Genomic DNA, 121,861 nt, shown 5'->3' on the forward strand with positions numbered 1-121,861 from the left:
CTTGCCACTGATATCAGTAATAGTTTGCGCATGTTCTGGAAAATTAGCATAGGAGATGGTTTTCATGTGATACCAAATCACCGAGAAATTGCAATTTAAGGTGGGAGAAATTTTGGGTTTGCAAAACCCCATTATAACTAACTTGCTACTCAGCGTGTATGTGGAGAACTCCGGTTTACGTGGGGCAGGAGTTTTTACTCAGAGTATTGAATTTGAGGCTTAATTCTAAAGAAACTTGTTCGAATGTCGTTGTCTGTTATACAACTCGGTGTCATGTAGTAGGGTCAATCTGACTATGTATCTTGATTACCTGACTAACGGGAGATATATTAAAATGTGGAGTTTTTTGTGTTCCTTTGCATACTATAGAAATGCCCAATTTTTTATGGTCTCCCTCAAGTCGTTGTATGGGTCTCTCAAAGCACGCACATTTATATGAGGATAAACATGATCATTTTAACCACATTGTGTGGGAATGATGAAATGACCCGAACGGAATAAGGTTCTTGTGAACCTAATATGGACTGCCCACGAGGGTGGCTCACGGGAGCCAGAGTTGCGCGTTCATCCCCGTAGCGCCGGCTTTCCTGCACGGCATTCGGAGTCTGCTCCTCACGTGACTGAATTCGGCGACTAGCGGCGACGCACTCAAAAGCAGGGGAACGTACGGCGGCGCGCGCGCAACGTCTACTTTCATGCACGACATTTGACTATGCTGCTCACGTAATCGGATCTCGCCAAATAGCGGCGTGGCGGCGCATGGAAAACAGACGCACAACAACACTGGCTCCCATAGGGAGCCTATACAGGAACTCTAACGTGGACTGCTCCTTAGGTCCCCTGTGGGCCCTACGGGACGGCCCATGTGGGCTGCCCAAGTAGAACCACTTTAGGTCCCAAGAGGAGAGCTCGTGTGGGTCCCCCGAGGCAGCCCACTTGGGCCTGACTTGCAGACAACGCGCAGGGGCTCCGGAACCGGGGAGGCAGTGGGGGCCGTCGCCCCCAGATTCTAAACCAATGGGGGCATGTTTCCACACTCAAAACTGTTCCGACTGCTTTCATTGCTTTACATCGAATTAAAACATACTTCTGTAGCAGGAAGCAGACTAACGCATCTTTTACTTTTATGCGTCCACAAGGGCAGGACCGCGGAACTGGTGGTAAACGAAATAATCAACGAGTTTGTTAACGGGAGAACTGAACGGGCAGCCACGTTTGGTTTGACATGACGATTCACCGTACGTATATTGTGTATGACCCGAAGTAGAAGGGAAAGTGCGGGTTTGTAATTTTGTGCATCGTGTTTAATATGGTTCATATGTGTATATTGTATGTCTGTATCAATAGTAAGTGACACGTATTCTTTCTTTGGAAGCCTTGTTAACCCGTTGGTTTGAAGTTGTCTTTTATTGTTTGTCCAATATGTGCGTTCTCACTAATAAATCTCCGAAGATTCTATCAGACTGCAGCCTTCATTTCTCTGCACTGCGCTTCGTTAGTGGTCGTTGATATATATATTTATATATACAGTCAAACCCGTTCATAACGAACAGCAGGAAACGCTGCGATCAGTTCGATATAGCAAGTAATTCGATATAGCAAAAACATTTACAACGAACTTTCACGATCCGTTCGTAGTAAAGTGAGAGCTTGTTTTTCTTTCTCATCTCTTCGCTTCCGCCTTGTAAAAACGCGCTAGAAAAAAAAAATTTTTTTTTGCATGCGTGCAGTTTTTTTTTTTTTTTTTTTAGCTTGTTCTCCCTTCTGAATCGCTTCTGTTCGTGGGCAAGCGTTTTGGGGTGTATATATATATATATATATATTATATTTTTTTTTGTGTGTGTGTGTGTGCGCGTGCTTTTATTTTTCTGAATCGCTTCCCTTCGCAACTCGAGCTTTTGAAATTTTCTTTCGTTCCTACTTTTTTTTTTTTTTTTTTTTTTGAAGGGGAAGGGACAGGCTAGAAGACGATTGTCTGCGCGTTTTGGGGAGCCTTCCCGGGGGGAAAAAAGTTCAATATAGCCAATATGTTGTTTGTTATAAAAATTACTTTTTACATTAATTTTTATTTAAATTTTTGTGAGTTCAATATGGACAATAATTCGCTGTACGTGGGTTCGTTCTAAACGGGTTTCACTGTATATATGTATGTATGTATATATATATATATATATAGAAAGAGAGAGAGAGAGAGATAGCTGTGAACTACACGATGCAACATGAGCGCCCAGACGTCGCCCCGACACATCAGATATACTACCGGAGCCCCTGCACGCGAAACCCACGTGGGCCCCCCTTTCAGAGCCACTTCGTGCTACTTGGATACCTATGATTTTTTTTTTATAATATAAAATGACTAAAAATTCTAAAGCAACTAACAAAAAGACGGTCGTTTCGAGTCACCTACACAGGTGGCATCCTTTATTTAGATGCTCGACTGTAACATTCGACAGCGGAGCATACCAACAGTGCAGTTGCGTCGTGTGCCCCAAACCAACATCGCAAGATTTTTTGCGTGACAGAAAAATATCTATGCATTGCTGAAAGTGAAACCTTCGAAGTAATGCTAGCAGCGACAATAAAACATGCAAATTTTAGGCTATGACATTATCTGCATAGGAATAACCTTAAAAATATTCGATCGGAGGATGACATACCTCATTCTGCTTAACCTTGGCATTCACACTTTACCATTCCTTCTTGCATTACCTTGGGGGAGGTCGTTTGTTTCCCCCAGCAATGCATAGTGAATTTATATAAAGCAGAAAAAAATACAAGTGGCTCTTGGAAACACAAGCGGCATATGCACTGTTCATGTGGAGTCGGCAGCAAAAGTTTACGGAACGCGGGAGCGCCAGCCGAAATGACTGGTTGCGCCTTCTGACGGCGCGCGGCCGCTCTCAAGATTCACGCTTCGAGAATGCGCTTCCTTTCGTGCTCGCAGTCGTGTCTTTTTTACTCGCTTTCGTCTGACGCGAACAAGATAACCGGGACCGGCGCAAGGTGCCACTTTGTCAAGTCATGCCGCGCGTCTGCCTCAACCACCGTGATGGGTGACGGAGCTCGCATGCTGAATAACGTTTCGCGGCGCCTAGCGCCAGTCCGTTATCTCGTCGGCGGCAAACGGAAGCGAGCGAAAAAAACATGGCTGCGAACACGAAAGGAGGCGCATGCGCAAGGCGTGAGCCTTGAGCGCGACAACGCGCCGTCACAAGGCGCGGTCAGTCATTTTGGCTGGCGCTCCCGTGCCCCGCAAACTTTTGCTGCTGACAGTACGCAAATGCATTCTTATATCACAGACAGGATTCCATGGCCGAGTCCGCTACCACACAAGAATACGAGTTCCGTCGGACCAAACTAGCCACGTCATCCAGCACCTGACCGCCGTGCGGACCAAAGACCAGGTCATGAAGACACCTGTTCCACGTTTCTTCGTCACACTTTTCCGTGAGAGCATACCACAAAACGGCCATTCGCAGGTCCTCCATCCCAAGTTCCAATGCCTTGGTATACGCGTCACAAACATGTTCCAACTTCACACACTGTTTCACCCTCGTTTCTGTCATTCTTTGCAGTTCCGGAAGCAACAAGAGGTCGCACAGTCCTAAGACTTCGAGGTCTACCCTAACCGTTGTTTCCGCTTTCAGAAAAGGACAGCTCCCAAAGCTGCACCCGTGAAGAAAGTGTACCACGACGCTGAGAGGAGTCTTGCGTGTGCAATGGAATGCCACAATGCTCTGGTTGCTCTCCTGGAAGTGCCCACTGAGCATCCTTCGAAAGTAATCGTTGGTCTCGCTAAGTTGGTCGCGGTTTCCCTCGACCACGGAGCCATCTTCCATGCGGAACTGCACGTCAGTCGTAAATTTCCCGAGAAAGCAACTTGAGGTATTCACAAGGTCAGGTTTCTCGCTTGTTTCCGTGTTCCTTTTTGCTTTGGGGGCTGCTATAGAGGTGCAGAGTGCTTGGAGGCTGGCTGCAGCGTCGCTGAAAAGGGCCCTGCAGTCCTTGTTCCCTTCCAGCATATCGAGCAGAAGCTCCAGCCCGGTGCATTCTAACAGGAGCTGCCGCAGGATAAGCTTGTTGCTAAAAATCAAGAACACATTTTTCAGAATTATTTTATATACACACGCAAGTACCACACAGAAATTTTAGTTTATACATAGCAGAGAGATATGTTACTACGGCCCTTTGATGTCTCTTGTCTGGAAACTTTTCTGACACATTAAGAGAAAGCTCTCACTGGGGACAAATTGAATTAACTTAGGTACACCCTTGGTGTCATGGCTGACCGAGATTTGGGATGAGGAACCTAATATATGAATTGATAGATGTCTTCAGACCGCCTGAAGATCTAAGCAACTTTAGAAAAAGCTTCACAGCTTTCCTAGAGCTTCAAAAGATAGCGTCAGTGGTATGCTACTAGGAATGCGTCCAAAAGTGGTGATGCATGAGATGCCATTGACAAATGTCGCCATGGAACATTTGTCGTCATCAGCATCCCATCAAATACACCCGACGACTGCGTGTGCGACGTACTGCCCTGAAGGAGTGCGTTCCCCTTAGCACGTGGGTGTGCTGCGGCGAAGCAAAATATGCATGCAACATCGCATGCCTACTTTGCGGTTCTCGCTTCACTGCAATACACCAATGCGTGGTGAGAATCGCACTCAAAGAAGCCAACTTACCTGCCAGAACAAACCACAAACATGGTAAATATATCGAGACCTTCAAGCACTGTCGGTATTCGACACAGAGATCAAATCAAATAGAACATTATTTTAGGCGATAATCGAAAGTTCCAAGAATTCGCACAAGCCTACTACAGCGAACCGGCCGTGTAGCAGGGCCTGAGCTATCACATTTTAGTAACAACAAAGTAAAATTACGTTTAAGCACAATGTTGGCGTAAATTCATCATATTTTGGCGAGACATAACAAGATGTAACAGGGTAAGCACTTCGGCGCAACTATGGCACAGCAATCACGTCACTATAAAAATGCTTTCTGCCCAAATGCTTTTGTACCATTATAAATTTAAAATATTTCAAGCGCATTAACAAATTCTGCCTTGGAGACTATTTGGTCTGTCACAAATATTTTATCACCTCCAGCTCCTTCTGCATATGATTACCATCAAATAAAAGGTTACCAGATCGTAAATCTGCACGCATGAGTTAGGAAACCAGACATCAAAGGACCATGACATAGCTTACCCCTAGATTATATGTAGGATTCCAATTTTTCCGAGTTCTTTTCTGGTAAAATTTGGAGTGTGTTTTTTGAAACTTAGTTTTCACAGACAGGGTTTATCGGAATTTATCTTTGTTAGATTCCAAATTCTCTGAAATTTTGAGTTTATTTCACTGTATTCCCATTTTCAAAATTAAAAAAAAATAATAAAGTCTGGACACAAACATACCATAAATTCAACAGAACTCACCTGTATCCAATGATATTCCTGTAGCTACATTTTGCACGTGTGCCCTTGCCATTCGTAATACTTATTCCTCATAAGGAATATTTCAAATATGTGTTGTTTCAGTAACAGTCGATACTTTGAAATAACTAAACCCCTGGACGTAGTAGCGAGGATGTTTGGAAGCTTCAGATGCACCTCCCCTCCGTTGAAATCTACCAGTTCATAGCTTTCACTGTTGTAAAATCACTACCTCTCCCTTCTCTAAGCAAAAATAATATGGTCCAATCTAGAATTCTAAACAATGGCTTTTGTCGTGACCCAGAAGTACCATGACCCATTGTCCTGAATGAACCTTGACAAGCTAAAAGGTAAACCACCTTTTGTTAGTAGTGTGAAATTTCGAAGAAAATTAAAGTAACCTCTCCAGGACCACTGATGCAGTGCTCTTATAAAATTTATCTGTAAAACACCATAATTTTTTGTGTTATGTTTTTTTGTAATTTGACTTCGAAATTCAATTTTTCTGATAAATCCAGATCGACGGAAATTTTATCGGTAAGTGTTTTTTTCCGATTTTTTTCGGTATTATCCAAAAATCTGCAACCTTAATAATATGTGAATAGTTACTAAATGTTCATAAAAAAGCTTAACTGGCCAAGGCATGTGCATCATACCATATGATTTAGGAACAATATTATATGAGCTTGAACTCTAGAGAAGTTGAACTTTGAGAATATACTAGCATTTAGAAAGTCGAACTGCTATAAACAAGGAAATCAGAGCTTTCACTTTAAGTGCACTGCAGGTACTTCGATAGCCAGTGATGCAGTGGCGTCACAAGGGGGGTGCGGGGGGGGGGGGGGGGGGCATTGCCCCGGGTGCAGCGCTCGGTGGGGGGGGGGGTCGGGGCTGGCGATGAGCGGAGAGGGGCGGACAAGCCGGTGGGGAGAGGGGTTGTCGCCGCGGGCTAGGGTGCCGCTGACCCTAGTGACGCCACTGCAGTGATGAGAAGTGAGTGAAGTGCAATATACTTCAGTCATACCGCAATAGTGAGTTTGTACTCTGAGAGTTCAGTAATATGGTAACCTTTGAAGCACCAGACAAGTCGAAGCTATTTAAAAGACTCACCGGACGATATATGGAATGGTGAGGCAGCAGTGCTGCTGAGCTTTCCTCTCGCAGGTAAGCAGGCAGTGAGCCAGAACTCCACTCCCAAATCCAGACTCTGCCACACTGATGAGGGTAGCCAGGAGACTCTTTGCAAAGTCCAGGAATGGAACACAGCGTTTGCAGTGGTCCACACGACAGGCTTTTGAACTCTTCACTAGCTTAGCAAGTTCCACAATACTCCCAGCACAGGCAATGCTCTCAAAAGAGTGCACATTAGAGACCACCCGTAATAGGACTTGTCCAGCACGATGCATTGGTTTTGGCATCAAAAGCATGTAGCGCAGTAGTCCGCGAAAAAGCCTGGGAGCTATACCCTCATAGTTCAGCTTTTCCAGGTAAGAAAACACAGAAAGGATTCTAAGCATTGTTTCAAGCAAAATTCCTTGAGGGTCACTCAAACAGAATGACAGATTCTTAAAAGAAGACCGTCTTCGTCGCTTGGCAGCAGGCAGAGGAGGCGGACTTTGACGACCATCGGAGCTTCTGCAGGAAACCGCTTTGGCAGCTTCTTGGTCTTCGCTCAGCAAGCAACTGAAGAAAGATTTTTTACGTTTTATGAAGTTGGACCGCACAGGTTTCAGTGAAGCAGCTTCAAGGACAATGCTCTTCACGTGGTCTGGGAGGTTCTCTTCTTGGTCCTCATCATCCGAACAGACCGGAGAGAAGCAGCGGAAGGGTTCAGGGGATGCCACGGACACCGGAGACTCGCATCGTGGAGAACTGCACGAGGACCACACCCCGCTGTCCGGAGAGCGAGGACTTCTTGCTGCTGTTCTGGGAGACACTGGCAGGCAGTAGTAGTCCGGAGAGTTTGGGCTGCACTGGTAGCTCTTGTAGCCAGAGTCAGTTGAGTTCACTTCAAAGTGCTGAGCTGCATTCTCATTCTGGATCTCCTGGTAACTAGGACTGTGAACACAAAAGACCTTGCTGCCCACCTTGCCCATATTTGCTTCCAGCTCAGGGTCATCTTCGTCAAAATCAATTGCCTCTGATTTTCTGGTGCTGGAGTTATCCGTGAAATCCTCCTCCCTTTCTGTGTGCCATGTCTGATTGCAGTCTTGCAACTTGTCCTCCTTTACGACGTTATTTACTGGTACATCAGTATTGACAGTCCCTTTGGTGTCACTGACGTCATCTTGTCGGTTGTTCTCTTGCTTTTTTGCATTTCCTGCTTTGTCTTCCTTCACTTCTGGAGCACTTTTCTTCTGACCTACGCTATCCTTGATGTTGGCACTCGTTGCATCTTGACTGCCGTCCCCCTGCACAGTGTCTGTCGCTTGGCCGGCACACTCTACAGAAGTATGTTCCTCTTGCTTATGCTCCTCTATGTAACTTTCGAGGTGGTCGAGGACAGTCGAAGCTAAGTTAAGGTCCCAGAGCTTTTCCAAGCTGGGCTCGTCGTACCGGAACTGCAGGATAGCACAGGTGGTACACTGCCACATGTCCTTCTTGTCCTTGCTTGCCAGCACGTCCACGAAGAGAGACAATCCCCCAGTCTCTCGAACTCTGATTCGATTGACAGATTCCTGGCTGTAGCGGCAGAGTGCAGAAAAGAGAGCACCATAGCCTACCAAAGAAAGAGAGCGTTGTGTTAAAGGGCAATACAAGAAACATTGCATTAGCAAACGGCAGCAACAGCAGCACTCACTGGGCTTGGACAATGTGTAGTCATTCAACTGGGCCACAAGAGAAGTGACAGCTCCCACGGCTCCCAGGTCTGGACGTACATCTTCGACCACAGAGAGGTTTACGAGCAGGACAAATGCGCCTTCCAGCAGAGTTGTATCCGAGGCAGATAGTAACTCTTCCAGAAACTTGAACCCATCCGCCTCTTTCACCTACAGGGCAGTAAGGCAAGGGGTGAAACAATCGATAAGTCTCCCTCTCAACAGAGAGCATCAACATTGTGAGACTCCAGAGGTTTTCCCTTGTAAAAGATTAGCCTAGTAACAGCATCACACTAGACTTGTGGTAAGCAGAACCTTAAATAAGAGTGATTCATTGCAGGAACAATTGATCATCTTCCAAGAGATTATTGAATTCAGTGTAAGCATACCGATGAACAATAAAGCTGCTGTGTAAGCACTCAAGTGGGAAAAATGCTGATCTTATCTTACTCGAACCAAGAGGTAATGAAGCCCTTCCACTGATTATCAATGAACGCAGCTACAATGTGAGACAAAAGACTGAATAGAACAATAGGTTTGTTTCAGTTACCAGTGACATTATTGCTCAAGAATTTTTTGTGCTATAAACAGTATACCATGCCAGTGTTTGTATAACTTCAGGCATTAATGCCGTAAATGAATTGCTGCTTACTCTTTCCTGAAATGCTATTTTCTGTAATCATCTTAAGATATGGTTGACAGTACCTGATAATAAACAAGTCAATAAATAAATATGGCAATACATTCACAAGCACTGTACCAGTAGCGAAACTATGAGCCACTTAGGGAAGCAGGTGATTAGAAGAAGAAACTACCACATGGTGCAGTTTTTCTGTACGTAAAGATGGGATACTTATTTTTCCTATGCAAGTTCTTTTATCTCTCAGCTTCAGAAGGGAAAGATAGAATGCACAAATAAGAGCTGTATGTATGCTTCAATGCCTGCCATATTTTTTTGCTCAAGTTTGGAAGAAGGTAGGGGGTTCGTAATGCATGAGTGCTGTGTCATGACCTTCTATTTTTTCCTAGTATTCACATCTGTATATGTATAATACCACTTAAATCTTAATTACGCTCTAACATGGTCTACCTTAAGAGGCTTGAAAGCACCATAAAATAAAGAACTGTCATAAAAATGTTTCAGGTATTTTCATTTTGGTAACTTCATCCTTCAGACCTAGAAAGTGAACCAATTGCTTAGCTTCTTGGCTAAGCAATTGGTTAACTTTCACAGCACTCCACATGGCAGCTTTTCCATAGTTTTGCTCAGTGAGCTTGTCTTGAAGGGGCAGTGCAATAATTTTTGTAGTTACAGTAAACACCACTTGGAACATAATTTTTATGTGCATAACCTACGAAATGCACATTAGTTTTGTTCTCCATGCAATAGCAGTCGCAGAAAAAAAGTTAGAGACAAACGGGCAGCATTCACCCCCTCAACTCACAGCAAGAACCAGCCCCATGATCTAGTGCCGAGTACATATGCTGCCAATGTTCATCATTGCTATATGCCGGGTTGGCAAGGCACGGGGTACATGCTGAGCCCCAGACATTGTTAGAATTCGGCTATTGCCATTATGGCATTTGCTGCATATCTGTATTTCGCCACCAGGGGGCCAGCGTCTTCCGGTGGACTTCCCGCGCACGCCGCGCCATTACTCTTTTTCTTGCTCCATGCAACCGCCATGAGGTGTCAACATGTAACCTAACCTGTTAATAAACAATATGTGACTACGTGACAATAACGTTTTTTCCCACCGACGCAACACTGGCGACGAGAACGAACTCACCCGTGGCGGCCGACCGAGCAAGTTACTACTACCCGGAAAACGGTGAGCGTCCAGCCAGTTCAGCTCCAAGCACACCATGTCACAACCAACGCCGGGGCCGACATTTGGAACACTTGCTGCTTTCGACGCAAGCGTCGAATCCTGGACCAATTACGCCGAAAGGCTCGAAGCATTCTTCGAAGCAAACGCCATCGTGGACAGTAACAGGAAACGTTCAATTTTGATCACGTCGGTGGGACCCAAAACTTACGTGCGTCTGCGAAGCCTTTTGGCGCCTAAAAAGCCCATGGACGAGGCCTACGAAGAAATTCTCAAGGTCTTGGCACAGCACCTTAACCCGGAGCCCTCGGAGATCTACCAGACCTACCGTTTTCAAACACGGGTTCAAGGGCCGAACGAAATGGTGGCAGACTGTCGCCGAGCTCCGGAAGATCGCAGACGACTGCAACTTCGGCGCTGCGCTCGAGCGGAACCTCCGCGATCGCTTCGTCATCGGACTGCGCAACAAAACTGTCAAGAAAGTGCTACTGGCTAAGCCGAAGACCTTGGACCTGAATGAGGCGCTCAGAATCGCAAGAGCTGCGGAGGTGGTAACGGAAAACGTCACCCAGCTGCCTAACGCGGCCCAACCTTTGCCGCAAATGACTGAAGTCAGCGTTATGCAGGCCACGGAAAGGAGAGGACGCTTTCAAAAGAAAACCCAGCAGAAGTCTCAGAAGAGCTCAGCGCAACCTTGCATTCGTTGCGGTGACAGCGCACACACTCCACCCAACTGCCCTCACAGATCGACAACATGTTTTAAGTGCAAAAAACAAGGACACCTGGCAAGTGCTTGTCTGGCCTACCAGCGGAAGCCAGGACGACCCCAACAGTTTCACGCACACACCTTGTCGACGGGTGAAGACTATGCGGAACCAAGCGATCCGTCGCAGCATCTGTACTCTGTGAATACAGCACCGTCAGCGGTTCAACCGATTGTCAAGCCTCTCCAGTGGGGGCAAGTGACGTTAAACATGATCGTGGACACCGGCTCACCCGTGTGTGTCATCTCCAAAGACACATATAGCAAACATGCTGCTTCATGGCCTGCTCTTAGTCCAACGGACACAAATCTATATTGCTACCTTGGAAAACTGCCAGTGGTGGGAGCCCTGCACCTACCAGTAAAAAACGGCGACAAGCAAGCAAGCGGTGTCTTGTATGTGGTGGACTATCCGGGCCCAATTCTGTGTGGTCGCGACATCATCCAGGAGCTACAGCTTCTGTCTGCTGAACACGTCGGCAGCCTGCTGCCCTCTGACAACAGTGTGGCAGGCAACGACCGTCAAAGAACTAAAAGAAGAGTTCAAAGACCTGTTCGAAGAGGGAACAGGCCTGATGAAGGGTCCCCCTGCACACCTCAACTTGCGGAAGGATGTCAACCCCAAGTTCCTGAAGGCACGCTCACTGCCATATGCACTGCGCGACAAGGTGGCGGCAGAGCTGGACAGGCTATGCAGCAGTGGAATCTTATCACCAGTGCCTCATGCTGACTGGGCTACCCCCGTGGTACCTGTCACGAAGAAGGACGGCGGAATCCGCATCTGCGGTGACTTCAAAGTGACTCTCAACACTGCTTGTGACTTGGAACAGTACCCGCTTCCACGAATTGAGGATATGTTTGCATCTTTGAAGGGTGGGTACTGGTTTTCCAAACTCGACTTGCGAGAGGCATACTGTCATGTCGCCTTGGACGAGGAATCCAGAAACGCGTGCGTCATCAACACGCACAAAGGACTGTACTGCTATAACCGCCTTCCGTACGGCATTGCCTCTGCACCTGCATTATTCCAGAGGAAGATGGAGAACATCCTTCAGGGGATCCCAGGAACTCAAGTCTTTTTGGACAATGTCCTAGTCGCTGAGGGACCACACGATTTTGGAAAGACCCTCCGGAGAGTGCTCAGTACACTCAGGGAGAATGGCATCCGCCTAAGAGAAGACAAGTGTGAACTTGGTTGCGAACAAGTCATGTACCTGGGTCACCGGATCGATAGAGAGGGACTTCATCCATCAGAACAAAAGCTCGAAGCCATCATGAAGGCTCCAGCACCACGGAACCTACACGAGCTTCGTTCCTTCCTGGGATTATCAGCTACTACAGAAGCTTTCTACCTCAAATGTCCAAGCTACTGGCACCACTCTACAACCTGCTCCGGCAAAATGTGAAGTGGAGGTGGGAAATCAAGGAAGATGCAGCCTTCAACAACGCAAAGCAGACACTTCTGCGGTCAAGTCTCCTAGTGCACTACGACCCCACTCAGGAACTGATCTTAGAATGCGACGCATCTCCGGAAGGCGTTGGAGCAGTGTTGTCGCACAACGTCAATGGGGTCAACAAACCCATCGGTTTCAGATCCAGGACACTCACCAGTGCCGAGAAAAACTACTCACAACTTGAAAAAGAGGCCCTGGCACTAATTTTTGGAGTAACCAAGTTTCGTGACTACTTGCTTGGTAGAACTTTCACGCTTAAAACTGATCATGAACCCTTGGTAGGGCTTTTCAAAGAAACCAAAGCAACACCAACCACCGCAGCTGCCAGAATCCAGCGCTGGGCACTCACGCTTGGGGCATACAGTTACAGGATTCAATACAAGCCTGGGCAAGCAAACCAAAATGCAGATGCGTTAAGTCGTTTACCACTCCCACATGACCAGCCAAGAACTGAAGACAACAGATTACAGGGAGTGCATGTCCTCGACATCTTGGACACCAGTCCAGTTTCTCGGAAGCAGCTGGAAGATCTTACAACGACGGACCCTGTGCTTGTGGCACTTCGAGAGATCATTAAGAAAGGTTGGCCAAGGAAACTTCAAGATCCAGTTCTTCAGCCATTCTGGCCGCAGAGACACACCTTCTCCTTGGACGGTCTTCTCATCCGCAGGGGGGAGAGAGTGGTTATGCCCGAGAAAGCACGAGACGCTTTCCTACAGGAGCTCCATGACACACACATGGGTATTAACGCGACTAAAGCACTCGCACGGTCAATACTCTGGTGGCCAGGTATTGATCATGCAATCGAAGATGCTCTGCGAGCTTGCACAGTGTGTCAACAGGCTGCACCGATGCCATCAGCAGTAGAACCACTAGCCTGGCCAGCAACCACTGCACCTTGGACAAGAATTCATGTTGATTACGCAGGACCTATCGATGGTACCATGGTGCTCATCGTGGTTGACAGCTACTCAGGCTGGATTGAAGCACTACCTACACCAGCCGCAACTTCAGCAGCAACAGTTGATCACCTGAGAAGTCTGTTTGCCCGTTTCGGACTGCCTGTTTGCCTGGTGTCCGACAATGGAACATCATTCACTGGATCACAATTTAACGAGTTCATATCCCTGAACAGTATCCGCCATTTAAGGACTGCACCGTATCATCCACAATCGAATGGGCTTGCAGAGAGAGCTGTAAGGACTGTTAAGGATGGCTTGAAGAAACTCTCGGGAGGTTCCCTCGCCACACGTTTGGCAAGATGGCTGCTTGTGCATCGTCGCACTCCGTCGGCCACCCGAGGCCAATCTCCAGCAGAGCTGATGCTCGGCTTTCGCCCGAAAGTTCGCATGGACCTCGCCACCATGATCACCAGCGAGCCAAAGGACGACACAGAAGGACTCTGCAACCTCAAAGAAGGGAATCCTGTGTTCGCAAAGAACTACGGAGTTGGTGAGCGTTGGGTGCCGGGAGTCATCTCGAAGGTTTTGGGAAACCGTATGGCTATAGTGGAGACCCACCACGGCTCAATGAGGCGCCAGATCGACCAGTTGCACCCCCGACACCATGGCTCTACTGTTCCAGAGACTTCTGTGGATTGGCCACCGGACCCGAGCCTTTTCGACAGTATACCGGACAGCCGAACTGAAATTCGATCTACCCCACTACGACGCTCTGTGCGAACACGCAAGGCACCAGACCGGATGGACTTATAGCTAGTGTGGGGGAGTGCTGCATATCTGTATTTCGCCACCAGGGGGCCAGCGTCTTCCGGTGGACTTCCCGCGCACGCCGCGCCATTACTCTTTTTCTTGCTCCATGCAACCGCCATGAGGTGTCAACATGTAACCTAACCTGTTAATAAACAATATGTGACTACGTGACAATAACGTTTTTCCCCACCGACGCAACAGCATTGAATGCTCATTGAGGCATTGTCATGAGCCTAAGCCGAGTGCTCACTTGCGCAGTGCAATCATGTCCAATCTATAAAGAGCATTTGAATATTGTGAGCACAGGTAACACCGGCAACTATGCCAACAGTACAATCCCAGTGGCTACATCATAAAATTTTGCTAGAAAAAGATTTAAAAAAAGTCAATTTTTATCCTTAAGTTTACACTGCGACAGGGAATATTCTTGATCATTGGCAATGCATGTGAGTATTGGCAAGGAGATTGAAATATAGAGGGCACTCTGACCCATTTGTTGTCCCCACATCTCAGTGTTTACCCAACATAAAGCTTGTGGACCTGACTCTTTACGTCATTTCCTTCAATGCAGCGCAGGGCACAGTGTAACATAAAAATACTAACAATAAACAAAGTGATGTTTATTGTTCGTGCTGCATCTCTCCCGAAAGCAGTTGTCAGAGAATGTGAGCTTGACCCACTTTGGCTTTTGTGCTGAGGTGGGCATATGCACCGTGCATGCTGCATTGTTCATGCAGGCCACAGTAGTAACAAAAAAGTCCCTCCTCCCCCCCGGGCGGAGATCACAAACTCTAGCCGAAAACTGACGCAGCGTCCGGTTACATCAGCCGAGTGCTGAGTCATTGTTATTTGTTCTCCCCATCCGTGTAGTTCTAAAGTTAGCCGCTTGGGGCACCACGGTCTAATCTCCTCCCCAATACTTGGGTCCCACCTCAACAAGCTTGTATAAAGTGGGAACGTCCCAATTCAATGTTGCATAACCCCTTTAAATATTAAAAAAAAAATGTATTAATTAAATTAAATTAATTTAGTTAATTAATTATTAACTAAATTAAAAAAAAAATTAAAAAAACTTAAATTTTTAAGCCCCTTTAGATAGCACAGTGTGCTGCTTATGCTCAGCATGTGGCTAACCATTAAGGAGCAGTCGACGGTTTAGCAACAAATATTATCATAAGAAAGCAATATTTGATTTTACAAAAAGCACTGCAGCCTCCAAAACTGCAACATATAATTTAAAGAAATGTGGTTCTCTATCTGGATTTGGAAAATCTATTCCCATTAGAAATTCTTGCATATTTTTGTGCACCCTCATGAGGCGTATCCAAGACCAAATGGAAGCTCCCAGGAAAGCAGCTCCCAGGAAAGCAGCTACCAGGAGAGCAGCTGCCAGAACGACGACACTTAAAAATCACTGCAACTTTTGCAGAGCAAGCCTTCAATCTCCAGACATGATCCAGCTACTGGTCTTTTACCTTAATTATTTGGGGTGCCAAATGGAAGAGTTCTTCCAGCGAGAATGGAAAGCAGGGGCAGGGGCAGTGACACCGACATTTGCAAAATGGTTGCTTCAAAGTTGCTGACAGGCTTCTGTTTGCAGGCTGGGATCATCCCCAGACTGGAAATAGCAACAGTCACTGACAGGATGAGAAGGGCAGGGAGAACTTTCCGTTGTCCCACCTTCAGCACGAGTGCCCTAGCTACCTTCGATAAAGCTTCGGAGTCTCGTGCACATCGAGAGTGCACAGGCAGTCACAGTACAGCGAAACACAGCGAGCATGTGCTGGAGGCAGGACGTCGTAAGGGGATGCCCCGCCGTTCTCATTTTGTCCATGACCATAGGTAGACATGTACCGCGCTGTCCAAAATGCCGAGACTCTACCTGCATGGCACACTCCACAGAACATGACTGGGTGACAGTGGTGAGCGCTTGGAGTGCGAACTTCTGCAATGGTTCCGTCAACAGCAGCTTGGCAATGGCGGCGGGCGCCTTGTGTTTCACGAGGTCGTCCCGGCAGTTGGGGATGTTCGCCAAGATCCTGTGGATCCAAAGACGATGCAATCGAGATGCGTCAACAGAAAAAATCTTGATCGGGGGAGGGCTCCGTACCTGAGGGCACGCAGTGCAGTGAGCTGAGTGTCCTTGAGCTTGGCCGAGGTTAGCAGTTCCGCAATGTGCTGCGTCGCCTCACACCGGTGCAGTTCCCTGGCACCCCGACTTGTGAGGGCAATGTTCGCCAGCCCACGGCAAGCTCTGTTCCTGATGCTTTCCTTCTCGATACAGGAGAGGATCCGTACTGACAGGCAGAGATTGGACATAGGGGGCATGATTAACTGGACATTACGATAACCTTCTGAACAAATAACATAAAAAAAGTTTTCTGTATTTATTTTTTTTTTTGAGGGGGGGGGGGGGGGTTAAAGGTGCAGGGGAAGGAGGGATTGAATGGGGAAAAGTGGGTTTGGGGGGGGGGGGGGGGGGGGGTTGATCGCAATTATCCCATCTTCTAAAACCTCAAACTTTAGCCCGAGTATTTATAAGGACAACAGTCAATTGCTCACCAATGCTTCGGACACCATTATTTCTTATGACCTGTAAAAAAAGAGGAACTTTCTCATTACCACTATAACAAAAACAAAGAAAGATAATGAGGGCGGGGTCACTTCGATGGGCGAGTTGTGAAGGAATATACCTCTTCCCGGACCTTGTCGACCAAACAGCAGTTGGCGAGGATGCTGAGGGTGATATCGGAGAATTTGGGCTTCTCAATAAGCCCTAGGAGCGTGATAATGCCCTTTAAATCGCAAAACTTCGACACAGCTGTGGTGTCTTTCCTGCATAGCTTGCTGATTTCAGCGAGGGCATTGAAGGCAGCGGAAAACGAACCTGCGTTGACCGTTTTGATGAGATCGCTCAGAACATCGTGGAGATTCATTCTGCCATCGGAAATGTGTCTCAAACCATGTTTTTAAATAACTTTGCGTAAATGGGGACGATCTCGCTGAAGCCTAGTTATGTTTACCCAGTGTTTTGAACCGAGCGATCGCCGACCGCCATGATTAGAGAAATATTTGTTTTTGTTGTTATTGTCCATTGTCATAGTTGTTAAAACTTAATAAATAAAATCAATAAAATGCATACAATACGTTTATATATCTTTATCGCGACTATAAAAGAAAGAAATTATATCAATAAAGTGATTAAAACGTTACCACTCAAACGAAACCGAAAATACGCGTAAGTCTTCGGTTTCAGTTCTGAGGCGTATCTCTTTTTCTAGAATCTATTTTGCCCGTTTTGCCAATGCTAAGCATTGATCTTGTAAAGAGTATAAAAGTGGCATGATTATCTGAAACCTATGGTTTGGCCGCTTAAATGCTCTTGTAAGCATAATACTTTTCAGAACAGTCATGGTCATGACTGACTGTTCCTCTCAGAACAATCACATGATTTGCAATTTTCATCGTATTTCTATATCTGATGTTGGCCTTCTATTTTCCACGGCGACTATGGGATGTTAACAGCACGCAATAGAGAGGGCACACACCTAGACCGGTCCCAAACATCGTGACACACCCATCTTCTAGATATATCTCAGAAAAGGGGTGTAAAGCAATGTTTGGTCGCGTTTTTAATATACAGAAAAAGGCCACGCATAATTGCAATTTTTGGTTTTCAAGAATGCTTAGAGTGCATAGACTGAGTTTGCGCTATAAAATGAATAATCTCAAGATACACTTTTGGCGAAAATAAAATCGCCATAGGAATATGTGAAACTCCGAGCCTCCTTTTAGACCCCATATTTACCCAAGCCATCAATTTCCTAGAATGTTATTTTTAAATGTAGATGCACAAACGAGAGTGCACCGAGACATATGTAGCAATATCTCCTTGTACACATATCCGATAAATTCCCTTACAGCTATCTTTTATAAATTTGCATTTAAAATTGAGCTTTGCGGAAAGGAATCGTGCAAAGGCATTTTGGCAGGGCGTAATGTTTGTTTGCAGAGTATTTTGTACCTATCAGCAAAACTTCTTAATTGTATTACTGTCCGAACCTGATTCCTGAACAAGGTTGCTGAAGCATAGCGTTTTCTTGGAGGTTGATTCAGAATGGTGCTTACCTGCAATTCCTATGAGGTGTATTATGCTTGTCCAAGTATCTATATATTCCTTCAAATGTGCAAGCAATTCTGCATCAGAGGAAAGATGCTCTGCAGAGCTCATGGCTGCCTTCTTGTGCGCGATATTCTGGTGCTTTCTGATAGCCTGGAGTATACTGTGCGCAATATTATCATTAACCATACTCTGCAGTCACTCTGAAGAATATTCTTCTGATATTCCCACACATGTGTAGCCCCGGACTTGAGGTCATGTAGATATTAACATACCTCTACAGAATGCTCCTTTGACCATCCAGATAGATTTTTAAAACTCTAATCATGAATGGAGGATTGACCATAAGCTCTGCCTTGGGGCAAAACATAGTGATATTTTGTTTGCCAGAAGAGATGTTTTTCTTTCTAAGCCGGAACCTAATGGTAATCTTTCTGGGAACTGGATATTTGCAAGTGCTTTTTGTACCGATCCAAAGTGGTTAGCTACATCGCTTGCAGAAAAGTCACTTCTGTATGAGCATGCTAGAGTGAAATTCACGAAATGCCAGCTTAACTATAAAGTTCCAGTTTGGCTTTCCGAAAAATAGAGTTTATGTACCAGTATATGTATGAATTGAAACTAAACAAAAGGTAGAACCCATACCAAATGTAATTTCTGATCAAAGCAGTCCGGTCATAGATCCGGTTAAGAAAACATTAGCCTAATTTTTGTAAAACAAATTGCAGAATACATTATGGTAGACATTTTCTAAAGCTTGAACTGGTCAGTTTGATTGCACCTTTGCCATACTAATGATGGCCTTCCAAGGGTTGATGAACAAAGGAGATGAAGGCATGAGCCCAGGTGGAGAATACGAGACCTGTACTTATGAGACACACAATGACGCGACGCATGCAAGAGATGCATCGGTGGTTCACTTTGAACTCCGGTCCAATCTGTCAGTTGACACATGCTCCAAAGCCCCTTGACATAACAAATTTTATCCGGGGATTTACTAGAGCTATACTCCATTTCACGATAATTTGGCAAACTGTGGAGGCTAAGGCCCCGCAACCCAATAAGAGCGTCAGAGTGAGGCACGTGACCCAACGTCATGGAAGCATTTCTGTAACCATGTCAAATGCGAGGCGCGAGGCCCGGAGGAACCGGCTGTTATCTGCTAGCCAAAAGTCGTATGCTCTGAAACCAATGAACTTCGGATGAACGTCCACCGCAGCAACATTTCCGTCCGCTAGAATAGTGAGCGCTTCGAGAACAGTTCATGAGACAACCATACACTCATTTTAGCAGCAAATCTGCGATGGGTGCTAATGCCAGGGCACAGCGCAATGTTTTGAATGGAAACGGCCGATTACACGGCTGCGTTTACCGGCGATCGGCAACGGCCTCGTAGCGCACAGGGCAAAACAAATCGAGCGGATATGGATGTGACGTTACTTTTTTGGTTTAAAATTGAAACTCAAAAATTAGTGATTATTCATTCTTTATTCTTCATATATTCTTGCTGTAGATGGAATCGCGCAAGTTCAATTGCCGTTAAAGGAAAAAGAAGCCTAGAACTACTTTTTGTTGAAAAGAGCTCCGCTGCTGTGGCGTTAACGAGGCCCCGGTGGCCTCGACCATGGCGTGTTATCACGTGCCTTGCTCCGGCGCTCTTATTGGGTCATGGGGGCCACCAGCCTCCACAATTCGCCAAGTCATTGTGAAACGGAGTATAGGGCTTCAAAATTTCCAGCTGTTTCTGTGTCCCCATCAAAACTAGACAAATCGACAAGTAACTGCACGGTCGACTGCCGTTGATGCACAAATGTGATGGTGCCCAATGAAATACTAATATTTTCAGTAAGGCAGAAGCTAAATTTCTATTCGAGCCACTAGGTGGTTCTGAATTTCAGAAAGGGCCTATCATGTGGTCAGAGCTCACAATGGATTTCCGTGTTATTAACGTCATTAAGCTTCAGAACGATATTCCACAATAAATGTCATCAAACAAGAGCACAGATAGTACTAACAATTGCAGGTCTTGTTTATTTCTCTCGCTTAAATATTACAGCAAAAGTTTAAAAGTTTTCCTTGGCGGTAACACATGCCATGCAGTTGCACCGATATTACAAAATGCACACAATCAATTAAATGTCTCGTTGTTGAACATAGGTCAAGTGTTACCGGTCAAAGGGTATCTTGCAGGATACTGTTGCAATGACTTGGCTACCCACCAACTAAATCAAGGAAAAAGAAACACAATCTAGAGTTCCAGTAAAAACCTAAACACTGAAGAAAAAAAAAGTGATGAAGCCACAGCACTACAACGTCAATAACCCAGAAGCAATGCCTGACAGACCAAAGAACAAAATCTGAAAGGAAATTGTTTTAAAAAGCTATATACTATATATATATATATATATATGTATATATTGCCAAAATTTCAAATCACAACTTGCATGCAAATGAAAATAAAAGTTCCTATGGAGACCAAGGAGATGCACTGTGCATAAAATGTTTCATGTACATAATTGCAGCCATTATCGTGAAAGGCCCACTAAAAAGCAGTGACTAACACATTTGGGAAACATATTTCAACTGTCCACAGCTTGTGACAAAAGAAAATGCGACAACAAGAAACCCAAAGGACGGAAACAAAGATAAAACAAGGTGACTTGTTACAGTGGTGTGCAAGATACAGAGTGTCACAACTTCAACCTCAAATAATTTTCCAGGGACCAACCATGCAGAGACCAACAACCATTTGAGCAAGAAAGACTGCCACATTGCAAAACACAGCACTGCCTGCAAAGGGGTGGAAAATGCTCTGCAGCTGCTCAACGTTGGCTATTCATAGAAAATGCCGTTCAAGTGTTCTTTCTTCAAGAACTAAAGTAGTCAACTTGGTAATGAGATGTGGATGCCGAAAAAAAAAAAAAAAAAAAAGTTCAGAGACTTGCTGAAAATTCCCCATGTCAAAACAGAGAGCATTGCTGCCAAATTCAACAAAACATAAAGGTGAAATGCTTGCAGTCACAAAGTAAAATTGAAGGTATGCTAAAAGTCCTGCTTCTGCCAAAAACATGCGTGCAAATCAGCCTGCAGTATTCGTGCTGCAAGGTAGTACAAGACTTAAAAAACCTTGTATCTCCTAATTCTTTTAAAAAAAAAAAGGAAGAGAAATGAAGTTTCTTTTTACTGACATCAAAGCAGGGTTGTTTCCTTCCCTCATGAATATATCTTAAAATAAACCACAAAAGTTTTAATGAAAACAAGTTTGCAAAACCGCAACATCAAAAAGTAAACTAAGTAAGGACCTGTGGTCCAGAGTAAGAACTTAGAATTATGAATCTACAGAAAAGACAACCACAGCCAGCAGTCTTTTTTTTTTTTCAGCTCTTGAGTACTAAGCAGTAAATACCGATAGTTGTTTGCACATCAAGCACAGCGCCATAAAAAAATTTGGTTTCCTGTAGAGTGCTACTCGAATTTCACCTGAAATATAAAAAAAATAAAAATATTATAAGAGAATATAAAAATGTAAAAAAAATCTAATTTGGAAAAAAAAAGCAGTTTAGAGATTTAAAGAGAGTTATCGGTTACTATTTCATTAGGAAGTACACTTACGAGGTGCAAAAAACCACCATTTTGTCTTCTGATAACTGTGTCGTGGAAGTACTACTAGTACTCTGTGCATGTATAAGGATGTTAACGTAACTGCTAGACATTTAGTCTTGAGATGCGAATGGCTATTTCCTAAAAATGGCTTCCGTCGCTTCTACCTTCATAATTCATGTTGGAGTCGTTGATATTTTGTTTGAAGACAAAAGCGACCTTCAACTGGGTAATATGTTGCATACAAGCGAAAAATTCATTGTTGACTTTGGCACCGTTGTTGTAAAAAATGCACCGAAGAGCATTACAAATGTCAAGTGTATGTTTGTACTGGTACATTTCTTCGGGAGAAAGACTAAACACTGTAATATTATAGTTTAGGGAGTCTGAATTCGATTCCTTTTCCAATCAATCACTGCAGACTTTGTTTCTGTGACAGAGGGTGCAAAGTGATCAAGAGTCCGACAGTTCTTGACTATGACTCGAGAAATGTAAAGAGCTGTGGTGGAAGACACCAAATCTGGATGTTTGCTCCAAAAATGCAAAACCCAACAAGCAAAAAAACAAAAAATTCGAAGTCAAAGAAAGTTTTTGTAATTATACGGTAATTCAAAGACGTAAAATGTTGATGCTGCAACACTGAGAACAAACAGCCAAAGGCTAGAAAGTCGGGGCTTTTCGTCGTCGGAAGCCAGTTACGTCGAGGACTTCACAAACAAGATCTTGGCAAGCCAAAAAAAACTTGGCGCTCCAGAGCAATTTTTGAAGCTCCTTGATTACGAGAATTCGGAGTACAAACGCGATTCAACTGCCCTGTTTAAGGAGCTTAAACGTAAACAAGCACTCGCCGCACCTTGGGCGGATCGCAAGTCCGTGTCAAAGCAACGCGGACGAGAGCCAAAGAAACACAGCCATTCGACCTTGGAAATTCGTTAGAGGTCACACACACCAAACGAGTTTCTGCGACAGCAGACATAGGCATCCAAAGGAGCCGTCTACAAATCTGCAAAGCTGGGAGGGAGGACATGACGAGGAAGAAACACAGTTAAAGACCCCGAGTTTTAAAGCGCCGGAAAAGAGATCCGGCGACGGAGGCTAGAGCGGTCTCAGCCGAAGAGCTTCTCGAAGCAGGCGTGACAGTAAGGCTTGTCGTTCTGCTCCTTGAAGGTGCCCTTGTTCAGCTGTCCCAGGCAGAAGGAGCAGACAAAGTGCTCCGGGTGGTACTTGCGGAACATGGCCGTGATGCAGCGCCCCGTGATCGGCTTGTGGCACCCGGCACACAGTGAGCCCCGCTTGGCGTGGTAGTGGGTCTCGCAGTACGGCTGCCCCTCGTGGTCGTAGAAGCTGCCGCCATTGAATGGCTGCCGGCAGTCCTGCACAAAAATGGAGCGGGGGTTCGTTTGTCAGAGTCGTTCTGGCGTTTCTGTCCAGGGACAAAATTACAGAAGCAGCAGCTCATGCTGGGAAAAACTGTGACTGAATTAGTCTTCTATAGTCACTTAAAAGGGGAGAATGGCAGGGCATCTCTCTCGAATGCCTGGCCTCTCGCACACAACTTTTGCCTGCCATTGCGTTTTGGCCGCAAATTGCACGAGATGCCGAAGCGCTGTTGAAGGTAGAAAGTTTGCGCTGGAGGTAGGAGACTAAAACTCCTCTCTGCCATTCTCGTCTTGTCAGTGACTACAGTGATTGAATGCAAATTTCAATGACGAAACCAAGCATTTAAGTATGTCTTGAAGGTTTAGAAAAATATTTCGCCAGCCATATGTGTGTTCCTTCCCAGCCCTATACTTTTTCTTGGTAGATCAATCGGGAGATGGGATTAAAAACACAATTATGACTCTCGCTTATGCAAGTGACTTAATTCAAGGAACTGCGGAACCCCCCCCCCGAGTCTTCCAAGCACGCTTTTTGTTTTTATTTATCTCTCATAATTCAACCCCAACAGGTCCTCTTTCAAATGTGTAATGTCAAAAACTGCAAAAAAAAAAAAAAAAAAAGGTTGAGCAATACAAGTTGCAACACTAAAAGAGCAACATCGCTTTGAGTAACTCGTCGATTAGATTGTTCACCAGACATTCAAACATTCAACCATCGATTGCCATTGAAACAATAGCCACGTGTGCCGCATTTCTAGGTATGCTTTGCTTAGCTTATTTTATTATTTCGTGTTGATCCTCCGCACTGAGCCATTCGCAAGACTGCTGCTTTATGCTGAATTCTTTGGGAATCAAGACCCCTTCTCCTGTTTCCATCTCTCACTGGTACCAGGACGACTAGAAAATGAAAACCCTACATCTGCACCTTTTTCTTTCTTTCCAACACCAGTTTTGATAAATTTATATTTTTTGTCAGACACCGGAAATTAACACCAAAAAACAGATTCTGTGAAAAAAAAAAGACAAATTCAAAATAAAAATAAATCCCAAAATATGGAACCCTATTAATATATGATAAGCAATTTTGACAAATATACAATGAATAACTCTGATGGTTGTCCTTTGCTTTTGCATCTACAAGCTTAAAGACCCACAAAGGGGGAGACGACCCAAGGCAACAAAAAAGTGCCCAAACAAAAAAATGCTTGTGGAAAATAAAATTTTCATTAAAGATGCATGCATCTTGCGAGCTACGCTTTACTGGCAAGGAATACAGGGAGACTAGCAGCCGAGCGAGCTAGTGAGCTCGGAGCATGGGAAGCCAAAGCTTGCGCTACGGAACCCAAGGTTTATTAATGGGTTCCATTCCCGCCCCTGCACGTCTCCATTCAAAGCGTCGTACCGGTGTACGGCAGAGCAATCACTACTGCGCAATGCACATTGGAGAAACCCCTGGTTAGCGGTCACACTGCACTGGCCAGATTGCCCATCTACAGTGGAGATGCCATTTTCATGCAGTCTGACTTTGTGTTGCCTAAACATCCATATAGCAAATTTTGCTTTTTCCAAGGATATAGTGTTGGAAGATTAACTAGTATATATCAGCCCCCATTCTTGGGAACCACAAGTTAGTAAAAAGGAGAGTATGCAAGTAATCTCGGTATGGGCACTGTGTGCACGTCACTTCAAAGTCCCAAATACTACATAAAAACCAGCCCCAAATGAAACTACCGAACATTAAACGTAGCGTTCATGCTGGGATAATTAAATTTAAGCGATTGAACATTAACTATTCAACTTAAATTCATACGCAACAAACATTCCACACAAATGTTTAAATGTTAAACATTGAATATAAAATAATGAACATTAAATGCTGCATTTAAATTTTTTGACTGATTCAAGAAATTGCACTCACAATCATGTGAGAGCTTAGCCATTAGTGAAACGTTTATTGTGGTTTGGCCAACGAAATATGCACACAACTTATCTTGAAGATTTAGTGAATCCAATGAGGAAAGAATACTCATACCAAACATATGTTACCCTGGTAAGTGCCTTTTTTAGAACAGATTACGGCCATCAACCTATGGCATACACACTTCTGAGCATTCTTAACCAGCTCAATGCACAGAACATAGGGCTTAATAGGCAGTTTTTGGGAGATGATACTCCCCTATCGTATCGGCCACGCTTGAACAATGTATGGCTTTGCTTCTGCCGAAGTAGTTATTTGAGTTTTATATTTGTTCATGTTTTTGTTCAGATGCAGTATAACAGTGATTTGTGAAATCTTGCTACCTTTTTTTTTCTTTGCACGCTCTGTCGCAATTGCTGGTGTCATAGGGGCTTGGGACCAATCAAGATGTTTAAACAGCTTTTTTTCCAAGTCCCCTCCAACACTATTTTTTGTTGCTATTGGGGTATAAACAAATATTATTATTATTTTTATTACTATTTACGAGAAGCACAGCTGAACCTTAAGAACTGCCCGTGCAAAGGTGTGACAAACTGCTGAAATGCTGTTGGCCAACATCTTTTTATTTACATGTTCAGATGCACATGCCGGGACACAATAGATGTGCAGGTTTTGCACACTGCTACATGAACCCTTTTTTTTTTCCTTTTTTCAACTAATACTACATAGTTGCATACCTATGCTAATTTTGTTGGCATAAAATAAAATTTATTTAACCTCTACATACACAGGAAGCTCGCAATGGCTACTTTGTTTAAATCTATTTTATCTGATCCAGGATTCTCGACTTGATTTTAAATGCCATGACCTATGGCCCCGTCGTTTCAAGATGACTTAAAAATGGGAGCTTACAAAGACTACCAAAATAAATAAAAATAGCAGATTAAGTAATCTGGTATAGGTTGTATGGATGTTCAGACAGCAGAAAGACCGTTACTTGTGTCCCCCTTGTCACTGGTGGTTACTCATAGTTACTCGTGTCCACATTGGTGCAGCAAAAATGCACCATGAAGCGAAGATCATACGAAGGCACGCCATTACAACTTACATTCATATCAAAAACGGCCAATGTGACAGGTGAACTGATGATGTCTGACTAAAGGCTTTTAGGCCTTTATTTCTTCACCAAACTGTTTCACCTCCCCCCCCCATCCCCCTACAATACTACCAACAATTTTTCCCATATCTCTTCAAGCAACACAGGCAGAACAGGGCATTGTAATGGCGTAAATGTCTGAATGTCTGATGAACAAAACGAGCGAAACAAGCGCGACCATGTTTATTCTTCTATCCTTTTCCCTGTGCACCATCGAGTGCCATCCACACGGGCCATCGTCTCGGCACCGTCCAGCCGTTGGCAGTGTTGAAAACTTTCGTCACTCTTGCTCTTGCTGCAGTTGTTGTTGCTGTCAGAGAGAAAGAGCAGGCCGGTTGACTCACCAAGCTCCTAGATCTCCAGAAAGAAAAACTAGCAACCGTCTTCCGTGTGCCCTTATGTTCTGCGATACTCTGCCTACGAGATGGGCAACGGCTCCTTGCGTTGCGCTTTTTCCTATTTCCTCTATACAGCCTGCAAGTGCTAGCTGAGAATAGAAATAGCTTCCCAAGCATAAAGGCACGACGGTCACGGAAAATTACTATACTACGTCAATGTCCAATAAGGAAAGAAACTGTTGCAGATTCCGGAATCGCAACTGGGGAAATAAAATTCATTGGCTACGTAGGCATCTGTGCACACCCTGTCTCTGCAATACTTGACACAATCTAGTCTCCGGGCCCCAAAGCTAAGATTCGAAATGGGGCACGGTTACACCGTGCCAATCCGAGTAGTGGAATCGAATGGATAAGCGCAGACAAGCTTTGAAACGGCGACAAATGTGCTGCCAAGGATGCCGTTTCCGGTCCCCCTAGCCAAAGGAAGCTAAGCGTCCTCAAGGAATGCCTGGTGCTGTCTTCAAGACTCCGCTGAAGTCTCGTTTGCGAAAGTACCGTCGCTCAGCGCGTGCAGACTCCCGCACCCTCAGGGTATCTGAGAAGAGGACATGAGGAAGAAACCCACGCGGCAGACGAAGCACTCGGGGTGCCACTGCCCGTTGAGGGCGGAGATGTAGTTCTCGGTGATGGGCCGGTTGCAGCCGCCGCACTTGGGGGCAAACAGCTCGAAGTAGTCCTCCTTGCAGTAGGGCTTGCCGTCCTTCTCGTGGAAGCCCCCCTCGCCAAACTGCTTGCCACACTGGGCGCAGAAGAAGTGCTCCGGGTGCCAGGTCTTGTCCAGGGCCGTCACGCATTTCTGCAGGGATTACCCGGAAGCACCCTTCAACATCGCTCGCACCAAGCGCTCGGAGCCCAGGTAGGCTGCCCTTTGCTTTATTTTCTTACGCATTTGCCGGTGAGTTAGATCTGGCGGAGTTAAAAATTTATAATTAGTAGTGATGTGACCTGCACTACCAGGAGATCTGTGGTGCGAGGAATACTGCCCAGTTCCCTGTTCTTCCCCTTTGAGCAACTCTACGTTCTCCAATTCATTTAAAAAAAAAAAATATATATATATATATATATATATATATATATATATTTTGTTTGTTTATCTCCTGACAAACTTTACTTCCTTCAGTTCATTACAATACTTTCGAAATTTTTACTCTGATAAACCTCACTAATCAACCGAAACAGGTATTTAACATGAAGACATTGCAACGAGAACAACTGGAAGTGCTTTAAAATTATATTAAGTAAGAAAAAAGCACACTAGGCTAGCCCACCTGTGCATAAAATTGCCAAAAGAGTTCCGCTACATAATGTTCCCACCTATTATACGATTTCAGTCGTGTAATAAAGTTCTTTCTTTCTCTCGCTCAAAGTACAAAAATGCATTTGTATGGCAAAGGAGAGGAGGATCTCAAGCCTCTTGTCCAGCGATAGCGGCCCGACTGCAGGTTTCCCGCCTCCGCACTTACGTCGAGGATGGGCCCGTTGCAGTAAGCGCAGCGGGGCGAGAAGATGTTGTGGTAGTCTGTCTCGCAGTAGGGCTCATTGTCCCGCTCAAAGAAGTTCTTGGTGCCCAGTTCCTGGTTGCAGTGGGCGCACGTGAAGTGCTCGGGGTGCCATGTGCGCCCCAGGGCCGTCACCACCTTCGGGGGGGAGGGGAGAGGCGGAAAGTGCAGGAAGCAGAGAGCGTTTAAAAAGTGGCAACCTACCTAACCTCCTTTCGTATACTTTTCTTATATTTTTTGTAACTCCTATTTTTAAGTTATTTCTTTTCAGGCTTAGTACCTGCAAGTGCACCACTGCTGAAGGATGCAACTATACTCAACTACAGATCCTGTGGCTAGTTTGAAGAGCTGTGAGCCCAGTCCTCAGTCTGTTTCGAGTCAGTTTCAACCCCAAAGGCATCATTCCATATTTTGACTGTCTCTACTTTCAATGCTGCAACTATACCAGAGCGGGATTTCCTTGATAGGGATAACGATAACTTCCAATGCTTGTTCCAAGTCGCGAATAAAAAAAAGACAGACTGACGTATGATGAGGAGTCGAAGCATTTAACTGTCAACTTCCTTACGACTTCTGAAACTAATACAACGTGGGCAACAACCAGCACCCCTGTGACGTCAACTGACATTATAAATCACCGCCGGCTTTAAAAACGCGGGGCGTGGCGAGTTCCAGGCATCTCATTATTGCTACGCAACCAAAGAGATTGCCACATCGACCGATAAGAATGTCAAAGAACGAACAAAACAAGAGTTTGGAAAGCCACGCCCCGTGCTTCTCAGGCCGCCGGCGACTGCAGACGCCACGAGGCGTCGGAAGGACCGTAGTGACGCCGACCTGTCCGACGATGGGCTTGTTGCAGGCCGAGCAGTGGCCCTTGGCGGTGGTGTTCACCCCCTGCTTGGTGAGGTCGGACTGCAGGGTGCCCAACATGGAATCCAGCTGGTTGGCTCGGTTGCCCTTGGGCACCACCCTGTGCGGCTTGGCGTATGCCGGATCGCTAACGGGCGTGGGCGAGCCCTGGAGCTGCTGCAGCTGCTGAGGCTGGATCGGCGACTGGGGCCCCTGGCCGTTCAGCTGGGAGTTCGGCACATCCGGGGAACGGCGTTAGTCGACCGGCCCTTAACACGCAGCACGAATTTCGAACGTACTTGCACCTCTCCCCGGAGCGGATTTTAAGGGCGAGTCTAGGGTAAAATGTTTATGCTTCCAAAATGTGAAATTCCCTGCGAAAATAAATTCGTGAAAGTGTGTGCAAACTTTTATGCTAGGAGTGAAAAGAATAGGCTAGAAAAAAAACCTTCTCGAAAGTGGCTAAGCCGGCTGTTTCTTACGACTATTTTCATGCCTTATTTTCATAATTTAGAAGCAGAATTTCATAAAAATGGTTTGGGTATAAAATTTAACATTTTTGAAGCCTAAGGTACTTAGGTCAGGCACACACCCATTAAAGATTATAGGTACTACTAGGTGCAAATAATTATTTTTGTCTCTATCAATTCACTCTACGGGTTCTCAACCTGAACAAACCAACAAAATGGGAGACGGCGGCAAATGGGAAATGCAGAGTGAAACCCACGTCACGGGGTCCCAAAACAAAACCTTGAGGCCTCACAGATGCTCTTGCAATAAGTGTCTAATCCTCTCCTATCATTTAGCCTTCATTGTGAGTTAATTTCTGCAACCTCCATGAAACTGTTGCTCCCATTAAATTTCTGTCATAGTTCTTACCAGTGGAACAGCCAGCAAATGCAAATAGCTTGCACCATTGCATGATACTTTGAAGTGACAAACATGTGACTGACAAACACAGATCTAATGCAATGCCTTTAGAATGATCTTAAAAGCAATGATGAGGTACATGAAGTCTCAAGGTTTGTCATTCATGATAAACACTGGGCATGCCACCTAATCTGAAGTAACTCATCAATGACTCAATGAATCATGACTGAAACTATATCCTGTTCAACTTCTTTGGATGCTTTCTGATCCTGCACATTGGTCAATCCAATTCAAACACCTCTAGGAAAGACTGCACATCGTGAGTACAGCAAAAGGTAGACAGAAATACGACCAGATTCACTAATGGCATGAATGGTCAATACGTTCAAGACATGGCAAATACAAGTTGCCAGACGAGGTGCCTCCAATCACACACACTGCTGCAACCTGCCCAACTAGAGTGCCACGGAAGACATTGTGTGGGACACAGACGAGCCACCCACACCCTCCAAGAAAGCGACATCCACAAAACTTCCGTCGAGGCCATTTTCAAGCCAGATGAAGCTTCAAAAACTTCCACAACAGAAGTGATCCACACCGGAAACAGCAGACGCACACTCCCGTACCAGGCTTCAAGTGCTGTCGGATAATCCCAGGACGTTGCTGTCGTCGCCGCGGTGCCGCACCACGGAGATTCGTCAGTCAGAGTCGAATCGTAGCGTTCCTTCAGGGGTCGAAGGCCGTAAAGAAACCAAAACAGACGCAGGTGCAGACAGGGGCAAGAGAAGAGGGAGGGGATGACAGCTGACCAGGGTCCAGAGAGTCGTCTGGCCTCCACACCTCGCGGCTCCGAGTTGACACTGGCTCCCCATCCCACAATTCACAGCGTCCCTTTCTCCCTTTCCCTTAGATTCCGGATCTTGCGGCCAAAACAAAAGCAACCTCCTCCCTCTTTCGAGTCCCAATGCAAGGTGGGTAGAGTGAGAGAGGGTGAAAAAGAGAGAGAGAGAGAGCTAGGGCGCCGCAAAACAGGCAGCAGCCTCGACGGTTCGGAAATGGGGGCTCTGACGTTGCACCCGTGACATCAGCCCTAATAAACTGGCTCACTTTTTTCTTCTTTTTTTTTTCTTTTCTTTTCATGGTTTTCTTTCAGCCCTGTCAAGATCCTAGGATACCCCCTTGCAGTCGCCGCCCACCGCAAGAGTAAACGAAACAACAAACAGGGCAAGGCAACCTGCCAACGAGAATTGCCGCCCACACGGCGATGGAGCAGCCGCAGTTTTCGGCAGGAGTTCCCTTGATCTTTCGAAAGAAGTAACGGTACGTACAGAGTCTGAGGACGACACAACGGCATGCGGAGTTGTGCCGTGAAAACAAACAAAGCCTTTCCTAGCTTGCCTCTTCTTTTGCATTTTTCGTATGATGAGTCATCCAGTGTGCATCTCTTTTTAGGTTAGGTATGGTCTGTTTATGTGCATGCATCATGCTCAAGACTCAAGGGGAAAGACCAAAACAAGTCGAGCAGCAAACAGTCTCTCCACATTTTTTTCCCCTTTTTACCATGTTCACCACTTACTACTGCTTCTTGTAGTTGCCATGTTTGGTTGCCTGAGCTAACCGACTTCATCACTGAAGAAGTTTTCAACCAGCAAGGAAACTGGTTGTTGAAATGTATTGACTGGCCATACTGGGACTGCTGAACGCCTTTGAGCAACCAAAACTTGCAACCTTCCACTAACCGGTAGAGTCAGTACTCAGCTAACATCATAATGAAGCTGGTATATGTAGTTTCTTAGCAGAAACAAATCCCTGTACATAGACTGCAGTTTTGAAGTTCCTTTTTTCTAAGAAGTTATGACAATAAAATCAGCAAAGCTGTAGTCTATATGTTGCAACTCAAAAAAGAAATTCCATCAGGAGAGGTGGTAAGGTGAATTAGCATACAGCTCTACCCTTGACTACACCAGTTGCTATACACTGTGGAACTGTGATTATTCAGTGGTTCTAAATCGCAGAAAATGAACCAACTCTATAAAGTGCCACTGACATGCCAGAACTATGTACTCCTACACTCGAGCATCCGTTGCAAGATCAATTTTGGCTAAAAATCAGTTCTCAATCCTCATTGCAGCTTCTGCTTTCAGAGAAGACTAGTATTTCAAGGTTCCATCACCCATGCAGTTTTGCATTCATGCTTTGTTTAAATAAGTGGTCTAGAGCAGCTGTTACCTCACTGACATGCTTGATGCTAAGTGATGTTTTAACCCCTTAGATTTCTAACTTTGTTTCCTGGGCAATTAGGTAATCAACTGAATCAAGGCAGAATGATAATTACGCTGGTGCAAAACCCATCCTGTGTCTGCATGCTTCAAAATTGTCTATATATGGAATGCACATAGATTTGATACAAACAAGAATCTACTGCCAAATTTTGTAACCATGATTCTGGGAGGATGCTTTTGTTGGTCTTTTGTGGTAGATATGATATGAAACATTACTGTTGTGACTACTATTACTATGACTAGATAAAAACACTCACATTGAAGTCGGAGAGTGATGCCATGAGGTCATCCAATTCCTTAGTGGCAGAGGATGCAGTCGGCGTCGGACTCGTGTATGTACGTGTTGCCTTTGCGGGACTGAAAGGAAAACAGATAGTAAAGCAGCTTTTTTATATGGCATGCAAAGACGTTCTCACCATCAGACCAAAAACAATGAGCATAACTGCCTGAACCACAGGGTAAATTATTCCCCTTAACTTTCCAAACGACCAAAAAGAAGCAAATTTCATGGCCCAGGCTAAAGCTGATTAACGGTCAATGATGAAGTAAGACAGTATTGTTTGAAATACTGGAACAAGTAAGGTTTATACAATTGATGCCATTGTTTTGCTTGCATTCAAACTAAAGAGCAATACATCGCCCCCTTTTAGCTTCAACATGGCAAATGTACAATGTAAGTCCGGTGACCTTAATCACCTGTCAAAAGTGACAGCTTCTAGCTTTATTAGAGTCAAATGAAACCATTTATGAAATAATACCAAAACTCACAAAATGGAAACAAGATTGGAGTTTTGATAGACAATATTCAAAGGGTGATGCTTTTTTCGTGTCAGATGGATAATATATGCCGAAAAGAACCTGATATCGAAAGGCCCAATACAATACACTTGAGTCAAGCACCAAAACTTCAGTTTGACACGAAGTAGCAGTGCCTGCGTGTAACGCCTTGAAGTGAACACCAAAAGCATAAAGCAATTCATTACATGAAAAAAAAAAAAGCTTTCAATTACAGTATGAGGTATGCAATTCCTTAGTTGCATTTTGTCTGGATATCTTAGATAAAGGCAAAAGTCCCGCTGAGATAGGAAAAAATACAGATTGTGGAGAGATTGGCAGACTAAAAATGATGCCGGCTACAGCTCAGCCATGCTGACGTTTCCCAGCTCTTCAGGACAGTGCAGTGATGGAACTAGTGATAGAAAATTGTTTCACTATCCCAACAAATTCTACGTCTACTCAGGTTCGCCATTGCCTGAAGCTCAGCACACTTGAAAGGTGGAATAGAAGTAAAGGTCAAAACACACCCACCAGCAATAAAAAACTCACACAAAAACACTGCACAATGTTTGTAGACATAGAAAGGTATAGTTGGTGGAAATGCAAGTTGAGAGAGCCGAGTGCTAGCCAAAGGGGGTAAAATGCCGCATCCGATGCCTCCAGAATGCTAGGTAACAGAAACTACCATCACACTGTGATGATACGAAATATGGCAGATTATACCAACCTCCCTTTTAACAAGTTAATGCACGCAGAGCCCCTAACATAGCATTTTATCACATTGGCCTGACCGCCACCCTACCAGCACATTAAAACAAAATTCTGGAGGTTGTTTAATAGTTCAAGTGGCATTAAATTACATTTAGATTTTTACCGCATTGTCTCTTTCTTTTAGATTTTAGATTAAAAAAATAACTTTGTACTTGCAGGTGTACAGCTAAGCACTAAAAAAGGAGAGCGCTTTGCTGTCCAAGCACTTTTCGTAACAGTACTAACCCTCTCAATATGTGCTGTAATTCACCAAGGCTACAACAGCAACAACAACAACAACAACAACAACACGACACTAGAAAACACTAAATGTCACAAACACTAGCCACATTGTTGTTGGCGGCATACAGTCCCCACGGTCACGCAAGAGTGGAACAACCCGCTTCTCTGCCGAGCACTCTCGAAAACAGCCATGACGCGATCAAAATTGAGAAGTCAAGCCCTAAACAAACAAAGAAATTATGTCTTCCCTGGCAAGCCATGCCCGTGGGTAAACTTAAAAAAGAAACCCTGGCGGAGAAGGGCACAGCGGGAGGGATGAAAGGCCTAAAATTAACCCGCATCCCCCTCGGTCGGCATACGAGTGTTTTACGCCCACGTGTGAGGCAGTTATCAACCTTACACATCTTAATTTCCGCGCTTGGTACATGACACACATTTGTCAAGGACGGTGCCGCACATCATGAGGAGAAGGAGAGTGACGGCCAAGAAGATACGAAGAAGCAACGAGACACAGAATTGTGAGTGCCTGCTTCAAAGTAATGTTCCGGTCACCCTCAGGTATGCCTGCCATGAAGGTAGCGTGCCAAACTGTTTACAAAAAGATGGTGCAAATATAATCAATTATTAAAAAAACGGTGGTTCCCACTTCATTTTGTGGTATGTCTGAACCAAAGTGACAGTTCTATCTTCGCTCAGGATTAATTTTGGAATAAATGCCTACGAAGTCATCATTTGCAGCCGTCGGCGTGCGATAGGCAACCGCGACGGGACGCATAAACCACGTCCAGCGGGCGAAACATGCTCTGTGGTAGCTTGCAGAAACTGCAGTGGTGACATTAAGGTCAGGAACCACACCGTGTACACTAAACATGCCTCATTAGCGCACATGGACGGTAAATTTTTAGGAAGAGTTTCAATGCGCCGATTCCCCATTTAAAGAACGAAAAACGGCAGAGACAACGGTCATTTTGACACCTTGGTGGCTGTACCACCAAAGTACTGCTACTTTAAAGATGCAGCGGCATCAGTTGATCACAAACGGTATGTTTCATTTGCGCAGTTCACGCAGAATGTTGTTGGCTCGCATAATTTTCACAAGTGCAAAAAATAGTTTGCAAAGGAAGATGTCACGCAAATTCAGGAGGTACTATACGCGCTTATTTTAAAGCACTATAGTCACTGGCAGAATGAGAACGACAGGACGTTTTTTCGGATTTTCTGCGTCCAGCACATACTTGTTGCCTTCCAACATGCTCTGGCTGAGCGTGCGTGCTCAAAGCTCCCGAGGCACCGATGTGTTATGGAAGGTAGAACCAGAAGACTCACGCTGAAGCTGGGGCATCTCAAAGACCTCCCTGCCTTCTTATCCTGTCAATGTCAGCAAATGCAATCAATCCGGAGGCCGCAAATTTGTAGATTGTCGCAAAGCGTACATGCTGCATGTCTGTGCACAGACAGACACTTGATGGCTGTTTGTTCTCATACAGTGGAGGATTTAAAGGGGTAGAAAAACGAAATTTCAGCGCTCATTTTCTAACTTTAATCTGTTGCATGTCGCACCCTAACCTCAAAAACACCAGTCTTCCGTTGAAAAGCACAAGAAAACTAATTTTAAAGCTAAATAAACGACTTTCAATGTGCACCTGGAGGATGCATGCGGAGCCTATTTGGGAGGTAGTCTAGCAACGTTATGGAATCTGCTACGTAGTCGTGACGTAGCAGATTCCTTCGGAGCAGCACTGCTCTTTGGCATTTCAACGTTTTCCTTCTTAGCTTTCCTCCTGAACTCACAAATCGCGTATTGTACCAAACGGTCCAAGAAGACGGAAAGGGAGGACTCTCTTTCTCGGACCCTCGTTCGTGCAACCGGAAACAACCATTCTCCCCCTAGAAGATTAGCCCGTCCCTCAAAACTCGAACAAAAGTCGCTTTCCCTACCCCGTTCAGCCCTAAGCTGACAGTGTTGTGGAAGCTACGTGCTCCATGGACCAGCCACACGCTCGTCACCCCACGGGTACTTCGAACGGCTCGGTTGTAACGCGCTGACGCTATTAACACCACCACAACACTGACAACGCCACCAAGGGCAAAGCTCATAACCACGTCTGCTTTGCTACTCCACGAACGCGGGAAATCTTTTCTTTCTGTTTTTGTTTGCGCCGGATATCCCATGACGTATCGCGCTCTCCGTTCGCTTCTCTTCGAGCGCTTGCTCGGATGCACCGTTTGGAACGAAAAATATAGCCAATCATTCAAAATACAAACGTGCGATTATCATTTACGGTTATTATTCGTCATGCTTGACTCATTTCCGAACGAAATCTGAATATTTCAATTTATGTTCCCGTACCCCTTTAAGGGGAGAGGGGGTCACTGCCCCCCCCCCCCCTTTCCCCCCCTCTCAGACTCCAGAGTAAAATGTGTTTAATTAAAGAACAGGTATCTATTTATTTTTTCTTTCAGAAAAAATGCCTTTCTTGGTGAAATGACCATTACCTCTGTCTGTGACGTCACATCTGCCCATGACATTAAATTCTGTTCATAACATGACATCCCGTTGCAGAGCCAGAGCCAGAACCTGAGCCCCCCCAAGTGTTTGGTTCACTCTTAAACTAGTGGGTTCTGCAACAGAGTTGTGGCAGAGATAAAACAAAACTTCGGAAGCCTCACTCAACTGCTCAGTTGTTTCCAATGAGGTTGAAAATGCAGAATTCAGGCATGACCGTGATGTCAGATGGATCCCTTCATGACGTTGCCGTGACATATTTGGTGCGCTGTTAAGGCAAACTCTGACAGCTGCCCTTTTGTATTGGTACCCTTGCATTATCAACGGGGCAGGGAGAGTAAAACCCTATCCCAAAGATTTAATAAAGATCAAAAGAAAGAATGTGGCAAGAAATTTAGGCAGAAAATAAGTATATTAAAAAAGGCAATTCCTACAACAAAGCCACTATGCTTTTTTTCACAACATCCCTTGCACAATCAAAAAAAGGAGACCCTAAAGTTCCCTTAACAATAGAAAGAAAACATTAATGAACAGGGTTACATCTAGAGCACATCTTGCTAACTCTGCATGTGGGGGTTGCCATGCTCACACGTTTTTGCCCAAAGAAGCATTGGTTACCGATACTCCCAGTGATGAGGAACGTCATGTCACAGTCACGTGACTATCCAAAACTGCAGTTGCGCAAGAGGCACCCCTTCTGCCAAAAGGCAACAGCGGCGCTTAGACGACAGCCCAGAACACGAAAATAATCTCGTAAAGAAACAACCAGCCACAGAGAAACAACAACAAACCGGGGAGAGTAAACGTGCCGTGTGCAAAACGGGGAGAGAAAAAAAAATTAAGTAAAATTTTAAACCCCCCTTTCTCTCAATTGGCTCCCCCTCTGCACCCGACTGCCCCAAACCCAGTTCGAGACTTAGCCCGGGTGCCAGACAAACAGCGACGACTCAGCGTCTGCCAAGTGGCGGCCGACCTCCAGTTTAACTCGAGTGTCGTGTGCAGAGCGAGACCCACTTTTCTGACAGCGGTTCCACGTTCGTTCACAGCGGTAGGACTTGGGCACGAAGTTGGGAGGAGGGGAGGGGGAAGGCGCTGAGAATGGCGAGTGGAGAGAGCCGACCGTACACAACGAAAAAAGCGAAGAGGGAACGAAGGTATCTTTAGCTCAGACCCTTATTTGTCCCCGCCCCCTCCCTTCTCCCCCGCAGACAAAAAAAAAATTAGAGCGATAAGCATAAATTGAAGGTGCGCAAGTATAAGCTCACCATGGCTACATCGTGCAAAGGTATATTCAACCAGTCATTACACAGGGTGTCCCTGCAAAAATTTGAAGGGTTGTTTTTACCGCAAATATAAACTATGCGTCGCCGAACACTCATTCTCCGTCCTAATGGTCTGAACCAGAAGGCAAGGTTGCAAAACTACTAACCTTCATCTCATTTAAAAGTTATAAGCGATTTTCTAAAATTTTCAACGAGAAAATGACAGCTGGCGGGGCCTTCAAGTACGTGGAACTGAATAATACCAGTTACAAAAAATGGGCGAAAACGGGCATAATTTTCTCGTTAAAATTTTCAGAAAATCACTTATAACTTTTAAATGACATAATGGTTAGTTCTGGGTTTGCACCGCTAGCGCTACATTTGACAGGAGATTGAGCGTTTGTGATGCACATTTTATTTTGGCGGTGAAAAAAACCCTGCACATTTCTTGGGGGAGACGTGCTGTACTACATTAACTTTTTGGTTAGACGTCAAGGCTAGCACAGTTGCCACGGTGCCGCAGCCATGCTTCTTCATGCACCCCATTTTGCATGTGCTCCCGTACGAAAAAGTCGGCAAACTAAGCCACGTGTTCGCACTAATAGCTTCAACAACGCCTTGGAAAAAAAAAAAGAAAAAGTTGACGCTGGTTAGCGAGGTAAATTTATCAAGTTCAGATTCACGTATGGCAGAGCATATTTGTTGCAAGACTAGATGAACCAAATAGAATATTTATCACGTTAGTACCTCGTACATCAGTGTCAGTACCTTATTCTATCGTGCATTTAAATGTAATGGTACAGGGATATTTTTAACTGTACTTTCTGCAGAGCCACATTGCATAGCATGTGCACAACTATTGTTTACTTGAGCCAGTGACAAAAGCGCCCAGTGCGCATACACTTTGGTCCTCACCTCCCCCCCCCCCCCCCTCATCCTTGTTTACTTTTTTGTATCTTATTACTTTGAGACAATTTTAGGAAGCGGAAGTTGCGCTGTATGAGTACTATAGATTGTACCGTGTCTTGCATTTACAATGTCAACATCTTGACCACGTGACGTTTTGCTGCACAGAAATCCTGTTGCATCAGTGCATCTTGTTTGATCTACCTCTACTACATATCAATATATTTCTCATATGTAGCCTTACTACATTTTGCCTTCTACTGCAAAGGAAAAACGAGTGACCCAACAAAATACAAGGTAACCCAGAATTAAAATATGGTTCACCAGCAACATGGTGGCACCTGCATCACTTAGTGATTTCCCTAACATTTCCTAGGAGGGGGCGAGGGGGGTGTACACCCCCCCTTGTTCTTGTGTGAAGGCACCCCCTTAATTTGCAACGACTCCTCTATTCTTAATGCCCCCCCCCTACCCCCCTACTCTACACTAAACCCCCCCCCCCCCTCCCCCCAAATTAAATTCCTGGAGAAACATCGCTCAAAACCAACAACAACTACTGTGAGGATTTCATTTTTGTGGGCTCGATATTTCACAAAATTTGCAAAGTGTCGTTTGCTGGAATATTTTGTGGTCACGAAATTTTGCAAATGGGAGCGGCTTCCTATGTAATCATTATCATAGGGCAGCGGTTCTCAACCACCGGTGCTTTGAGGACACCTTCTGGATTGGAAGAAGTGATTGGGAACTTTATCCACCAGGAGGACGTGGGGGTGGAGGGGGGGAGGGGGGGGGGGGGGGGGTTGGCATTGGATGATTACATTAACAAAAGGGTAAATGAAAGAAACTAAATGCATGCAAACCATCTTTAAAGTCTTGAAGAAGAATAATCAGTGCTGATCGCTTGGCACACATGGCTAGGTCTATTTAGCATAATAAAAAAAGTCAGCATCAATTAAAAAAAAGGGTTTATTGTTTGGCTTGTTTGACAGTCGAGGGCTTTAGAAACCCCAAGAAGGGCTTCAGGAACCCTGAGAAGGCCTTCAGGGACCCCAAACGGTCTGTGGGCTCCCATTTGAGAACCACTGACATAAAGCTATACATATGCGGGATCAATCTGTCATAATATTATTAAAGTTGCAAAATTTGTGGAAATTAGGTCCTTGCAAAAAATGAAGTAATTCACAGTATGAATTATCCAAAATCGTTATCCTATGGCACCCAAAGGTTTCAAGCCCACCCCACCTCAAAAGTATACGCTCAGCCTTCTAACCCTTTTTATCGGGGCAAAAAGCTCAGAATGTGCCAGGCAATCGACATTTCTAGACCAACGAAAACAAACAAAAAGGATGAAGAAAAACGCAACAATGAAATGGAGTAGCAACGCGACAGAGAAAAGACCTCGTGACAGTGCTTGAGTGTCACTTAGCCGACAAGACAACCCTCGTCTTTGCTCCACACTGAAGTGTCGGATTGCAGCGATTCTGAAAAAAGCTCCAGACTGACACGTGGAGCGCGGTGAATGAACGAGAATAGCTGGGAAAGGGCCTGCGTGAGCAAAGACTGATTACTCATTGACGGACGACTGGGGCAGAGGAATAAAAGGGGGCTTGGCGACGGGGAGAAACCTAAATTGCAAAAACAAAAGCGTCTAAAACAGGGTTTCTCAAAGTTTTTAATCTGGGGAACACCTTAGCCTCTAATGGCAGCCACGGAAACCCTCCCGGCCTCAGCACTGACCCAATAAAACAGTGCAGAAGCTTGCAGGTCTCGTAAAGAATAATGCACAAACTAAGGAGAGTTTGGCTCATAGTTATGTAACAGGGTGGCTCGGATTTGCTGAAAGGGTGTTTAAGGGGGGACACTACCCAAAAAAGTAAATTTTTGAACCACTTGTCTGATTTAAATTATATTTACAGGGCTTGTTTCTGTTGATGTTGATAACATTTCTGCCATTTTTGTTAACCTGGGTGAAGTACAAAAAAAATTGCAAACGTTCAAAGACGAAAGTGGGCGTGTCTGCTTAGGAAAACTATCGTTTTGAAATTACTTATAAATTTGTTGTTTTCATGTGTTACATTGCATTAGGACAGTTCAGAGCAGATAACTATGGAGCTATATTTCTATGTTATACCATCTTTCATGACAAAAAAGCCACATAAACACAAATACAGTTTTTTAGATTTCCATCCTTTGTCCAAACTTTTAGTTCTTGAGCATGCAAAATGACAAAAATAAAAAATACAAGCTCATAGTTATCTTCCCCTTAAAATTTCACCCCAGAAACACTCATAAAAATGAATCCAAGTTGCGTAATAACAAAACAATAGTTTTCCTAAAGTGAAATTTATGCCAAAAAGTGGAATGGAAAAAAATGGGTTCAAAGTGCTCCAACCTCCACCTTTTCTTTAGCATCAGTGGGCCAAAAATAATTTATAAAAAATTAACTGTGCAGTGTAAACTAATGAAACTTTCTGGCAATACTCTCTAGATGTTGGTGGATGTAAATATGACATTTTTCAAAATCAACTTTTTTTTGCAGAAATTGTTTTTTCTGGGTAGTGTCCCCCCTTAAATTGGAAAAATGCTTCGCTTGGGGAAAAAAGGGTGGAGGATAAGGGGGGGTGGGTGGAACCCATCAGAGTACTGTGGACCCCCGTTTGAGAGCCCATGGTCTAAGGACTAGAGAAGGGTTTTATCGCAGCTTCCGCATCACATGACGCTCTTTTTGGTGTTCTGAACTACACTGGAAAGTTCCACTGCCTGCCGCGCGCCTTTTCTCTCATTTAATTGAGTTTGGGAATGTCGTATGCTGTTACAAAAATTACTCTGATTCTCGAGCAAAGTAAATAGAACTTCATGTACGACGCTACGCTGAGCATGGTATTTCGCTGCCCAGGAGGGGAGGAAGTCTATGTCCCTAATACTAAATTTCATTTGCTCACACATTTATTAGTTTATTTGCAGTTCTATAATATGTGCCAACCAAATAAAACTGAATTGAATACGACTGTACATAAATCAGAACATTACAACTACAATGGATCAGTCCTCGGAGAGACGTAAAAAGCTTATTGAATTGCTGTGTGATATTCAGATAAGATCAAACAGAGGGTCGCCGGTTGAAACATCCAATTCACTTGATATTTTTTTATCTGTAATTGTCTACTTACAATATAAAAAAATTCATAAATAGCTTTGTCCGAAAAAAAAAATCTCGGGAGATAAAAGTCGAAGATCAGGAAGAGGTGGATGCTCGCATTGACGCACACTCCCGGAGTGGTCATGTTCCTAATGACTGGAGTGATCATTAGGAGAAGTTCACTAACGTATAGGTGTAAGTAAGTTGCATAATTAATGAGTTCTTAATTGCATTACATGTATTTTTATATTATTCCTTGAGCCATTGTTAGTGAAATTAGCAGGCTGTAACTTATGAGATATTTATATCACACACACAAAATTTTCACAGTATTCTCTTTACAGATTAGATATAAATTTAACTAAATATCATGTATTTATTTAAACCAGTTATCGAGATATTATCACGGAAATATGTGATAACAGAAAAATTTGACAAAAAACAAAACAAAAACATCTCCAATCTTTCTTTTATATATTTTGAATTATTTGTGTTATTCTATCGCCATGAAAAACGTGATGTATAATATGATAAAGAAGATACAGCCCCCTACGGAGCCCCTTGTTTGCGTCTCTAGGGGGCACTATCCTGCACGGAAAGGGATTCAGACTTAAGGTTTTACCAAATTAATACATACTTTTATTAATTAGGCAATATTCTGATGAGGTAATTCATAGCTAAAGAAATAATTACCACATTAACAGTAACAAGATAGCACTACAATAATTTAAATACATCTTACAAAACGGCTGGGCCACAGAATAAAGATTTGAGGTAAAATTGTGCTGCTGTTGGTTGGTAAGAATTCTTAACTGACTATATTTTATATAGATGTCTTCATCTCAATTCGAGCGTGGTTTTGGAGTCAAATTTTTAATGCTGACCAAAAAATGTGTTTTGGGATCATTCTTGAAGTGGAAAAAAAGAGCAAACGGCAAGCTTAGCGGATATTGTGGTTTTCAAGTTACTGACCACTGAACGAGGCCAAGGCAAAGTTTCTTTCAGCTGTCGGGGATCGCATGTCTGACTGCTCGCTATTTTGTCACTTCTCAACCCACTGCACTAGGACCCTTCTGCGACACTCTCGAAATTTGTTTTATTACACCTAAGGCATTAAAAACATATTGCATTTTACAATAATTTTGAAAAAAATTGTCAAACTGTCTGTCTCCCTTTGATGTATTTTGACGATAACTCGAAAACAAAAAATCTGCCAAGCTTGTTCTTTGGACTCTCCTTCATTTCAAGAATGATCCCAAAACATTTTCTCTTTGTCAAAATTAAAAATTTGATTTGAAAACCATGATTTAATTCAGGTGAAAACATGTTTTTCGGCACCTGTAGGGAATGGTATGTTTGACTGCTCGCTATTTTGTTGCTCTCAAACTACGGCTCTAGGACGGTTTTGCGACACTCCAAATAAATTTAATTATGCTTAACAAATCTAAAAAGATCATACTTTTTAAAAATAACATAAAAACAATTACAGGAGGACGCTTAAGCTTGGCCTTTAGGAGTGGAACGCGATAGCTAAACATATAAACCCCCACTCATTTCCAAGCCGTGCAGGTGTGCCTTGCGTGGCCTAGTCAACAGCACGTCTGGATCACCTAAAATTCTTTAAATTTTTTTCTTTTAGCAAATGAATTACTTTATAAAGTGAAATCGTTTGAGACATGCGCCAACCTTTAATTCACCATGTCATGTCTTAATCACTTTCATTCCACGCGTGACGTCATATTTTATGAGAGCGCTGTAAGTTGTTTGAAATTCCTGTGCGAGGTCACGTGGCTGTGATGTCATGACCCTATCGATATTGACCAATCAGAATTTTTCCATCCTGCCGACACCGGATTTTCTGCGACACGAGCTCCTAACCGCTATCGCAATAAAATGTCGGACTGTGTCCCTTTGATGATTTTTGAAAAAGTTTGAAAAGTTCATTAGTGTGGCCAATTTAAGATATTCTAATGACCTTGAACCCATCAGAAAGTTGAAATTTAGCTATTTTTATTGAATAACCATTCAATATATGTCCAAAATAAAATTATTTACATTAATGTGAATGAATGAATGTACAAAAAATATGGTAAATTTAGAAAAAAATTTTTCGAAAATCACATTTTTTATTTGCTTTATAGTTAGCAGCAAGGAATAATTGTTAGTTATAAAAAAAAGTCATTAGATTTTTTTTTTTATTTTAGTTTATTATTTAAGAACTTGTTTTCTCAACAAGTCGCATAAGCACACATCGAGGTTGTTGTTTTTAGAAAGTGTGGTTTCCGAAACGAGGCCAACAATTCCTGCACTGGCTAAACATCCGACCATGTTAGATTTTTTTTTATAAAAGTACATATGTGACACAATTAACAACTATTAAGGAATCGGTGGCCTGGTTGGCTAATGCATCTCAGCTTGGAGCGTGGAGCGAAAGCTTGCGCTGAAAACCTTCTGAATTTGACCCCCATTGCCCCCGCCCATTTCGATCTGGATGAGTTTTCGTACCGGCACGCGTTTGTGTAATCACTACTGCGTGATGCACGTTAAAAACCTCAGGCTAGCGGTTGTACTCCACTGGCTAAATTTCTCATCTGTAGATAAGTGACCGGTCACCCGTTGAGGCGTACCAACATCAAGGCCGTAAAAACATACAAAGCAAACCAATTTTTATTAACAACTATTATTTTGTTACAGCTTATCTGCATCCAAACATTATTTATAAAAATGAGTGAACTTCCAATAGTATTGTCATTTATTACTCAAAATGTTTACTACCGAACAAGACCACATCAGTGGTGCGCATAAATGCGGGTGTCCACCTCTTCATGGCTTACAATTTTTTGTCTCCCGAGCAAAACTATTATGAATTTGTTTTGTAGATTAAGAAATGACAAAAAATAATGAGCAAATTAAAAATTTCACCCGACACCCTCTGTTTGATCCTATCTGATAAATTCTTTATAAATAAAAAAAAAACATGTCTGAAATATTTTAGCTCAAGGCTCCAAAACTTGCACAACATCACAATAGCATATGGCATCATGATGTCACAGTAACGTGATGCCATGTGACGTCACGGTGTAGTGGGACATCATAATTTCATCTGAAATCACGATGACACTTGACTCTGACATTACACAATGTAATAAATAGCCTCATGCGATGTCTGATGACACATGATGTCATAATATTACATGACACCATTATGGCATGTGACACTGATATCATGATGTCACATGACATCATGATGTTACGTGCCACTGTGACATCATGATGTCATGTGACACTGTGATGTCATGGAGTCACATGGCATCAGGGTGTCATGTGACATCACAGTGCCACGTGACATCATGCTGCCACAATGTCACATAACATCACAATGTCATGCGACACCGCTCTCTGTGTCCTCAACAGTCTTAATATTAAAGATATTAAGAAAAGTAAAACGACAATTCCACAGAAGCATTCCTCATTAAGTTTCAGTTAGGCAAAACATAATTACGGTAGTCTGTCTTTTCTTTAGTCCCATTATCAGAGGAGAGATTACTTAAAAGAAAATTTGTACTGAAAAACTGGAAGAGAAAGAAATGCATTCAGTGTCCAGATCTCTACCCTTCATTTAGCACATGAGCCCAGAAAATAATTTATCACACAATAACAACGCAGTACAAATGCAGAAAACTTTGTGGATATATTCTTCAGATGCTGGTGGACCCAAATACAGCATTTTTCAACGTCAACTCTTTTTGACAAAAAATGAATTTTCTATAGCCGGTGACAGGTTAAGAACCCATATAGACGCTTCTCCTCCAAGACGAGCTTTCTGCCTTTGGTAGCACTTTGTTGCACGCACAGCCAAAGCCCAGTAGAAGGCAACGACAGTGTGCTGGATGCAAAGCTTCCACTGGATTCTTAGCTTGCCACTGGCTATAGACCAGGGGCGGCCAGGCTGACCCAGCCTAAGAGCCGCAAACAAAACCACGAAACTTTAAGAGCCGCGGGGAGGGGGGCAAACTTTTGTTTAGAGCAATAAACGAAACTCGAGCTACTTTTAATCTATCCGAGTCAAAAGCAGTCCAACAGTATGTAAGGTAGCAGTAGCACAACCTGTCTTTCGATTTAAAACGCGTTCCATTTCTCTTTTTCGGGAGGTGCCCGTGTGACTGGGAGGGAGGCAGGGTTGGGAAGGGGGGGGGGTAGAAGAGGGAGCCGCGAGCCACACTTTAACACGCGAAGAGCCGCAGCTTGGCCGTCCCTGCTATAGACCTTTCTACTGTTTACAAACACAAGCCTTCTCTTGCCCCTCAAGAGACTTCCGGTTGCTCCGTTTAGTCAGGGTTTCATAGCCTGTTGATGTCAACATCTCTGGGACGAGAAAGTTCCACAGAAATCCCAAAGTTCCGGACCTAGCGGGGTCCTTTTGCTGTACTATAAAACAGATAAGAGGGGATCGGTCGTCTAAATTATTTCATGGATGCTGCAAGATGCGGTGCTATATGGTGGGGGTTGCTTGTCTTCTCATGTGACCCGTAGTTTGTGGGGATGTAAATTGCCAACAGCACCTCCTTCCAGCCCTTTCAATAAAAGGGTCGATAAGCCATGTCCCCCCTTAAAGGGATGCTAAACCGAAAACTGGATTCCACAAAACACGGCAGCAAAAGCGTGCAACGGGATGCTACAAACACCAAAACATAACTCATACCGCGATATCTCCAACGAATGACCGTATTTTAAAAAAAGAGGAGGCACATTTGGAGATATGTTTATGCCTTGTTTCTCCGAGGAGGAGAGAGAACAGCATCGCGTCTTCTCCGCCTCACCGCCTTGAGGGGGCGAAGCTAAGAGAGGAGGAAACGAGATATCTTGACGTCACGCGCCTCGTAGGCCTTGTTCAATCTCAACCTCTTTTTCCAAAAATAAGGCCGTCCATTCGAGATATTGCCTTACGAGTAGTGTTGTAGGGACTGTAGCGTCCCGCCTACAGCTCCTGCATTGTTTTCTGAAATCCAAATTTCGGTTCACCGTCCCTTTAAACCAAGCAACAAAACTGCAGACAAAAATCACACATCAAATTTTGAGATTCACCGTGTTCCACTTGTATTTTTGCTTCTGAAGTTATTTATGAACTCAAAGATTGGTATTATTTTTTATGGACGAGGATATCAAATGTATTATTTAACTGAGCCAGCCCAGTATAAATGTTAGAAATCAAAATTAAATTACCGAACAGATTTCACTCTCATCGTAAAGAAGGTGCCCCTCCTATAATGAACCAACACACAAAAACAGGCAGCATCAAAATTTGCCCCCCCCCCGGACGTTTCCTCAGCGACGGGAATAAATGCTATGAATAGCTATCACCAAAGGTCATCTGTCTTGCTAAAGTTTCTGCGAAATGCCTGGCACATTAATAGAAGTCATTCTGTTAAAATTAGAATATTCTATGTGGGGGGAAGGGGAGGGGGGGGGGGGAAGTGCCATTTAAAAACGTGACCACTGTAACATCCGATTTTCAGCATATGAAAAATATGAAAGACGTTTACAAATCTTTATAATGCAAAACTAGAGTGCAGCTCTCGAGGAGGAGAAGGGGAGGGTATGAAGGGGACGGTATTCCCCTCCTCCTCCTCCATCCTCCTCCTCTCCTTCTGCCGCTGAATTTTTTCATGGGTGACGTGACATGAAATCGAGATGTCATTTTCCCCGCTATATTTAGCGGGGAGCGGGGAAACTGAATAGATGTTGAGGTCAAGTGATGTCAATTTCCTTGCTAAATTTAGCAAGAAAACTTTCCCGCTAAATTTAGCGGAAAAATTTCCCCGCTAACTTTAGCAGGGAAACGTCCCATAATGCAACACGCACGGTTACGCCGACGGTGATGAGCTCAACCCGGAAACAAGCACCTAAGAGCTGTGCTTTAAAACAAAAAATTTAAATATACCACTGCCAGCTGTAGCTTCAGCAATTCCATGCTTGATTATAGGCACCATAAGGATCTGTTATCTTTGCCTGATATAAGAGAAAACTTGTTCTAATGTTTATTTTAGTCAAGTGAGGAGGCATGGCAATCAAAACGTACCTCCTTTACATTGCCTCCTCATGAAATACTTTCTACCATTAATCACCACACCATAATTAGTTTTTCTTATAATAGGAATTCCTTTCATGTAATAATCATGACAATTTACCGTAAAGCTGTTTTTTTCTTTGTCCAACAGACAAAATTATATTTTGCTTTGCCACGAGGCATGCTTATGGCTATACATGTTTGCAAGAAAGGCTCCTGCGCGCTGCCATTTTAAGCGATGCTGGCGCTGTGTAACGTTTCCACCATGTTAGAGTGCGCTAGGGGCACATGTGTGCAAGGTCAAGATTGCAATGTCTGCTGCATTGCCGATGGCCAGCGTTAACGAAGCACTTACTGTTTTGGAACGCAGGAGGAGCTATTCACACAGAATCATAGCATCAAATATTGTAAGAGGGGGCACATTTAAGGGTTGGAGCTAACTTTATAACGATTTCAGCCTCTGTTCCAGCACGTCGTGGCAGCCAGAGCTGCCGCGAGCGCAAGCATCAATGATGCAATGGCCATGCAACTTCTGGTGCATTCTGTTAAGTGCTTCTAATTTTTCGATTTGTTACTGGTTTAGGTATTTTACTTAACTGTTTGTGCTCTTTCACAGTCCAAAACACCTGTATGTTTTAAAAATAATTTTTTAGTCTCTTTCTGCACTCAGTGGTATATGCTTCGGCAAGAGATGCTTGGTAACATTGTACTACAAGCAGCAAACGTTCTGACTGGATAGTAGGACCGCCTCACCTTGGCGCGCAGTTCGAGGTTAAGCTAAGATCCCATGCTTGGGTGAAACACCACACAAGATTTACACACAAAAGACAGGCCCAAGCCTCCATCATCCCGAGATCCCACTTGCAAAGGTGTATAAAAATGGTCTCTTGACTTTGCTTCTTTGTCAAATACTTTCTAGTAGTAATGTGCGAATAGCGGATATTGAGTTCGAAGCAAATTCAAATAGTGGCGTTGGCCGAATATTTTCGTATTGAATGTTGAATAGTTTCTTCAAGCCTTTCATTACTGCTGCACCATGCTGAAACTAAAACCCAGCCAAACTCATGAAGGTTGTTCCCAAACTTCCACTCGTCCATTTATAAGTTAATTTCAATCTAACCCTATTTATGGACCTTAAAAAGTCCAATATGTTGAGATGGCAAGTAAACAACAGATTTGACAAAAAATTGAACCTAAAGAGATGCCCCAATATATCTCACTAAGTGAATTTAGAAATATTGCTATATGAAAATATTCTTTCTTCAATTTAAAATTTGAAAAAAAGAAAAGAAAAAAGAAATATGAATGATGAAAGTAGGTTCTCAGGGCCTTCCTTCCCAACACATTTATATTTGAAAATTGTACTGCAATGTGTAGACATCAACATTTAAAAGTGAACCTTTTAGTAGACATCTACCTGGTTAGGAATGACTAAAATAGGACAAAAAAATTCTAACCCCATCTGAAATCTGAATACCCAACGTTTCACGGGCAGCTCGGCCCCTTGATCATGGGGACTGGTGTGTCCTTGTTGTCGTCTTCCAAAGTGCCCGGTGTCATCTTTTAGATGTGACTGGTGTCCTTGAAATCGCCCAATGCTATTGCTGCATTTCAAAATTCAGGCCATGTTTTGGTGTTGGTTTTCTCATCGTATCCTGCGTGTCTCATCTTAATTCAGAGATATAGCTGCTTGCTAGCGTTCCAGCAGACTGGTTGACATTGCCTTGTGAGTTATGGATATGCCAGAACTCTAACAACAGGCATTTTCACCAATTTCGTTTTTTCTCGAGGATTGTGCTGTTTTTGAATGTGATGGTGTGGTTCTTCCGCTCAGTGTGCTCGGCTAATGTGCTGCCCTGCATGTCCTTCTTTTTAAGATCACACTGATGCCTGCGTAGTCATCCTGGGAAGTTTTGGGTTTCTTTAACGTACGGGGCAGGGCAGTCGCCACAAGGAATCCTGCAGCTAAGTCCTTGTATTTTTTCCTTTGGGGGCACGATCCTTCAATAGACGTAGAAGATGGCCGATGGTCGACACTGGTTTATGTGCCGCAGTGTCGACACCCACAGGCTGAGAGAAAGTGTCTTGCTTGTGCCCTTGATGTAAGATGAACAGACGGTTGAAGGAAGGAATGGCGTGTTCTGTTCTTGGATTGCAAAGTTTCTTGTAGATCTCGTTCAAGAACCTGGATGTGAATTCATTATTTTCTGGGTCTTGTTTGATCACCGCAATTTTGTTTTACAGCCTTTCGGTGAAGCAAACCATGATGGCCTGCCCAAGACTGCAGAGGCCATGTAGAACTTGTGCGTTGTAGGATGGTTTGACGCAAAGTTCGGGTATCGTTCGGCGTGTGTCGGTTTTCTGCATACATCGCAAGTCAATCGATTAGACCTTTTCACAGCGCAGACGTCCAGGAATGGAAGACAGCCAACCACTAGAGCTCCTAAGTGAATTGAACTGATGGTTCAATAGAGTTCGGGTGTTTGTGAAGACGGTCAATTTTGCTAGTCTTTACCCAAAGTAGCAATCATCCACATACCGTAAAAACAAAGCAGGTCTCGGGTAAAATGTGTTTAAAGCTTTCTGCTCAATTACTTCCATCATAACGTTGGCTATAGTGACTGAGACTGCTGCTCCCATATCCGTGCCACTCTTCTGTTTGTAAAAATGACCAGTGAAAGAAAATCAACATTCACAAAGTTTTAGTCTTTTTTATACAACAGGCCTGCGCGCGCACAACCCCGCTTTGAAAGTGAGCTCTTCTGCCAGGCACGCAATTGCGATATTCATACTTTTCCGCGTGTTGACTGCGGCAGGTTACCCTGTAAAGTGCGCTTCTTACTGAGCACTGCGGAGAAACAACACCCGCGGGGTACGTTTTCACGGGTGTTGCTTCTCTGCAGCGCACCCGTGCTCGGCAAGAAGCGCACCCAACGGGGCTAACTCGCCGTGATCAACACTTCAAAAAACATGAATACTGCAGTTCATCTCGAAGAGAATATCAAATACCGTAAAATCCTGTAAAGGCGCCCTCCCCCGAGAGATCGCCCATCCCGTTTTTCTGGGTAAATATCTGTACCATAAAAATTCCGACACATCGCCCACCCCCCGATTCCCGTTGGACGTCAAGCGATGTCCGACAGGAATCGCGCATCAACGGCGCGATCCGCTGTGTCCGAGAAGCGAGTTCATAGCGGGTTCCCGCGTTTCTGTCTGCGATCTCCGCGTGATATCGGCTCGCGTAACAGGCTAGTTGTTCCCACGCGTATGTTGCATCGTGAAATGTGATTCTGTTGCGTCCGCAATCTGCGGTATTTGTGTCTGTGACGTACGAGTTTGTGGCGTATTCCCGTGTTTTTGTCCGCGATCTGCGCGCGCGATATCGGTTTCCGTGACAAGCAAGATTGTAGCGGGTTCCCGCGTCTTTATTGCGCCATGAAACTTGAGTCTGCTGCGTCCGCGATCTGCGGTATCCGTTCCCGTGAGATGCGAGTCCTCGAGGGGTTTCCGCGAGTCCTTCGCACCGCGTGAAACGCGAATCTGCTGCGTCGGCCACTTGCGGTATCCTTTCCCGTAATCCAGGAGTTCGTAGCGAATTCCCGCGTGTTTATCGCATCGTGAAACGAGAATTTGCCGTGTCCGCGATCTGCGGTATCAGTTCCCGCGTCACGTGGTTTGTAGCGGGTGCCCCGGCGCTTATCATTAATTTTTTATAAAGGTTTGCTGTGGCATCCTAAAAGATAGCCCACCCCACGTTTTTCACCATTTATCTCTTCATTTTGGGTGGGCGTCCTTACGGGACTTTACGGTAGTGTATTATTCGAAACTACTAGTAGAAATTTCAAACATTTGCACAACACTACTTTCCAGCATTGATCGCTATGCCAGATAATTTTTTTCCCCGTTATAGTTTCTTCTCCTCTTGTACGAGGATTAATATGATTTTTGTTTTCTGATAAGTTCCATGTTCACGTGGCTTCCCAAATGAAATGTAAAAAAAAAAAAATAATTGAATGAACAAAAAAAAAACACACCAGGCAATGGTTTCAAATGTGCATTGGCAGGAGCTATTTGAAAACTGTAAATGGTGCACATGGAACAAATGCGAGTTCAATCTTAGCATTGAAACAAGCAGCAGAACTACCCTAAAATACTGACCAACTTCTAATTCCAACAAATGAATTACAAGAGCAGAAGCCTCGGTGCCCAGCTGCTTCTGCAAGCGACAGAGCAAGCGAGAATCGAGATGGTCCTCTTACGACGCAGTGGCACATCACGCGTGACTAGCCAATGGCATGCCACTGCGGTGATCGCTTTTTTTCACGTTTCCCTTTAAAAGTGTCACTGTCCTTTAGCAGCATTGGAACCAGTGTGAAGTCAAAGTTCGCTGCTCTTTCAATCGACAGCCTGCATGGGAACCACCTTGACTACCATATTTATTCAAATGCAGACCCCAGTATTTTTCTCCTTTTCGGCGTAGCTTTTTAAAATTAGAGGTAAAGTAAACCTACAATCAAGAACAAAAAAGATAGACCCGTAATAGTATTGAGAATAATTTCCGAGGCTATTGTGCTAACCCAGGCGCTCGCCCCATGTCAGCCCCTTCTCCTACCACTCCATGCAAAGCGGTGAAGCTCGACAAGCATGCACTTATAGGCAGCGGCGTGGGGGAGGCATGTGGCAGACATGATCATCAAGAATCTCATCAGGGGAACAAGACCTTGGTTCTGTCTTATCGCAGTAGCCACCACCCTAATATTTTGCAACGTTTCTTGCAACTTCTAGCTCCTGACATCGCCGACATTGTGTGGAAATTTAGACGACGTAGGCAATCAACCCGCCGTTTCGTCAGGTCGGACAGATTTGTCGTACATGTGTCACACCTAAAGTAACAGGCAGGTAGTGCCTACCTTTCTGATGACGACAATGTCGCGGCGGGGTAGAACTTTCAGCTGCGGAGCCTGAACCCACCCACTTGTCAGGAAGTTATGCGCCTCCAGCATTTTATGTGCCTTGAACTGTTCCCTTGTAATAAAACTCATCTTCCCGACGAGTTTTATCCGTCACAGTCTCATCAAAAGTAAATAACAGCGGGTCTCTGCCACCAGAGCATGACCTTTTCCGCGTACCGCGACTGGACACACGCGGGTGAACTTTTGCCGTATTTGCTGAGTTCGAGAGCCACCTTCTTCCACGTGATCATTGCTTGACAGTACCAACTCGTGCACGGATCGTTATAGGTGCAAGACCGTTGCCTAAGCACCCCGACAAACATGCACCAGCAATCTCTGCCACCAAACGCATGCGACGGCAGCCGATTTATGGCGTTCAAGATGGTGCGACCCACTTGCGAGCACGACCGGCCAAGCACGTCATATCCCGTCCGGACATGACATCATGTGCAAGCCGTGTATGCTCAGCATAGTTCATTTTTAGACTGCCCGCTTGACCTGCAAGCCTGACCTCCCCTGACGTCACGGCGCTGAAAAGAGTGGGTGGCTCTGTTCAGACAAGATCATGCACGCGAGTCTAAAGATATTTTTTTGTTTTTCTTAATTTTTGTTTTTTTATATCTTAGTCCTCAGCATGTGTAGGGAACATAATCAAAAAGATATCGCAAGAAACATCATATTTAAAGAGAAAAAAACATTTTGAGTGCACCAGAACGGCATATTTTATTTTTGAAGTTTTTGTTTATGTCATGCTTGGTGACACGACTATGCAAACTACAAATATAAGAAATCTAAAATATTTTGCACTTATTATAGATCAAAACTATTAAGTGATATATGTACAGCATCGTGGAGGTCATATATTTTGCATCAAAAATGTGCAAACATGGCTCCTTTGTTGTTTTATCCCTAGATTTCTGAGTCTTTATGTACAAAAATTGAATAGCTACAATGATAAAATTAATGTCATATTGTTATTAAAACATTCTTTCGAATTATATATAAATCATTGCTTTATCTCAAAGATTGAAATTGTTTATGTCACTCCAAAACGGTTCTAAAATACAAAGTTAAATTTCATGGGGGAATTAAAAAAAAAAAATCTTTGATTTCTTTGAAATTGATAGTGATAGTTCTCGATCATACTCTTGTACTTATTCATAAAAAACATGTTGCATCATTTTGCTTCTTTCAATGTTTCAGTGCTGCAAAGTGTACCTTCCCCGCCGGCATTTTTGCCCAATGCCACGGACGAGCTTATCTATCAATTCCCTCTATTTTATGACTAGATATATTTTTTGAGCTGCATTCGGATATTGGGCTCAAGTTCAAGTATTCTACTAATTAAGACAATACTCACGTTGCTCGTCCTTTTCATTAATTTAATCAAGAGTCCTGTTTTCCCCTTTAAAATGAAAAGTTCTATGAGCTTTCGCTGAACTTTTTTCCATAAAAGCAGGACGAAAACTCGTCATTGCTGCAACTACATTTTTTTAACAGAAAGTAGCAGAAAAGTAAGCACAGTGGTGGAAATTATATGTGAATATTTATACCTATATTCACAATGAAGTGGGAATGTTTGAGCCACCAAGCTTGTCACACTGCCATTCATGACAGTTGTATGTCCGGCTAAGGTAAACCTGCGACTTCACTGGCACTTTTAGCAAGACGTCCATTAAATGGAAAGTGAAACACCATTCAAAAACTGAGATAGAGGTTCATTCTAGTGTAGTTTTATCCTGTGAATCTGAATACCACAATAGAATTTTTGCTAAGATGTAACGAAACGTGAGAAAATACGAAAAACCTCCGATCAGTCGTGACATCATAAAAGGGTCCTTCGGCTGCCAACGCGCGTCGCTCGAAGGTGTGCGTGCTTTGTGAGCTTGTCATATAATCCCCCACACTGAAATAGTTGTGACGCCTATTTCTGCCCTTTTCAAAAATGGCAAGAGTGCGCGTGCATACCTTTGATAGGCACCGATGGTGCGCGAGAGTGGAGATTTCAAAAACTCCTTTTGTGACGTCACACTCTGTGAAGGAGGGCCTTCAGAGGTTCTTTTTACAATGACTTTCTGCAGCTTCGGTGCACCAAATTAAAATATAATATCAATATTCGAAATCCTCAAGGTCGAATGAAGATGATTTAAGTGTGTTTCCTCATATACATAACTGCTTCAGCTTCCCTTTTAGGATTAAAAATATTTGTAATTATTCATTTTACTAAAATAAAAAAAAACACGAAATTAAAAAAGTAAAAAAAGAAATAACGAGTAAAGATATCGAGCGCACTACAGTTGCCCACGCTGACAGGAGGGCATCTTAAGAAGTTTGTCTTTTGTCCCTCTTCAAACCAGATTGATGGATTCCAGGAAGTGCTCACCTGGGTTGCAACAATTCCAACGAGTGCAAGAAAGTTGATCAACTTCGAATGTGGCTACAAATAGGAAATGCATGAACTGGAGGATTTCGCCCGATCCACTTCGGAGAATTAACATCCAGATCTACACAATGCGAAAAATTCTCTGCTTTGCTATGTTCTTTTTGCGTTTACTAAGGTAGAACAAAATATTCTATGGATGCTTTAAGTGGCTGCCATGGTTGAAGACGTTTTGTCAAGGAGCAACTACACGGGACTGGCAACCACTTTGTTTGTTTATGACCGCAACGCATGTGTTGTGTTGTCTCAAGATTACAATACTCTGCGACCTCCCAAAAGCATGACAGGAGAGAAAGGAGGAAAGATAATGCTTTACTAGCTTTCCTATGAAGCAACAAACAGAGTACGTCTAAGCATGTGCCAATAAGTTTTTCCGAACAGAAAAATGCACCAGAAGAAAATGGGCGATAACAGCATGCGCTCTGCAAGCCATGCTGTCTCTGGTTCCTGTAAAGCCCCTTTCCAGGTTCACGAGAGAGGCCACCGTCGGCTTGTGGAGTTTGCTTTCTGTCTGAGCCGCCGCCTTTCTGATTTAGCGCTGTATAGGTTGGTGCTTCTAGCATTGCGAGCTTCACTTTTAGGGCTTGCGGCATTTTGATTTTGACGCTGGCGTTGCTCCTGGGGACGATAGTATATTGACAAAAGTATTGACAAAGAAATAAAAAAAAAGTTGTTTCGGGGAGCATACCCCCTTAACCCCTGTGCTGCCAGCGAATCAAAGCGGTAGCATGTCCGTCTGCCAACTGCGTGGACGTAGAGAGGGTTACAACGGATCAAACCTCGAGACTCTAAAATTGGTTTCATGGGTGGTGGTGTGGGTCCCTAGCGGTTTTGCTTTGCTTTCCAACCTGTCACGCCAAACTATGGAAGGAGAGAGAACAGCTTCCACATCGGTAGAACGCCATCCTTTAAATACACCGACAATTTGATTATCGAGTGTTTTGTAAGGATAAATTCAGGCCCAGCTTTGTCTGCTGTTTGAAGAAAAGCTCGCTGCCACATACCTGAGCTAACACAATCAGAGAGCCGTAGTTGAACTTATTCCACCAGAGATTTCGAATCCTCCTCCCGAAACGCTGCGGCCATGAGACAGTGTCGATCAGTTTGCGCATTCTTTATTTACCACAACCGGAGCTGATAGATTCTCTCGCACTCGTTGAAATTTTTGCAATTCATGCGAGTGCTTAGAAAAATTCGTTCATCTGGTTTAACAGGGGCAAAAAACGGACTTCTCAATACATCCTCCTGCCAACATGGGCAACTAGTGCACTCAACATATTACTCATTATTATATTTTACAGCGAAGCTGTATACCTCTACCCTGACATGGTTTTTTTCGTGTCGTTGTCAACAAAAAGCTCCAAGGTTATACAGCATAGAGCGCAGTATTCGTTCCAATAAAATTAAATTAAAAAATCACAAAACGAGCATTAAAATCTTATGATGGATGATATGGCACTTGTGAACTATGCAAAGCATGTGCATGCATTTCCCGGTAAAGATTACGGTTCCAGCTTCTATGGAAAGGGGTTGACGTCATTCGAAGCCCTCATGTGATTCATTATGCCAAGCAACTGGATACACCGGAATAGTGTGTGCAAAGTAAACAACAACTGTGCAGCAGGCGTTGCAATCTACGCAAGGGATGAAGCTTGTGTGCAGCCGTATGAACTCCAATATGACCAAGTCGACTGCGGGGATGTGTGTTCCATGAAAACTAGCGATGGAATCGTAATTTTCACGATCTACATCTAACCCAATACACCCAAATCTGACATCAAGTGCTTCATGCAAACGCACTTCTCCTCACTGTCCATGGATGCTACACCGGTGTGGACTGATTACCGGTGTGGACTGCCACACCGATAATCATTATCGGGGACTTTAATGTGGACATTTTGAAACCGCAACACAAGCGGTTCATTCAATTCGTCATGAAAGAGTTTGCACTCCTGTGCTTCATCGATGTAACTGAACCAACTACCATTCATGGATCATGCACCTATCTAACTTTAGCTAAAAATCTCTCTACAGTGAGGACGGAAAATTTTAGCGTGCATCACTCTGATCATAAAGCAGTTGTGAATGTCGTTACAAAGTAAATGAAGAGTGTGCGGCACGTCGCATTGGGTAAATCGTTGTAGGTGTCGTTACAGCTTCGCTGGACAACCACCTTCGCAAAATAAAATGGCTTTTTTTTTTTTTTTTTTTTTTTTTTTTTTTTACTTTTTTTATTTTATGTTTTTTTTATTTTTATTTTACTCAAATAAATAATCCTAAATATTTTTAATCGTAACGTACCTGCATCTTGCTGAAAGTGCCAGTGAAGTCGCAGGTTTACCTTTGTCTGCCGGACATACAACAGTCATGAATAGAAGTGTAAACAAGCTTGGTGGCTCAAACATCTCTACTTCACTGCAAACTTAGGTATAAACAATGGCATATAATTTCCACCAGTTGCACCTACTTTTCTACCCCTTTCTGTGAAAAAAAAAAAAAAAAAAATGTAGCAGCGAATACAGATTTTCGGCCAACTTTTGTGTAAAAAGTTCAGCTAAAGCTCATAGAACTTGTCATTTTAAAGGGCAAAAGAGGATTATTGGCTAAATTAATAAAAAAAAACGAGCAATGCGGGTATTGTTTTAATTAATAAAATACTTGAAGTTGAGCCCAATATCTGAATAAAGCACATAAAAAGATATATGGTCATAAAATACACGGAATCAAAAGATAATCTCGTCCGTAGCATTGGGCAAAAATGCTGGCGTGAAAGGTGCACTTTGCAGTGATGTAACATTGAAGAAAACAAAAAGATCCAACATGTTTTTCATGAATAAACATAAGAGTATGGTGGAGAACTATAACTATAAATTTCAGAAAATCAAAGATTTTTTTTTTAATTCCTTCTTCAGATTTCTTCACTTTGTAATTTAGAACAAGTTTGAAGTGACATAAAAATTTCAATCTTGGAGACAAAGCAATTATTTATATATCATTCGAAAGAATGTTTTAATAACAATATTACATGAATTTTAATATTGTAGCTATTCAATTTTTCTAGATAATGGCTCAGAAATAATGACAATCTGTCGAAGGAGCCATGTTTGTGCATTTTGGATGCGAGATATATAACCTACACAATGCTATACATTATCACTCAATAGTTCCCATGAACTATTACAACATCAAAATATTTTAGATTTCTAATACTTGTAGTGCGCGTAGTAGGTGTCACCAAACATGACATAAACAAAAACTTCAAAAATCTAATATGCTGTTCTGGCACTTAAAACTTTTTACTCTTTAAATATTATATTTTTTGCAAAATAATTTTTCATTAGTTTCCCTACAGATGTTGACGAGTAACGTATAAAAATATTAACAAAAAAAAAATATGTCAGAACTCGCGTGCATGATCTCACCTGAACAGAGCCGGATATATTTGAATGTCGGTTTTGGCATCATTTTCACTTGCAAAGTTCGCAACAACTATTCTGAATTTCTTGATACTAAATAGCATACCGCGAAGAATAAAGGCCGGTGATTCAGGAAATATAGTTAGTTTTGGTAGCTCAGAAAATCGCCAGAGCATGTCTTCAAATCCCCAAGCTAGTGTTGTCACACTGACGTTAGCAGACGGCATTTAGAAAATGGCACCGGCTACAGCTGGTTTCAGATTAGGCGTTCGTGTGTTCATCTATCAAACTGCTGGATTTTCCTTGGGGTTATTTTTAATACAGACATCAAGCAATGGCAACAAGTGTATATGGAAAAGCATTTCAAAAGGGATCAAATATATCTTGTGGTATTTGAATTTTGATTTCTAATACTTTTTAAACTGCAATTGCATCTGTAAATAAATACTTCTTTTTTCAATGCATTTTTTAAAGTATTTTCCTCTTCCCTGGTTGGAAGGCAGGTGTAACCATTGGGAATTTAGCTGCAATATTAGAAAGTCCAAGCACGTGCATTTTTTTTTTTTTTTTTTCGGATTATAGCTTTCTTGGCTGTTCTTGAACTAAAAAACGACAAACTTGAGCATGTACAAAAATATAAGTATCTAGGAGTCTATCTTTTGTCCTGTTTAAAACGAAATGATAACAAAGAAAACACTGTGGTGAAGGCTAGTAAAATGTTGCAAACACCGTAGCACTATTAGTCTATCATGACATAGTGCTAAGCAAAATGAAAAATTTGTTAAAATTTTGTTTAAAGGTAATTTGAAAGGCAAATCACATCACCATTTCAAAAGTAATAAGGATTCAAAGTGACATAAACGAAAAGTATGAATGGGAAAAAGATTCAAACAGAATTCCCAAAAGGCCAGTGGTAAAAGTGGATATGCTTTATGCTGGGCAACTCTGCCATAAAAGCAAATATATTCCGAGTGACCGACAGTTCTGTCAATAGCCTTATCGAACAGATGTAGCACTTGGCTGTTATCCTTTTTATTTACTGTAAAGTTCCGAGAGAACACCCGTCCAGAAGAGAATGCCCATACCGTTTATCTAGCCAAATATCTGTAACATAAAAATCATGAAACATTGCCCGCCCGCCCCACTCGCGTCGGAAGTCACGCGAGGTTTGACGGGAATCACATCACCCGTGCAATTTGCTGTACCAGCACGTGTGACAAGTGAGTTCATAGCGGGTTCCCGCGTTTTTTTCCGCGATATTGGCTCTCGTAATACGCGAGTTGTTCTCGAATGTATGTTGCACCGTGATTTGTGAATCTGCTGTGTACGTAATCTGCGGTATCAGTTCCCATGACATAAGATTTGTAGCGGATTCCCGCGTTTTTGTCCGCGATATGCGCATGCGATCTCGATTCTATGCAAGTTGGTCCCGCGTGTATATTGCATCGTGAAATATGATTCTGCTGAAATCGCGATCTGCGGTATTTGTTCCCGTAACATACGAGTTTGTTGTAGATTTCTGCATTTTTGTCCATGATCTGCGCGCGCGATATCGGTTCCCGTGACAGACAAGTTTGTTGCGGGTTCCCACATGCTTATAGCACCATGAAACTTGAATCCGCTGCACCTGCGATTTGTGGTATTCGTTCCTGTGAGATTCGAGTTCTCGGCGGGTTTCAGCGGGTCCTTCGCATTGTGAAAGGTGAATCTGCTGCGTCCGCAATGTGCGCTACCCTTTCCCGCGTGTTTATGGCATTGTAAAACGCGAATTTGAAGTCCGCGATTTGCGATATCAGTTACTGCGTCGTGTGGTTTGTAGACTGTGCCACAGTGTTTATCATTAATTTTTTATAAAGCTTTGCTCTGGCGTCTCAAAGATAGCCCACCCGGTGTTTTTCACCATATATCTCTTCATTTTGGGTGGGCGTTCTTTCGGAACATCATGGTAATCTCCCGTCCTTCTCCAGTAGTAACTTTATGACCTACCTCTAATCCACCCAAATCCTGCTTGTTAAGCTCATATTTCAGTCCTCTTCACCAACATAATCTATACATTCTATGATTAAGACTAGCTGTGGTTATGAGACTGTAATTTAAATAATCCACAATTTCAAAGATCTGCGATTTTGGTAATCTCTAATTCAGAGTTGATACAAAATTAGAAACTGCAGAGTCAAAATTGGAAACGTGACATAATCTAAAACTTGCGCTTTATGAAGCTGCTTCTAAGAGGCTCAAAGTGAACCGCCGCCGCTAGGAACGTCTAACCGTCGATTTCTCACGTTTCTTTGTAGAAGCCAACACAACTCGAAGCCAGCAGTGTGCACATGTGCTACACTACCGGCTTCAACACCGGTAGGGCGCGCACACGTGCGACGTCGGCCGCCGTAGCCTGTTCAAGCGCCAGATGCTCGCAATCGTGAGCAAAATGCAATCAAGGACGGTTCTGCATCTCCATAAACAAGGCAATACGTCGCTGACAGGACAAGAATGGCGGGGCGTCCCTCTCAGATGCCCGGCCTTCAGCAAGTGCTCGTCGCTTCTTGAAGGCCGGGCTTTAGCAAGAGAGGAGGCAGCTCGTGCTAGAGGCGGAACGACTGAAATACCTCCCTGCCATTCTCATTCTGTTATACTTCGTCCTTTGACGTGCTGATCAGCTCACTGGGACCGCAGTCTTCACCATCTGCCAAGCTATGGTAAGACGGAGTATGGCGACCACGGCGAGAATCCGGGGAGGCTGTACACTCACGGTGGACGGGTGGGCTGCGTGGGGTGCGGCACGGCGTTCTGGAGGTCGTCGAGGAGGTACTCCATGGTGGGCTCCATCTCGTACGAGCGTGGCGACGATGGCGGCCGGTATCGGACCGGAGACGTCGGGGACAGCGACCGCTGGCCATTGGGCACGTGGGACGTCACCTCGTGCGTCACCTCCACCACTGCACATGGAACAAAGAAGCATCTCCATCTCAATTATGCCACCCTTAAAGGCCCGGTTAGGGCAATAACGTAAGAGGGAGAGGGAGAAGGACAATGTGTTAAATTGGTGGTCCTCAAATAGGGGTCCGCCAACACTTTAGGGTCCCCGAGGGCCCTTTTATGGTCTCCAAAGCCATAGACTGTTGGTCAAGCTGAGCACAAAAACTTTTTTTATCGATGCTGGCTGTCCCACAAAGCTAAATAGAGCAAACCATGTGTACTGAGCAAGTGGGATAGGTTATTCTTCGTTTCAGAATCACAAATGTTTTGCACGCATTTAGTTTTCTTCATTTACCCTTCTGTATGCGTAATCATCCAATAACCACCCTCCCTTCTGGAGGCAGCGTCCTCCATTACTTCTGTCGATCCAAAAGGGGTCCTAAGACATAAGTGCATGAGGACCACTGTATTGAAAAATAGAATAGGCAGTACAGTAATAAAAGATACAAAAATAAACAGCATGTGCTCAATCTAAATGGACTACAGTCGAATTTCGTTAATTCAAACTTGAGGGAGACCGAAAATTTGTTTGAATGAAGCAAAGTTTGAATTACCGGGAGTTTCCTTCCATAGAGATGCATAGGATGGGAGCTGCATGTCAGTTTGAAATATCCGCAAGTTTTAATTAAAGAGATTCAAATGGAGTAGAAGATTATAAAACACTGCTGCATTAGTGACGGTAACAATGAAGGATGGCAGCTGAATACATGCAGTGATGACATGAGGAAGGAATGATTCGTTAAAAGCACGAGTTTTACCGGAGATTCGTTTAATTGGATGAGAGTGACTCAGACAAAATGATATTCTATCGGGGGTGATATTGAGCGATATTCTATCCGTCAAAACAGAGGGGCACCTCCGTCGAGCCGGGGTCCACAACATTCAACAACATGATAATTTCAATTACTGACCCTGTGGATTTCAAAAACACAATTCTAGCTTATTTTGCCGCGTAAAATCAGACTTGCACCGTTTTGTGTTCTTCCCAACTTTCAATTTTATCATGAGAGTGCATTCTATTTTCATTATCATTCATTGTTTCTTTCATTTTATTGCATAATTTATTGTATTGCCCTCTCCTTAAGTGATGCTCTTGAAAGAGAGCCCTCAAGGATAAAATAAATTAATTGAATACCAATCCAAAGTCACGGGCTATTTTGACAAGATTCTCTCGCTGTTATGAAGAGGAAAAAAATTTCTAGAGCCATTAATAACAATGGCGAAGGGGTTTCACTCAAAAGACTCCTTGCAGCTCGCTCACAAAGAATAAGAACCGTATTTGGTCCCTTCGTTGGTGTTAGTGTAATTCTGTACTTGTTGATAAAACTAATACTTTGGGCACAGTGAGGTCATATTTAAAGCTTCTGAACACACACACAAATTGTAGCAAGTTCATAAAATGAAACCAAGATAAATTCTGTAATTCCTTGTATTGCGAGTGTTATTTCTTAGAACCTATTTCACAGTACAGTGGACAGCTGACTCCAATGATGCAAAAACACACTAGCACCCCCCGGTTCCCCTAGTAGGTGAGACAAATAAATTTAAGCGACGTGCCGTTGACAAAGCCATAGAATCTGCTTGGCATCTTCAAAAAATATTCCAACCGACGTGCGTGATGGGAAGACCTACGTCAGTATTTATCACAAAAAACCAAGTCACAAAGCATGCACACTTAGTGTCTTCATTGGTGGGATTATTCCTTTAAAAATTGGAAAAAGCGAAATTAAAAAAAAAAAATTAAATAATTAACACCAATGTGAGCATTCAAATATCTCAGTTTGATTTAGTGGCGTTTGAATTATTGCTGAATCGTCCGTACCTGCCCATATACCCTGCACGATTATACAGGCGTTAGCCGTTCATGCATGCACAAAATTGATTACAAAGGAGCAGATAAAAATATATTTAGAACAAAACAAACTACACTCACAATTGCCTACACCAAGGGACGTGACACTTTAAACATCTACAGCATTCTTGAAATAGCTGTGTTACTTCATAACAACCGAAGAAAAAAAAAAGCTGTTATGCCAGAGGCCCAAAATACCGAACAGGCGTAACAGAGCACAGTCAACACACGGAGGCCGATCAAGGTCGGAATTTCACAACTGAGCTTTTCCTTATTGCAAGAAGCGTTCTTCACGCACCGAGACACCCCCTCCCGTAGGTCGATGCCAATGCCGCATTGGAACAATAAACAGAGCATGCGCCTGACATCTCCTGCCAAAGTTATTCTGAGCCTAAGTACATCAGCTCTGTGGAAGCCTCTCAAAAGGAGCATGGCGAGGCTGACGCGCAATTTCCACCTCTCGGAAGAGGAGAGGTTCAAGATCTGTATGTTTAGGCGGGCTCCTTAAACTTCAAAGCTGCGTTTGTCAAGGAACAGGACCCCTCGGTGTGAAGCAGCCATAGAGGAAAGAGGATATGAGCGAGAAAAGAACAAAAACGCCTAGAAATATTATTTATGGTAACGTGTCAGATATAAGACCCAAAAGTGTACTAGCAGTACTCAAATTTAACAACTTGCGGCTGTGCGTTAGAGTAGAAGATGATCGTGGATGGCACCAGGTGAAAGGGCGGGCTAGGTATATTTATCTCCCACCCTTCGTCTATAAATAAGATTTCACTTTTTAGTCATTTTTTCTTGCAAAATTCTGGAGTTTGATTTTTTAAGTTTCTACAGGTTTGGGAGGTTTTTGGATGCCCCACTTGACAGATCTCCAAAATTCTAACGAGAATTTTTTTTTTTTTTTTAATTGCAATAAAGACGTGAAAGAAGACTGAACATTTATGACATTGACTGATTATCCCACTGGGCTTTTGGATTGTTTAGCTCTGGAAGTGTTTTCTCATGTTTTGGCAATCTCCTCTTATAATAAAGAAAATTCACAGTTTTAGATTATTTATTCAGAAAAATTGTGTTTGTATCTACAGCTGTCTCAAGATAAACGATAAGCAGAAATGTAAAAATAAAAGATGTAAAAAAAAAATAATCATATTCAAGGATTTTTTTTTAGAAAAATATGTCGGACCCCCTTTCAGAAATGACTAACCTGGTGACAATTCAAACCAAAACTCAATGAGAAACAAATAACAGGCAATAACTTTAACGACTCCAAGTGACCAACATGACAAGTCAAGAGAAATTTCGATTCTTTCAAAATTTTAATCCAAACAATGAAGTTGGGAGTTATGATTTTCGAAGGTGAACCTCAATGTAGCAGAATCCTAAGCGCATTCCACCACAAACACGACATTGGCACTTGTCCATTCTACTCATATAAATTAGTATTGAACACAAAATTTACCCACTTATACGTAACTGGAATAGGAAAGCACATTCTCCTGCACGGTGATAATCACAGCTTCTCAGCTGTGGGAAAAAAAAAAAGAAACTGGCAATTGCTTTTTTGTGCTGGACCATACTCTATACCCACTTATGCAAATAGCCAGCAGCTTCCCTTTCAGAGAGACCATCCCTCATTTCAAAGTTTTGTCTACATTCAGCAAAATAGAGGAGTTGAAGTCACTCCGGGTGCAGTGCAGTTAGACTCCGACATGACTGGACAACATACTTAATTCAAATTAACTTCGTGCAGCAATTCAAAAGGAGTCAGAAGAAGAATTTAGAATAATTAAGAAGTGTGTGTATGCATAGTTTCTTAGTGTGTTACCTCAGAAAGTTGTCCCTGAGTGTAGTACTATGTGTTTGGGACCAAATTTCGGTATTCTCAAAAGCTATGAGGAGTGTAAATTATTTCTGTTTACACTTACTGTTTGCTGGAAATTTATTAGTGCTAGCAGTTACAATAATGAAAGCACTTTTAATAAAATACAAAAGGTGCTTATTTACTCCAAATCTTCTGGCTAAACAACTGTCCAAACTGCTGTTTTACAGGATCTTTGGCAGAAATAAAACTTTAAAATTATCAGTAAATAGGCCCACAGACCATGCAGTGTTCACTATAGACTAACAATTTTTTCACAATGTTCACAAAATTCAAGCTATTGCAAGAGACATTCTCTTCTTCACTTGTCTCTGTCCCTTCTACTTTTAAGTTTCTGTTCCTACCCCAGTCTCGGGTTAAGTTCCATCATGGTAAATGTCCACCAGCTCGCCTGTACTTTAACCGTTTTTGCAAGACATGAGTTGTTTGCAGCATTTAAGGCAGAATTTTCAATTAAAGGTCAAGTAGACAAATAAATTTGTTTTAATATCACAGAGCTCTATATGCTATATGCCATATCTTATTTACAGCCTAGGTGACTCAACAAATAACTAAAGCACTAAAACAATCTCTCTCTACTTGAGCTATGCCAGAGCAAATTGGCTCGATGAGACTAATTGCTGTCTGCACTCCAGCGTGACATTGCAAAACAAAAGAAGCAACAGACTTGACCCCAATGAGATGGGGTCGGTCTACCAATTAGTACAGAGAGCTAACCGTACAACCAAATAGGAAAATTAAACCGAGACGAAGTTATAGGCACACTGAGAGAGTGCAAACTGAAACTGCTCTGCACATCCTGATAAACTTGAGACCCGACACGCAAAAATAAATTCTTCCCAGCAGAAAATTTTTATCTTTTCTTTAGTTCCACCTCCCATTTCCTTCTCACTTCTTTACATCCTTCTCATGTGCTAAGCGTCCAAGCGGTTAATAACCCCCCAAACCTGAACAACAGGGATTGGTCACACTGGCGGGGAACAAGCACTGAAAGGGGCTGTTGCTATCGCTTGAATCGGACAATGTGGATCACTCTTCAGGCTATTCTGCGACGGGCTCACGTGTTTCCTTTCGGCAAGGACCATACTCCATTCAGCCCCGAGATGACAGTACAGTGGAAGCTACGTGCTCGTCAGACCAGTCCTATGTCTATCTTTAGCCCCATGACTACGGCCCCGCCAACAAACACACGCAGAGAGCGAAGTCAGGTGATGAAAGGGAAGCTGCTGATTGGTTCGGTGAGTACTTTACTCCTACCGCACTCTCAGCTTGGGGTCGAAGGAGTTTTTCCCTCTTTTTTTTTTCTTCTTTCATAGGGCCAGCAATGAGTTGCTGGCTATGTATTCAGATTTCTTTCTTTTTTTTTTTTTTCACTATGTGCAAAGTTAAGTTTTAGCGGCACGGTGTATTTTCAATTGTTTTCAGGAGCACAGATATGTCATCAACAAATGACAACTACTCACATGACACTGTAAGCCCTTTTATCACTTATTGAGGGGTTGTGTGAGAACACCAAGGTGTCTCGAAGAGAGTCAGAGGAGCTTTCATGGTAATGGCGCTTATTGAATCATCCTCATTTTCAGCACTTGCTTCTTTTAAAAAAAGGTTGAACGTTAGAGAGTTCTAGTAGGTCATTCCAATACCTCCAATAATGATGCAATGCATATGCAAAGGCTTTGGCGGAGTATCGGGTATCATTATCCTGATACTCCGCCAAAGCGGGTAACATTATCCCGATACTCCGCCATAGTAAAAAGCCGTTGTTGGTGTATTCTTGGTGGTAAGATCTTTTCTAGAAGACATGCTCAAATGAACGAACCACGGGAGGAACTCGATGGGCAAGCTGGCATGCGAGAAGAATGCTGGCTCGACTTTCTTGAGTTTTAGTTTATATTCTCTTCCGACCAAAGTTGACGGTGTGGTGGGAGCTTCGCGCTCGCCGGACCAATCAACCACTTCCCTTTCATCACCTGACTTGACTCTTTGTCCGTGGGTATGCGCGAGAGCGTAATCATGTGGGGAAAGATAGGCTTATGACTGGTCGACGAGCTTGTAGCTTCCATCGCACTGTTGGATTTGGGTACTTTCAAGTCTGAGGGTCAAAGGGAAGGGGTAAATTCAAGGAAGAAGGGGGGGGGGGGGGGGGCAGGAGGGGAGGGGAAGGTGCTGCTTCTGTATTTCTTTGCGGGTTTACTATCTAGACTAATTTTTTCTAATCAAAAGTCAAATTTGGGGGTTTTACGTGCCAAACCAACGACGGGCATCTGGCACGCCCCAGCGGAGGACTGAGGATTAATTTGGACCACCTGGGGATCTTTTGACGTGCAACCGAAAACTCGGTTACATGGCGCCTCTTCCGCAATAAGCCTCCATCAGATTGCGGGCACCTCGGCCGGGATTCGAACCCGCCACATGGGGATCCATAGGCCAGCGCTCTCACCTCGGAGCCACCGAGGAGGCTTAATTTTTTCTAATCCTAGCCGGCGAGAAAAGAAGGGCTGGCAAAAATAAGGTTCCTCTTTTCAGCTTGTTGGTCAACCTTAAGAAGAATTGTTCGACTGTGTTTGCATAGATCATTTTTTAACCAAGTTATTACCTCTTTCCTAGCCGCGCCCATAATCCATCGATCACCGGTGATCGATGGTTTCCAAGCGCTGTCAAGAAATTAAATTTAGTGCAGAGAATTATGTTCCACAATCTCGTGGATCGCCGAAGGACTCTAGTTTCAATTTCAACATAGGTTTTAGCTTTATTGCAAGCTGGTGGGCTGTCAAAAACAGTCCTGGAAACAGTGGCTGCACTTGTCTAACATGGCTAACTGGTTGCATCAGTCTTCGTAACAAGGATTGCATTATTTACATAATTCAACTGTACTATGGCCTATTTTTTGGACCTCAAGAGCTCTGGGGGCACTTTAAATTATGTTAAAGGTGTCACTTAACAGATGTTTGTCGGTAAGCATCACTATAATTTCTAATGCTGTCCTGAGCGGGCGTGCACATTTTACGTTCCCAACAAGTTGGACAAAAATGCTAAACATAAAGGAACTGCAATCAAGGGTATTTGCGTCTCCAGCTCGACGCTCGCCCTCCCGCGGCGGAAACGGGAAGCACTCTAGTGAGGGTCCCCCGATTCTCCTGCTCAGCGGGCATGGCGGAACTGCTCGCGATCATGGCTCGCAAAAATGTTGTTTCCGAATGCAAATAACACTCTTCACAGTCCCAACGTATGGGATTGTACCTTACTGGAGAGTTTTAGTATTGCGCATAGAGACAAACGCAAGCGGTGTGCGTTTGCGTTGGAGTTGTGTGCCCCACGTTTTGCGTGCGCCTCATCGCCATGCGCCATCCAAGACCGCAATTTCGGGCTCCGCACACACGCAGTGTGGAACATGCAAAGCTAACGCAAACACACAGGGCATGAGTTCGCTCGTATACGCAATATTAAAACTCACTACTGTTTCACCGGCTTCCAACGCCAACGAAACGTGCTGCAGTTAGCAGACGTGCAAGCAGGTAGGCATTCCTTCCAACTGGAAAGACTGAGATTGGCAAAAAGACGGCGAGCAAATACAAAAGTAAATAAATGTTATGAAAAAACTAGTAATTAAAAAAAAAAAAGCTTTTTTTTTTTACTTTTGGGCATTGGGTTTGGAAGTATATTAACGGCGACTTTGGACGTTTCGCCGATTGTCAAAGGTCACGACTTTGATAGCACAATATACTTTACCCACAATTAATGTAATTTTACATAGATTTCTCACATTAGCTAGAATGTTTTAATTGATTTTAGACTATTTCTATTTTATTGGTAATTAAGATGCAGCAAATAGAACCAGTGATGATAATTAGCACAGTTTTCATTGTCATATTTCTTCGCACGTTTAAAATTACATCATAAGCAACAAATTATATTAGAGCTTGAAGAATTACTTATTCAAATATTTGAATTTTAATGTTATTAATATTAATACAAATCGCGGCAATGTATGCCTCCAATTAACGCCAAGATCACGAGAATACGCTATTTAACCATAATAGTCTTTACAGAAAGGTATAATTCTGTTTTCTTTTTAGCATATGAAAAACTCTGACATAGTTATCAAGATAGACAAACAGTCAAACACTGGATGTAATATGAAGTCCTACGCGTCACGCCCGGTGCTATAAAAACACACTCACACTTCAGCTGTCTGACTCGGATTCCGTCTTTGAATTTTTTTTAGTGAGAACAGCGTTTATTAGTTTATTCGTTTGGTGGACATATTGTAAAAATTATAATTATTCTAGTCCTTGTGCTGAAATAATTGTCCTTATTTTCCATGGCAATTATCTGAGCAAGAAAAAAGCAGCGAGAACGCACATATATCAGCACTGATTTTTTCAACAACTACAAATATCAGCCTGAATCGAACAGTATTTCACAAAATAAAATTTCCGCAAACAACTTTTCCAAGTAAATAATTACGATGCGAGACACATCTTGAGTCATGAAAGAATCCGAAATTACGACCTATATCGAGAAATTAAATCCAAAATAGAGGTAAGTTTCGGTTTCGCTCCAGAATTCAAAACGCGCATCCTTCCGTAAATAATACGCTAAACACCGTTCTTGTTTTGAGGTTAAAGAGGTGACCTGCGCTCATAAAACATTAGCTTCCTCGTATTACCAGAAATAAATTATGTCGCTCAGTCAAGCCAGCACACTAGACAGGCTCAACAGTGGCACGCATCTCTGACCCTCACTAAACCCGCCATCTTGGAAAATGAGTGGCGCCACCTATAGTTAGTTCCAGTTGCGAATAACAAAATGAAGGCAAAACAGAAACAAAGCACTCTGCTGGGGATGTGAGGTGTAGTATCTGTGTTTCACCAATACAAGCATTCCTTTGTTGAAAAGCACACATGTTACGGAGGCCAACTTTCCGACAAACTAAAAATAGACAATGTCAGTTAGAGTACACTAACTTTCAGAAGTAATAGCCGTGGGTATGGGGCACAGTTTCTGTATTCTGAATTTTTCTTATTTGTTGTTAAATTTGACATAGCTGTAGAAGTTTTGGCATTTATATGTTTTCCACACATACACTGTACTTTCTCAAGAAATATAATTTTAAAATCTTTTTCCCACATTATACCAACTTCTGTTCCTTTTGAAAAAACATTTGGCCACATTTTGATGTGTCATATTGCTCCCTTCATATGCGAGTTAAGGAAATAAAAGCATTTGTATGAATCCTTTGAAAATTGCTACTTTTCCCGTGGTCAGGAAAGAGTTAAGTTCATGCATGATAAATTCCTGCATACCGTAAAATACCTAGCAAAAACACCTATTCAAATTTGAAGATAATTGTGAAAAAAAATGGGAGATGGGCACTTGTTAGGTTATCAATTTTACATATATGTGTGCTATGCATATTTTTTCAGATTATCTAGTGTGTAATGGGCAGATGAATGGTATTCTACAGTATGTAACCACTCCCGTGTCTGCCAAGTGTACAGGCTCGCAATTTTTACCCCGGCATGGACGATAAGGAGGCGAAATATACTTTAATATTCTCACGAATGTCAATAAATTTCACACAAACTGAAAGTCACTTGGATTCGTAAATTACAAAGATGAGCTATAAATTAACCCAAGACTCACAAACAAGAGTTTATCCAGGTTTGTTCCGAGAGGCACTTATTGTCTAGGTTTGGCCGGGATTCACTTCTACGTGCCAATGCTTCAGATTCTCATACAGGGGACCGAGTAACAATCTACTGAAATCCTGACTTTCACCATTCCCACATTATCAACTGATCTGCTTTCCCAGATGTCGGCCACGCAATCAGAAAAAAAAAAACTAAGCAAGGCAAACCTCGAGGTCATCCTTCATCAACAAAGTGAACAATGGCAGAAGTCATTGTGAATGTGAATCTACATGAATTCCAGCCCCACCAACCTAGAATAAAAGTTATGAACGTCTAGCATGCCTTGTCTCACCTGGAAACTGTAGTAACAAGGAACGAGTAAGATATTTCTCAAAAGGTTTTTGAGAATCAGGTATAGTCGAATAGATCAATCGCTACAGTGCAACCCACTTATAATGATAATCAGAAAACCCAAAATTTCAACCATCAGAACTGATTATCGTTGTGTCTGGACTAGAAACTGATCATTCCCAGTCTAGAAACTCTAGAAACTGATAGTTATAAGCAGTACATCGTTATATGTGGTATTATTACAAGTGGGTTGCACTATATGATGATGAACATGTTTCACCCGGTAGAGAGGTCTCAACGCCATCTGCACCATCTGCATCCGTACCTCTACGCTCGTCGAAATCAGCTGAAGAGCACGAGGAATTTCTGTTTGTGTGACAAGCACCTACTAATCTAGCGTCCATCCCCTGCTACAAATGCCTAGTTTCTTTCTGCAATCTTTGCATGTGTATGCAATCTCTAGTAAATATTTTGTCAGCATGTCATTTTTCCACCGTCTTTACGTGTGGAATGTTTTTAAGATCGTAAGCTTTGTTTCCTATCTTGAGTCGACTATTCTTTCATCGTAAAGTTCATCCTCATATGTTTGTCCGCCTGTTGGATGTAAAGAAATGCAACCAAGCGACTGGAACATTGGGTACAGTTCTTGGAACGCTTCGTCCAATTGGTGCACCCAGCACCCGTACTGTCCATGCAATGAAGCGTCCCTGACATGGCAAAAAAAAATATGCCGCAGGAGCTGGCATCTCATCTTATGTTATGTTATGCATAGCCGCAATCCTGGTGATTGATAAGAGAAGTGGCAGCAAAAGAGAAGAAAATGTGAGCATTTCTCTCATTACTGCCGTGGACCCGTCCGAACTGTGGCCAACAGGAGCACAAAATATCCGTGACCTTATCAGCAGGAAAACGAACATGCCTAACCTTTTGTCTGCTTCCTTTCTCCTCTTTTCTGGTGTTCTCTCTCTTGTTCTCCCTCTTTAAACCACCGATGTCAAGGCTTAAGATTTGCCATGTTCTGCTCCCATGTCTACCCCCCCCCCCCCCCCTCTAAAAGCAGATAGAGGAGCCTCGTATTTGCTGCTCGGGTGTGCGGACTATGTAAAGCGCAAGTTCACCTGCTTCTTGCACAGGGGCTCCAATGATGTCAGAATGTCAAGCATTTATTGGCTGATTGAAAAAAAAAAAAAATAGTGGGTAGCCTTCAAGGCATCTAACCATTGAGGTCTACCCACAATCCTTTCAATCAAGGCCAATCAGAGCTCGGCATCATTCTGACACCACCACAACTCCTGTGCAAGAAGCAGATGACTTACTCTCTGCACAGTCCGGAAAATAGGGTACTGCTCTGCGCAGGAAATGCATGCATGCCGTCGAGGACGCCAAAGTGCCCACGAAACATACCTCTCCTTCTGGACGTCGGTGGGGACGGGGTGGTGATGGCCGGCGGGGGGAACTTGGCCGTGTTGAGGTCCTCCAGCAGGTTATCCAGCTCGGAAAGGTTGTTGCCCAGGGGGGACCTCCGGGGAGTGGGGGGGCTGCCGGCACCGTCCAGCAGGCGGCTGCTCCGGGGGGACTTGGGCGATGAGGGCGACGACGTCTTGGTCGTGGTGGTCGTCACCTCACGCACTATGTACTGGTTTTGGTAAATGGGCTGCACGTGGGAAACATGCAAACGAGCGTATGGGTCAGCATGAGACCTTGGTCTGGTGTCAGCATCGCCAAAGCGGCGATGCTAGCACGTCGGTTCACGATCATAAACTACCTTACTTTCCGCCGTATAGGTCGCGGTCCTTTTCCCGAATTTCCATCATGTGCAACTTATACACCAACCTTTTAGTGAAAATAGCAACATATAAGGGGGGGGGGGGGGGGGGGGGGGGGGCGAGGTGAAAAACTGTGAAGCTTTGTCCCCACGAGATACGATGCATAACTATTGAAGCACTTAATGACGCAGCACAGGCAGCACTTCATGCTGTGAACCCAGCGCAACCGCACCGCTCCGACTTCAATGCGTACCAATGTACGCGGCGTGATTTCGGTTTCGTTTTCTCTGGGGTTCTCACTGCCTACCTTCGGTACCGGCCGCGCGGCGGCGCGCCAGTCGAGTCGCACGGAGTCTATAGCTCAAATTTCCAGTTCTTGACGCTTGTTACCAAGTACGGCGGTGAGAATAGGTGCCGACATAATGTCTGCTGAAATGGTAGTCGTTGGAACCTACTTCATTGTGTCTCGCCTTGTTTAAGTCGCATGTAAGAATTGGTGAATGAAAAAAAAAAAAACATGCCTGGAAACTTGTTATATATGAGCAAGATAACCTAAGGCTATATTAAGCTTTGAATTCTGTTTTTAAATGAAACAATCCAACAAAAGGAAAGTGATTGCAATTGCTGAAATTGCCAGCTGAAGACTGACATACTCCATAACAGATGTAAAACAAAAGAAGTTTCTCTCCCACATAGGCAAAAAGCTTTTCAAGGAACGTTGAAAAGATTGTCTGAAGATTGTTTGTTTAAACAAATGTTGCCGAAACATTATTTCTGTTATATGTCGGCGATTGTTTCAGAATACACCAAAACACTAGAAGTTGTGTGCTCCGTACACAACCTGGGGCATCTCGCAAAGCGGTGCATGTTTCTGACACAGCCTGAGAAATTTGGTATATATTTTAATGTTAAAGAGAAGCTGAAGCGGTTTTGTATTCGAGGAAACACACTTTAATCATCTTCACTTGACTTCCAAGATCTCAAATATTGAAATAATTTTTTTTAATTGGGCGCATGGAGGCTGCAGAAAATCATTTTCAAAGTACAGCTGAAGGTCCTGCTTCCGGAAGTGTGATGTCACAAAAGGAGTTTTTGGAATCCCCGCTCTTGCGCAACTTCAGTGCCTATCAAAGCTATGCAAGCGCTCTTGCTATTTTTAAAAAAGGCAGAAAAAGACGTCACAACTGTTGCCAGTGCAGGGGAATACACCTGGCAAGCTTGCGATTCCACGCACAGCTCTTGAGCGCCATGCACTTGGTGGCTGAAAGGTCCTCTTATGACGTCACAACTGGTCTGAGGTTTGTGTTTTCTCATGTCTTGTTACATTGTTGGGGAAAACGAAGGTGATATTCAGATTCACGGCTAAACTAGGCTAGAATCAACCTCTATCTCATTTCTTGAACGAAGTGTTTCAGCTTCCCTTTAATGTCTAACATACCAATAAAGTGAAAAAAGCAAGTTTTGTTTGTTTGGAACACACATCTCCACTGTATTCACATTTTATAGCAAATGAGAGTGCATTGACGAATAGACAAACGTGTGCAACTTATGGTCAGAGAAACATTTTTTAGAGTTCAGACTGCAAAAGCAGACAAAATATCAAACATCATTATCTATGAAAAAACAGTGAGTGCACAGGTGAGCCGGTGGATGTTGATCATGATGTAGGAAACCCAAGACTGTGGTAAAAGCAGGGAAACGGTGTCGAAGAAGAAAGACAGGGGAAAAGAATGACGTTCTTTTCCCCTGTCTTTCTTCTTTGACAACGTTTCCCTGCTTTTACCACAGTCTCGGGTTTCCTACATCATGATCATTATCTAAACCATGAGGCGTTCTGGCATCACCACAACCCCTGCGCAAAAAGCAGACGAACTCACACTCCGCATAGTCACTGACAGCAGAACATGTTGTCAAAGCACCTGGCCCTCAGCACAAGCTCCGTGCCTTCCGCAACGGTTTAACCGCACGCACGCAAGCTCAAGCTGCACAAGACGCCGAAGGGTCGTTGAAGGTAGAGAGCTCGCGCTAAAGGCAACCGAAGCTTTGCCCCGTCGTTCTCACCATGTCAGAGACAATAATCTATCGGAGCACCCGAGCATTGAACGGAACTGACAGCTGGAAAATTGACTCACCGAGGTGGCCTTATCTGGAGTGGGCTTGTAGTCATAGCGCTCCGTGGTGACGGTGCGGGTGGAGGAGAGGTCGTTGCTGAGCGGCCCCCCCAGGGGGCGGTGCACATTGGTGTACATCGGGGAGCCTCCGTTGCTTAGGTTGGCCGTCGTCTGCTGCAGGTCTGCCAGCAGGGCGTCTGTTTGGGGCAGAGGCAGGGAAGGCTACTGAGCAAGACCAACTATTGGATGCTCCAGTGCAGACACTAGAACATTTCCTGTATCAATGAACGGCACACGGGGAGTGGCATTATCTGGAGTCTTTTCGCAGAGGCGCACCCCATCTCTTAAAGGCACCGTGAAACGGAAGCGTGCTGACTCCCAGGAAACAGGATGATTCTCCTTTCCTGCATGCAAATGTCTCGTCCTGTATCTTGAAACGGTGCTACCGGCTGCAATTTCCTTGTTTTCTTTTTTCTGTTAAGTTGTTTCTGAGGCTTAAAGGGCAACTCCGTTTCATTTTTGATATTTAGAAAACTATGTAGCCGTCTTCAGTATCATATAAGAAGACCCCATGTCAAATATTACAATCTAATTCCGTTTATACATTTAATAAACTGCCCAGCAAACCTTCAAGCGAGCCAAGTCACCGAAATCTGCCAACTCCAGCGTGCGGCGCGAGGCGCAATCATCAGCGCAGTCAATGCGACGGAGTTGGAGCGGCCAACGTTGAGCCACTACGTCAGAGGCATGATACGTCATTCTCACGTTTTGTTTGTTTTTACTTCTCAGAGCAAAATTGAACGACGACGTCATGAGTTTCTCCTCCCGGTGTTGGCTGACCGGGCGTTCGCGTGATCACCGTAACACGGATGCGCTAGTTTGCGCTGCCCTGCGTGCTTATCGGTCGGTTTCTCCGCTCCCCTTCTCCTCTTTCGTCTTCTCCCGTTCCCCCTCTCCCCCGGGCCATCACCGTCCGCGCCATGCGAAGCGACCTGCCCGCGTCCAAAAAAAAAGACCTGCCCGCGTCTTGTGTCCTATTTCTCGCTCCCTCCCTAACGTCACAAGACCACGTGGTTTGACGTGACGTGACCATGACTCTGACGACCCGAGACCAATGTTGCCTGACGCAACCGAAGTTTCGGTTTCGGTATCTGCTGATGTTTGAATTAGGATTACACAAATAATATTCCACATTTTGCGAATCCGAAGACGTAGAGTTGTTTAGTAGCGCTTTGTGAATGTGAATCACATGGAAGCCTGAATTTTTCAGAATTGAGCGGAGTTGCCCTTTAAAGGGGTACCTCCAACGATTTTTGAGCTACCTCAACTAACTATATTTTCTGACTCCTCGGCCTTTACCCTTTCCGGTATGCTACTTAGTAGCGCGAAATTCATAATAGTTATTGCGAAATCGGAAAATGAAAATTATGCAAAAACCAACATTCAAATATACCCGCACTTTTCAGTGCCGTGACGTCAGTGGCGGGCAGGCTTGCCAGTCGAGCGAGCAGTCTAAAAAATAGAATATGCCAATCATTTGTTCCGTGCTGGAGCGCGGGGACTGGAGCGAGCTTCCAAAGCATTCATATGACGCAATGAAACTGCTTCGAATCAGTTGGGAACAAATTCTACAGTCCAAAGAGTGAACCCCTGCACTTCCACTGATGTCACTTTTTCGTTGTTGCCAGTAGAGACTTTCAGTTTGAAAAACACGTTGAGGACCAAAATTGTAAATTCAATAGCTTTGTGAAAAAAAAAAAATTATTTTGACCTAATATTTGGGATGCTATTTTGGCGATGTTGTCTGGCGAGTTTAGCAAAATTTCAAGCAAATCGGAATCCATGAAGAAATCGCCGCAGTAACCCTTTAAGGATTACTAATCTTCAAGAGATAATTAGTTGCTTTTTTTGATTAGGAGGTGGTGGGCAGTTGAGGCAGAGAAATGTAAACCTGAGAAATGTTAACTTCAGGAATGAAGATCTTTGAGAAAAAAAAAACGGATTCCTGTCTCATGCCCTATGAGCTTGAGGTGTTTATTATCAGTAGCCAGTGTACAAGAAAGGGCTAGATTCATGTCCCTTAACTCAAAAATAAATCTTTTGTGAAACAATGTTTCATATCTTGGTACCTAAAGTGGAACTTCACTTCAGCTAACTCTTAAATAAAAGAACTGCCTCCCAACAAGGGGGGATCGGTGGCCGAGTGGGCTGAAGCACACACCCAGCTCGACGCGTGTGGAGCGAAAGTTCGTGCTGCAGAACCCAGGGATCCTGGGTTCGAGCCCCACCCCTGCCCGTTTCGATCTGGATGAGCATCGTACCGGCGTGCGGTTGTGTATCACTACTGCACGCCGGTACGTCAAAGACCCCAGGTTAGCAGTCGTACTGCACTGGCAAAATTGCTCATCTACAGTGTAAACCAGTGTCGCTCCTACTGGCAGACCAACCTTACGCTGTATAAATCACTAAAACGTCCAATTTGACTTTAGATTTTGCCTCCCAACAGAACACTTCTGTAACCAAATATTAAATATGCAGTCTGCAATCAATATTTTCTACAATATTTACTGGGATGTTCAAAGAACCATATATTAGTGTCATCTTTCATAGAGTTTATCCTTATTGATTGTTCCCTTCGAGATTAGAACCCTGAAAAACAATATTTTCTGGGATACTGGGATAGGAAAAAAAAACAGTTTAATGTTTATTCTGAAGGCTCAATGTTTGTAACAATCATCCAAGAAGTTAATTGCCTTCTGGGAAGAAAAAAGGTTATGTAGAGCAATGATTTTGCACCGTTAAGTTTCAAGCATCGGCAGTAAAAATTAAATTTGCCAAAACAATGTCTGCTGGTATGTTTGAAAAATGGTGCCTTGTGGAAAAACGGTTTAAAAAATGATGTTTTGTTCGGAGAAATTTTTACTAATTAACAAGGTATTATTAATGTCATTTTGCAGACAGCTGCTGTTCAACAGACCAATCAAAAAGGTTAACGGAACTCATTAGTGTTCAAGGAACGCAGAAAACATACACACTTCTCAGCTGACTAAACGAAACATAGCCTCTAGAGCATACAGCGGCATACTTTTTAAGTAAACATTATCGCACCAACTGTTCTCAAATATTAAAATTGGAGATATAAGATCTGAATAAGGGGTTAAGCAATTTCCAATCATTAATAAAAAAATAAATAAAAGAGGGTATGGATAGTTTTTGTTTAAATATTTGCGCACAGCGGCATGCGGGAGTTTCACAAAATAAAGGATACATAAAAAATATATTTGCATGTGTAGCTTTAATAACAGGAAACTCCACGCCAATTACACGACAGCTGTGTGCCACTTTTACGTGTACCATTTCTTAATCATAACGGGAGTTTCACAAAACAAAGGATGCATAAAAAAAAGTTTGCATATGTAGTTTTAATAACAGGAAACTCTACGCCAACTACACGACAGCTGTGTGCCACTTTTACGTGTACCATTTCTTAACCATAAATATAGAAACTTAGCAGCGACAAGTTGTTTTCGCCAGCCGCAAAATCGCCACCAAACGAATTTTATTATACCCATACGCAGTCCTCCAACCAAGAGCGTGCGGATGCTGCAGGAATGTCATAACTAGAGTGCCTTCATGTTCGCCGCACACGTCACCAGAAACTCCCCAACATCACCTTCATCATCACGACACAAGCTGTGGAAATGCCCAACCCACCCACACGAATTCTTAACATGTTTACATGGCAGCTACGACACTCCACACTTCGAGAGTCGATAGACTGTGGGCTTGTACGACAGAAACAGCCCGATCTCGGCGATGAGCCAAAAATCTCAAACTCGAAGAGGTGTTGACGATGGCAAACTTCGCCACACGACCCGTAAGTATCATATTTCGGGCTCCCCCAAAGCCGAAATAATTGTCACCCCCCGAAACATGGGAGGGGCCAAGTTATGCGATTCGCTCGAGCAGAAACTTTGGCCCGTGCCTTTTCGAAAGCTGGCGCCCGTTTGTTCGCCTGTCGATAAACCAGTCGGTGTCGGTATACTCACTTGCGGGTAATTTGCCGAGCCTGTGGAGTCAACCAACGAGAATCGCTGCCAGTCACAGTTCGAATCAATAAATGAGTCACAAATCGGCGAACACGAACCAGCAGCCCGCAGACACACAGGGCAGCGCACAGGCACAGCAGGCGCGGCACCCGACGACCCAACCAAAAACAGACGAGTTTGTAAAAGCAAACAGTAGGACGGGTGGCGCCATCTACGAACCGCTCACCACAACGCTCGTCTCCTCGACATCTCCTCAGCTTGTCAGAGACCCGCAGGACGAATAAATAAACAAAAACTAGGGCGCTTGCTCTGTGTTATGCGGGGAAGCTAGCGTTCTGGAAAAATTTAAACCCGTCCACTACACCGTGGCCGCGGCAAATGAGAGAACAGTCGCGTCCGCCTTTTTAGTTTCGGCTGTTCCTACTCAAAATAGTTCAGACGGTTCTCTTTCTCTCCCTTTCTCGCTGTATTTCTTTCTGTCTTCACTATTATTTTTACGACTGGAAAATGTTCGAATAAACGTTTGTTCGGCACATAACCGAACCACTGAGCTCCCGGGGTTTGTTCAAAGAAAATAAAGGGGGTTGAAGATTCCTGGCGCTTTATTCGGCGAGTGTCTGACGTGAGCAGACCAGGGACAACGATGTTGCAGACAACGGAAGCAGCAGAAGAGAAGGAGGACACACCACGGATATCCGCCATTTTTGGTCTAAAGTTGCTCGAACCGCAGCGACTTTGTGTGCCGCTGCCACCGACAGAAATAGAACGTTACCCAAGCGGGGATCCCTTTCGGAAAACAAGCGGGAAGCTGTCATCACAGCGATACTCCATTAAGCTCCACTGACACACACAAAAAAGACGCCGGCAACAAAAAAGAAAAAAAAAAGGACAAGGACCAATAAGAAATGTTCGCAACGCAACGGGATCTAAAGAAGCCAAACACTTGTCAATCTTACAGCAGGGCGTGACAGCTAACTACGTATTGTCCTATTCAACCACAAATTCCCGTGAACAAGATTTGCAAGCATACACAAGGGGCATCAACCGAAACACGAATTGCGGAAAACAGCGCAAAAGATTACGTGCTGGAAAGAGAGACCGTGGCACTTTTCTGGATTTGGGATAGGCGGCAATGTTTGAGGTGGGAGGAGCTTTCTTTGCTGCCAACGCCTCATCCCTTTGCACACGGTACTCTTAGATGCTATTTCCGCATCCTCCTAAATCACAAAAAAAAAAAAATAAATAAATAAATAAATAAATAAATAAATCAACACACGGAACAAACAGAAAAAAAAGGAGAGTCAAGCCACGAAAGACAATCGATTAATCAGTAAATGACAGGTCGAACATTGAGTCACTCCTCGCAACGCCCCAAGAAATGCCGCTGCTCCTAGCGCCTGGGATCGAGCCAAGAGTCGAACCTGCCGAAGCACCTCACAGCTGTTACCTCACGCACGGAGTTACTTATACAAAATTTGTTTATTTTTTCCTATTTTTCTTTCTCCGCCATCTTCCAACAGGAATGTTAGAACGGATATGCCACCCCCGATTACAGGAACGTACACGAGTTTGAATCGGTTCGTGCCTCGAGGTTACGTTTTATTTATTTAGTCTTGTACTGCTCCGAGGGCGTACACCCGAATCAAGGTGAAACCGAACGTATCAGTATACGCGAGACGAAACAACATAAAAATCATTAATTTACACACACGCATACAACAAAAAGCTGTAGTGAGTTATTTAAACTAAACACCTTTGAGGAATACACAGGCTTTAATCTTCCCGGCATGCTATTCATCACCTCTAAATTCAAAATAGATATTGAGAAAATGGCAAATGAAAGTTATGAAAAAAACAGCGTTCAAAGTTTCCCGTGCACTTCAGTGGGGTGACGACGTTAGACGTTGCACCTTGAAAATCGAGCAGGCAGTCTAAAAAAAACAAAAAAAAAAAAAAACTAGTTGCTTTTTTTTTTTTTCTTGCTGGCGTGAGTTTTGTTAGCATCTATTTTACACCGAACTCAATTCTCGTAGCCCGCCGGAAACAAGCTGTACTTACGCCCTCATAGTACAACATCTGACGCCACGTTTGCGGTGTATCCAGTAGAACCTCTCGGCCTCTCGGACACTCGGACACTGTTTAAAACGTGAATAACATCGCGAGAAAAATAAATGCATTGTACATAGTAATATTTTTTACTACTTTAGACGTGTCTATTTATGCGTTGAAGCAATCTCGACGCATATCAGTGACTATCGAAGTTTCGAACTTTAACAAAAATGGATTATTCGTAGATATTTAAGCACGTAGCACAGTGTGAGCTCAAATTTGTAACAAAAATTGACAACGTTTGCTGTTTCTTTTTTTTTTTTATCTTTTCTTTCAGTGGTAACGAATCACATAACACTGTTCTGTGCAGTTTCTTTTGCCTTTTTTTTAATTACGATCGCAGGAGGTAGATTTTTTTTTTTTTTATTTATTTAACAATACGTAGCAAACAGATCCACTCCTCCGACTCAAGGAGAGCTGAAAAGTTGAGTGAATATTTTGTTTCGTCATTGCATAAAAACTCAGACGCTTTAGTGGGACTCCCCGCTCCTCCTGCGCAACCGAAAGTGTTTGGGAGAGGCGCCAAGACATCGAGCAGTTTCAACGCGTAATTGCAACGTTTAACTCTCGAAATATTAATGCCATATTTCCCGAAAGAACATCAAGGTCGAGAAGACACGGCACGGAGAGCCAGCTCCGACTGCGCGATACGGTAGCCGCTTTTAATGGAATCAACGGCGTTTCATCAAAAGCCACTAGGCGCTTCCACGTTAGGGCAGGTTGGAAGAAGTGTGGGGTTGAACTGCTACAAGCCTCTAGACGCTAGCTTTGAAGTTCGAACCTACTTTGAACTAATTTCAATTACACGTATCGGTCACTGCGAAAACCGGTACAGAGGCCTTCGAGCTCGCTCGGGCAAGAATTATTTTTAATATGCGTTCCACAATGAACCCCATCTGTTTCCACTTCTGCACTCACGCCCTAAAGCTTTTGTTATGTTGTTGTTTTTTTCTTTTCTTTTGAACTCTGTCAAGCCGCACTGTTGCTTTTTTCTTCATGAAAAAAAAAAATATTTTATTGCCTTTTCATGTCAATAAAATAATTTAAAAAATTTTTCTAAATAAAATATATTTCTCCTTTTATGAAGCAGGCACGCCAATCACAGCTGCATATATTAAAATTCAAACGGAACGTCAAAGAGCCCATGAATACTTAAAGAAATAGAAATAAATAAGCTAAATATAATTCAACTTGCTAAAAAAAAAAAAAAAGGAAAGAAACAGCGTTTGTTTAGACACGCTAAGGAGCGCACTTTTTGTCGATTTTATATATCCTTTCGGTTTCCGGTCGGTTCCACTCGCTGAAACAGGCGCGAGCGCGTCTCATTTTATGCACAAAGACGCCGCCCTGGACGGATACGAGGGTGTCAAGGCTGAAACGAGCGGGACCACACGGAAAGAGCTACTTGCGCAGCCAAGGCCAGGCCCAAAAGCACCCGCTTGTTTCGGTGCTAACAAAGATAGACAGAGGAGGTTGTGGGGTGAGGAGGGCGCACCGCAGTAACTGACAAGGCAGACACAGGCAGGCAAGTCTCGAGAAAGGAGTAGGAAAAAAAAAAAAAAGTAACCTAAACTACGTAGGGAATCAAAGTAATTTCAAAGAGCCGGCAACACGGCTATCGTAGGCAGCCAAAAAGTTTCGAGGCCCAGGCTTTCTTGCGCTGAATGCGAAATGTCAGCCAGCACGTCAACTTGAGCAAATGATCTGATGCATGTGTTGGTACAAGTCGAGGAAAAGTAAAGTGTAGACACGTAAAACGAGGGAAGACAACTTTCGAAAGATGTCTCGTGTCGTTCCTCGGCTTACGAGTTTGGTACTTTTTCTCCTTTGAAAGTGAACAACTTCTGGGACATGAACACCCACATATCAGCTCCATCCACAAAAAAAAAAAAAAAAAACAACGAAAAACAGAAACTAGAAATAAAAAATACAAATAAATTTGGAAAAAAATCTCCCCCCCCCCCCCCCCCTTTTCTTTACACCTCAAGCACCGCGCTATTCAATCCTTCATCAAACCTTATTCTAAGGTCACGCATTCGTATTTCAAGGTCGGGCAGTCCTAAGATGCCTAAATAAAAATGATCCTGGTGTGTGGTGGGCCACCGAACGCATAATCCCGCGCGCTAGTGTACTAATAAACAAACAAAAACCACACACACCCAAACACAGGCGCGCGAGCGAGCGCACCCACAAACACACATTTACACATGCGTGAATATAGACACGCCCACACATTGCACACCAACGGCGACAGTCGAGCTAAAAATCAACGCGGTATCCAAGGTCCAGCCTAAGGCTACGGCCAAACTTGGATTCGCGGCACACGTCGCTTTTGTACCTAGAGTGTCCGTTTCAAAAGAGGCTCGCTTGTAATGAGCCTTGACTCTGCTGCAAGACCATAAAGTGTGACCCTAATTGTCAAATGATCGCCGGACCCCGCATTGCGTATTTCCAGGTCCGGAGACCAGCGATGGTTGTTCCTCCCGCCTCGGCCGCGGAACGGTTTTGCTCGCTGTCAAAAGACGAAGGTCTGTTTCTGCGACATTGTTGCCGTTTTAAAATACCTGTTCTGTCGCCTGGAGATAAATAATGTAGGCAGCATTTAAACACGTTTTTTTTAGTACATTAAATTGTCTTCAACGTGTCCCCCACAAAAAAAGGGGAAAAAAAAACAGAAGAAAAACTGCTTCTTGCAAAAATAAACTACGCATATCCGAACGTTCTTTTTCTGCCAAAATGTAGTGCTAACGGTCCGAACCACAGGTGGCCCAGTTTCAGCACTAACCGTTGCCTTATTCAAAAGTTGTAATTGATTTTCTGAACAAAATCTAATGGAAGATGGGGCCCATTTTCGCCCGTTTTCGGTACGAGAGCTGTGCCCGCCGCCATTTTCCCATTGAAAATTTCAGAAAACCACGCATAACTTCTGAAAATAACGGTTAGTGCTGAAACTTTCGCATCTCGTTCGGGCTGTTAGCGCTGCATTTGGGCGAGAATGAGCGTTCGGCAATAGGTAATATAGCAATTTTTTTATTGTGCGTGTGTGTGTGGGGAAAAGGGGGGGGGGGGGGGGGGATTTTGCAATTTAAACCACGTATCTCAATTCCCTGATTAAAAAAAAAAGCCGTTAATGGTGTAATGCACTGTAGATGGTGACTTCCAAAAAAAAAAAAAAGAACATAGGCATCGAAGCCATGGCTCGATGGCTATGCTAACGAAAAGGCATCGCGAAGATCTTTCTTTGACACTATTTGCATTACTACTGATTTCAAGTTCGAAGTCAATGGTGATATCTTAAGCTCCTCCTCTCCCCTTTTATTATTTTACAATGGTCGTGTAGCTGCTTAAAAAAAAAAAAAAAAAGTCGAAACGAAATTAGCACGAACTCAGCAAGTTCTCACCGAGTGTCCAACTTTGGGCCCCAAGGTGATGTCAGAGAGACCGTGTGTACTATAGACTTTTGCATTGCTTATCACCCGAGTTAAAAATGCTGAGTCACTGAGCTGTGGACGCATGCGCAGGGTCCGATATACCGCACAGCAGAGCAACAGCGTATGTTCAGAAGGCATTCCACAGCCCAGCAGCGCGCAGAAGGCGATTTTCGCCAACCCATTTTATTAATTTTGTACTAATGGAGATTCAGACAGACAGAAAAAGAGAGAGAGCAATGAGGTGGTGATTTCGGACACGAGCCGAGGCCTCCAAGGTCGTAGCGCTTAGTTTTCTACGTCACTTGATGGAGGCCAGCGCGGGGCCCAAATTTATGCCTCTGCATATGGCAGCCCTAGCTGCCATTTACGGCTTTAGCCTAGACTGGACACGAATGCTGTGTCAGCGTTGGCCTTTTTTAGGCGACGCCGAGCACTACGGCTTTGTTATCTGGGAGGTGTTGGGCCAGGCAGGGAAAAAGAAAGGGGGAGGGGTTGGCAGAGGGATTTTTTTGTAGGCCGACTTTCAGTCAAAATGTACAGGAATGTATAAAAACTCTGTCACTTTAGGTGACAGAGCAAAAGCTCTCAGAGAATAGTAACAATAACCAGAGGTACGGGCAATTGATCGATCGACCTACCGATTAATCGATTAAAGATGGTCGATTAATTAGGTCAGAATTTTTTAATAGATGCCCAAATAATAATAATAATAATAATAATAATAAAAGAAAAAAAAACTCAGTACCAGCCTGCAACGAAATGCCGGGTTGAGACCTTGAATAAGTCCGTCTCGAAGGCTCATCTTTATGGGTCTTAAAAAGACCGTCGTGGGATATGCGAGACGAACACGCGAGAGGAGGAGGCAGCGACGTCGAACGTCCTTCCGAGACGCCTAGCCTAGATTTTCTCGCCAACACGAATTCGCCCACCCGCGACTTTTTTTCCCCTTTCAAAGTGTACCCCCGAGTTCCCCGCGAACGTTTTACATGGTACATGCCGATTTTCCCTTCTGTAGTATACGTATATCTCATAATCGGGTTTATCAAGCTCCGTTATCCTCTGCGTGCACGTCTTCGGCACAGGCGCCGTATCTTATTGCGCATTTAGTTCTACTACGATAGAACACGTGCAGTATATCAATTCCCTTTCCGTGTATACCCAACAATGGCGGATCAATCAATCAATCAATCAATTCTTTATTTCACATCAGAAACTGATGGTCGATCGTTCCAACAAACATCTCGATCTGAGTGCTATGGGCCACAAAGAACACGCGAATTGGCCATAGTAGATTCGTGGTTGTTGTTTCTATATTTTATACGCTCTCAGTAAGAGGTACGAAAACACACCATCGTGTGTTTTCCACACGATGGTGTGAAAAAAACCCAAACCACCTGTACGTAACGTGTTCGTTCGAATAGGTACCAGCTTGGGGTTAACGTTTCGACGGTAAACTGCGTGAGAAAATTCAACTGCGAAGGTGTAGCAGCTGACCGTGACGTACAGCATCCTACACAGTGACATCCGAATGAAAGTTAGGAGCTACACTCAAACCTAATTTCGAGCTGCTGTAAAAGCCTACTTCAGAAAAAAAAAAAAAAAAAACTAACCTACAAGGGTGCAGCCAGACAGATAAAGTTAAAAGACGTGTGGATGTGATTTCATATTGGCATAAAGTGTCCCACAACATTAAAATACTAGCAGATACGATGTAAACGTTGTTTTCTCGGCCCCTAGCAAGCTTTAAAAAATCTGTCCGATGCTAACACGGCAGACAAAAAAGCGCTCTGCTCTAAAAAGCACGCAGTGCAGTACAATGAATGTGTCACCAATGTCGTATACAAGATACTGTTAAGCCGTGGAAAAGTCTACATGAGGCAAACTGGCCGCTATTTTAACGAGGGGAACAATCTTTCTGCGCGCAACAACGCGGGCGGACATCTTGCTGACCACTGCAGGAGATGCGCTGGCTGTAAGCCTCTTTTGGCTGCAACAATGATCTTTAAAAAAATATATATATATAAAACCGAGAGAGAGAGAGAGAGAGAGAGAGATATTATAGAAACGTTTTACATGAAAAGGAAAGATGACAAGTGCGTTAGCATGCCTTCTCTTTTTCTATTCCAGAAAGAAGTAACTTTTCTAGATAGCTGCCTGTGAGAGTGGCGATTGATTGTGCGGGTGTGACAAACGACTTTGTGTATATAAGTGACGACGTTTTTTTCTAATAAAATCCGTTGTGATTTAGCGCCTGTCGTGTCGTCTTCGTGTTTTTATTGTCTTTGTTTTGTTTGCGCTTTTTAACCTTGTAAATCAATACCCAAACAAACCTAGCTTGGCTACCTACCGAAGATTCAGAGTTCCTCGTTGATTCGACGTCGCTTACAAACAAACTTAGCGGCAGTGTTTATCAGTCAGGCGTAAAACTCGTTCGACCAACACGAATCTGATACGCTCGTCGAGCTAATTAATTCGTCCCACCAACACCACCTAGAATCATCAGCCCGTGGACAGCCTACTCTACTCCGACACTGTCATCGCACCAGGACGGCATCAAGCTAGCGGCTGGGGCCCGACGCCGGCCGTCCTTCGACGCACTGATTGGACGCGAGGCCCAGCCGAAAGCTGACACGTAGGAGTCCAATCTCACCCGACCTCCTTGCTAAGACGTCAACGTGTTTATTATTCTAGCTGGTGTTGATCCAACAATGGTGTAATGCGCCGAATTCGGTTACTCACTGCAGGACTGCCAATATTAACCCGCATATACTACATACGAAACCCAGCCCAGCGAAACAGGTGGTCCGAAAGAACAGACGACTAGGAACCTGGCACTCGAATCGACAACTCTTCAAACACCGAACCGCAAAAATCAAAATATATTAATGACACCGGAAAAGAAAAGGAAAGCCCAAACAGGTCGTAGTCAACCACATAAGGGCAATACGGATTCGTGTAATGCACATCTGGGACAGAACCACAACCAAAAAAATTGCACTTACTCCGAGGTCCGCGTTCGACCTCCTCCCGCTCCTCCATCTCATAGCTGTACTTCAACTGGGCAATCATGATGATGACGAAGCACCTTTTGGTTCACCTCACCGCGTCGTTCGCGCGCGATACTTCACGCCACCCCTCACAACACGGAACTACGAGGAAGCACAAATCCAAAGTGTCCGTCGCAAAGCACAGCACCACGATCCAACGACGACGAAAAAAAACAACAACACGAAGGAAATCACCAATCGTGCGTTCCGAGACGATCGAGCGAGCCTTTCACTAGGCACACACGGTGCGACGGTTCCCGCAGACTCCTGCCCAAAAATGTGTGTACAAAGGGGAGAGACTGTGGGACGGCGAGTCCGCGCGGCACCCACAGACGAGCTCTTCCCATATTTGGACCAAGGAAACGAGGCGTCAAATAAGGCGCCGCACGGCAGCTGCAACTCCGTTCGCTCCCAAGTTGATGGTGTTGTGGGGGTTACGCACTCGCAGGACCAATCAGACGCCTCCATTTTATCACCTGACCACCGCTCTCTGCTGTCTCTGCGCGTGGGTACGATACGGGACGGGAGAGAGAGCCTGATTACGTAGCGAAAGATGGACGTAGCTTCCACAACACTTTCAGCTTAGGAGCAAACGAGCGAGAGACGAGCCAGAAGACATCGTGCATGGTGGTCGGCCCCGCCACTTCGAAAGACGCGTAAGGCGAGACTCCCGCGAAAATAATTAAAAACAAAATTACCCCCCTCCTCTCACGTCGAACACTCGCGAGAAACGTGTTCCTACGAGATGCGTAGACGGACAGTTAATAAAAATAAAAAAGTAGCGACAGACAAAAAAAAAAATCCGCTCGGTGGAACGGGTCCACCTCCGTACTTTGTCGATACACAAGCCCACGCGGGGCTGGCTTTCTTTTTCAAGCGACGTTTACAGCGGGAACAACCTGTACATTTGTGCGCGCTCTAGTCGGATTAACTAGTGCACTAACGTGGCGGTATATGATCAACGAAAACTGCGTTAAGTCAAGTTAATTCACGAAGAAAAGGAAAGTCGAACACGATCTATGAAAAAACATTTAAGACGATTCAAGTTCGGTGACAAATGACCGCGTTATTAAGACGGTGTGCCTTAGAGAAGCTACAAAGAGACCGAAGCAAACATCGAACGACGCAAAGCGATGCATCTCAACAAGGAATGTGAACGCCGACGACAGCACACGTGATGGTATTCTTTGTTCTTTGTTTGGTGGGCAAGTATGGACCTCATTTACGCTTTTTACTGTTACTGATAACAAGTTATGTATAATATAAATACTAAAAAAAGAAACACCTCTGAGGACACCTAAGCACTTCTTACGAGTTGTGAATGCGAAAGCCTGAATGTCGTTCTTCGCGCCGCGGCCGTTTCTGCTCCTCTCGGCGGGGGCCGCAGCACCATGGAGTGTGGGGTGGCGTTCCTTGGAACTATGCCGCGCGCCTGCCAATGAGAGTTTATTCATCAATTCGCTGCTACAGACTACAGGCTCCGCTCCATAGGAGAGGGGAATTTACGGGCCGTTTGGCGTGGCTTCAAAACATGATAACGCCGGTAAACTCCACGGGACAGTTAATGCTTTCGCATTAATAAGACATGGCCACACAAACACCGTCGGCCCAACTTGAGTCAGAAAGGTATACGCAGCTCGTACGAGGTGACCGCGTGCTACCGGTTTAAATCCATTAGTGGAGGTACTGTATGCATATATGACAGCCTCATAAAGACGACATGGTTTTCCGTTCTGACAAACACGAAAACAACGACGATCCAATTCGAAACACACACATACATACCGCACGCGCATCTGTGTGAGTGCGTACGTGAACAAATATGGTCGAGAGATTAAGATAGCTCTAATTACACTCAGTCCTTCAGGTAACCGTTGACAATAAAGAAACTACACAAGCGAACAAGGCCGACCATGAGAGAAAGGGGGAAGATGAACAATAGCATCCGTCGTTTTAAAGGAAACCTAAAACTCTATGCAACGCTTAAAAAAAAAAAAGTATGTGAAGCAGGACGCTGAAGTCAATTCCCAGAAATTACTTTACTGGCGCCACTGTAAGGATGACACAACTGAAAACCTTACATTATGATGTTTTAAGAAGAAAATGCATAAAAAACTAAAGTTTCCAATGCCATGACGAGAGACAATTTGATGCCACTTATATCAAACCTCGTTTGTGCTCGAAACAATAGCACATCGATGTGATCGCGAAACCGTTTGCGTAAACTACGCCAAAGTGACCACCCTGCCGCATTCTGTCTGCTACACCTAATCAGAATGTGAGGGGTAACGTGGAGGAGTGACACCCGCGGAGTAGAAGACGCGATCCTGAGTATCTCGTATTGTTGAATTAACAGCGCAAATACGACAGGAAGGAGAGATAAGGGAGACAGGATAGAGCGCTGAACTAACAACTGACGTTTAATAAGAAGAGAAAGAGGAAGAAGAACCGAAGAATGCTTTTAAAACATGCATAATAAAAACCCGCAAAAACATATGCTATAGCTTGAGTTGCCTGAAAATGAATTGCTAAGAATACCAAGCTTTAAGCTGGTCGCTTAAATGACTTGTTGAAATCGATGGAGTCCTGGGACGACGTGAATAGAAATTCCGGTAGAAAAAAGAAAGAGGAAGTTTACGTTTAAAATATTCACCGAATCTAAGGACCGTTAAAGATCGCGACTTAAAAAGTAAAGTTCTTTTTGTGACAAGGCCACGGACGGCGCGCTTACGCAGGCATCCCCACAGGACAGAATAACCTGTGCCTCGTAGAGCTCGCGAGTTCGTCGTTCCCCTAAACGTTTCAGGATTTTTGTTTTCCTGAACAAGGCGGAGCACTGGCAGTCCCTGACAAGTATGGCAAAGTGGCCTGATGGTGACGACTTTAGTGACACGGCATGTTCTCTTAGACGATCGTTGACACACCTTCCTGTCTGACCCACATACACTTTCCCACAAGTAAACGGTATTTCGTAAACGACCGCACATTGGCATTCGACGTATCATTGTTGATGTTGAACTCCGCACCCATCTTGCTGCTGCTGCTTGTTGTTAATTTTCGGACACAACTTCTTTAGTTTGTCCGGTGCAGACAACACGACTTTGACGTTATACTTCGATGCAATCTTCTTAAGGTTGTGGAAAATCCGGTGAATGTATGGAAGCACAGCCGGTCGGATATTTGTGTCCCTTTGTATCGTCTGTCGTCCCCGTGTGGTGATAATAGACTCGGCGACGTCATACAAGATGGAACTCGGGTAGCCAGAATCTTGAAGACGCTGCACTTGATCATGAAAGATCATGAAAGATCATGAAAGAAAAATGAAAATTAACAACAAGCAGCAGCAGCAAGATGGGTGCGGAGTTCAACATCAACAAAGATACGTCGAATGCCAATGTGCGGTCGTTTACGAAATACCGTTTACTTGTGGGAAAGTGTATGTGGGTCAGACAGGAAGGTGTGTCAACGATCGTCTAAGAGAACATGCCGTGTCACTAAAGTCGTCACCATCAGGCCACTTTGCCATACTTGTCAGGGACTGCCAGTGCTCCGCCTTGTTCAGGAAAACAAAAATCCTGAAACGTTTAGGGGAACGACGAACTCGCGAGCTCTACGAGGCACAGGTTATTCTGTCCTGTGGGGATGCCTGCGTAAGCGCGCCGTCCGTGGCCTTGTCACAAAAAGAACTTTACTTTTTAAGTCGCGATCTTTAACGGTCCTTAGATTCGGTGAATATTTTAAACGTAAACTTCCTCTTTCTTTTTTCTACCGGAATTTCTATTCACGTCGTCCCAGGACTCAATCGATTTCAACAAGTCATTTAAGCGACCAGCTTAAAGCTTGGTATTCTTAGCAATTCATTTTCAGGCAACTCAAGCTATAGCATATGTTTTTGCGGGTTTTTATTATGCATGTTTTAAAAGCATTCTTCGGTTCTTCTTCCTCTTTCTCTTCTTATTAAACGTCAGTTGTTAGTTCAGCGCTCTATCCTGTCTCCCTTATCTCTCCTTCCTGTCGTATTTGCGCTGTTAATTCAACAATATGATCAACCAACTAGCCCACCAGATGATCGTGACTGAGTATCTCGCTTCGCCGCAGCTCAGCTGCTTGCTTGGTGGAAAAACACTCTTTCAGAACGGGTTAATTCTAACATAAGAGAAAAAGGAAAAAAAAAAAAAAAAAAAAAAAACGCCTTTTGTGAACGATGGCGTGACAATTCTACGTTGCAGTAAAATTTTGAAGATAGAACCACGGCAATTATGTACACAAAATACGAGGGTGATTAAAAAAAATTATACACACCTCGGATATCTTAAAAATGTTCTGGTGGCCGCACTGTTATCAGCGCTTTTCATACGAGGTCGCTGTCTCCCCAGTCATCACGCTGTCATAAATCCGAACGCGCTTTTTAAACACTTTTTTTTTCTACGGAAAACTTGTAAAATTACGATTGATTTTTTTTTTTTTTTTTTTTTTTTTTTTTTATAGAGACAAGTTATTTTTACGCCTTTAGTAAACCTGAACCGGGGATGCGAGTTTGCGTAACTCAAAGTGCGACGGACGCGACGGACGATTCGCACATCAGCTGAAGGCTGCACATATTCTACGAAGTTTTCATCGTAGGAAGCGTCTCGAGGAGCTTTCCAATTTAACACTCTACCGCGTTATATACTACGTTTCGCAAGTCGTCGGACTCAGCGAGAAGCGCGCTTGTCAGTCCGCAAGCGCAACGAATAACAATCAAAGAAAAGCATGGGAGCTTTCCGCGAGCTTTTGTAATCTCGAGACGCGGCACGACACGCCGTGGGCGCCCACTAAACATGCACGCAGCATCCTCGTGTGGGCGTCCCGAGAACATCGAAAGTGACACCCGTGACGACACGACAACACGCCAGTCAGACGAAACCGGAAACGATAAACTATAGCAGCAATGGCAAGTGAGAGAAAAACGTGCAAGACCGCGAATCGCTGTATCTGTTTGGTTTGTCGAACTGTGCACGAACAGAGACATGTGCGTGATGAGACCGAGAGAAAGCGCACGCCAGAACTGTCGTAACAAAAGTAGCGAGGGTGGGTCTTTCGAACGCCCAGCCATAGCCTCGCAAAGCCTGACAGTTCAACGGCGGAGCCATAGGGTGCCCGGTCGCAGATTTTGTAACGCGAGGATTTGGTAGCACAAAGCCTCAAAGAGCCATTTCTCGGGGAACCTGGACGTCAGCGCACAGCTTTTGTAGCGGCGAGGACCCGAAACACACTTGCTCGCTCGGGAGAAGTGTGTTTCGGCGTCTCGCCGCAGCGGGGCGCCAGTCGCGTGGCTCCTCCTCTCATCCGTTGTCTGCCGCTCCACCTTTTCCGTTTCGGCGGCCGCTTGTCGTGGCGATCTGCCAGGCTTTGGCCAGCATCTGCAGCACACGTTCCATGCCTTCCGCTGCGCTTTGGTTGCGGGCGCGGGCTCAAGGTGCGCGAGACACCGAAGCACGCATGAAGGCGGGGCGGCCTGAGCTCGTGCTGCCCACCCAGCGCGACTGAATGCCAAGTTACGTCGTATGAAGTGATGGAAGGTAATAACACCATCATTGAGAAAAGCAGTTTATCATGACAAAAAAGATTCAAATTAATGATTGAAAATAGATTAATAAAATAAAGCATCTCACATGTCACATGGACAATATTTTCGGTTAATTACAACTATGTTTTGTATTTATAAAAAAATATTTGTTGATTTACTTCTTCTAACCCTCACATATATTTGTCTTATATTACCTGAAATCGAACAAGTGGCCTTCTTTCAATTGATATACGTGTGTATATATATATATATATATATATATATATATATATATATATATATATATATATATATATATATATATTCTTTTTTATATTCGTGAGATTAATTGATTGAAAACCCTCAAATTTCCTCAGTGCACTGGTTGCGAGCCAACAATCTAAATGTTTATTGAAATAGGACACTGCTACACTGCGCAATTGGACAGAAATTACAGGTACGAATCTGCACTTCGTTAACGTACTACTTGCAAACTCGATTAATTTCTTGTAGCATAACAAACTTCATTCACTTCCGCATCCGACTGACTGCAACTTAATTACCCTTTGAAGCGATGATCTACCAAATTACTTTCGAAACCCAAAACCGAATCAAGACTAATTCACTTTGACATCTAAGGAACTGTAATTTTCTGCCTCAATGACACATCCAAGCAACTGTACATCTTACTAAAAACAAACAAAGGTTTGTTTTTGGTAAGTTTGTTCCGAAGAATTCTTCCCAATTCTTCGGAACTGTAATTGTGACCGCCGATCCCCCTTGCCGTTCACAAGAAGAGTTAATTTTCGAATTCACTGACACTAATGCGCTCTTGCGAAAATGTAACTAGCATTCAGGCAACTGTAACCCAACAACCAAGTCACTATTCAATTATCAGCATCCCAGTTGAAACTCAAATACGTTCTTGGTGCAACTGTAGATATAACGCAATCACTTTCGGAGCGCACCTTTCGCAACTTTAGATCATATCATACTACCAATGTCCTTCAGAAGGGGAGATAGGTGAGATAAAAGCTGCATTTGCCAGATAATAATAATAATAAAAAAAAACTTTCCTACTTAGACAGGAAGTGAGCCAAGCCACACAAAGAAGTGAGCCGTCATCTGCGTATAGCATCGTATACACCGACGCGAGAAGCGAATCCAATAGGTCTCGATTACAGTCCAAGGCCAGACTTTGTGTCTGACCGACCGCTTTGCCTCGCCGCCACCAGACTATTCCGGGAACGCTTGCTCCGCCTGCGCGAACCGCAGCGCGCCAATATAATTCCACGGTCAGCCCTTGCAGAAAGCTCGCGGGTCGGTTGTAAACGCGTTTTGCGGGTTCCCGTATTTACCGAATAACACCAATAAATGAACGCCGAATACTAGGCTCCTTCCGCCCTACTGTTCAACGTTTATTTTATTACACCCCTGGTTACATCTTGAGTGCGAGCAGCCCGCAGTCGATTTCAAAGCAGACACATATAGTTACGATAACGCCGTAATTTAAACTGTCCCAAACACCCCCTGAACGCAAACCCTGGTTTAACGCTCCCCTCCCCCTAAACAAAAGCATTCCTACACAAGATACAACGCCGCCGCCCCCCTTCCCCGAGCGCCTCAGAAGTGTACAAGCCCCCTCGCCCTAGATTGGTAATCGTGGATGAACAGGCCTGAACGCGAACTTCTTAAAGGTTTTCAAGAAATGCTCAGGAAATTGAACGAAGCCCACGTTTCTTGTGTCTTGTACTATTCTAAATGTTTCTTACTATACTGCGCATCGCTACTTTCTCTATCGTGCTCCTTCTTAGGACACTGGCGCCTTCCTTCGCGAAGCACGCCTCTGCTTGACGACTTCCGACCTGAATCAAATTCGAGATCGCTCGTATTAAAACGAGTCGGAGACTTTAGCGAGTCAATGCACAGTCGCCAGCCCCCAGCACTTCGTTATATTGCGCGAAAACCGTTTTTCTACATATAATACTTAATTGAGCAGTTAAATGGAAAAGTTATGTCACCTCGAAATTGGAGAACAAGCGAAGGACAAGTTTGTACAGTGCGCGACACTGTTAGCGCAAACAAAAGATACACAATTTTTTTTTTTCGCGTTTTACTTTGCATTGCAGCGAGCATCAATGAGAACTTCCAACCATAACAGTAGCCCTAATGACAGCCTTTCAATTATAAGAAAAAATACTGCGATCGTCTTTTTGTGTTTAACAGTGCCGCGCTCTGCACGCGTTCGCTTTCTGGTCGGACGTGTGGTAAAATGAATACAAGAGTTGCCACTCGCAACCCAACGAGCCAAGAAATAGCAAGCCAGAGAAGGAAACAGAACCAAAAGGACACGTATGTTACCAGTCGGAGGACACAAAGTATTCAAAACTTGGCTCTGCAACCGTGCGGGAGCGCAGTTTATGTCCGAGTGCGGTTCAAAGGCTAAAAGACTCACAAACATAGCGCGTATACACTAAAAGGTCGCGGCATATTCATTACACTCGATTGGTTTAAGTTGGTGGTAACATACGCACAGAAAGACGACCAAAGGCGGGACGTTGTGTTTTCGGCAATTCTTGACTGTTTCCGTCAGCTCGGTGTGTGGGCTAGGCTCTGACGGCGAAACAAAGTATAAGGAGTATTCACTGGGCGCCATATTTGTGGGTGATGTCTAGAACGCATGCTCTGGACGAGCCCACATTAATAGGCTGCTAAGACCGGCAATCTTGAGGGTGCGGAATGCACGTTACAAAAGAACTGTGGGAGCTCGCCCTCAGCACGCGCTCAGGAGTCGTGCACACAGCCATGGCCGCCAGTGAATACTTCCTACATAGTACCGATACATATGTTCGTATATATACGAGAGCATCTCGGCACGCGCACCTCTAAATTTTTGTGCGCGAAGGTTAGGCGTGGAATAAACCGGGACGTTGCCGATACTTTTAATCCTGCATGCGCGCCGCGTATAACCGTGACCCCGGAACCTTTCGGATGCGTTGATTGTATTTTCAGTCAGATAGAAGAAGCGGAAGCCACCAGCACGACACCTCTAGTTTTCCCGATTTGCGACCTCGAAGGAAAGGTAATGAAGAGAGAAACAACGGCGTCGCGGCAGCAATTAATATACGGATGTTACGTCACAGATAAATATACCCCGCCTCTTTCAACTGGCTGCTTCCGTACCTGTTACAGCTCGATTCACGAGTCATGACGGATTGATTTGCTTAGGATTCGGACATTAACCGGCATATCACCTCTTGAACGATAGCAACAGATAACCACCCAGGTTACGTAGCATAATTAATTTCCTTCTAATATGTTCACGCTAGGATATTATGCTCTTTTGGTTTTGTAGTAAGCACTCCTATGTAATGCCTCCGGGACTATTAAGGAGAATAAATAAATCATAAATAATTCAACATAGTGTAACAAAACTCCGAAGACGCGAGGCACGAAGCAATAAGTACACCACCCTAAAAACTACAATGCTGCCGTAAAAATAAATGTACAGAGAAAGAGGGGGTAGACGAAAAAAAAAAACAAACGAAGAAGGTCTCCAGACTGTTTGGCGGCTGGCAGTGTTCCAGCACAGCCGCGTTTGCACGCAAACGTGCTCCAAGATACACACACATTCTGCAGCACACAGGCGGTTGGAAAAACGCTCACGTATTGGCGGCTGAGCGTCGCGAAGGCAGCCTGTGAAATGTTGACGTTAGAGCCCATCAAAGTTTACGACTGTTACGAATACCGCACGAAGCGCTGTACACGCGGAGTCACGGCCAGTAAGGAGGTCCCATCTCGATATTAGCTGCGAAAAAAGTCACCGCGATAAAGCTACGAGAGAGGACAGGCAAAAAGGAGAAAGTCCACGGATGTCTTCTGCGAGGCTAACGCCAATTTAGCGGCTCGAAATCGTTTCAGCGTACGAACGACGCTCCTGAAAAAATTACCAGCGACCTCTATAAAAGGCATACAAATGCATGGAACGCAGGATTTAATATCGTTTAAATCTGTTTAGAAGACATTAAACAGTCGTTTCGGAGATCTGTGAGAACGTAGAGTCGATTAACTTCCTCGCTGAATTTCGCAGAGACATCGAGTTCACGTCATCTGACGGCACGCGACGTAGTCACGTGACTTGAAATCACGGAGACACGAGAGCGGCGTCACGCGATATCACGGCGTCACGTGATCTGACGTTACCCTATGTGGTCGTGTGACCCGACGGGGTCGAGTCGGGGTGTCACATGGTACGATGACGTCACATGACGTGAAGCTGCCCGCTAAAGTTAGCGGGGAAAAGCCAGGGCGGACGAACAAATTTATGAGTCAAGAAAAATTAAATTACCGGACGACGTAACAACTCGTCTTAGATTTTTTTTTGTTTAGATTACGATGTTTCCTAATTTGTACACTTTTTCATGAAAAAATAAATAAATAAAGTGTCTGACCTACAGTTTTAACAAAAGCCTCCATAAGTCACGGGTATTGAAAAAGATGTCAGTAAACTTTCTTCCGTGCATTTAGATTAACCCATCAAATGAACACCTCAATTAAAGGAGCGATGCAACTTTTTTTGTACTGTGCACAAATACCGCTTAAAACGGATCCCTAACGTTAATGACCTATGAAACACGCGTTCGTTTTTCACCCCACGCAATAGAAGTCCCAGAAAAAAAAAAATAAAGAAAAACGAGCAGCGTTCACCCCCTCAACTCGCAGCCAGAACAAGCGGCCACGTGATCTGGAGCGATTATATGCCGCCAGTGTTGATCATAGCCACGCGCCGGGGTTGGCAAAGCACAGGACACGCGCTGAGTTCCAGACATTGTTATGGCTCGGCTGTTGTCGTCGTTACAGCGATTGGACACGGGTCACAACCCGAATGCTTCTCGAGCTAGCAATTGTCACGAGCCCAAGTCGAGTGCCCACGCAATGCTCGGGCCCAATCTATGAACCGCATTCAAATATCGTCCCTTGGGTGCACTGCGATCCTCACGTTACGTCATCAAATGTTGCAAAGGAGAGATTGAATGAAAATGATCGCTTTTGTCCTTGAAATTACACCGCAACAAAGAAGTTTCTTGGCCAATGGCGTTGCGTGTGAGTATCCTTGAGTCCCAGGTGTGCCAGTAGCTCGTGTAGAGAGAAAAAACATTCCAATCGAATATCGTTGCACAGCTCCTTTAAGTTCAAGTAAGCATCTAACTGTAATCTTCTCCACATCTCACTATGTTGCAACAGAATATAACAAAACTTCTCGCGGTCACACTCCTCAATTCTCTTGAAGTTTTAATTTCCACGACGTTTCCGGACGAATGGTGAGCTCCGTATACACCTTTCGAGCGCCTAGCCCCTGAGCGGAAAACGCTGACTCACTGTAGTGTAGCCTGCGCGCCGTCTGCTATTTCGAAAAGAAGGGTCTAGTGCGCATGCTCTCAGAACGGCGCTCCACAGCTCAGCAGACAGAGATGGCAGCGCGCAGGAGACGATTATTTGAATAATCTACATGGTCGCGTGTATTTTATACATCCCTTGGCGCTTTAATTCACGGTGAAACGAAGTGATATGCGCACGACGCAAACTGGCGCTCGCGCGTGCTCAGTTTAACCTCGCCGAGGACGTGCGAAGCCCCACCACCAACAGAAATTTATACGAGGTCAAGACCTTAGTCGTCACGAAATTTATCGGCCGCAATGAAACCGAGCACGACCAGCCAGTGTGGGCAATATATTTTAAATGAGCGCATATAAGACGGCGACGGGCGAGCGACACTACTTAATGGCTTCGTCTGAATTCGACATCGGGCCTAATGGGTCGAGTCAGACGAACGAGCAGACGGATAGGCGGCCGGGCAGCCTTCGGAGTAGAAAGCAAGACGTGCTTTTAAAAGCCCGCGACGACATCCGATCCCGATAGTAAGTACACGCGCCCTCGACCACGTCCGCGAACGTAACCTCGCGGAGCATCAGCATTTCCTTGTGTAAGCGAGCGCCATTCTGTACTGGCTCTTTTATTTTATTTCGCCGAGCGCATTCCAAGCAGGCGCCATTGTGTTTTGCCTTTTTCTTTTATTTCGCTGCCACAAGGTTCAGTTCTCAGAAGATCGTGACTTATTTGAACTCCTCGGCGCCGGGAATCTCGCACGTGGATGCCCGTGCCATGAAGGCGCGACTGGCTGGCGTCGGGCAGGATGCGGATCGGGTTACAGCCTTGGGCGAGACCAAGCTGCTCAAGAAAACTATGCGTCAGTCTAACAGCGGGACTCAAAGCGAGAGTGTGTGTGCGATGGTGGTACGCGACCACCAATAGTGTCCGTCTTGTAAACTCAAATTGTATCAAGAATATTAAATCCAGTGTTTCTTTAATTCCAAAAACCCATTCGTCAAGACCTCGTTTATTATCAAGAAGTTATTTTATTTGAAACGACCATACGATTACATATCAGAAGTGGGATTATCAACCAACTCCTCGGAACAAAGAGCGGACCGAAAAGTGACACAAACAATCAAGTGCGTCAAGCTTCCAAACCCGTGGACCCTGGATCGACGAGTCAAGTGCGATCAGAGTCAGGTTGGAGCGACCCACAGTGCGACAGGTGGGCGACGTGTGTGTGAGTGCCTGCGATTGGGGGCTTCCCATTGTGCGGAACTCAAGGTTCAGGTACTGTCGGATTTTTCATCTCCCCGTGGAACTCTTTATCAACAGAGTTTTCATTTTGCGTATGAGATGTAGTGTATTATGTTGTGGCATTATATTGTTTGTGCGAGCGTGTGTGTTGGGTGTAATTACATGTACACAGCTCAACGCTTCACCATGAACCAGGAAACGTCGGGAGCGTCTCCGAGCCAGGCGGGTTCGCCTGAAGTTGCTCACTCCATGGGGGACGGGTTTTCTTTGCACGAGCTTTTGGGAATGATTCGAGAAAAGGATCGTTTGTTAACGGACCTCTTGGGACGACTTGCCCTTCCGGCGCAGTCAGGCACAGCAGACGTGAGCGGCGTGGCGACGTTCCAGGTGATGCCTGACCTCAGTAAGAACATATCCAATTTCGACGGAAGTGAGGACGCTGCAGCAGCGCGAGACTGGATTGAGAACCTAAAGAATACGGCGACTTTTCATAAGTGGCCGACACCTTTCCTCCTGGAAACGGCAAAATCACATCTCACAGGAGCTGCCAAAGACTGGTTACGCTCACGCCATGCAGAAATTGCGTCGTGGGAAGATCTAGAGTACCAGTTTCGACGAACATTCGTTAGCCAGACCCGAGCAGCGGAACGCTGGAGGAGAATGCAAGACCGCGTCCAGCAGCGAAACGAGAGCACGATTGCCTACTTCCATTCGAAGATTCGTCTTTGTGGAGAGGCAAACCTCGACTTCTGCGATACTCGCGAACAAGTACTCACCGGCTTGCGTTCGCGACAACTGTGCACCATGTTAATGGGGAGAACACACGAGGACGGTGATGACCTCCTACACGACATACAGGAATTCGAAAGGATCGATCGGGAGAGACAAGAGCGCTTCGGTGGACAGCGTGAAAAAGGGGCTAATACCGACACACCGCGAAACCGAGACACGGGTATGACGTCTGTCAAGAAAACCGTTGACGAGAAAGACAACAAGGATAAGAGATCACCAATACACAACGAAAAGGGTGAGCGTAAGTGCTACAACTGCTCACGGTTCGGTCACATTGCGCGTGACTGTCCAGAGCCAAAGCGCCCACTGAAGTGCCTGAGCTGTGGAAAAACCGGGCACACTCAGCGTCATTGCATCGAAAGAGCTCCAAGGAGTGAGACCAACGCCGTAAGCAACTCAAAAGAGAGGAGTTTCTCTGAAGTGCTCCTTAAGCAAGTCACATGGAATGGCGACAAAAAGCTCATTGGAATGATTGACACCGGAAGTTCCGGATGCCTCTTGCGCGCGTCTGCGGCGGCGCGTTGCGGCGCTGAGCTGATGAGAGACGCAACACCTCTTTATGGATTCGGCAACCAGGACGTCCCAGCAGTAAGGACAATTGGTAAATGCAAAGCAGACTTGGATATTGACGGTGTTACCGGGGAGAACATCACAATTTTTGTTGTACCAGACGAGGCTCAGTCGGTCGACCTGCTCGTTGGTCGAACTTTCACCGAGCTCCCGTACGTGACCTATGCTAGGCTGGGCGGATGTCTACGCTTTTGGCACAAGAGTCAGTGCCCTTTCTCCCACCTCGAACCCTTGAGCGACGATCCCAAGTTGATTGTAAAGACAACCGAAAAATCCACCCTCCAGGCGAACGTGATAAATTGGATCACGCTGTCATCAGAATCTGATGTCACTGGCCCCGTACTTTTCAACAACTGTGGAAAAGAAATTCTTCTCGACATGAAAGACGGAGAGATTGCTGTTCCAGTTTTCCCAAGCGGAAATAACGATGTAGTCATTAAAAAGGGACAGCGTCTTGGACGTGTCACTGCGGTCGACATTGTAAACACAACCGGTGAGGAGGACAACCAGAGAAACCGAGCGGAAGAGTGTTACGAAACCGAGAAACAAGGGGTTTTCACCACGGCAATTCGGAAGCCGATAGACAAGAATCAGGTCGAAGTAGGTCCGTCGGTGACCGAGGTGCAAAAGAATGAGCTCCTTGATCTCCTGAACGAGTATCGGGAGTGCTTCGCTACGAACTTGAGCGAGCTTGGGTGCACAAATGTCCTCGAAATGGACATCCCGGAAGTGCCGGGAAGCTCACCAGTTGCGGTTCGGCCTTACCGAACAAACGTGGCCGAAAGAGAAACGATTCGTGAGATCGTCAGCGAATGGAAACGAGAGGGAATTGTGAGCGAGACGCATTCCGCTTACGCAAGTCCCGTGATCCTTGTTCAGAAGAAGAACGGAGAGAAGCGTCTAGTGGTAGACTATCGACGATTGAACGCCCAGACCGTAAAAGAAAAATACCCCCTACCAAGCATTGATGATCAACTAGAAGGACTATCCGGAGCAGTGATGTACACAGTTCTCGACCTCGCTCACGGCTACCTTCAGGTTCCCTTGACTGACGATGCGAAGAAGAAGACAGCTTTCATCACTCCGGACGAGACCGGTCAATTTGAGAGGATGATGTTTGGACTCACGAATGCTCCGTCCGTGTTCCAGCGTCTTATGAACCACGTTTTGGGGCCGCTGAGGGGAACGATCGCTATGTGCTACCTGGATGATGTGCTGATTCCAGCGAAAAACTGGGATGACACCATTACACGGCTGCGCCAAATCCTCGAAGCCTTCAGGAAGGCGAATGTAACCCTTCGCTTAAGCAAATGCGCTTTCGGAAGAGACAGTGTGGATTTTCTGGGTTATCGACTGAAGAACGGAGCGGTGCAACCCGGCGCAGTTAAGGTACGCGCAATCACAGAATTCCCAGTCCCAGAGAACCCTCATGATGTCAGACGATTTTTGGGACTGACGAGCTTTTTCCGACGCTTCGTCCCGAAGTATGCGTTGATCGCTGAACCCCTCACAAGGCTCACCAAGAAGAATGAAAAGTTTGAGTGGAACTCTGAGCAAGAGGAAAGTTTCCAAGTTTTGAAGTCAAAACTAACATGTGGACCTGCACTTCAACTGTACGACCCGAATGCGGAGACGCAGTTGCATACAGACGCCTGTGCGAAGGGATTGGCAGCAATGCTCCTTCAACGGAAAGACGACGAGTGGCACCTTGTCTATTGCGTAAGCAAAAGAACGACCGACGCCGAGAGCAACTATCACTCATCAAAGCTCGAGTCGATGGCGCTCTGCACGTAAGCGTGCAATTCCGAAATGAGCACATTTGCAACACATATTATTTTTCGCTTGTATCGATTTTGTTGTTGTTGTTTTTTGTTGCATAACGTGCATTGAAGCATTTATGCGTTTCTTGTGCTGTTCACGTATATGTAGCGTCAATTCCTGTGTATTCATATGTTGTTATTATTAAGAAACATGAAAGATTAATCTTTATTAATTTGTATAAGCATTGCTTTATGTTGTCGTTAACGAGGACGTTAACAATGCCAGGATGCCCGAATGTAAGCGAGCGCCATTCTGTACTGGCTCTTTTATTTTATTTCGCCGAGCGCATTCCAAGCAGGCGCCATTGTGTTTTGCCTTTTTCTTTTATTTCGCTGGGCACAAGGTTCAGTTCTCAGAAGATCGTGACTTATTTGAACTCCTCGGCGCCGGGAATCTCGCACGTGGATGCCCGTGCCATGAAGGCGCGACTGGCTGGCGTCGGGCAGGATGCGGATCGGGTTACAGCCTTGGGCGAGACCAAGCTGCTCAAGAAAACTATGCGTCAGTCTAACAGCGGGACTCAAAGCGAGAGTGTGTGTGCGATGGTGGTACGCGACCACCAATAGTGTCCGTCTTGTAAACTCAAATTGTATCAAGAATATTAAATCCAGTGTTTCTTTAATTCCAAAAACCCATTCGTCAAGACCTCGTTTATTATCAAGAAGTTATTTTATTTGAAACGACCATACGATTACACTTGTTTAGTTGCGAGTTGGCTCGCAAAAAGCAATTTGTCAGCGAAGATCAGACGATTAGCATTATTTTTTCTTATTCTCGAAAGCGAGTTTTGGGCGAGGAATTAGAAGCGAATAAAACGGAGAACACGATGTCATTGACCGGAACACGCGAGCCAAGTCGGATGCAAAACAAAATTGCTGAGATATTGAGAGAAAGATTTGATAATCGAGGTAGATTTCCTCACGACAGAACGACTTTTGAAATCGCTGTTTTTAGAAAAAAGGGGTGCTCATATTAAAACCGACGCGCTGCGCAACACTCGTGAACGAACCATCGCCGGTTTTTTTTGTTTTTTTTTTTCTGTTTTTTTTTTCTTTAGTATTTAATGTCTGCCATTAAAACTACTACAGTTGTAGAAGAAGGTGCCCAGTTGTGGCACTAACCCACATAGAATGAGTAAAATCCCAAAACACGCCGAGGTCGTGTTCGCGCTAACAGTTTCGGGCAGTGTTTGCACGTCCTTCGGGCCCCCTCAAGAACCGTAATTAAAAAAAGTCCGGATTTTTGCGGAGCATTACTAATTTCCCCCTTCATGTTGATAATTAAGATATATATAGGTGCAATTTAGATTATACATAGGTTATCTCATCAAGACGTACACGTTCCAAAGTCCAAAAGCATCGCTGTTTTCTCCGACAACCAAATCTCGTAAAAACTATACTCCGTGCCGCGTATGAAGAGTGCGCAAAACTTGTTTTTTTCTTGAGGTGAAAACCGGTATAGATACGATTTCTAAACGTAAAAAACGTGGAAAAAAAAGGACAATCTGAAACATTGACACTAGTATAAGAATCGAATATCTCTGCTACGCAAATCAATTGCATCATTATAATCAAATAAAAAATTTTGAACTACAAACTAGCCCGGTGAAACCATACCGGAATAGACACTCCCACGTGCCGGCGGATTACTCCGAAGATTAAGAGGAATAATTAGAGTTTTATGGCGCAAAAGCTCCGCAGGTCAAACTGATCACTCCGAAATTCGAAGAGGCTATATGCACTACTAGAATACCCAGATATATAGAACTTTCACGTTCAAAGCCGCACTGAAACGTAGCTCCCGTATCCTACCAGTAATGAGATAGGTGAAACAAAGGCACAAAATGTGGAGAACGTAAAGGAATGGACAATACGAGTCAGTGTGCGTGTTATCATATCAACATCAATGAAGGTGGGTAGTTTTCAAAGGAAAGTTAGGACGAAGTCTCTCTGAGAGTGGCGCACAACTGTAACGCCTTAGTTCTTGTGCTCTAGTAACTCTAATTGTGATTAACTACTTTTGGAGCAGCATACTTGTGACCGTAATGAAATTACATTTCCCAAGTATAATTCACCCAAATATGGCCCCACGAGAACGACAAACGTAGCGCTCGCCGACACGCCACGTACACCTTGGTAGCGGCGAGCCAATCAGAGAGGCTAGAAATAGGGCACGTGACAACAGCGTCAGTACGCACTCCCCAATGGGATTGGTACTCCCGCGGAGAACATATACCGCCACGTGCTTCGCTCCGTGTCTCTGAATGGCTCGAGGGGGAGCCGTACCATTCGCTGTGCCAAGTCATGCTAAAAGAGAGTTGCACGAGCGGTTTTTCGGACGATTGTTCCGAGTCAACAGCGTAACGCCGTCTGCTTTTTGTCGGGGGCCGTTCGTCGCGCTAAGACTTGACGTCTAGACGGAGGTGAGGTCATACGGGAAGTGTACAATTCGTAGAGATTTTTATTTTATTTTTTTATTTTGCTTTTGCAATCAGCGTGCGAAGGAGACCGGGAAAAGAGGCCGTTCGGAGCATCCATCAATCGCGCAAGAGACAGGCTGCAGTCTTGTCGGGAGGACCTTTACACGCTGTCGAAAACGAATTGCATGCAGAGAGATTACCCAGCAGAGGATCGGTGATCGAGTGTAGAATAAGTAAGCGAATACTGCATATGCTCCATTTAGTTTCTCTAGCTGTAGAGGAACTCAGTGACTTTAGGAGTACTTGGAGCGAATGATCGCGCAGCAGCACCCAGCGATGGTCGGAATCCCCGCTCCAGCCAGATTTCGATACGGACGGTCATTCTACCGACATCCGGTCGTGCTATCGCTGTACTCCGTTCGTCCCTAAGCTGACAGGGAGGTGGATCTTGCACCGCGTGATTACACCTTCTGCGCGTACCATCGGGCGGAGAGTGAAGTCCGGCGATACAAGTAAGCCGATAGAATAGTCCGGCGATAACGAAGTTTACACCGCCTTATCAGCTTAGCGGTTAGCAGTCGCTCTGTCCCGACCAAATTGCCTTCTACGGCGGACACACCAGAGACGACGCTTTAAGGCAGACTGATTCATCGCTTAGACACGCAGAGACGCCATTTTTTTAGCCAGACTGACTTACCGCTTTCTAATATCAGCGCAACAAACTCTGAAAGGACCGTAGGAAACGAAAAAAAACAAATAAATCGGTGCAGGGACGCGCTCGCCGCAACAAATCAGAGCGATACAGTACAACCACGAAACATTTACGCAACCCGCACATGGAGGGTACGAAACAAACTAAAGGATGGCTGTGGAGAGACAATTATACAGAAACAATGGAACGATAAAACTAGCAAATAATGAAGAGCGAAAGAAACCGCGCTATCTCTGTCCCAGCCTTTTCGCCACATGATGTCCGATTTTCGTGTTTGCGCGCGAGTGACGGAAGCCCGCGGCCACGCATCGCGTCTCTTGCAACTATGCCGGCTCGAATTTCGCGCGGATGAAGACACCGCGTGGCAGATCGGAGGCACCGAATCCGCGACATCGTTTTCCCCGGTTTCCGCGATGCGCCATGTCTCCGGTGTGATTCATGGCGCTCGTCGACGTCTCTGGGTCAGTGTCATCAACGTCGCGCGTAGATACGTGCACGTCGATATAAGGTGCGCGTCGACTCAGACGCGGGTATTTCCGCGCAAGCTGACACGTGGGTATGCGGTCATTCCCGCCGACGTGTCCATGCACGCGTTCAATATGCCGTTCGATATAACGAGTATTCTGGGCTCGGAGTTTACACTCGCGTTCACTGATGGCTCGATAGTAATCCTGGTACGAAACGCAGTAGACGTAGACTTGGCAAATTCGAGCTTATGTCTCTATAGTCGGCTCTCAAAACTCCGCAGCTCGCACAGCAAATGTTCTAAAGTTTGCTTTCGCGTAATGCCGTCGGCCGATATGGGTGAAAGAATGAATAAATGCACGCATGCCAGCCCATTGTTAAAGAGCGTGTTCCAAAAACAAAAATTTATATATTTTTTTTTTCTATCGCAAAAATAAAATATGTATTGCGGAACGCTCATTCTCTGCCGAAACGTAGCGCTAGAGTGCCGAACCAGAGGCCAAAGTTTCAAAAACTAACCGTTATATTATTCAAAAGTTATACATGTTTTTTTATTATTATTATTATTATTATTTTCAATAAAAAATTAAGGCCCACTTTCGGCCGTTTTCGGTGACTGGTGCCATTAGAGCTCCACGTAGTCGAGAGCTCTATGGGCAACCACTTTCCGATAAAAAACTTGAGAAAATCATGTATAACTTTTGAATAAGATAACGGTTAGTGCTGAAACTTTCGCATCTCGTTCGGACCGCGCTAGTGCTACATTTGGGCGAAGAATGAGCGTTAGGCGACGCAATTCATTTTTGCGGTAAAAATACCCCTGTAACTCTTTTCTTGCTTATTTTCTGGTGGAGGTTGTACGACACACACACACTTTGTAGTTAGGAGTTAAAAGGCTCTCCACATGCAGTGGAGAGCCGTTTACTTATTCTATTTATAGCTCATATGAAGAGGAGGCTAAATGATCACTCTACATGTGTGAGCTAATCGCAGCGAAACGCCAGTTACAACTGCTCTAAAGACAAAGATTAATTTGACGCGAAAAAAAAAAAGTTAAGCATATTACCTGGGCTTTTTTATGTAAACCGATGATACAGCATAGATGTAAGGGACTTGAAGACAAATTACTGATATGGTGCAAAAGGATATGCAGATTAAAGCACAAAGAAAATGAGTGACTGTTTCCCGGACACACCTTACAAGAATATGAATCAGTGTACGTACACCCGAGGACAAGTTTCGAGGCGCAGTCGACGACGACACCACCCAAAGGAACTACTGTCTTGTTTTTTTGTTATTGTTTTTTCCTATTAGAACCCTGGTTGAGTTCATCTCTACGATATGCGGATGGTGCCTGATGAATGACAAGTCGAAAAACATCTCGACCAAAATATACAGTCAGAGCTATGAGGTGAAAATACGTCTTCTGACCTCGTCATTCGCCATACTGCAAAAAAACAAACACACGTTTTTTCTTTTTTCGGCTCCGAGTTGAGGGGATGAACGATGCTCATATTTCTCGAATTCTTTTCGGCGACTGCCAAACAAAAAGCAAGGCAAGTTTATTCGGCTATAACGTTAGGGAGTGATTCTAAGTAGTATTTAGCGAAAGTAGAGTATAGAAGAACATCGGGGTACCCTAGCTCCGCAGAGACAGCGCAGGGACGGAGGTTGGGTCACGAAAGACCACGGGGAACTCACGGAGGCACGAACTCACGCAAACACGTGCGGTCCGATCTACATAGAACCAATCGTGACACTGACACACTCGTAGGGCCGATCCGTGAGGCGAAGGGCGGCACCTAGGGTAGCGGCGTCCGTTTGACCACAGTTCACTATTCTACAGCTGTCTCGGCGTCGTGGGTCGATGACCTCCAGAACCCTTGTCTCGCGAATTGAAAGCGATTGCATAAAAAAGGCATGCTGATAACGTCTAAGAAAGAAATGTACGCCTATCGTGAGATTCGCATCTTATAATAATTACGCTAGACCAGTCTTGTTGCCAAATTTAAGCACGCTGCGATTTCATCGGCTCCCCTAGCCAACTGTCAGTACTTTAAAGCGTTTATCCAGGCAAAATACAAAATGACCGGAGATACCAGTATCTAAAATATCTAAAAGCTGTCCAAAGAATTTTAAGAGGGCGACACAGCGATCCAATAAACGACGGACTGAGTGACTGACCCTTTGGCAATCGTGTGAAATCGTCCCGCGCCACGAGACGTTAAATAGCGCCGTTATCGTCAACAACCCGCGCCGGAGAGGAGATTTGGAGGAGCGATAAAGGGACACACACGCCTCCCCAATTTACATCGGGAAAAAAAAAAAAAAAGGTACCATTAAAACAGGAAAATGATACATAAAAATTCCGAAACATCCATTTGCCAAAGGCCCACTTGCTGCTGGCCAAAACACGCTGTTTTCCGATCATAGCTGGTTGCAATGCCAAAACACTTTACAACCCATAAAAAAAAAAAAAATGTAAACAGAAGTTACGCAGGTAACGCACCGTGAGCAAGGTCGTTCGAGCGGCCTTGGCTTGGGGAACCTAAATTCGGAGACTGTGTTGGTGTCCGCTGCCAATGCAGCAAGCGCAACATGTTACGAAACTGCTCTTGGAAAAGAAAAAAAAAAAGAGTGAAAACTTTTAAAGAGTGCGTTAACCACGCGTAAAGCCTGAGAAGCCCGCAAACCCACCAAAGATAGGATGAATACCCTTTGTGCATGTTGCGCGGATTGCCCGCTTGCACTATGAAGAAAACTCACCGAGATCATCCATCGTTGTGGCAAAACGGTGGATCCACGCCGAGATCCTGTGTACTGTGACGGTGCTTTTCCCGGAGTTTCAACCTCAGAAATAGAATCTGGGCCGCGGCTAGGGGCAAGCCAGAGTGCACCGTGCTCTAAAAACTAAAACTTGGCTCACAACCACTGTCGTCGACGAGGCAAAGTAGCGGCGACGGTGATGAAAGCGGCGGTCCGTTGGAGAAGTGAGAGTGAAGTTGTCGAGCTGCCTTCGAAGAATCCTAGCTACACGTACTTGGCGGTCGAACAAGGCACAGAGCAGTCTCAAACTCGGACTGAACCTGATAAACGAGCACTTTCAAGTGTGTTGCCTGTAGGTTGAGAGAACCCAGAGTATCTCACCGGTCTGTCGGTCCGTTCCTTCGAGCGAGTGGAGTCGAATGCCCAGTGTTGTTGACCCGTAGAGCGAAATGCTCCGAATTCTGCAGGATGCTGGCCTCCACGTCATGCGGCGGGAAAATTGACCGGATTGACGTCCTAGTCATCATCCTGTACAACTTTACTTATTTGAGTGTATTTTCGCTGACTAGCGACAGCCAGTTTGATTATTATACTGGGGAATGACAAGTTCTATGGTGTGCATAAAAAGCACGGCATCGCACCGGTGCCGCAGGAATGTCACGACCACGTGATTTCACAATTCGCATTTGAGTTGTCGCACAATTCGCATTTGAGCAAGGAATGTCACGTGGTCGTGACATTCCTTCGGCACCGGTGCGATGACTCCTAGCTTCCACCGTGCTTTTTATGCACACCATAGAACTTGTCATTCCCCAGTGACAATAAGTCCCGTCAGGGCAGTCATTGGCCACGAACGCGAATCCAAATATTCGTCGACGGATTGATTGTTGACGAGCGCATACGTCCGAGTGACGCAGTTCTCGTGTCCAATGCGTGAGCTGGGCTCTGCTGACGTCAGTTTGGCGCCGGTGACGCGTATTTGGAACTGCGGATGTATCATAGTGAAAAGGCGGAGAGCTTTCGAAGGCAAGAAGGTACAAAATAGTCCGCTATATTTTCAAATGTTCGTACCGAAAAGCTGGCTTTTGACTTGCTAGCCTCTTTCTTTTGGCCAACTAAACGATATGCGATTAGTCCCAATTTAAAATCATTCAGCCCAGCCTCCCTACGATGGGTAGGCTCCGAAATTCACTCATCCGAGAAATCTGTATTTAAATTATTGACTTGTGCTTCAAACTCACCTGTAATCTTTTCAATGAATTATTATTTTTCACGAACTCCTGTCAGAGTGCTTTCTCTTTACAAACTTCCTACATTTTTTTTTACCCCTTTCATGCCCTTGTTTGAAATCGGCAACGTGATATGTTTCTCTACTTCCGTTACGGCAATTCGGTATATTTAGCGCTCTGTAAATTCAGAAAATACAAAAATATTCTAAAGCATTTTTTAAGGGACTGAAAGGACAGATTATGAGCCTTGATCTGTGTAAAGTCGAAGAAAAATTAAGATTGCCTTCATTTTAAACTGATTTTCCAATTATTGCATAATAAGTAACCTGTCTACATTTTAGTGTATTTTTTTAGAAAATTTATCGTTTTCAATTTGAATGACATTTTACGCGAATATTGAAAAAAAAAACGCGTCCAAATTATGTTAAAAAATTAGAATTTCCAGTCTTTTAACGGATCAATGAAGCTCTGAATTGCTTTGTAATCGATAATACATGTTTATCTCCTCTTATTTTATGTAGTCTCTGCACAAAAACTATTGGACCTACGGCAACAACAGTTTTTCTTTTATAAATATTCAAAGGGACAGTTTCACGCAAATCGAGCGACTTTGTGATTTTTCTTCTTCAAGAGAAATTTTATTTTCCGCAAAAAAAGTTTGACCATGTTTTTGCGCTTGCACAACAAGTAAAATATACATTTTGGTAAAATAGAAAAAATGTCGACCGGACTTGGTCGTTCGATCCTATCTGGAAACACCCAATACAAACAACCTCAATCAACCAATTTTTTTTTTTCTTTTTTTGCGTTGTGCGGTTTTTTGCGGCGGCAGATTTATTGGCGCTCCGAGGCGGCGCAGGTTTTTTGTCGCGCCCTACCTCCTATGTCATGTTACCGGCTGATCCGTTTGCAAAGTAACTGCGGTTGCTTCCTTTAGGCACCGCGAAGCATGTTACAGGGTGGTGCTCCTCGATCGCTCCGACCCATGGGCATTTTTGGGTCGGTTTTACGAAAATGTATTAGGAATTTTCCCCTCAAAACTACCGTACACCTCTGTGCTGTCAATTTGTCTTTTTTGACCACCCCGTAGCATTTCTACGCTTTTTAATAATAATGAAATTGTGAAGAACGGGTATGTGCATGCCCCATTTATGGCAACCGCGTTAGCGTAAATTTGGCCATATTTCTCGCTTTATAACTTCAAAGTCACTCAAATATTGCATTATATTTTTGCAAATTCTGTTAGTACACATCATAAACGTTAATTTCGGAGAGTTCAAAGAATATTAAGGATGCCCTTTAAAAAAAAAAATGTTTCTTTCAATATAATGCGTATTTAGTTAAATGCCCCTGTGTGAGCAATTCTTGTAAATTTCTCCCGCTAACCAGGACAATAATATTTCATGCAAAGATGAACTATATACAGTGACAATACACTTGCAAAGTTTGAAGACTTTGGGTTTCGTAGGGAAAAAAAATAAGAAATCTTTAATCCAGAGCGTTATTGCGCAATGTGCCGTATTTGCGATTTTGTTTCTCGAAATAACGACCCTAGTACTCGGTGATTAATACTTTTTGTCAATCCTTACTATGCCTAATTTGTCAGTAAATATTTCTAGGCACGTGGCCAGAATAGCTTTCTGAGGGAAGCTGCCCGAAATGCCAACATCGCGCGATACGCAAAACGCGCACCTGACTGAGTGCTTACAATTTTTTTTTTTTTTTCGTAGACAATTTTTTTTTTATCAAGGATTGGTTTCTTTTTTTGCGGGGCATGGGCTTAGCATTTTTTTTTTCATCAAAATTAAAAATGGTCATTGGACACGGTTGTTTGATCTTATCTGAAAACGCTCCATTGTTGTGGAAACGCGCAAGACACGTGCCACGAGCGGGTGCTCCGCCGCCATTCGCTCCCAAGGGCCCGCGAGGTAGTATCATACGGCCCTCAGCCTCCCGGTAACCCCCCTCCCCCTTACGCAGTCAGCTAAAGAAAAAAAAAAAACAGTTGACTAATTCGCTGCCTGTCTGCGAGCAGACTTTTTCACAAATGAAGTGCATAAAATCCAACTTCCGCTCACGAATGACTGACGAGAACCTCCACAATGTTTTGCGACTTTAGTAGCTTGAATGTGGATGTCCGTAGTTTTGCGAGCGCAGTTCAACACCAATGAGAGGAGTCTCTAGGTTTTCGTGGAAATGTCGTATCTCATGTTGTTTGTCGTGAAATAAAGAAACTGTTCATTTTCGATTTATGTACGTCAATCTTAAGTTCGTGCAAGTGCTTTTTTTTTTATATTATCTCTCTCCCCCCTTCCCCCTTCCCCCCCCCCCCCCCCCCCCCCCCCCCCCCCCGCTGCTTGACGTCCGGCCCGTTCCGCCTAGGCTTCGCGGCGACTCGGCCCGCTTCGCCAAAAGGTTGCCGACCACTGGTCTAATCGGTTGAGGCGTCGGCCTGGACAGGCGAAGGTTGCGGGTTCAATCCCCGCTCCTGGCCCAATTTTTTTGCCAGCTCTCTTTCCCCTTCCCCTTTCCCTAACTTTAATGCAATAAATTCAAGAATCACCTTCTCCCCTCCTCGTTCACAATATTACTACGGCTGCACTTGTCAATCTTCACTCATTCCCATATAGTATATGTATATACACTATATGGAAATAGAATAATATATATATATATATTATTCTAGGTGGCACAAGCTAACCACCCATCCATCCAAGCACAATGGCGCTGCCGTGCGGTTTCGGTTTTGGTTTCGCTGTGCCGCCATGTTGATTTTAGTACAGCCACCAGATGCCAAGGGATTCAAATGGCACTGTGGAGTTGGACTCCCCTGGGACTCCCCAGGCACCGCCGTCCGGCGTCCCAACGCCGGACGACGGTGCCTGGGGAGTCCAATATACTGCTCTGGACTCCCAGGGTCCAGCCAGGGTCCAGAGCCAGGGTGGCCAGGGTCCTGCCAGGGTCCTGCCAGGGTCCCAGGGCGCGTTCCATGGTAGGGATCGTAGGGATCGCTCTGGTAGGGTAGGGATCATGGTAGGATCGCTGTGTGAGGCATCGCAGAGTGGAGGAAGGACTGAGGTTTGGGGCTAGAAGAGGTAGAGCGCATGGTTACTGGGCTGAAGTCAATGCAGATCTGCTGGAGAGAGCGAGGTTTGCGGAAGAGAGACCGACTTCACATGACCGAGCAGTGTTGGGAAGTACTTCAAGTACATTGTACAGTACTACCTCAAGTAGATTTAGGAAACTTGTACTTCACTTGAAGTATATTCTCTGATCATGTACTTGTACTTTACTTAGAGTACTTGTTTCTGGTACTTTCCGAGGACAGTACAATTTCTGACTTCGAAGTACATTCCCCAAATTTGGTTGTGTTAAATTTGTATCAAGAAATGATACTTGGTCAACTCCGAAGAAATACTGGGCGGGATATTCTACTCTTAGCAGAGACGTGAGCAGACGACGCATCGCTCCGACTTGTGGGGGCGGCTTTCCAGCAGCCTATTGAGCTCTCGCTACTTCTCGGTTGTTCAGCGCAATGCGAGGAGGTTTAAAATATCATGAGGGCCAAACTAATCATACTCTAGCACCTGAAACTGTGGTGCTGAAGAATTAAACTTTCAAGTCGAAGAAAAAGAGAAAAAAACAGAAGAGAACGTCACAATGTTTTGAGACATTCTCTTTTTTGTCTTTTGCTTAACTCAGTCTCAGGTATCACATTATGATTAAGTATTACCAGCTCGCTTGCACACTCATTGACGCATGCTCCCTAATAGTATATATTTAACACGCTTGGGTGCAAAAATCCAGTGCAAGTGGCGCAAAATTCAAAAGAGGGACTTCTGAATTTAGCTGAATTCATGAAAATAACTACTCTGTGGCCACTTGACTTTATCAAATATTTGCCGCTGTTTTGGAAAATAGGTCATGCACCCTGATTACCCCTGGGCAATGCGTACCAGTTAAAAAATCACTGCAGACACGTTTGCAAGTCCGTTCTCAGGGTGCCGCCATCTTTCCTAGTGGGGTGCGCTTGGGCGCGGCCATAATCCGATTATGACGCCTAAGCAAGGCTTCGTAATCGGATTAGGACGCGTCCAAGCGCACCTCAGCGAGCAAGATGGCAGCGCTCTAAAGCCGGACGTGCAAACGTCGATAGGGGAATTAAAGGACATTATGAAAGATTGTTTTAAAATACTAGCTTGTACTTAACTTTGAAAGTACATTGTATTTATAGTACTTTACTTCAAGTACATTGCACCCAGTGTACTTACTACTTTACTTAAAGTACATCACGTCTCATTTACTTTGTACTTCACTTGAAGTACCTTTTAGATCTTTTAGATGTACTTTACCCAACACTGGACCAGAGCAACCACAGAGCCGCGGGAACGCGGGGGAGAAGGGGCGAGAGGGAAAGTTTGGGAAAGCGTGGTGGTGGTGTGGTGGTCGCATGGTTTCACCAGTTTCACTTTCGTGTACGGTTTCGGCGGCGTTACGGAAGGGTTTGGCACTTGGTTCTCACGTCTCGCAAGTGATTCACTGATAGTAGGGATTCCGCAAAGGCATCATCCTAAAATGACGGCCACGGCAGCGTCAGCAGTTTGGGAATCAAAGTTAAAAGAGATTCGTAACAAATACGAGCGTGCTCGGAAACTAATTGATATCGAAAGTATGCCAGCCTGGTCGACCCCCCGGACGGCGGCGTACCAGCTGTACCGATCCACTCAAGCTTTGAAAATACTCAAAGAGCTGCTCGAGGTTATCGGTCAGATCGAAACGGACAGCCCCAGCAAGGAGCACGTGCGAGCGCTGATCAAGCACGACATCGGGTTCGTCGCCACGGAGACATCGGAAGCATCACTGGGACTCGAGTGCTGCGAAGAGTGCCTCAGGATCATCGGCGAAGATAGGTACGAAGATCCGTCCTTCTGCTCGCTCGCGATCAGCGCTCTCAATCGACTCGGGTTTATAGCCTTGGGGCAGTCGACCGACTACGACGGTCGTGGGTCCGACCCAACCCGAGCTTGCGAGCACCTCAAGCTAGCCGAGAACATCTACGCCAAAGTGAGCGCGGGAGACCTGACGGGTGTGCGAGGCTTCAGCGACTACTTCCTGCCGGAGGGACAAGCTTGCAGCGAGACCGGCGTCAAGGATCTCGAGCGCGCGCATGTGTACACGCTTTACTACATGGTCCAGGCGTACGAGTTGTTGGGAGAAAAGGAAAAGGCGGCCATGTACTCTTACAGAACGCTGAAGAAGCAGCTGGCAACGGGCGACGTGGACAGCGTTGACTGGGCCGACGCCGTGGCCAGATTGTCACAGTTCTTTATCATCGGAGGTAACTTTGGAGCGGGCAGACATCTCTTGGTATGTGCGAGCTACGTGCTCGGACAGTACGCGACTGAGTTGGACCGTGATCAGTCGTCCCCCGACCACAAAGAGGTAAAAGAAGAGATGCTCAAGTGCATGTCCGCCAACGCGGCACTGTGCTGGGCCAAGTACAGCCTCCTGCTCTTAGTCGCCTCGAGGGAGGAAGCCACTGGCCAGAAGGACCAGGAACAGTCGCCCAGCAACCAGCCCTACCTGCTCATCGAGTTGCCAGAGATAACCGCCCTAGAAGCTGCGGTCACGGACAAGCTGGTGGCAAACTTCGATGGCGCCAAGCCTGTTTTCCTGATGGGACTGCAATGGTTGACCGAGGCTAAGGACTACTACACTGTGAAAAGTCACACGAAGGAGTACATCGAGATCATTCAGGCGATGAGCAAGCTGTACAAGGAGCTGGCATTTTTCGAGCCGGCAGCCGACCGGCGGTGCAAGATGCACAAGCGACGCATTGACATGCTTGAAGAGGTCTTGAAAGAAGTGAACCCCAAGTTGTACCTCAATCAATGCCATCTCGTCATGTGCGAGCTCGGACAGACGTACAACGAGATGATGGACATCAAGTTCTCTAGTCTTTCGGCGGCCGTCAAGCCCAACTCTCATGCGGTCAAGAAGATCAACTCGCTCATCGACAAGGCCATCCATCACTACACTTCTTTCTTAGACACGCTGAGGGACACGAGCAATGAGTATCCGGACAAGTTTGCGGACGTGCTCGCGCGACCAGCATTGCGGGCACTCTTCTGCGTGGGCACGCTGCACTCCAGGAAGGTGTTCCAGGATCTCGGGGAACAGATTGCCAATCTCGAGATGACCAAAGATAGCTACGAGTTTGTGGTGAACTACTGCAAGAAGGCTCCTGAACATGTGCCACTGGTGAAGGAGGAGCTGGAGGTGATGACGAAACTCCTGCAGCTCATTCCGGGAATGCTGCAGAGCCTGATGAGCTCAGCTGTGTACTGATGTGGGACCTTGCTGCTCTGTTCACGCATGTCACTAGCACCTCACTTGAGATTGGTGGCATCTGAAAAATTGGGCGAGGTTCTGTTCCGATGTCATTCTGACTGGCTGACTGGCATTTTTCATTGTTTTTTTGTTCCCCCTCGTTTTGCATAACAAAGTAGCGAATGCAGCATTGGTGTTCTGCAATAGGCTTCTGTCTCTCAGCCACTGTTCTCAGCCAAGAATGGCGAAGAAATTGCAGGTGTGGCTTGGACTAGCTTAAAACTTTGTTCTGAAACCAAGCTCTGCACTGAAAATCCCCTTGCATAGTATGATACTTAATTGGCTTTATTTGATTCAGCCAGTTGAGAAAGAGATTACAACAATATCAATTCTAGATTAAATCCACATTTTTTCCTAGTGCCAAATAAATATGCTGCATTGCCAGATGAAGTGGTCTTGCTTCTTTTTTTTTTCTTTCTATCTCATAGATGATGTCGACCACCGGGTGTGAACATCCTCTGCTTATTTATTGTTGTTGAATGATTACTTAGTTTCACGCAGTAAGGCACAAGAGGTTGTCAGCAGGAAACAAAGATAGTGCCGCAACAGACATCTATACCACTGACAGACCCACAAGCTGTTTCTGGGTCATTACGCAGTCTAGAAGCCAACAAGTTTTAACTAAGTCATTAAATTTGGCCTTTTTTTTTTTTTTTTTTTTTTTTTTGTGGTCTTTTAATGCGATGCATGGCCCTTCCTTCCCAGAGTGCTGTCGACACCTTTATTTGTTTCCTGCAGCCTCCACTCCCGAGCATAATGGGAGACCAAACTCTTGTCTCGTTTATTGACAGTGCCCTTCTGTGTATTATTTTAAATTTAAGCTTGTTTCCTGTTCTGCTGCAGTAGAACGCGATCCCAAGGAAAATCGCTTCATTTCAAGTGCACATAACAAAAAAAATAAAAGCTCGATGTACACCTAAGCACTTCTAATGAGTTGTTAATGCGAAACCCTGCAAGCCGCTCGTCCGCTCCATTTTTCGTCTGCTGCGTACTTATCGTCGCCGGTCAACGCGCATCCCCCCTGGGCACGCTGACCTTGGACGTTGCGTGTTAACGGCGTGCTGATGGACACGCAGCGTCATGGGGTGAGCGGTCGTGGAAACTTGCACGAGCGCAGCGGCCAACGGGAGCCCTGTTGACGCGCACAAGCCAATGCAACCAAAGGCGAAATTGCGGAAACTAGGTGCCGTTTTCGAGCTTCAAACTGATGACGTCAGCTCGCCCCATGGGACCCAGTTAATGCTTTCGCATTAAAAATGTGTCAGTTGGTGAAATGCTTTAGCAGTATACAAATGTTCCAATTTTTAAACTCGTTACTACAACATGTTTGAACTTGATGCATAGAAGGATGGTTGCCTCTACTTTGCAAACATGGCCTTCGCTGCGACCACAGGGCAGTTCGAAACTTCTTCCAAGTTCATGTGTTTGAATCAGCTGCTCAAGAAGGTAGGACGGGCCGGGGAGGAGGAAGCAGACAGAACATTGGAGAAGAAAGGGGGAAACCTCCTTCTCTCTTTAGCGTTTCGTCTGCTTCCTCCTCCCCCGCCCTACCTTCTTGAGTTGCAACGGACTATACAGGTTTCCAAGTGCGGTCTCAGGGTGCCGCCATCTTGCCCAGTGGGGTGCGCTTGGGCGCGGCCATAATCCAATTATGACGCCTTGCAAGGCTTCGTAATCGGATTAGGACGCGTCCAAGTGCACCCCAGCGAGCAAGATGGCAGTGCCTTGAAGCCGGACTCGCAAACGTGCATAGTGGAGGCTTAACCCTTTGCGGTCAGATACTCTGACCAACTTAATGGTCATTCTGGTCAGAAACTATTCTGTACGCATGGGCCCCGGAAAAGTAAAATTATTTCGGCGCACAAAGGTAACGTCTCACACAGGAAAGTCCGGGAGATTGTGTACAAACTCCGGAACAATGTTTGTGGCGGAGCGGATCCGCGGCCGCTGTCTTGTGCAGTCGTTTCATATTCATCACTACTTTCACTCAAGTCACAGAGGTTGCCTCTCCATCATCTGATGGAGGGATATAAACGTCCTCTTCACTAAAATCGTCGGCACTTTCAATTACATCACGCAGAGTTACATAAAACGAGCATGGCTGGAACGTGGCTATAACCATCGTGCCAGTGAAGTTGAAATTTGCGCGCTCCTCCGTTGCGCAAAAAAAACATACAACATGAAACATGTCTTTTTTTTTTTTTTTTTATGACTAGTCCTGTTCTCTATGAGAAGAAACTCGAACCCTTTCAAGAGTGATGTGATTGAAGTGTTTTCCAAGAGATGGTGCCACCAATCCAGCAAAAAGAGCGAAGGAGCATGTTTAAAAGGATGCGGGAACGCATGTGGGGCGATGCCCGACTCCTGACCGGAAGCGCGTTTCTCCGATGTCGGGCCTGGTCCGACACATGACCGCAAAGGGTTATAGGGCAACTCCGCTCAATTCCAGAGATTTCAGGATAATGAGTGATTTCGCATAAAAAAGCCCTAGTAAAAAACACTACGTCGTTTGTTTCGCAAAAAATGGGATATATATTTTAATATCTAATTTTAAACACGAGCGGAGATTGAAACCGAAACTTCGGCTTCGTCCGGCAACATTGGCCTCGGGCTGCCGAGAACATGGCCATCACGTGGTGCGAGATGTCACGTGATCCTTTACGCAACGACGGGCGGGATTGGGGCGGGCGTGTGTCAGGCGCAAGTGTCGTCTGCACCGCTTTCTTCACCAAGTTTTGGTGTCTACAACATTCGACAGAGTCTGCACAACTGCGGCATACCGTAGAATACTGCGCATCCGCCCATTCCACATTAAGCGCCCATATCCAAATTTGTAAGATCTGAGAAAATATGCACAGTACATTTATATGTAAAATTGATGACCGGACAAGCGCCCATTCCCCATTTTTTCGCGATTATCTCTAAATTTTGAGTGGGCGCTTGCCCGGTATTTTACGGGAAGTCTGCGCACGTGGTGTCCGTAGAGTGGACGAAACTCTGGGAGACAATAATCACAAACGGTGAGACGACGACGGCGGTTGTGACGCGGGAGAAGGCGGTAACCGCAGGGCGGCAAAACGGCTCCCAAGAAGCGAGCTGTGCAGGCGCGTTACACCAATCACGTGGACGCCGCTGAGAGCCGAGAGGAAACATTGCTGACGCCAACCGCTACGCTTGCCCGGAGAAGTAAAAACCAGCAAAAGAGGGCAATCTTGATGACGTTCAGCTCAATGTTGGCTACGCCCATGCCGTTGCCTTGACTTCGCTGTTGGTTGCACTTGAATTCGCCGGCTTGAGTCAGCCGATTTCGGCAACTTGGTGAGTTGCAAAGTTTGCCGGACCGTTTAAGAAAAATTTAGACAGAACTAGTAGGTCGTAATATTTGACGTGTGGTCTTCCTAGGTGATAATGAAGAGAACTGCATTGTTTTTTCAAAACCAAAAATGAAGCGGAGTTGCCAACAACTTTTGTACTTCCAGTAAATACCGCATTAATTTTTCTCTCAATGCATCAACAATTGCCAACAAAAATTAAAAAAAAAAACAAAAAAAAAAAAACAATCAGCCAGAACAAGCAGTCACGTGACCTGGTGCCAATTATATGCAGCCAATGTTCAGCATAGCCACGCACTGGGGATGGCAAAGCACAGGGCATGCGATGACTCCCAGAGGTTGCTAGGGTTCGGCTATTCCCGTCATCGCAGCGATTCAATACGAGCCGCTGCCCGAATGCTTGTCGAGGCACCGTCACGAACCAAATCGAGTGCTCGTGTCCAGTCTATGTGCAGCATTTGATTATCGTCGCTACGGGTGCCCCATGCAAAAAATGTAACTCCACGACACAGGTCGTTAAATTTTGCGAAGGAGAGACTAAAAGAGGAAGTCCTCTCTTCTCCTTGAAATTACAACGGGACAAAGAAGCCTTGTGGTTAGTAGTAATGCAGACGAGTATATTCCCATCTCGTTAGTGCCAGTAAGCTAGTGTAAAATGAGAAGCATTCCAACCCAATATCACTGCTTGGCCCAGACATAAACAAAGTGCAATACTATTATTTACGAGTATACTTTGCATTTCTTAAACGAGACGAAAGCTCGTATGTGCCTTGCGCTACTGGATGTGCTCGAAGCCAATGCAAGCACCCGGCCTTTGGTGCCCGAATAGTTCATCCCACGAATATACATTCACCTTAGGTACTACAAAGACTGGTACAGATAAACCCTTAATAAATTGCAACTTAAAAAAAAAAAAAAAAAAAAAAAAAATCAATTAGGAAATGTGCAAAAAGCTTTGCATGTTCCTTCCATGCAGAGAGTATGATCATTGTAGTCTCTATTAATATTTGGCCTCCAGGAATGACCTGTTAAAGGTCACTTTTGCAGAGGAAGGTCACATGCCATGTAAGATAGGTGCAACTTCGATTGTCACGAAGGACAGCTAAAATGCTCAAGCGCTAAAGCAAGGTTACGTGATCCAAAGTTTGCAGTGATCGAATCTCGGGATCAGGCTTTTCATTACTGTTCCTCATTTTTCCTATATTATATCTCATAAACTCAAAAGGGATCCATCTAATAATACAGACCTAATCAAATTAGATAAATGCATCTTTTGTTATCACTGTCCCCTTTGCATTTTAGGGACTTGTTCCATGAATAGTTAAATTTGGTATCAAAAGAAAGTGTATGACGAGCTTTTCTCGAAGGGACATTAGAGCGACTGCTAAACGTCAACTTAATTGTTCGGACAGCAGAGGTGTAATGAACAAAAGGAGG

The 121,861-nt window shown here is 44.5% G+C and overlaps 3 protein-coding genes across 5 annotated transcripts; 1 reads left to right on the plus strand and 2 right to left on the minus strand.

Moving 5' to 3' along the window:
• Positions 1 to 2,392: 2,392 nt before the first annotated feature.
• LOC8033995 (armadillo repeat-containing protein 5) lies at positions 2,393 to 17,533 on the minus strand. Its single transcript, XM_029980900.4, has 7 exons — positions 16,708 to 17,533; positions 16,577 to 16,607; positions 16,125 to 16,311; positions 15,897 to 16,053; positions 8,238 to 8,427; positions 6,548 to 8,156; positions 2,393 to 4,083 (listed from the first exon to the last, which is right to left on the minus strand). Exons 1-7 carry the CDS (start codon positions 16,948 to 16,950, stop codon positions 3,294 to 3,296), a joined length of 3,207 nt encoding a protein of 1,068 aa, XP_029836760.2. The 5' UTR covers positions 16,951 to 17,533; the 3' UTR covers positions 2,393 to 3,293.
• Positions 17,534 to 20,139: 2,606 nt separating this feature from the next.
• On the minus strand, positions 20,140 to 109,904 carry LOC8034000 (leupaxin). 3 transcript variants are annotated; one of them, XM_029980988.4, is made up of 9 exons: positions 109,474 to 109,904; positions 75,136 to 75,311; positions 72,642 to 72,891; positions 61,296 to 61,482; positions 32,346 to 32,445; positions 28,922 to 29,161; positions 28,049 to 28,222; positions 27,151 to 27,381; positions 20,140 to 23,107 (listed from the first exon to the last, which is right to left on the minus strand). In XM_029980988.4, the coding sequence occupies exons 1-9, from the start codon at positions 109,484 to 109,486 to the stop codon at positions 22,841 to 22,843; spliced, it is 1,638 nt and encodes a 545-aa protein (XP_029836848.3). In that variant the 5' UTR covers positions 109,487 to 109,904; the 3' UTR covers positions 20,140 to 22,840. The 3 variants fall into 3 exon arrangements, with proteins under 3 accessions (XP_029836848.3, XP_029836909.3, XP_029836963.3); XM_029981049.4 differs by lacking the exon at positions 109,474 to 109,904 and adding an exon at positions 79,164 to 79,332; XM_029981103.4 differs by lacking the exon at positions 20,140 to 23,107 and adding an exon at positions 26,356 to 26,497 and having other exon boundaries at positions 109,474 to 109,874.
• Positions 109,905 to 115,159: 5,255 nt separating this feature from the next.
• On the plus strand, positions 115,160 to 117,481 carry LOC8033996 (KIF-binding protein-like). Its single transcript, XM_029980154.3, has one exon. It carries the CDS (start codon positions 115,278 to 115,280, stop codon positions 117,048 to 117,050), a length of 1,773 nt encoding a protein of 590 aa, XP_029836014.2. The 5' UTR covers positions 115,160 to 115,277; the 3' UTR covers positions 117,051 to 117,481.
• The last annotated feature ends 4,380 nt before the right edge of the window (positions 117,482 to 121,861 follow it).

Source organism: Ixodes scapularis, unplaced genomic scaffold (genome assembly GCF_016920785.2).
Source record: "Ixodes scapularis isolate PalLabHiFi unplaced genomic scaffold, ASM1692078v2 PGA_scaffold1__304_contigs__length_218370807, whole genome shotgun sequence".
NCBI classification, from domain to species: Eukaryota; Metazoa; Arthropoda; class Arachnida; order Ixodida; family Ixodidae; genus Ixodes; species Ixodes scapularis.

Coding starts and splice junctions, on each gene's coding strand:
- LOC8033996 (XM_029980154.3), top strand. CDS start 115,278: ATGACGGCCACGGCAGCGTCAGCAGTTTGGGAATCAAAGTTAAAAGAG.
- LOC8034000 (XM_029980988.4), bottom strand. Junction 61,483..72,641: donor ACCGACGTCCAGAAGGAGAG/GTATGTTTCGTG, acceptor TTCCATGTGCAG/TGGTGGAGGTGACGCACGAG. Junction 32,446..61,295: donor ACGCAGCCCACCCGTCCACC/GTGAGTGTACAG, acceptor TTTTCCTTTCAG/TCCCGCAAAGGCAACACGTA.
- LOC8033995 (XM_029980900.4), bottom strand. CDS start 16,950: ATGAATCTCCACGATGTTCTGAGCGATCTCATCAAAACGGTCAACGCA. Junction 16,054..16,124: donor ACTGCACTGCGTGCCCTCAG/GTACGGAGCCCT, acceptor TTGGATCCACAG/GATCTTGGCGAACATCCCCA. Junction 8,428..15,896: donor CTGTGGAGTGTGCCATGCAG/GTAGAGTCTCGG, acceptor ACTGCCCTGTAG/GTGAAAGAGGCGGATGGGTT.